The following is a 144,179-nucleotide window of genomic DNA, read 5'->3' on the forward strand; positions in this document are numbered from 1 at the left end:
CACTTTTTGGTACCCACTATAAGTTTTACACGTGTAAATGTTTAGACTACTAACACTTATGTGCATACAGTGGTGGAAATAAGTATTTGATCCCTTGCTGATTTTGTAAGTTTGCCCACTGACAAAGACATGAGCAGCCCATAATTGAAGGGTAGGTTATTGGTAACAGTGAGAGATAGCACATCACAAATTAAATCCGGAAAATCACATTGTGGAAAGTATATGAATTTATTTGCATTCTGCAGAGGGAAATAAGTATTTGATCCCCCACCAACCAGTAAGAGATCTGGCCCCTACAGACCAGGTAGATGCTCCAAATCAACTCGTTACCTGCATGACAGACAGCTGTCGGCAATGGTCACCTGTATGAAAGACACCTGTCCACAGACTCAGTGAATCAGTCAGACTCTAACCTCTACAAAATGGCCAAGAGCAAGGAGCTGTCTAAGGATGTCAGGGACAAGATCATACACCTGCACAAGGCTGGAATGGGCTACAAAACCATCAGTAAGACGCTGGGCGAGAAGGAGACAACTGTTGGTGCCATAGTAAGAAAATGGAAGAAGTACAAAATGACTGTCAATCGACAAAGATCTGGGGCTCCACGCAAAATCTCACCTTGTGGGGTATCCTTGATCATGAGGAAGGTTAGAAATCAGCCTACAACTACAAGGGGGGAACTTGTCAATGATCTCAAGGCAGCTGGGACCACTGTCACCACGAAAACCATTGGTAACACATTACGACATAACGGATTGCAATCCTGCAGTGCCCGCAAGGTCCCCCTGCTCCGGAAGGCACATGTGACGGCCTGTCTGAAGTTTGCCAGTGAACACCTGGATGATGCCGAGAGTGATTGGGAGAAGGTGCTGTGGTCAGATGAGACAAAAATTGAGCTCTTTGGCATGAACTCAACTCGCCGTGTTTGGAGGAAGAGAAATGCTGCCTAAGACCCAAAGAACACCGTCCCCACTGTCAAGCATGGAGGTGGAAATGTTATGTTTTGGGGGTGTTTCTCTGCTAAGGGCACAGGACTACTTCACCGCATCAATGGGAGAATGGATGGGGCCATGTACCGTACAATTCTGAGTGACAACCTCCTTCCCTCCGCCAGGGCCTTAAAAATGGGTCGTGGCTGGGTCTTCCAGCACGACAATGACCCAAAACATACAGCCAAGGCAACAAAGGAGTGGCTCAGGAAGAAGCACATTAGGGTCATGGAGTGGCCTAGCCAGTCATCAGACCTTAATCCCATTGAAAACTTATGGAGGGAGCTGAAGCTGCGAGTTGCCAAGCGACAGCCCAGAACTCTTAATGATTTAGAGATGATCTGCAAAGAGGAGTGGACCAAAATTCCTCCTGACATGTGTGCAAACCTCATCATCAACTACAGAAGATGTCTGACCGCTGTGCTTGCCAACAAGGGTTTTGCCACCAAGTATTAGGTCTTGTTTGCCAGAGGGATTAAATACTTATTTCCCTCTGCAGAATGCAAATAAATTCATATACTTTCCACAATGTGATTTTCCGGATTTAATTTGTGATGTGCTATCTCTCACTGTTACCAATAACCTACCCTTCAATTATGGGCTGCTCATGTCTTTGTCAGTGGGCAAACTTACAAAATCAGCAAGGGATCAAATACTTATTTCCACCACTGTATGTGTGCAGCTACCCATGTAAGTGCTAGAAGTGCATTCAAGCTCTATTCTGCAAATATATGTTTAACTTACAGAGTGGCTATTAGGAAGGGAGGCATACTCATGCATGGAGCACGGCCAAGACATAAGCAGGGCTGCCATTTATGCTCACAACTTACAGAATATGTGTTTTCCTGCCATATGTAGCCACCTGCAATGATATCAGCTTTAGGATCTGTGTAAGTGCAAGCACTTAAATATTAGGCATGCTGATACTGGGTTACACTTGTATTCTATAATGAAACCCAGGTACCTAGGTTCCATTTTAAAATAGGCACTTACCATGCAGTCTTAATGCACCTAAATGGAGATGATCAGTTATAGAATTGCCCCCTAAAAGGCTAAGTTAGTTTACTGTTTTTGAGTAGCAGGCCTAAAAAACATTTATAGGGCTAGTACAGTCAACCCTGAATACATATATTTGGCATCTGTACTTACAAAGATAATGGCAAAGAATATATATATATATTGCACTCCATTTAAGTGCACGTTGGATAAGCGCATGCTCTGTTTAACTGCATGCCGTACTTCGGTCCCGGTTTTGGAGCCATCAATTTCTATGGGGACAAACTTCAGTTTAGCGCACCACTGATAAGTTGCAAGATTCGCTTATATGCATGGTTTAAGACCGCTCCTCTGCAGGAAAGACTACACATAAGCGCAAGCGCGGAATATGGAAGCCGATTGGCAAGTGACAAAGGGGCGGTAAATTTGAAATCTTGTTGGTTAACTGCCACAGGCAGAAGAAGCGAAAGAATGTTGTTAGAGTGTACACTGGAGTCATCGTCGTCGGGCAACTGTAAGACTTTAACACTGGCTGAATGAATAGAAGTTCTTAAAAAATTAGAAAACAAACAAAGTCAAGAATCTATTGCTAAAGAATATGGTGTCAATCCCAGTCAAATTTCACGCATCTTGAAGCAGAAAAACCAGCTTCTGGAAGACTGGCAAAACAATACAAATCCACACCGGAAACAAAAACGGGCGGGAAAAGCTAAGGAGGTAGAAGATGCTCTTCGGTGGTTTTCTCAAGTCAGGAGAAGACAGTTTTCTTTCAGTGGTCCACTGCTTATGGAGAAAGCTAATCAGCTAGCTGAAAGTCTTGGACTAACTGAATTCAAAGCCACTGTTGGATGGTTGGAAAGATGAAAGGAGAGAAACAACATAAAATTCAAGAAATAGCATGGTGAAAAACATGACGCTGATGACTTTGGTGCTGAAAATTGGGTTGTTTCAGTTCTTCCTACCATCTTGAACGAGTTTACACCTCGTGACATTTTCAAAGCTGATGAAAACGGTCTCTGCTGGCGAGCGATTCCTGATGGAACACTTGCATTCAAACAAGCTGAAACTACAGGAAGTAAAACGTCGAAGGACCGACTGACGATCCTCCTTTGCTGCAATATGGATGGGAGTGAGAAGTTGGAACCACTCGTCATTGGAAAGAGCAAACAGCCCCTTTGCTTCAAGAATGTTAAGCGACTTCCTGTGTCATACGAGGCTAATGCAAATTCATGGATGACTGGGGAAATTTGGAAGCAGTGGCTAAAGAAGTTAGACACTAGAATGCGGGCACAAAAGCATCAGATTTTGTTGCTTTGTGATAATTGTGCTGCACACAGTGATGATGTCAGGCTGTCTAACGTCAAGGTGGTCTTCCTGCCACCAAACACTACCTCTCTGATCCAACCTATGGATCAGGGCATAATAGCCAATTTCAAACATTATCGGGCTCTTGTGCTACGTCGTCTGATGAGCGTTATGGATGACCAGACTGGCAAGGATAAACGTGCTCTTAAACTGGCTCGTAATCTATCACTGTTGGATTCCCTACATATGTAGAAAGAAGCCTGGAATCGTGTTACACAGGCAACCATTGTGAACTGCTACAAGTGGGCAAGCTTTGTTAGGGATGTGGAGAGGGATGAAACAGATGCAGCTGTTGCAAAGGCGTCAGATGAACAGGCTATTGACATCCCAGTCGGTGTTACTGAAGAGGAGTTTCATCACTACGTAGCTGTTGATTACAATCTACAAACAGCTGACGGCAGCACTAATGTACAGATATGCGCCTACACGCAGGCAATGGCTGATGATGAAACAGATGATGAAATGAGCAGCGAGGCCCATGCTGACGAAATTCAACAACCTCCTGTCACTTTTGCAAGAGCGCTGGAGAGTCTCAACACCGTGCAGGCCTATCTGGAGGCCACTGGATGTCAGTGCTATGACAGTTTTTACCGTCTGGCAGACTAGTCTATGGAACTCACAGACACAAGAGTGTACAGAGGACTATGACTGATTACTTCAAGTAAGCCTAATGTCAGTTAACGGAGACTGTATAACATCAGTTAATGGCGACTGTATACTATACATATAATAAACAGTACTGCATGTATTTCTTTGGTCCCAGATCCTTGCACTTAAGTGGATTGTACTGTATATATATATTTAGTGCCAGTGCTGGTGCTTAGCTTAATACAGTGACTGTACCAGCATAATTTTAGACTGCCTACTAAAGGAGCTGGTTAAGGTGCCTATTTCAAGCCTATTCAATAAAGAAAAGTAGGCTTCTGCCTTTCTTTGTAGAATACTAGTGCATGTGGCCCAAAATGGGTTTACACTTAAGGTGCAAGAGCTTTTACTGTCTCTATAGCTGGTGTAAATGCTGGCACTTAGTTATGCACTAGAACACTTGTAAATTACAGTATACTATAATCTGCATGTGCACTTTTGAGCTCCACCCATGCTTGCCCAAAATCAGCCCATGTATATACCCACTGGCAAAGAATATACCATAAAATGATGGCATATAGCTGCTAGTCTGCATTCTATGAGAGATTATTTATGCAAGTAAATGGCTAAACTACCTCTATTTACATGTCTTCTTGCTGCCTAAGGCTAGGTTGCATTTCATCTATAAGGAGTCACATAGATTTAGATGGCAAGTAAGCATGTAAATGCCAGTACTCTATAATGGAATCCAGGCACCCAGATGTCATTATAGAATAGGTTCTATATGGCATTTGGGTGCCTAAATGGAAGCACTTATTTATAGAATTACCCCTAGTGCCTACTTTTAAGGATACATAAATAAGCATTCCTGGGTGCAGAGAAAGGGCAGAGCATGTGTGGGATTAGTACTTACACATATGCACTGATTGCTGCCAACATATATATACACAATGATACCCCTGCTTCAGAGCAGATAACTTTATACAGAAGCTTTTGGGTAGGCTACTTCATAAGGTACATAGGCAAATATGCTGCTTTTATAAAATAGGCTCAACATATAAACCTTTGTACATTCCTTGTCTAAAATTATCCTTCCTTTTAAAGAATAACAATTTTACTTACTTTTACAGTTGTAAATAGATGGTTACTATGGGGCTCATTTTCAAAAGAGAAAAACGTCCAAAAAGTGTCATAAAGCAGCATTTGGACGTATTTCTTCTCAAAACGTCCAAATCGGTATTTTCGAAACCTATTTTGCAGACAAAAAAAAAAGACAATGCAGTTCATCTGCAGCGTCCAAATCACAGGGAAGCATGTCAGAGGCATTTTGGGGGCAGAACTAGGGTGGGCTTTGGGTGTTACAAACACTTGGATTTTACATCCATAATGGACCAAATCGAAAAGATCTACGGCTAAAACTTCAACGTTTTGATCTAGACCTATTTTTCAAACGAATAAGGCACAAAAAGATGCCCTAAATGACCAGTTAACCACTGGAGGAAATCAGGAATGACCCCTCCTTACTCCCCCAGTGGTCAATGACCCCCTCTACCCCCCAAAAATAGTACTTACCAGCCTTTATGACAGCTTCAGATGGTATAGCCAGTTCTATTACAGCAGCAAGCAGGTCCCTAGAGTAATGTAGTGGTCGGTGCAGTGGACTGTAGAGAAGGGGACCCAGGTCCATATCTCACTCTACTTGTCACACTTGAAGTGGAAAGTGTGAGCCCTCCAAAACTGACTAAAAACCTACTGTAGCCACATATGGTGACCCCTTCACCTATAAAGGCTATTGTAGTTGTGTACAGTTGGGGGCGGTGGGATTTGGGTGAGTTTTGGAGGGCTCAGCAGACAAGATAAGGGGGTAACAGTGAGATGTGTACCTGGGAGCTGTTATATGAAGTCCACAGCAGAGCCCCCTAGGGATCCCCATTGCTCTCCTGGGATGTCTATGTGGCCAGTCTACTAAGATTGCTGGCTCCTCCTATATCCCAATGGCTTGATTTTGTACATTTTCCACTTGGACTTTTTTTTTAATGGACCAAAAAGATAAATGCACAGAGCACAAAGCTATCTAGCATGTGGCCATTAAAAAAAAAAAGATACACGTTTTGCTTTTTCAAAAATGGCTATATTTCCTATTCAGATTTGGGATGTTTAGCACAAAACTGGACGTCCAAAGTCCAACTTAGACATCATATCAAAAATGTCCCTCTATGTCTATTAAAATTAAGCCTTGTTCAAGTAGCTAAACTGTGAGCTCAGGGAACTAGAGAGTTGCATGGCCTCATAAATTTTACCCATCCTCGCCTGTCCCATACCCACCCATACCTGCTAAGATCCATTCCATCCCCACCCATCCCCACAATTAATCTCTTCCATCCCCACCCATATCAACAGAAGTCAATGCTATTACTTACTTGCTCACAGCCCTCCATTTCCTCCCAACCCCAGCAGCTTTCCATAATTTTTTGGATAGTATTCATTATTCAACCAATGAGTTCCAAGTCTTGTTCTGGCACTCCAATTGCTTCACTCAATGCATTCCAACCATTATTCTGGCTCACCAATTGCCTCACTCAGTGTATTCCAATGCTCATTCTGGCGTCATCAAAGATTTTGACTAAACTCCCATAGGAATTCTATGGCAACTTCTTCCATCCCCGTGAGAATTCCACAGCAACTTCTCTCATCCCCACGGGAATCCCGTGGGTTCCAGGGGGTTCCCGTGATCCACATTACTGTGCAGCTCTCAACTAGGAATACATCCTCGTTTTCATGTTTTGCATCTGTTCAGTGCCTCAATTTATCTTTTTCTGATTATATACCTTATTATTGTTTTAATTCTATGCATTTGTTTTGTTAAATACATGCAAAAAAATTAAACAGTAAAACACAAAAATTGACACATTATAGACTCATAAGCCCTTCTAATGATTATTATCAGAGAGTATAGAACTGTGCCCCTAGTTTATAACTTCCATCAGTTTATTTTCTACTTAAATTCCCCTTTTCAAATGTTCATTGCCTATAAATTTTTTCTAAGTGCAAATGTTGAATACTGAATTGATCCATACATCAATATCAGAAAGTGGATTGAGTGATTGTACATTCTGTACAAGTGCAATGTGCTGTCATATGATTTGAACTTTCTCTTCCATTTTTTTTTATCTAGTGGCTCCTATGTTCTTGTACTGACACATAAGAAGGTGCTTAAAGGTTTTCTTAAAAGTTGCATTGCACAGAGCATAGCAGGCAGGGTTTATAGTGCTATTGATATAGCACAGCCAGTAGCCAATCGTCCATACTGTATTGGGTACACAGGTTGCACAGAAGGTGTTGATAAGAACCATCACATTATATGGAGTCCAGGTGATAATAAAGGCCAGTAAGATAGCCAAGATAGTCCTGGTAACTTTCTTTTCTCTGGATGGAGGAAGCTTCTTTTTTGCTGGTTGCTTTGTCATCTTGACAATTTTTTGGGCCACAATGTTCTGCTCATTCTGCCCATTGGTTCCTGGAGCAATCTCCACAGTAGTATTGGTGGTAACACCACAATGATCCTTTGAGGATTTAGTAAGTATTCTGATGCATGTAATTTTAGAGTTTTCCACTTTGGTGGGGAATTGGCAAATGGAAGTTCTGGTGATGGCTTCTTTGACTGCATCCTCTTCCTTCATATTGGAAGCAACAACACTTACAGAAGTTGAGTCATTAGAGATCTCCTTCTCCTCTCCCACTCCTTGGGTACAGTTTTCAGTCATAGCATCTATAGAAGCTTTGCCATTTTTAATTTTGCTGTGCTCCAGCTCGTCTTTAGTAATAGGGATATTATTATTGTTGGGTTTCACTATTTTGCCTTGAATCAGACTAGGTGAAACAGGATCCTGATTTGGTGGTGACTCCTTTTTGTCTTTCTTTATCCTACTCTTGCTAGCACGTGATATCTGCCAATACAAAATAGTCATAGTAATGACAGGTAGATAAAATGCTGCAATGGCTGTACCAAATGTAACAGCTGCATTTGAAAAAAACTGAATGTAACATTCCCCTTCATCAACTGTTCTTCTTCCAACGATAAACTGCCAAAAGAGAATTGCAGGTGCCCACAAGATAAAGGAAAGGACCCAAGCAGCTGCAATCATCATACCTGCCATTTTGGTGGTTCGTCTTACTGGATAGGTCAGTGGCTTGGTAACACAAAAGTACCTGTCAAAACTGATGATAAGTAGATTCATGACAGATGCATTGCTGACCACATAGTCAAGGGCCAACCAGAGGTCACATACCACAGGACCAAGGGGCCAGTATCCAATCACAGTGTAGAGAGTGTACAGGTTCATGGAAAAGACACCAATGATCAAGTCAGCACATGCCAAACTGAATAGGAAGTAGTTATTTACTGTCTGTAGGTGTCTGTTGACTTTGATGGACAGCATAACCAAGATATTGCCAATCATGGTTACCAGACTGAGGGATCCAGCGACGATGACTATGAAGATCACTTCCACAGTTTTATAAGGACTCCTGATTGTTGTCTCATTTCCTGCAGAAGGGTTTGTATATGTTGAGTTATTCATTTCTGAGAGATTACTAGGGGCAATTCACACCTGTAGAAGAAAAAAAAACATAATTACAACAATATACCATTATAATGCTTTCCCAACTTGTAAATAGATATTACATTAAAAACATTGAATAATTAAAAAAGAAAGGCACCAAAAGATAATGACAGAATTAGACAACTATGATTAATATTTACAAAGCTTCAAAACAGTATTTATTTTAATTGGAAACAACTTATTAGTAGTGAAGAATGCCTTTTTAGAAGTAAGAACTATGGACCTGATTTGTAAGCTATGTCTTTACCAGCAGGTGGAAAACACACAAATAATTATCCGTATATTTTAAAAAGTTAAGTTTATAATAGCGGGCTATTTTACTCATTAAAGGCCAGACATTATCTCTATAATAATGGGCTGGGTATGTTGAAAGGGCAGTGTTGGAACCAGTAGCTACCCATTTAGAGGCAAAATTCAGTCACTAATTCCCAAATTCTATAAATAGCACTTTAAGTTGTGCATGCAAATTTACATGTGTAACTTAATTAATGAGCCAATTAGTGCCGATAGGTATTAACTGAAATTTACATCTGCAAATCTATGTGCCCGGATCTGCGCGTAAATTTTAAGTGTGTCTCCAAAAAGGGAGCATGCCATGAGAGGGTCATGGGCGGATTAGGAGCATTCTCGCAGTTTATACATATTGTTATAGAATAAAGGGGATTCATGCTTAACTTAGGTATGAGGATTTTCAACAGGGTTCAGATGCCATTTATAGAATAGTGCTTGTACCTAAATGTAGTCGCAGATCCTGGCGCTAAGCGGTATTCTATAAACAGCATCTAACTTTGAATGCCATTTATAGAATAGCACTTAGCACAATTTTTTCTGTGCCAAGGTACTATTTATAGAATTTAGTCCTAAATGGATATGATTTCATCTAATACTTCTGCCAGAATTTTGCGTGAATGTGGAGTGCACAATTTGCGCAGAATTCCCCAGTCATGCAGAATTCAACATTTCCCCACAGAATCTGTGGGGCTGTGGTAAAGTACGGACCCCCTGCTGCTCATCTGACCCCCCGCCCGCTCACCCGACTCTCCACCCACTGCTGCCTGGCCTATCTGTGCATTTTCTGGTGGTCTAGTGGCCTCTTTGGGGAGCAGGAAAGAACTCCACTCTTTCCTGCTCCGCTGCTGCTGCTTTCTTGCTAGTGCAGTGCTTTTTCAAAATTGCTACCGGGAATTCAAGCAGTAATCTCGTGAGAGCAGTGGCAGCGGGGCAAGAAAGAGTGGGGTTCTTTCCTGCCCCTGAAGAGGTACTCCTGCTGCAGCTCCTACTCCTCCTACCTCAGGTGAGTGCAGGGGTGTCTGGAGGGAGGTAGGGAATGGCTGTACAAAAAAAAAGGAGGAAGGAGGGAGTGGCTGTAAAAAAAGGGAGGAATGCTACTACTACTACTACTACTACTACTTAGCATTTCTATAGCACTGCCAGGGTTACGCAGCGCTGTACAAGTTTAAACATGGGGAAGGACAGTCCCTGCTCAAGAGAGCTTACAATCTAAAGGTAAAAACTATGTAGTCAGTGTAGGTATCAGGAATGGGAAGGTGGTTAGGCGCCAAAAGCAAGGGAGAAGAGATGGGCCTTGAGTAAGGACTTGAAAATGGGCAGGGAGGGCGCATGGCGTATGGGCTCAGGAAGTCTGTTCCAGGCATAAGGTGATGCGAGGCAGAAGGGGTGGAGTCTGGAGTTAGCGGTGGTGAAGGGTACAGAAAGGAGTGATTTGTCCTGAGAGCGGAGGTTACGGGTGGGAACATACGGGGAGAGGAGGGTAGAGAGGTAATGGGGGGCTGCAGATTGAGTGCACTTGAAGGTCAATAGGAGAAGCTTGAACTGTATACGGTAGCGGATCGGGAGCCAGTGAAGCGACTTGAGGAGAGGGGTGATATGAGAGTATCGGTTCACGCGGTAGATAAGACGTGCGGCGGAATTTTGGACAGATTGAAGAGGGGATAGGTGGCTAAGCGGGAGGCCAGCGAGGAGAAGGTTGCAATAGTCAAGACGAGAGGTAACGAGCGAGTGGACGAGGGTTCGGGTGGTCTGTTCAGAGAGGAATGGGCGAATTTTGCTAATATTATAGAGGAAGAAGCGACAGGTCTTAGCTGTCTGCTGGATATGGGCAGAGAAGGAGAGGGAGGAGTCAAAAATGACTCCGAGATTGCGGGCTGAAGAGACGGGGAGGATGAGGGCATTGTCAACAGAGACAGAAAGTGGGGAAAGAGGAGAAGAGGGTTTGGGTGGAAAGACAAGGAGCTCAGTCTTTGCCATGTTCAGTTTCAGATGCCGGTTGGACATCCAGGCAGCGATATCTGAAAGGCAGGCCGAAACTTTGGCCTGGGTTTCAACTGTGATGTCGGGAGTGGAGAGGTAAAGCTGGGTGTCATCAGCATAGAGATGGTACTGGAAACCATGTGATGAGATCAACGAGCCCAGGGAAGAGAAAAGAATATATCGAGAAAAGAAGCGGTCCAAGGACAGATCCTTGAGGGACCCCAACAGAGAGCGGGAAGGGGGTGGAAGAAGAGTCATTAGAAAATACTCTGAAGGTGCGTTCGGAAAGATACGAGGAGAACCAGGAGAGGACAGAGCCCTGGAACCCAAATGAGGACAGTGTGTCAAGAAGTAGATTATGATTGACGGTGTCAAAGGCGGCTGCTATAGGTGGCTGTTTAAAAAAAGGGATGCTGTGGATGGGAGGGGCTATAAAAAGGGGATGCTGTGGGTGAGAGGAAGGGGGCTGCAAAAAATTTGAAAGTTTTGTGCGCAGAATTTTACAGAATTCGCAAACTTTGTGCGTATAATTTTGATTTTTTTTTTTAGCACAATTTTAATTTTTGAGGCACAGAATTCTGGCAGGAGTAATTTAATTGAGGCCTGTTGAACACCAGCCCAAAATTAAAAAGATGATTGCCAGCACAGTCATTGCCTATATCTGTATTCAGTGATGCTCCTTAAATGGATAGTGCCTCCAGGGCTTATGCTTATCTTTACACTACCAACCTGGCTGAATACCAAGCCCTACAGGGGTATTATATAACTGGGCACCTCCATTTAGGCGTCCTGAGGCTATGTGGTAGGAGCCTATTCTATCTTCAAGAGAATCCGCCAAGGGCAGAGAACTCAAACGTCCCACGGGAGAACTTATTAGCACTAAATTAACATTCATTCTCCTTTTCATATTTAGTCTGTCCTATAATCACACTAAAATTGTTCCCATATTTGTACTTCACACACAATATTTATGAAAAATGTTTTCACAAGTATTTCATAAACATTCTCTCATTACACATTTTGTGTTTAATCCTTAATTTTTAATTTTCATCATTTTTTGTTTTCAACTTATCAGTGACAAATTCTAACTTATTTCTATTATTTTTGATATTTTTAAATATATTTTCTATAGAGGGTGATGGCCCTTGGTGGGACCTTTATGGTCCGATTCCCTTGTAAATGTTTTATTTCTCTAGATTCAAATAATTACCTTTTCTTTGAGCCTAAGAAATTATGAGAATTTGTGGAGTTAAAGGAACAAATGAAGAATCCCCTCCAACAGCTTCCTGTAGATATCACGGTACCGACTGCAACCAACGATTGACCCTCTTCCCTCACAAAGAATGACTTAATTCTTTTTTTTTTATTTCTTTGTAATTATTTCCTTTCTTGGATCACCTGGTCTAAGGTCAATTATTAAAGAATATATGTGAGGGAAATATTATTTTCTTTGTATTGAAATATTTGCTCTTTCTGTATACATTTATGATGTTAATTATTGTGAATGTAATAAATGAAAAGATTAATAAAAAAAATATATATATATTTTCTATATATTATATTTTTTCTAATTTTTTGTTTTCTAATTTTTTTATTTTTATTTTTTTGTAATTTTTAATTTTATCTTTATTTTTTTCTATTTTTTTCACTTTTTCTATTCGTTATATTCATTCTTATGTATATATCCTTTTACCACTTTCACAACATCGAATGTAATGTGCATTATTAACCTCTTTAACATCCATCTTGTCGACATTAAAAAAAAAAAAAAGATGTTTACACATAAACGTTTTGGATGTATTTTTTATTCTCACGGACATCATATTCCTCATGCGATAGCCACATCATCATTGCTTTAAACATCTGTACACATCTCTCATCTGCAATTCATACCGGTTTATTACTCTCAACAATATGGTATATATATTTTTAATACATTTTTAAAATATATTTTATTACTTTGTTTTATTAATTACATTTTTTTATTATCACCATTTTCTAGCATATGCAAGTAGCTGTAATTTTGTCGTATTCATTCATCATTCACAAATCATTTCATCAATTTATTCACACCCACTCCAACACGTCAGACTGTTTTTAACGCTATGTTGTTGCAGGAATGGATGCATGAATTTATGATACTTCAGGAGTCAGACAGCACACCAGAATGAGAGAGAAATCTTCTTTATTTGCCAGCAAACAAAGTAGAACATCAGCATTAAGTCTCTTCTTCTCTTTCTCAGCTCTCTTTGTCTCTCTCTCAGCTCTCTGTGTCTTTCTCTCAGCTGCTTCTCTTCTTATGCTGTCTTCTCCTTCTTCTGTCTGTTCCTTCTGTCCTTCTTTCTCTTCTGAGCTCCTTCTGTCCTTCTCTTTCTTCTGAGCTCCTTCTGACGTAAACTGCTTCTGCTCCCACTTAAATACAGTTCTATCTAGCCTAGCCTAGCCCCCTTACTCTCCAATTGGTTAAGGAATAGATTGATTACCTTGCCTCAACCAATCAGCTCTATACAAATATCAGTTACATAGGTTCCAGACATCCTAAACTGACCTGTGACCTGGGGCCCCTTACACCAGACATTTGGGCTCCAGTCTCTTACATTTCTCATTATGATTGATTTCTCATCTATAGCTTAAACTGGGTTCCCTTAGAGACTAAGAGGCCCAATCTGACATTGGTTATTCTCATATTCCTAGTACTAACTGCTAACTAAACTCTGGCATTCATTAAAGGGGTCAAGGGCCAATCTTACTTAATAGCATACATATCAGGTTATTACTTTCAAGACCATTTCTACATTTTACCTATAATTAATCAAGGAGAAGAGAGCTGACTAGTCCTGACCTCTTTCACCTATCAGCTTCCTTCACAGAACTTGCTAAGACCACAGAAAACTCAAAACACATGTTGGCCTCTTCACTGCAGTCTTTGCTTAGAAAGTCAGACAAAGAGTTGAACAAACATTCCACACAGAATTATTAATTTACACAGAATACAGCATATTCTAAAGTAAGCATCCTTATAAGACATATTCTAGATATCAAGAACTTCTAAATTCTAATCTATTGCCTCTCTCTAAACAGTATTTCTATCTAATCTTAAACTACAATATATCTGGCTCATTCCTTTGTCCATTCATAATAATATCCCCTCAAGATTTAATAGTATACAGATGTGCCAGCTAGCATTGGCAATTCACAAAGGACAGAGTTTCATTTCTCACTGACCTTTCCTAACCTTTTGCTCAACAGAGTTCTAGTAATTAATTCCAGCCTGCATTCCTCCACTGTACTTGCAAAACTGAGAATTTGCAGAAATAGTATTTGAGCACCTTTAACCAAAATTAACCCTTAATATGATTTCTCAGAATTATGCCCATGGCTGCCTCAATGTCACAACCCCATCAGGTGTTCTTGTCTCTGTCTCTTAAAACCACTTTACAGGTCCCTTATCCCAAACATAAAACAAACAATATAAAGAAACATCTTTTAACAAAACATGTTTTATTTTATTTTACAAGTATCCTCACTGCCAGTATCAAAAAAAAAAAAAAAATCATCACCTGACGTCATTTCCGTGTTTTTTGGCACCTTTTTGCTTTCAAAACGAATCATCTGTTCAAACGCCACATTTTGAATAACGTTCTACTCCTGCTTCGCTGGCAAGTGCACTTTCTTTACCAAAGGTCTTTTTAAAGGTAAGCCCTGCTGTTAAGCATATGTTCATTGCAATAGTTAGATCTAACAGAAAGGGCAAACATTACAGCATACTACCTTCAGAGATGGTTCTCTTTTCTTTCATTAAGTTGACCACAGATTCAATTTGTTTGTAATTACTCTGCTGTCAGTAGCTTCCGCTCTGACAAATATTAGCAATAATACCACACATTGTTCTAAGTTGTCTATTATATATATACACGTATTTTTATCATTCCAGTTTCTAAACATATTTTCATTACCTCGTTCACTTTTTTTTACTCTTGCAAGACACCAGATTCACTATTGCCACATTTTTCATTTACCACATATTACATCACTCAGACGCTTATAAATTCCCCCCCCCCCCTTTTTTTAGACCAACATCCACTTTTATATTGGACTTCTATTGCATGCAGACGATTTATCCTGCACCTTGGCATAGGAGCCAACTTTTCAAAATTATTGGGGGTGCTAAGCCCAATGAAAATAACCCCTCCCTGAACACATACAAGGAATTTTCTCAATATTGGGGGTGCTCAAGCACCCACAGAGTCGGCTCCAATGCACCTTGGAACATTTGCTTGCAGACAGGTAATCCTGCACTCCGGAGCATCAGTGTGCAACCAGCCACTGTTTGAACAGGTCAGTGTTTGTTTTCATCCTTTGTTTCGGTAATGAGCCATCATATACTTTGTAAGTGCTAAGATGTGCTACCATCCAGGGCCGTCTAACCCGGTAAGCACTGCAGGGGGGCGCCTGCCTTCAAGGGCACCGCTTTGCAAGCAATCAAGCTCTGCTGAGGCTTTTGTTTTTCAGTATCTAATCTCTGCTGCTCATCTCAGTCTGGCTCCAAAGCTGTCAGCTCTCTGTCCCGTCCCCTCCCCCCTCCTTGTGTTTGTCAGAGGATGTCACTGCTCCAACTGAATCTGGCTCTGAAATAACTTGTGGGAGCTCAGCTAACCTCTGCCCAGAGAGGGCTCAGACAGAGACAGCACAGCAGAGCCTGGACCCTTGTTTTGTCAGAGACTGCTGTTTAGTGCTGCACCTGACCCACCCTTTTCCACTCCCACCCCCAACACAGCAACTCACAGGACAGGAGGGCTAGATGCCTGCTTTCAATTCCTAACCATCACCTATCTCTCATTCCCACTTCAGTAACTCCGGTTAGTCTGTCCAACTCAGATTGTAGAATATGTTAGTTTATGCTGATTAAGTCTGTCCTAGCTAGATCCTAAGCTTTGCTCGATGGGAAGGCTATTGTGCTGCATGCAGAGTCTAACTTCTTAGGATTTCAGGTTAATTTTTGAAGAATTTGAAGATGGGCTATCTCTGTTCTACATGTGTGACTGCAAGGCCAAGTGTCTGAACAGGGATCTGTTTGTTAGATTCTGAAATTTTGATAACACATTGTTTTTCAGAGTTGGCAAGACTGTCTGTTCTCCTAATTCCTGGTCTGTGTGCTAAGTTATTTTTCTTCTATACTGGTGTAATATTTTCAATGATGCCATGGCTGGTAAAAGGGGTGTGTCTACTGTGGGGGCGGAGCCATAGTGATCCCACCTCTGGATGGGTAGGGGCACCAACTAATAGACTGCAGGAGGGCGCTAGAAACCCTAGGGCCGGCCCTGCTACCGTCCTCCGAAAATGGCCTTTAGTGCATGCCAAGGTATTTGTTAAAGGCTCGTTATGTTTAGTGCATCTATCCCACAGTGCTTTCATGGCTCTAATTCATTCGGTTCATCACCATGTGCTTTACCTTACACACAGGCATTGGTCATTTCTTTTTAAACGCATATATTTGCATTTCAATGGCAATGCACTATTCCCCATACCACACTAAAAGAGACGTGTTGTTGTTTTTTTCCCTATATAGATAATACATGTTTATAATTTATAGCCATTAATCGTTTTCACTATACTACATTTATATGTGTTGATATAATCCTCCGGTTTCAATTCCCATATGTTTTTTTCTGTATATTCTGTGACCATATTTTTTATCACACACATATTTTTTTTATATCTATATATGGTGAAAAATTCTTTAAAATCGTGGTTTATCTGATTAAATATATGCATATGCATTATTGTTATTATATCAACACACTGCTAGATAAAAGGAAACTATTCACTAAACTAATCCAATATATACATGTTTTTCCATTTATTTTTCCATCTCTTTAAATACACTTGTTATATTCCCAAAACACTACTTACTAAAACATTGTTAGATGAAGCATTGACAATAAATTGTATATTAAAATTTACAATATATATATATATATATATATATATAATTTTGATTTTTTATTTTTGTACTTTTTAAATATATTTTTTCATAACAATAATTTTTTTTAATTTTCTTTAATTTTTTCAAATTTTATTTTTTTAATATTTTCCATATTTTTAAATAATTTTTTTACTTTTTCATTATTTCTTATTTTTTACTTAGTCACATTTCTTCCTTTTGTCTATTATTTTTATTATTATTATTTATTTTATTTTTTTCCTTTGATCATTTATGTAACATTTTTGGTACATATATTGAAATATCCTTTACTTAATTACATAATTCTTTTCATATATTTGCAAGTGCTGTGAAGTTATTTACTTAATTACATAATTCCTTTCATATATCTGCATGCGCTATGAAGTTATTTAATTTGTCTATCTTTCTTCAGACAACATTTATTATTATACTCATATATTATGACCGAGTATCTTTTTTGTATTTGCATATGGTTTTATCATAACTTCTTTCTAGATCATATTTATCATTGTGCTCATATGTTATAATCAAGTACATCGTTTCTATGTATCTGTGTATGATTTTTATCATTCTTTTATTTGATTATTTTATGTGTTTTTAGTTGAATTCACTTATTGTAGCGTTCATATTTATTATTGCACTCATATGTTATAACCAAGTACATCGTCTCTATGTATTTGTGTATGGTTCTATATTTGATTATTTTATGTGTTTTTAATTGAATTCACTTATTATACTATTTTCATTATGAATGTATATTTTTATTGTAGACTCCTGATGCAGGCCTAGCGGCTGAAACACAACGTTTGTGTCGAGTCTTTCCACTCAATAAACTTTTTATCTTAAATACACGTCTTTCCAGTCTTTGGCATCCGTGGTCCAACTCCCACTTTTTTGTCTTATCTCTAGGAGCCTGTTCTATACCAGAATCTAGGCACCTAGGTTTTGTTATAGAATACTAGCATAATCAAGTGCCTGCCAAACATTTTACTGCCTAACATTGATGTGCCTAACATTTAGGTGCCTGCACTTACACCAGTCATAAGCACCTACATACAGCAGAAACATGTGTAATTTATATATGTAAGTGAGAGCCCCATCTATATCCCACTCATGCTCTTCTCGTGTATATATCTCCCCGGCCAAATATGCACAAAATGCAAGATAAACACTAATCTGTAAAAATGTGACTAATGTGGCATACTGGCATATATATCTGCTTGCAGGATATGGTAGCATTCTAAACATTTATGCAATGTGTGAGTAAATATTAGCACTCAGTTTATAAAATTGCACTTCATGTTACTATCGTAGGCATGAAGAACTAACATTGTGGGTGAGGCTCACAGATACAGGAAAAAAGAGAGTACTATTTATATAATTAAGGACTTTATTTACTGAACATTTCTCAAAGCTACAAAAGAGATAATTTTATGAAATTTTTTCAACATGTACAGCATATTCTAGAAAATTGAACAAAGCGTATGTGCATAAACAGGGCATGCTTGGAAAGTATGCCAAAGGGGATATCAGATTTCCCCTCCTGCTCCCCAACATGTCTGAACCCCCTCCCAGCCCCTCTCCTCAACAACAGAAGCCTCTCCTAGAAGTATCAACCCCACTTTCCTACTTACCCCCCCCCCCCCCCCCAAAATCTCATTAGGCCATACCTTACCTTCATTGATGGTTCAGCGGCTAAGTGAGGCCAAAGCAAATCCTACTCATTCCTGCCCCTGGTGGCTCCTGCTTAAAAATGGTAGCCGTAACTATAGCAGTAGTCTCAACATTCTCAAGCAGGAGCCACTAGGGGAAGGAGTGAATGGGGCTTGCTCCTATCTAGCTTAACTAATGGATCATCAACTAAGTTAAGGTAAACCGGAGGGAGTTATGTGACAAACGCGTCCTTGTTATGGTACTTTATACTTCTCAATGTTCCTTATATTTTCCCCGTACCTGGATGTCCGCAACTACATGCACTGTACTTTAGATTGTAAGCTCTCTTGAGCAGGGACTGTCCTTCCACATGTTTAAACTTGTACAGTGCTGCGTAACCTGGCAGCGCTATAGAAATGCTAAGTAGTAGTAGTAGTAGTAGTACTTGTGGACATGCAGCTATGGGAAATATAAGGAACATACATATTTTATTGTGTATATATGAAGTTTGCACACTTGATAATGATCCATATAAGGAAAACTCCACACGTAGGCCCCGCACGCGTTACAACAGTCCATGAACGTCCATGCGTCATGGTCATCCATGTGTGGAGCCATTATAGATGCCAAGACGTGCATGTACTGACCTCTCTATATATGGGATGGTCGTCCATATATGGAGCTGTACATGTAAAGACGGTCATCACGCATGGGCGTCCATATAAGGCGATGCACAATTTCCAACGGTTATTCACTGAGAAACATGTCACTCCAGAGAGAACCAAATTTTAGTGAGCAGGAGACTCTATGCCTAGTGCACCTGTGCTTAAAGCACAGAAGAATTGTGTTTAGGCACCACTACCACCTGCCCCCCAGGACTCTCTCCATCCAAGCCTGGGGTGAGATAAGGGACAGGTTGGAGAGGTAAGTGTTTGCTCACCCCCCCTCCTGGGCTATTAGGGCCCCCTCCTGTAGCTACACATATAAGAGCTCCATCAGCAATGTAAGCACAAACTGTAGTCTGCATTCAAGGGTAATCAGTGATATGGGCACATGCACATTCATTAATAATGCAAATGTGCTGTACAATATCAGTTTCCATGTGGCTAATAGGCAACTAGTAAGTCATAACACCTCTGTCCCAGATCAAGGCCTGAGGTTGCAGCTACCCTCCTATAAGTGTGGCTGCAACTAACCTCCTCTGAGATGAATGAGATGACGTGCCTCACTTCTGTATCCCCCTTTCTGGGGTGGATACTGTTTCATGGTATTCCTATCTGAGGTCCTACTCAGAGTGGATGTCATTGCCTCATATTAAAGTTATGTGCTTCCCCCCCAAAAATACAAAAAAAATAAAATCAAACCCCCAAAATGGCCAGCCAACCATAGTCACAAATCATAATGCAAACATGCTGCTAAGCAATGAGTGTGGTCTGCCTGTGTACTCTGTGTCAGACCAGCATCCAGGGTTCCCTGTCATGTCATCTCGTGCATCTCACACCCCATGGGTATAGCCCAGGGCTCACCACACCTTTCTCCACCCCCCACCTCAGGCCAGCCAGCTCCTGCACTAGGCAAGCCATGTTGGATGTGCTGATCTCAAAGACAATCCTATTACATACACAGGGCGGCAGCGGTGGCAGGAGAAAGCCCAGGAGGCTGAGGTGGAGGCTGAGGAGGAGGAGGCCGAGGAGGAGGAGGCTGAGGCATGGGAAGATATGCCTCCTCTGGAGGGTGAGGAGCACCCACCAGCCCCAGCAACACCAGCTCCACCCACACCAGCAGCTCCACCCACACCAGCAGCTACAGACAACAGTGCCGCAGTACTGCAACTCCTGCAGCATCTGGTTGCTGTAGTCAACCAGTTGCTGCAGGGGGTGGTAGCACTGCGGCACTCTGTGGGGGAGCGGCAGGAGACTCACAGCAGGCTCGTGCTGCTGGTAATAGAGTCGCTGCGGGGGAATTTGGAGAGAGAGGTATAGGGGAGGGGAGAATGTTTTGGGGGGTGTTTGGGGGGGGGGGGGGGAGAATTGTAAATAGTTTTTTATTGTATATAGTTACAATACAATGTTACACTTTTGGCACTGATCAGGGTCTGTGTGTACTTTGTGCACTACATATTGTGATAAATGATGAGGCTAATGTGCAGATGGTGAAGTTCCCACCTCAGGATCCCAGGTCCCTCTTTCACTCAGGGTGAGCTGGCTCTCAGTATGCAAATTAATCTACCACCCTTTTCTGCTCAGGGTGACCTGCTTCTCAAAAAGCAAACACAGTCAGGTTTCACCAATCAGGCTATTTTCATACCCAACTTTATTCCAGCCTCTGGGGCACACTTCTTTTAGCTTAAAACACTTTCACAAGCTACAAGCTTCAACAGTTCTTCCAGCTTAACCATTTCATTGTTCCTACTCAGTGCAATCTTCCTTTAACATTTCTTCTTGCACAGTTCAACATTCATAGATTTCGTCCCCCTGAGCCCTCTCACACAGGCCTTTGGGCTCAGTATTAACTCAGTCCCCGGACCCGCAGTCTCTTCCTCTGGGACACCCAGTACCTCTTCACTGTTTTAGACACACAGTCTTTTCAGCTGGGACACACAGTACCTCTTCAGAACACACAGTTCTACTACCTGGTTATCTAGGGCCTTCTTACCCCAGCCAGCTTCCTTGCTTTGCACACAGTTCACCACCAGCCTACAGGGCTCAGCCAGTACTTCACATGGGGATCTCCAGCTCCAGCTACCAGCTCCAACTCCCAGCTCTCTTCTTCAGCCGCTAGCTCTCCTTTCTCCTCCTCACCACCCAGGTGGGGTATTAAGTAGTTAATGGCCAAACAGGACCCAGCCCATAACCTGCTGCACCTGTTTCCACCTCCAGGACTCTCCCCGGTCCTAGCGACCTCCAGCTATACCTCCCCTTTCTGGCTCCCTTTAGAGACTCACCCAGCCCTTCTCCCTGGACATTTTACGGGTACAGCGCCCTCTAGGGGCCTAACCAGAGTAGGACAGCCTCTTCCTTCTTACATACCCCCACCCTTAAGATATTTGCTGCTCAACCTCAGCCACTCTGTAAGCCTTTTCCACTGAGGAGCAGCAATTCTTCCAAGAGGGCATACACTTTTCCAGGCTCATCCCTGTTCTATCCCCTGGGCCTCACCAACCCCGCCCCATCTAGGCTCCTCCAGCCCTCCCTCCTTTAGCACATCCCATGGCCCCGGGCCCTTCCCATTTACCAGGCCCGAGGGGTTCCCACTGCAGCGGGCCCTACCTGACCCTCTTCTCCTGCAGCCCCCTCCCGCCTCTTGGGCGCCCGCCACTACCATGAGCCCTCCGAGAGAGGGGTCACCTAGCCCGCCCAAGGTCCCTTATCTTTCTCTTAGCACCCCACATGGCCCGGGCCCTACCCTTTACCTCCTGGGCACCCGACACTACCATGCTCCCTCCGAGAAAGGGGTCACCTGGCGACGGTATTGGGACTTAACAGCTGGTTCTATCAGACCCTTATCCCCTGCAAGTCCCCAAAACCTGGTTCTTAATGTCCAGCTTTAATAGATCCTCTCCAGCGGTAATTGACTCCGGTGAGTGCTCGGGCCTTCTCTCCTCCGGCTTGAACTTTTCTCTGGCCTCCATCCTTCCTGGCCGTCCGATGGGGTGCAGCCTGCAATCACAAAAAACATAATCCAAGTGTGGCCTGTTTTCTCTCCTGGCCCCCTCACTTGTGCTGCACCTCCCTGTGTGTCCGCCCCCCCTCCTGGGAAGGGGTTTGTGGCCTCCTCCATCCCCTACAGCCACTCCCAAGCCTCCAGTTCTCACTTTCGTATCCATTCTCACCTCCCCCGTAGGTACCCTTTACCTGGGGTAGGTGAGCAAAGCGCTTTTGCTAGTGTTGGCCCCCTCGACGGGCTTCTGGAACCACAGCCTCTGGAACCTCCAGGTACACCTCCATCTCACGCCGACCCCTCATCTGGTCTGATCTGGACTCCACTGCTCCCACATGGATGTTCAGTGAATATCCCACTCCTGACACCATTTGTGATAAATGATGAGGCTAATGTGCAGATGGTGAAGTTCCCACCTCAGGATCCCAGGTCCCTCTTTCACTCAGGGTGAGCTGGTTCTCAGTATGCAGATTTATGCAAATTAATCTACCACCCTTTTCTGCTCAGGGTGACCTGCTTCTCAAAAAGCAAACACAGTCAGGTTTCACCAATCAGGCTATTTTCATACCCAACTTTATTCCAGCCTCTGGGGCACACTTCTTTTAGCTTAAAACACTTTCACAAGCTACAAGCTTCAACAGTTCTTCCAGCTTAACCATTTCATTGTTCCTACTCAGTGCAATCTTCCTTTAACATTTCTTCTTGCACAGTTCAACATTCATAGATTTCGTCCCCCTGAGCCCTCTCACACAGGCCTTTGGGCTCAGTATTAACTCAGTCCCCGGACATACAGTCCCCGGACCCGCAGTCTCTTCCTCTGGGACACCCAGTACCTCTTCACTGTTTTAGACACACAGTCTTTTCAGCTGGGACACACAGTACCTCTTCAGAACACACAGTTCTACTACCTGGTTATCTAGGGCCTTCTTACCCCAGCCAGCTTCCTTGCTTTGCACACAGTTCACCACCAGCCTACAGGGCTCAGCCAGTACTTCACATGGGGATCTCCAGCTACCAGCTCTCTTCTTCAGCCGCTAGCTCTCCTTTCGCCTCCTCACCACCCAGGTGGGGTATTAAGTAGTTAATGGCCAAACAGGACCCAGCCCATAACCTGCTGCACCTGTTTCCACCTCCAGGACTCTCCCCGGTCCTAGCGACCTCCAGCTATACCTCCCCTTTCTGGCTCCCTTTAGAGACTCACCCAGCCCTTCTCCCTGGACATTTTACGGGTACAGCGCCCTCTAGGGGCCTAACCAGAGTAGGACAGCCTCTTCCTTCTTACAATATGTGTTATTATCAAATGCTGGGGTTGATGTGAGAGGAAGCAGTAATCTGGGTTGCATGATAGGTGACCTGAGACAAAGAAACTTTGGTATACACGTGTGATAAGTGTGGCCATACAGAAGGCCACCTGTTCCTGCGGGAGAATTTGGAGTGGGAGGTATAGGGGAGGGGAGAATGTTTTGGGGGGTGTTTGGGGGGGGGGGGGGAGAATTGTAAATAGTTTTTTTATTGTATATAGTTACAATACAATGTTACACTTTTGGCACTGACCAGGGTCTGTGTGTACTTTGTGCACTACATATGTGTTATTATCAAATGCTGGGGTTGATGTGAGAGGAAGCAGTAATCTGGGTTGCATGATAGGTGACCTGAGACAAAGAAACTTTGGTATACACGTGTGATAAGTGTGGCCATACAGAAGGCCACCTGTTCCTTCCAAACTACATGGCTGTATGGTATGGGGTGGGGGGGGGGAGGCTGGGTGGGCATTTCTGTTGAGGAACACAAATGCCCATCCAGCCTCTCCCCCCTTACCATAGAGCGCCACAGCACAGAGTTGTGTAAATAATAGGTATGTTGTCTAGCACTAGTGATCTGCCAAGTAGAAACTTGGAGATAACCACAGGTAGCGCATAGATGATGTTTGCTCTTTGATCACCAGACATCCTTACCCACAACCAAACCACATTGGTGAGGGCCAGGAAGGAGCTACAAACAGCTGGGTCATCTTTTCAAAATGAAGGTATAAGCAATGGTATATAGTGCTGAGGAGAAAAGGGAAAACAAGGGTAAAAGCATTAGATGGATGTTTACTTCATCACAATTGCAATATAATACATCAGGTACAGAAGGGCACAGGCTAGGGGAATTATATAAGGCACCAGGCTGTAGCCACCTGCAGGTAATTTTGAATAGGAACTGTAACCAGAACCCCTCTCCCTCAAGGCTGTGGTAGGCACGCACCTGTGGCCACCTTGAAAATAGTTTGCAGGATAGAATTTAGAAATGTTGTTCCAGAACTATGGAGGATTGTAGGACTGTGTTGAATAATGTGGAAAAGACATTCAGTGCATATATGCTTCCCCCCCTCCCCACTCCCAACAACCTTGAGAATGGGTGGGCACTTCATAACAGGGGACTGGGGTTCACCATATAAAGAAGGATGGAACCTAGCAGGGAGACACATGAGGTGCAAAGCTGGAGAAAAACTACAAGCTGTGGATACCCGTGAACCTGGTGAAAATAGAGGTAAGATTTGAATTCAAAGAACAGAGAATGGGGAATCCTTGACCATGAGGGATGCACACATCCATTCTCAGGGCCTCTTCCCCTCCCCCACCCCATAGGCAGCCACAACTGAGTGTGTCCAATAGAGAACAAAGCGGAAGATACATAACTGTAGCAGGTATTCTCCGAGGACAGCAGGCTGATTGTTCTCACTGATGGGTGACGTCCACGGCAGCCCCTCAGAACCGAAAAGTTTCCCTAGCAAACTTCACAAGTCTCGCGGGAGGTCCAGCGCGCAGGGCACACCCACCACGCATGCGCGGCTATCTTCTCGCCGATGCGCGACCGCTCCCACTCAGTTAAATGAATAGCAAAAATGAAACAAAAACAACTCCAAAGGGGAGGAGGGAGGGTTTGTGAGAACAATCAGCCTGCTGTCCTCGGAGAATACCTGCTACAGGTATGTATCTTCCACTTTCTCCGAGGACAAGCAGGCTGCTTGTTCTCACTGATGGGGTATCCCTAGCACACAGGCTCACTCAAAATAACAAAAAGGGTCAATTGGGCCTCGCAACGGTGAGGACATAACAAGAATTGACCTACGGAGAACAACTAACTGAGAGTGCAGCCTGAACAGAATAAAACAGGGCCTAGAAGGGTGGAGTTGGATTCTAAACCCCGAACAGATTCTGCAGCACCGACTGTCCAAACCGACTGTCGTGTCGGGTATCCTGCTGAAGGCAGTAATGCGATCTGAATGTATGGACCGATGACCATGTCGCAGCCTTGCAAATCTCTTCGATAGTGGCTGACTTCAAGTGGGCCAGTGACACTGCCATGGCTCGAACACTATGAGCCATGACACGACCCTCAAGAGTCAGCCCAGCTTGGGCATAAGTAAAGGAAATGCAATCTGCTAGCCAACTGGAGATGGTGCGTTTCCCGACAGCAACCCCCTTCCTATTGGGGTCAAAAGAAACAAACATTTGGGCGGACTGTCTGTGGGGGCTTGTCTGCTCCAGATAGAAGGCCAATGCTCTCTTGCAGTCCAATGTGTGCAACTGACGTTCAGCAGGACGGGTATGAGGACGGGGAAAAAAGGTTGGCAAGACAATTGACTGGTTCAGATGGAACTCCGACACCACCTTTGGCAGGAACTTAGGGTGAGTGCGGAGGACTACTCTGTTATGATGGAATTTGGTGTAAGAAGCATGAACTACTAAGGCTTGAAGCTCACTGACTCTACGAGCTGAAGTAACAGCCACCAAGAAAATGACCTTCCAGGTCAAGTACTTCAGATGGCAGGAATCCAGTGGCTCAAAAGGAGGTTTCATCAGCTGGGTGAGAACGACGATGAGATCCCATTCCACTGTTGGAGGTTTGACAGGGGGCTTTGACAAAAGCAAACCTCTCATGAATCGAACAACTAAAGGCTGTCCAGAGATGGGCTTACCCTCTACACGGAAATGATAAGCACTAATTGCACTAAGGTGGCATCTTACTGAGTTGGTTTTAAGACTAGACTCCAATAAGTGTAGAAGGTATTCAAGCAGGGTCTGTGTAGGACAAGATCGAGGATCTAGGGCCTTACTATCACACCAGACGGCAAACCTCCTCCACCGGAAAGAGTAACTCTTTTTAGTGGAATCTTTCCTGGAAGCAAGCAAGACTCAGGAGACACCCTCAGAAAGACCCAAGGAAGCAAAATTTACACCCTCAACATCCAGGCCATCAGCTCTCGGTACCGTGTGAAGGAGGAGACCGATGACGATGCTTCTGATTTTTCCATTGATGCACATCATCGGTGCTCCTCGGTACCGACGAGGAGGACATAGAGTCCACACGCCTCCTCGGGGTCGGGTCCGAGAAAGGTCGTTCCCGATGGGCCTGCACAGCAGGGGCCTTCGAGGCAGGTGGAGGCCCACTCAACTGCTCACTGCTCCCAGCGAGGGGTGGTCTTCGAGCCGGTGTTACCTGCTCTCCCGAGGTCGATGCCATCTCCTGTGCCGAAGCCGAAGCCGACGTCGCCAATGCTGATGCTGTTGACGTCGACACCGAAGGACTGGGCCCAGCTCTAAACAGACGATCCCGCTGAGCTTGCCTCAACACCTGTGTCCGCTTTTTAAGGCTGACCCAATTTACACGCTTTAGGGTTATGCTTAGGCCCAAGGCACTGAATATACCAAGCGTGGGTGTCGGAAAGCGAGATGGCCCGGCTGCAGCGACCACACTTTTTGAAGCCGCTGGGAATCCTCGATGTCATCGATGGAAAAATCACGGTGGCAAGATCAAAATCGTCGATGGTGGCAGAAAAAAGCCACAAAACAGGGAGAAACGCGAGCGCGCGGCCAAAAGGGCCACGACGGCGGCGAAAGGAAACTTAAAGAGGACAAAACTAGAAAATAAGGAAAACTCAGGAAATAAAACTTTTTTTTTTTTTTACTGAAAAAGAAGCGCGAACGGTGCCTGAAAACAAGAAAAACGCGAGAAAATCGCTTAACTGGTTTCCGAGGGCTGAGAGTAGAGGGACGCAGCGCAGTCTCTCTCCACCGCGGAAAATGAAAAACTGAGCGGGAGTGGTCGTGTACGGGCGGGAAGACGGCCGCACATGCGTGGTGGGCGTGCCCCGCGCACTGGACCTCCCGTGAGACTTTTGGAGTTTGCTAGGGAAACTCTCCGGTTCTGAGGGGCTGCCGTGGACGTCACACATCAGTGAGAACAAGCAGCCTGCTTGTCCTCAGAGAAGACATCTGTAGAATGAATTGGGTAGAAACAATCATGGCTCTCAGAGTCCAGTGTATTACAGTCCACTGCTGTCTCTTGCAATCCTCTTGACCAGCTGTCCTGCAAGATGCAAGAAGTGTTTGTTTAGCACCTACATAGCAGAATGGGAAGAGGTGGCTGAGAGGTATGAGCTTACCTTGAACTTGTGGTACAATAGCGCCAAAGCAACCACCCACCGGCAAGAGTAATTTCAACGACCCTGAAATTGAACTGCTGGTTCAGGAAATGTAGAGGAGGCACATGCATCTCTTTGCTCCCACGGGCCAGAGGCTAGCTGCTACAACAAAACAGAGAGAAAAGGAGGAAGTAAGGGACCGGCTCAATCGGTCCTCCACTGTGGCAGGAATGTGGAACATTGCAAACAGAGGTGGCGGTGATGTCAGGAGGAAGGCTGGCGCCAACCCCCCAGCAGATGACGCCACAACAAAAGCCCCAAAAATCGAACAGGTGTACAAAAGCATACAGTGGCAAAAACAAGGTTTACTATAACTGACGCTAAAACGCTTGGAAATACCACCCCATTAAAAAAAAAACCTCTAACATGCAAGCACAGGGAAAGCCGCTTTAAAGAGACGCCAATAAAGGGACTGTAAACTTCCAAATGGGAAGAACAGCTGGGGACATTTATCATTATCACCCATAATCGAAATGAGGGCGCCCAAAACACAGAGCAGCTGGGGCCGCCCATAGTTCCCTACTTATAATCGAAATGAGGGTGCCCAAAACACAGAGCAGCTGGGGATGCCCATAGTTCCTTACCTATAATCGAAATGAGGGCGGCCAAATCGGTGAAGCAGCTGGGGGCATTTAGGGATTTTGTCAATAATCGAAATTAGGCCGACAATCTCAGAAACGTCCATCTCATTCTCACATGGGCATCCCTGAGAGCGTATTTAAGCGCCGTTCTCTGTATTTTCGATTCTTTGCATCGCATTGGTACAACGGCACCAAAGCAAGCACCCACCCGCAAGGGTAATTTCACAGATTCTGAAATTGAACTGCTGGTTCAAGAAATACAGAGGAGGCACATGCATCTCTTTGCTCCCATGGGCCAGAGGCTAGCTGCTACAACAAAGCAGCGAGAATGGGAAGCAGTAAGAGACCGGCTCAACGTGGTCTTCCACTATGGCAGGGATGTGGAAGACTGCAAACGGAAGTGGCGCCGGCTGAGGCAAGATGTCAGGAGGAATGCTCATGCCAACCCCCCAGCAGATGACACCGCTAACTTCACCCCCATTGAGTGCATCATTCATGGGCTCTTGCCCCAGGAGGGGATCCATGGCATTGGGTCCCTTGACACATCAGCACAGCCTGAGGGCTCAGGTAGGTTCACCATTAGGAAGCTGGGGTATCTGTTGTGCTGGACTACACTCAGTTTTACACAAGTGGGGGACAGTGTGGTGCTTCTAAGTAGGGAACGGGGGAGGAGAACACCACATGCAATGCAAATCACTATTCATTACAGACCATGACACGGAATAGCAGGGGGGGGGGAGGGGGAAGGGGAAGAGTGGAGGGGGGAGGGTTTCCAGCAATGTATATAATATATGTAAATAATATATTTAAAATATAAAATATAAAATATAAATAAAATAATTAAACTGTGTGTAGGTTAGCACTGTTTCACAGCTTTGGGGGCCTTCCCCATCACCAAACTCTGCATATCTCCTTCCCACACCTCTGTGCTGTAGCCACGGTGTCCTCTGCACTCCTTCCATAGTTCTATGTCTACCCACCTGCCTGTGTGGCTCTCTTGCACATCAGTCTCTGTAGTACACTGCGCTCCTTGTCTCCAGCTCTGTACCATGTACAATGACATCTGTGGCTTGCCTGACAATCCCATTCCTCACCATCTCTTTGCTGGGTGTTTGCCTGTGGGGCTATGTATATGAATGCTGAAAAACAAAAGCGGGTTATTTTGACCAACACACTTCCTCCACTTTTGCTATGCAGGTGATGATAGCCGGTCAGAGGAAGAAGCTGGCCCTAGTGGCCACCAGCCCCAGCACACAGAGCAGCAAACCAGTGGGCCTGCACAAGACACCACATAGGACCATGGGGTGGAACCACAGGACCCAGCAGCAGCAGAGGCTCTCCCTCCACCACCCGCAGCAGAGGCTATCCCTCCACCACCCGCAGCCTTTGCTGATGGTGGCAATGAAGAAGAAGCTGAAGATGCAGAAGGGGAGGCACCTCCTCAGCAGAGGCCATCCAGACAGAAAAGGCAGCTACTGCACCTCGCCACACAATTGCTGGACCAGAATGTGCAGATGGAAGACTACCAGCTCCAGAAATTGGAGCTGCACCGGGAGCGCTCCAGGCCCAACAGGAAGTGGTCCAGATGCACCGGGAAGCGATCCAGGTGCAACGGGAAGTGCTCCAGGCCCAACGTGATGTGATACAGCAGCTCCAACGGCTGTAGCACAGCATCGAGGGCCTACACCCTGACCTGAGAGCACCTAATACAGCTCTGATGCAGCAACGACAACTGGCGTCGACTTCCACCACTGCACATGAACCATCTGCTAAGAAGTGGAGCTTGAGATCCTCAGCCTCCCCAGCCACTGGTCCAGCAGCCACCATATCAGCTCCCCTTCTGGGTCCTGTGCCCAGGTTGTAGGGCAAGCCACAGAGCACAAAGTGGCCGGACTTCCACAGGGCAGCCTAGGAAGCAGGCTGCCTTGTGGACACAGAGGAGGAGAGTGGGAGCGCATCAGAGGACTCTCAACAGAGTTCCCCTGCAGCACCAGCTGCAAAGGAACATGGTGGGAGGGGTAGGAGGGGACGGGGCCAGGGGAGGGGGGCGGGGAAAGTGATGGGACATATTGGGGGTGTGAGGGTTGGAGGGAGGGAAATATGCACAGAGCGGGTGATGGTGGTGGAAGGGGGGGGGTGGTGGTGGTGGCAGTGGCGTACCAAGGGGGGGGGGCGGTGGGGGCGGTCTGCCCCGGGTGCCAGTGGGTGGGGGGTGCTCCGCTCCCGCCGCCTCCCATGGCCGTTCCCACAGCACCGCACATTTAAAAAACCGTCGAAGCAGCGTCGCAGGCAGCGCCTCGTGCCCTGCTTGTAAAAAAAAAAATCAAATCTCCTTCCCCGCCTTCTCCTCCTCACCTTGACGTCGACTCGGGCCTTCCAATCTTGGAAGGCCCGAGTCGACGTCAAGACGAGGAGAAGGAAGGAGATTTGATTTTTTTTTACAAGCAGGGCACGAGGCGCTGCCTGCGACGCTGCTTCGCCGGTTTTAACGGGACTGAGGTGGGGAAGGAGAGGGGCGAAAGGGACTCAGGTGGGGGTGTTCAGAGGAGAGAAGGGGACTGGGGTGGGGGTCTCACAGGGGAGGGAAGAAGGGGACTGGGGTGGGGATCTCAGAGGGGAGAGGGGAAGGGGAGGGGAGAAGGGGACTGGGGTGGGGGTGTTCAGAGGGGAGAAGGGGACTGGGGGGGTCTCAGAGGGGAAAAGGGGAGGGGAGAAGGGGGCTGGGGAGGGGATCTCAGAGGGGAGAAGGGGACTGGGGTGGGGATCTCAGAGGGGAGAAGGGGAGGGGAGAAGGGGACTGGGATGGGGGTGTTCAGAAGAGAGAAGGGGACTGGGGTGGGGGTCTCAGACAGGGGAGGAGAGAAGGGGACTGTGCTGGGGGTCTCAGACAGGAGAAGGGGAGGGGAGAAGGGGACTGGGGTGGGGGTGTTCAGAGGGGAGAAGGGGGCTGGAACTGGGGGCTGAAAAAAGGGGCAGAGAGAGAGAGGGGACAGATCCTAGATGGAAGGGGGAGCGAGAGGGAGGGCAGACCCTGGATGGATGGGAGAGGGAGGGCAAATGGTGGATTGAAGGGGCAGAGAGAAAGGGCAGGCAGTGGATGGAAGGGACGGCAGAGAGGGCAGAGAGAGAGAGAGTGAAGACAGATGCTGGATGGAAGGAAGACGGTGAAAAGAAGATGAGGAAAGCAGAAACCAGAGACAACAAACTGTAAATAAAATATATTTTTTTATTTTTTTTGCTTTAGGATAAAGTATTGTAGATGTGTTAAATGTTTATAATAGAACATGTAAATAAGGTAATCTTTTTATTGGACTAATTTTAATACATTTTGACTAACTTTCGGAGAACAAAACCCCCTTCCTCAGGTCAGGATAGGATACTGTAACAGCACAATACTGTACTGACCCGAGGTCGGAGGTTTTGGCCTCTGAAAGCTAAATGTATTAGTCCAATAAAATGGTATTATTTTACTTTCTATATTTGTTTTATTTCTATTTGTTAATTTGTAAAGTGGTGATTGGTACTTGTTAGGTTTTTTTTTCAAATTTACATCTGCTGTCTTTATATTTTGCACAGTACTAAGGGACAGTTTCTGTTTCTGTGGTGTTGCATTGTATGCAGAGTCTGGCATTGGGGGTTCAGTTTAATTTTTGTCTAAATAGAAAGTTTATGATTACTTATTCTATAGTGGATTAGGGTGTATCTGTGTTTGTGAAAAAGACATGGCTTTCAGTTGGCATTGACTGTGCAGGATCTACGATCTGTACTATTCTATCTGGTTTCGTTTTACAATAGGTGAATTGATGTTCTAGTGCTCACTGTAGTGTTTAAGATGCTTTCCCTTTCCTAGTGTGACTCGTAGAAATGACTGCTTATGGTATGGTAGAATTGCTCTATAGGTCCTGTTTTGTATTCTCGGCATGCCTAGTACTGGATTTGGGGGTGGGGGGGGGGGTGGGTTAAAAAATGACCGGCCCCGGGTGTAAACTACCCTAGGTACGCCACTGGGTGGTGGTGTGTAAATACTGTGTGATATAAATGTCAACTTACTCTCACAGAAACCTTGTCTTGATCAGTCTTTGCCTGGCTCTGCCCCCCAGCTGGTGTGCACTCTGCTCTGCTCTGTGGGCGGGAGGTGGAGGGGGCTCCTCATCCTGTTCATCTGGGGCCTGCTGCTCTGGTGGCTGTGGCTCTTCTGGGAGGGCCTGTCCTTTGCGCATTGCCAAATCATGTAGCATGCAGCAGGCCAGGAATATCTTTGCCACCTTTTGAGGGCTGTAAAGGAGCTCCCCTCCAGAACGGTCCAGACATCGGAACTTGTTCTTAAGTTGTCCGAAGGTGCGCTCGATGATGCCACGGGTGGTCCAATGTCTACTGTTGTAGTTCTCCTCTGACCTTCTTTGTGGGTGTACTATGGGGGTCATGAGCTACCTCTGCTGTGGGTAGCCTCTGTCACCTTTGGAGAGAAGCAGGATGAGAAAGTTGAGTGTGTATTGTTTGGAGCGGGTACCTTGTGGAGGTGGGGGGGGGGGGGGGTTGAATAGTGGGTTGTGGAGTGAGCTGGAGGGAGACAGTGCTGAGGGCTGCTTGTTGGAGGAGGTATAGTTTGGGCAGATCCATGCTGCACTTACCTAGGAGCCATCTGCGGGTGATTTCCCCTCAGTCAAACCTGCGGAAGATTCCTGAGTGCTGCAGTATATAGGCGTCATGGTTGGAACCTGGGTATCGGGCACACATGTCTAAAATCTCCCCCTGGGCGTCACACACAACTTGCATATTCATGGAGTGGAATGCTTTCCTGTTCCTATAAGTGGCCTCTCATGACCCGGGGGGGGGGGGGGGGGGGGCGGAGTCTGAGTGTGACATGTGTGCAGTCAATGGCGCCTATGACCAAGGGGACGCGAGCTATGGTGTAGAAGTCAGCCATGTTGTGCTGCAGGGCCTGGGGGGTGGTGGGGAAGGTGATGTACTCAGAAGTGTGGGTAAGGAAGATATCAAGGAACTGGGTGAGGCAGTTGGAAATGGAAGGCTGGGTGAGACCCATGTTCATAGCTAGGACAGACTGGAAACTCCCAGTGGCCAGAAAAGAGAGAGAAGCAGTGATCTTTAGGTGCACAGGGATGGGGTTGTTCCTACGGGTCCTGGGCTGCAGGATGGGTTGAAGCTGGTCACAAAGGTGCTGAATGACAGCCCTATCAAAGCGGTACCTAGTGAGAATCTGCAGGCCAGTGAGGTCTAGGAAACTGCTACAGGACCTGAAAACTCTGGGGCGTGCGTACCTCCTGCGGTGCCTCCCTTCTTCCTCCAACATGTAAGCCAACTGTGCATTTAATGCCTCCATTTCCCCACACTAGAAGTGCAATGCAGTGCCACCAGTGCTCACCTCTCCCTATCAACTTGGTGAAACACAGCAGCAACAAACAGAAGCTGACACTCTGCCACCACCGACAAACAATGCAGTCACACACAGCAGAGCCACACTGCAAGCACTCCTGCCACACCCTCTAGCCAATCACTCTCCGAGCAGTCTTCACAAACACGGTGCAGCAGTACACAGGACAAAGAGACAAACAGAGACTACAAACAGGTAAGGGAATGAAATATGAACTTGGGGACAGTGAATGGAGAGGGATGGGGGAGATAGAGGAAGGAGTAGTGGTGTCTGGGTTTGGGGGCTAGAAGGGGTAGGTAGGGAAAGGTGAAAAGGTAAAACACAAATGAGGCAGGTGAGGCTGAAAACGTTCCAACCACAGCACACAGACAAAGGTAACAGGTACTCAACAAACTCTCAGCTTTCTCTGCAAACAACAATTCAGCTTTCTCTCCCAAAAACTATCTCGCCACGCTCCAACTCCACAAAATCGCTAATGGGTCTAAAGACGACTTCCCCCTTACTCTGGTCGCTTTTATTTCAGGTCTAATTAAAAATGCCCATGTTCCGACCCATGCGGAACCATTTTGCAAGCAGTTACACGCTGGGGGTGCTCATCACATAACACCGCCCATAATACGCCCCTAACACGTCCCCTGTGGGGCCGACCATAGATGGGCGTCCCTGTGTTGAGGACACCCTTATGGCCCGGTTTTGATTATTGGATTTGGCCAACCTTCTTTCACGGGGACGCCCATGTGCCTTTTGTGTCGCTTTTTGGCCGCCCTTCTCTTTCGAAAATGAGCAGGATAGGCAGCAATAGGTTGAGACCTGGAAGCTATGGGGGTGCTGTCACCCGCATAGCTAAACAGACACACTTAGGACTACCTCTTGTGTGGTCCTATCTGCTCACTTAGCTATGCAGAGATAGACACTGAATATTGCTGACACCTGCATAACTCTCTGCTCCAGTGCGTACCGAGGGCGGGGCGGTAGGCGCGGACCCCCCGGGTGCAAACCAATGGGGGTGTGTTCTAACCTCTGCTCCGTCGTCAGTTCGGCCTGCCTTTGCATCGGCATGCGACTAACATCTCTGCCGCCTGCCGCTCGCTGCATGCGTCTCCTCCTCTCTCCCACCGTCACACCCATCTCGACCGACGACTGCTGAGCCTTCCTTCCCCTGCGGCACCCTGTGCGCCAGTGTGCCTTGTGGCCTGACGTCTCTTCTGGTGGCTGACTGGCTCCTCTCTGCCTCCTGGCTACCCGCCGTCTTCAGTACAGCCGCAAGCCTGCGCCTTCTGCTTCCTGCTGCGCTTGCACTCCACCCCCGCCGGGCCACCGGTAGTATTGGCACTCAGCAGAAGAAAGAGGCCACTTCCGTCCCAGGTCCAGAGCAGAGCCAGATCCTAATATTTATTTATTTAAATTGTGCTGCCTTGACTTTTTTTTTAAACATTTTATTGCATTTTCTGCTGCTGCTAGTTTGGCAAGAGCATTAAGCTGCAGCAGGGGTGGGGGTTGTCATAAATATGAAAAGGAAGGACTGGGGGGGGGGGGGGGGGCCCAAGAACACTAGTCTGGATGGAAGAGAAAGGGCACGCTGGCTGGATGGATGGAGGGGACAGACAGAGGAGCGGACGGTGCTGGAAATGAGAGAAGAAAGGGCAGACCAGACGCTGGGTGGAAAGGGGCAGAGAGTGGAGGCAGATGCTGGTTGGAAAGGGGCAAGAGAGATAGAGGGCATAGGCTGGATGGAAGGCAAAGAGGGAGAGAAAGGGCAGCAGACGCACGTGTGGCTAGATGGAAAGAGACAGAGAGAGGGGTCAGACTCTAGATGGAAAGGGGCAGATGCTGGATGAAAAGGGACAGGGGCAGGGAGAGGGTCAGACACTGGATGGAAAGGGGCAGAGAGAGGAGGCATATGCTAGATGGAAGGGAGAGAAAGGGCAGATGCACATACGGCTGTATGGAAAGGGGCAGAGAGAGGGGCAGACAAGGATGAAAAGGGACAGGGGCAGACGCTGGATGGAACAGGGCAGAGAGAGGGTGCAGATGCTGAATGGAAAGGGGCAGAGAGAGGGGACAGGGCAGATAAGGAAAGCAGAAACCTGAGATGACAAAGGTAGATAAAAATTTATTTTTCTTTTTTAATTTTATGATAAAGTAGTAGTGTAGTTGTGTTAATAAACATTTAAAAATAGAAAATGGAAATAAGGTAATCTTTTTAATAGACTAATTTTAATACATTATGACTAAGCTTTGGAGACCAAACCCCCTTCCTCATATCAGGACAGGATACTGTAACAGCACTATATGTACTGACCTGATGAAAGAGGTTTTAGTCTCTGAAAGCTATATTTATTAGTCCAATGAAATTGCATTATTTTATTTTACATATTTCTATTTTATTTCTATATTCTATTAATTTGTAAAGTGGTGATTGTTGGTATTTTACTTTTTTCAAATTTACATCTGCTACCTTTATATTTTGCACAGTACTAGGGGACATCATCACTATCACTGTTTCTGCTTTTGTGGTGTTGCACTGCATGCAGAGTCTGGTTTCTAGGGGCTTCAGTTTAAATTTTCTCTACATATTTCTGTTTTTAGTTTGTACTTATTCACAATGGAGAAGGGTAGTTAGTAGGGTTCCTCAGGGGTCTGTGCTAGGACCGCTGCTTTTTAATATATTTATAAATGATTTAGAGATGGGAGTAACTAGTGAGGTAATTAAATTTGCTGATGACACAAAGTTATTCAAAGTCGTTAACTCGCAACAGGATTGTGAAAAATTACAGAAGGACCTTACGAGACTGGGAGACTGGGCGGCTAAATGGCAGATGGCGTTTAATGTGAGGAAGTGCAAGGTGATGCATGTGGGAAAAAAGAACCCGAATTATAGCTATGTCATGCAAGGTTCCACGTTAGGAGTTACGGAACAAGAAAGGGATCTGGGTGTTGTGGTCGATAATACACTGAAACCTTCCGCTCAGTGTGCTGCTGCGGCTAGGAAAGCGAATAGAATGTTGGGTATTATTAGGAAAGGTATGGAAAACAGGTGTGAGGATGTTTTAATGCCGTTGTATCGCTCCATGGTGCAGCCGCACCTTGAGTATTGTGTTCAGTTCTGGTCGCCACATCTCAAGAAAGATATAGTAGAATTGGAAAAGGTGCAGCGAAGAGCAACTAAAATGATAGCGGGGATGGGACGACTTCCCTATGAAGAAAGACTAAGGAGGCTAGGGCTTTTCAGCTTGGAGAAGAGACGGCTGAGGGGAGACATGATAGAGGTATATAAAATGATGAGTGGAGTGGAACAGGTGGATGTGAAGCATCTGTTCACACTTTCCAAAAATACTAGGACTAGGGGGCATGCGATGAAACTACAGTGTAGTAAATTTAAAACAAATCGGAGAAAACGTTTCTTCACCCAAAGCATAATTAAACTCTGGAATTTGTTGCCGGAGAATGTGGTGAAGGCGGTTAGCTTGGCAGAGTTTAAAAAGGGGTTAGACAGTTTCCTAAAGGACAAGTCCGTAAACCACTAATAAATGGACTTGGGAAAAATCCACAATTCCAGGAATAACATGTATAGAATGTTTGTACGTTTGGGAAGCTTGCCAGGTGCCCTTGGTCTGGATTGGCTGCTGTCGTGGATAGGATGCTGGGCTCGATGGACCCTTGGTCTTTTCCCAGTGTGGCATTACTTATGTACTTATACTAAGTTAGAGTGTGTCTATGAAAAAGAAATGGTTTTCTGTTGGCATTGACTATGCAGGATTAACAATCTGTACTATTCTGGCTGGTTTAGCTTTGCATTGCTCACTGCAGTGTAAGATGCTGCTTTTCCTAGGTACACCCTTGTGTGAGTCGTAGAAATTATTAGTGTTTATGGTATGGTAGAATTGCTCTGTAGGTCATGAGTGACATTTGTTGTGTTTTGTATTAATTGACAGTAGGCCTAATACTGGATTTTACATTTTGGATTTGGATTTTGCTACAGTATGTATTTTCCTGTCTCCCGGAGCGCTTATAATTTAACATAACACACATAACAGCTCCTCTTATATACCACTGCCACCTCACAGTTCTAAGCAGTTAACAATTAAAAGAAGCTAGAATATATATCCCAATTCACCGTCACAACAACAGCCAAATCAATACTTCCCCAACTGGAAATCACTTCAGTCAGAGTCAATCACCCAACCCTACAAGACCACCTACACCTTATCCTGTTTTATAGACCACCAGGCAACTGGCAAGACTGCCAAACACATTTTATGGATTTCATATCAAACACATGTGTCTGCCCAAAACCTTCTTATAGCAGGAGATATCAACCTCCACCTTGAGGATGCTAACCTAACAAATGTAGCCAAATGCAAGGACTTCCTCCAACTTTGGGAGCTCCACTGGCCAAACACACAACCCACCCATACCAAAGGACACACACTAGACATCATTACATACAAATTTTCACCAGAACTAAATTTCACACTAAAAAACATAAAATGGACAGCCACACCATGGTCTGACACTACAAACTCTCAAACTCTGCCATACACAGGCAGGCAACTGTGGGGGCCACTGTGGTCCCCATGGCCACTCCCTTAACTTGCAAAAAATGTTTTTCTGAAACTCAAAATAATTTTTAGTGATGACTAATTTTGCTACTTGATTCAAAAATTGAATGTGTTCTCCTGACAAGGACAATGTTTGCAAACACTGATCTGAAAGGAGTAAGGCTGCCAACTGTGGCACATTCAAGTATGGGGCACTCACACCGAGAATCATCAAAAAACATATTGTTGTTCTGGACACTGCCCAATTACTCCAGAATCTGTAACATGTGTGCAGAATCACACACAAATGAGAGGATCTGAACTAAATAAGGTTGCAAAAAGAAATCCAAATATTGCGAGAGAGGCTTGAATACCAACCCTCTCCCGGACACTATCGGGCTCATGCCTTGTAGCGCTATATAAATGATAAGTAGTAGTAGTAGTAGAAGGATGCCCATCTTTCGATGCAAATTGGAAGATGGATGTCCTTCTCACAGAAACATCCAAATCGGTATAATTAAAAGCTGATTTTGGACGTCCCCAACTGCACTCCGTCGCAGGGACAGCCAAAGTTCAAAGGGGCGTGTTGGAGGTATAGCAAAGGCGGGACCTGGGCATGCCTAACACTTGGACGTCCTTGACCTATAATCGAAAAAAACAAGGACGTCCCTGACGAGCACTTGGACGTTTTCACCCAGACCTATTTTTCTTATGACTAAGGCACAAAAAGTTGCCCGAAATGACAAGATGACCACCGTAGAGAATCGGGGATGACCTCCCATTACTCCCCCAGTGGTCACTAACCCCCCCCACCCCCAAAAAACATCTTTAAAAATATTGATTGCCAGCCTCTATGCCAGCCTCAGATGTCATGCTCAGTTCCGTGACAGCAATATGCAGAGGTCCCTGGAGCAGTTTTAGTGGGTGCAGTGCACTTTAGACAGGTGGACCCAGCCCCACCCCCCTACCTGTTACATTTGTGGAGGAAACAGCGAGCTCTCCAAAACCCATCACAAACCTACTGTACCCACATCTAGGTGCCCCCCTTCATCCCTAAGAGCTATGGGTGTACAGTTGGGGGTAATGAGTTTTGGGGGGTTTTGGGCGGCCCAGCACACAAGGTAAGGGAGCTATGTTCCTGGGAGCAATTTATGAAGTCCACTGCAGTGCCCCCTCATGTGCCCGGTTGGTGTCCCGTCATGTCAGGGGGACCAATGCACTACAAATGCTGGCTCCTCCCACGACCAAATGGCTTGAATTTGGTAGTTTCTGAGATGGATGTCCTCGGTTTCAAAAATCGTCAAAAATCAGAAACGTCCATGTCTAGGACATCCAAATCTAGGGACGATCAAATTTAAGGATTTGGATGTCCCTGATGGTATTTTCAAAATGAAAGATGGCCGTCCATCTTGTTTCGAAAATACAGATTTCTCCGCCCCTGGATCGGCATGTTTTGGGAGGACTTCCAAATCAAATCTAGGAAGTCCCTTTCGAAAGTGCCCCTCCATGAGTCTTCCCGGAGGGTCCCTGAGACTCTTATGAATCTTAGTGACAAAATAAATCACTGGTAATCTGGGATGTATTCTTACTAAATACTTGTATTCTTTTGCTGTAACTATATCCTGCACCTGAGCCTGAGTGACAATGTTCTGTACTATTAATACATTATTCCCCGTGGGATCCCCTGATAACTCCACATAATATTGTTGGTCAACTAACTGTTGATAGGCTTCATTCAAATACTGATTCCTATCTTGAACCACCACAGCTCCCCCCTTGTCGGATCTCATAATGATCAAACTGAAATTGTTGAAGAACCTCTTGTTGCACTCTCGCTAAATTATTCCTACTCCCATGTTCTTCCAAACCCAAATTGTGCACATCACGCAATACTAATCTTTGAAAAGTTTCTATCACTGGGTCCGTAAGACCTGGCAGTATCCAAGTTGAAGCTACATGATATTTTTGTAAGAAAATGGTAACAGCTCTTCTTCCTCATTATTAACTCCAAAATAAGCTCGCAATTTCAACTTTCTAAAAAATCTGTAAAAAGCGAAGATGCATACCTTTAGCATGTGTTCTCCGAGGATAGCAGGCTGATTGTTCTCACGACTGGGTCGGCATCCACGGTGGCCCCCACCTTTGGAATTTTTCAAAGCAAAAATCTTCAAAGCTTTGAAGATCCTTCTGGCGTATGCACCGCGCATGTGCGGCCATCTTCCCGCCCGTCGCACGAGAGTCCCACTCAGTTATATACAAAAGCAAGAAATTAAAGAAGAACAACTCCAAAGGGGAGGTGGGCGGGTTTGTGAGAACAATCAGCCTGCTGCCTTCGGAGAACACCTGCTACAGGTATGTATCTTCGCTTTCTCCAAGGACAAGCAGGCTGCTTGTTCTCACAACTGGGGTATCCCTAGCACCCAGGCTCACTCAAAACAACAAAGAAAGGTCAATTGGTCCTTGGAACGGCGAGGACATAACAAGGATTGACCTACGAGCTAGAACATCTAACTGAGAGTGCACCCTTAAACAGAATAAAAATGGGCCTAAGGGGGTGGAGTTGGATTCTAAACCCTGAACAGATTCTGCAGCACCGACTGCCCAAACTGACTGTCGCATCGGGTATCCTGCTGAAGGCAGTAGTGAGATCTGAATGTGTGGATTGATGACCACATCACAGCCTTGCAAATCTCTTCTATAGTGGCTGACTTCAAGTGGGCCACCGACGCTGCCATGGCGCTAACACTATGAGCCGTGACATGACCCTCAAGAGTTAGCCCAGCTTGGGCATAAGAGAAGGAAATGCAATCTGCTAGCCAATTGGAAATGGTGCGTTTCCCGACTGCGACTCCCCTTCTGTTGGGATCAAAAGCAACAAACATTTGGGCGGACTGTCTGAAGGAGCTTGTCCGCTCCACATAAAAGACCAATGCTCTCTTACAGTCCAAGGTGTGCAACCGACGTTCAGCAGGGCGGGTATGAGGACGGGGAAAAAATGTTGGCAAGACAATTGACTAGTTCAGATGGAACTCCGACACCACCTTCGGCAAGAACTTAGGGTGCATGTGGAGGACTACTCTGTTGTGATGAAACTTGAGATAAGGAGAATGCACTACCAAGGCTTGAAGCTCACTGACTCTACGAGCTGAAGTAACAGCCACCAAGAAAATGACCTTCCAGGTCAAGTACTTCAGATGGCAGGAATTCAGTGGCTCAAAAGGAGCTTTCATCAGCTGGGTGAGAATGACGTTGAGATCCCATGACACCGGTGGAGGTTTGACAGGGGACTTTGACAAAAGCAAACCTCTCATGAAACGAACAACTAAAGGCTGTCCAGAGATAGGCTTACCCTCTACATGTTGATGATAAGCACTAATTGCACTAAGATGAACTCTTACGGAGTTGGTCTTGAGACCAGACTCTGACAAATGTAGTAGGTATTCAAGCAGGGTCTGTATAGAACAAGAGCGAGGATCTAGGACCTTTCTATCACACCAGACGGCAAACCTCCTCCATTTGAAAAAGTAACACCTCTTACTGGAATCTTTCCTGGAAGCAAGCAGAACCCGAGAGACACCCACAGAGAGATCCAAGGAAGTGAATTCTAAGCTCTCAACATCCAGGCTGTGAGAGCCAAAGACCGGAGGTTGGTATGCAGAAGCGTCCCCTCGTTCTGAGTTATGAGGGTTGGAAAACAGTCCAATCTTCACGGTTCTTCGGAGGATAACTCCAGAAGAAGAGGGAACCAAATGTGACGCGGCCAGAAGGGAGCAATAAGAATCATGGTTCCGTGGTCCTGCTTGAGTTTCAGCAAAGTCTTCCCCATCAGAGGTATGAGAGGAGAAGCGTACAGAAAGCCTGTCCCCCAATGAAGAAGAAAAGCATCCAATGCTAGTCTGTTGTGGGCCTGAAGTCTGGAACAGAACTGAGGGACCTTGTGATTGATCTGAGTGGCAAAAAGATCCATCGAGGGGGTGCCCCACTCTCGGAAGATCTTGCATGCAACGCCCATGTTGAGCGACCACTCGTGAGGTTGCATTATCCTGTTCAACCTGTCAGCCAGACTGTTGTTTACGCCTGCCAGATAAGCGGCTTGGAGAAACATGCCGTAACTGCGAGCCCAAAGCCACATCCTGACGGCTTCCCGACACAGGGGGTGAGATCCGGTGCCCCCCTGCTTGTTGACGTAGTACATGGCAACCTGATTGTCTGTCTGAATTTGGATAATTTGGTTGGACAGCCGATCTCTGAAAGCCTTTAGAGCGTTCCAGATCGCTCGCAACTCCAGGAGGTTGATCTGAAGACTCTTTTCCTGGAGGGACCAAACTCCTTGAGTGTGAAGCCCATCGACATGAGCTCCCCACCCCAGGAGGGATGCATCTGTTGTCAGCACTTTTGTGGCTGAGGAATTTGAAATGGACGTCCCAAGGTAAATGGGATCAAATTGTCCACCACTGAAGGGAATTGCGAAAATCGGTGGACAGCTGGATTGCATCCTCCAGATCCCCTGCAGCTTGATACCACTGAGAAGCTAGGGTCCATTGAGCTGATCTAATGTGAAGACGGGCCATGGGTGTCACATGGACTGTGGAGGCCATATGGCCTAGAATTCTCAACATCTGCTGAGCTATGATCTGCTGAAAGGCCCTGGCCCTGGAAACTAGAGACAGAAGATTGTCTGCTCTCACTTCTGGAAGAAGCCGTCTGTGAATCCAGCAGAGCTCCTATAAATTCCAGTTTCTGAACGGGAAAAAGATGGGACTTGCGGTAATTTATTACAAACCTGAGTAGCTCCAGCAGTTGAATAGTCATCTGCATGGACTGTAGAGCTCCTGCCTCTGAGGTGTTCTTCACCAGCCAATCATCAAGATAAGGGAACACATGCACTCCCAGTCTGCGTAGCGACGCTGCAACTACTGCCAGGCATTTTGTAAAGACCCTGGGCGCAGACGCCAGACCAAAGGGCAGCACACAATACTGGAAGTGCTGCGCTCCCAGACGGAATCGAAGATACCTCCTGTGAGCTGGAAGTATCGGGATGTGTATATAAGCATCCTTTAAGTCCAGAGAGCATAGCCAATCGTTTTCCTAAATCATGGGAAGAAGGGTGCCCAGGGAAACCATCCTGAACTTTTCTCGGACTAAGAATTTGTTCAGGGCCCTTAGGTCTAGGATGGGACGCATCCCCCTTGTTTTCTTTTGCACAAGAAAGTACCTGGAATAGAATCCCAGCCCTTCTTGCCCTGGTGGAACGGGATTGACTGCATTGGCGCTGAGAAGGGCAGAGAGTTCCTCTGCAAGTACCTGCCTGTGCTGGAACCTGAAGGACTGAGCTCCCAGTGGGCAATTTGGAGGTTTGGACATCAAATTGAGAGAGTATTCTAACCAGACTATTTGAAGAACCCACCGATCAGAGGTTATGAGAGGCCACCTTTGATGAAAAAATTTTAACCTCCCTCCAACTGGCAAGCCGTCCGGCACGGACACTTTTACAGCGGCTATGCTCAACTGGAGCCAGTCAAAAGCCCGTCCCTTGGTTTTGCTGGAGAGCTGCAGGGGCCTGCCTTGGCGCACGCTGTTGACGAGAACGAGCGCGCTGGGAATAAGCCTGAGAAGGCTGTTGAGAAGGAGGATTGTACCTACGCTTGTTATAGGCATAGGGGACATTCCTCCTTCCCCGGAAAAATCGTCTACCAGTTGAGGTAGAAGCAGAAGGCACCCGGCGGGAGAGATTGTCCATAGCGGTTTCGCGCTGCGTGATCTGATCGACCACCTGCTCGACTTTCTTGCCAAAAATGTTATCCCCCCGGCAAGGGACATCCGTAATCCACTGCTGGACTCGACTGTCCAGGTCAGAGGCACACAGCCATGAGAGTCTGCGCATCACTATACCTTGGGCAGCGGCTCTGGATGCAACATCAAAAGAATCGTAAGCACCCCTGGATAGGAATTTACGACACGCCTTCTGCTGCCTGACCACCTCCTGAAAAGGCTTGGCCTGCTCCGGAGAGAGCTTATCAACCAAGTCTGCCAGTTGCTTCACCGTGTTCCTCAAGTGAATGCTCGTGTAGAGCTGGTACGATTGAATTCTGGCCACGAGCATAGAGGACTGATAGGCCTTTCTCCCAAAAGAGTCCAGGGTTCTAGATTCTCATCCCGGGGGCGCCAAGGCAAAGTCTCTAGAACTCCTGGCTCTCTTGAGAGTGGAATCCACAACCATAGAGTCATGAGGTAACTGCGACTTCATCAGCTCAGGTTCTCCGTGAATCAGATATTGGGACTCAGCTTTCTTGGGAATGGTGGTTTCATCCAGTTCCACATAAGTGTCTCCTTGAGCACATTATGCAAAGGAACTGTGGATGACTTCTTAGGTGGTGAAGGATAGTCAAGGAGCATCTCAGTCCTGGGCTCATTCTCAGATACCACAGGGAAGGGAATAGCCACAGACATTTCCCACACAAATGAAGAGAAAGAAAGACTCTCCAGGGGAGAAAGCTTCCTTTCTGGCGAAGGAGTAGGATCAGAGGGAAGACCACAAGACTCCTCAGAAAAGAAATACCTGGGATCTTCCACTTCATCCCACGAGGCATCCTCATCGGTATCGGATAAGAGTTCCTTAACTGTAGTCCGAAACCGGGCCCATCTCGACGCCGAGGAACCATGTCTTTGCTGGCAATGTCGAGAGGTCGACTCCCATGCCGACGGTGATGAAACTCCTTCCAGCGATGTCGACGGGGAGTCGACCTGGGTGGCAGCCGACACCGATGCCGCAGGTGGCACCGGCGTCGAAGACATCTCCACAGGCATAGAGCCAGCTACCACTTCTACCAACGGTGCAGAGAGCGCAAGCACCCCCGGCACCGGAGAAGACTGTGCAGCAACCCTTCCAGAAGACCTGGAAGCAGGACTCGGATGTGCTCGTCTAGAGCTGCCGTCAAGCAAGGCTGCGGGGTCAGTACAGGAGTCGATGTCAGAATCTGTGGAGGTTGAGGAGGCGGTACCAGGCTGCTCAAAGACCGACACTTCTTGAATGGAGGGCGAATGCTCCTCCTGGCATCGACGCTTCACGAGTGCCAAATCCTTCGACGCCCCGGAGCTCCTGGTACCGTGTCTGGAAGGAGACCGATGATGATGCTTCTTCGCCTTCGCTCGATGCACGTCATCGATACCCCTCGGTACCGACGAGGAGGACGTGGAATCCACACATCTCCTTGGGGTCGGGTCCGAGAGTGGTCAGTCCCGGTGGGCCTGCACAGCAGCAGTCTTCGAGGCAGGTGGAGACCCACTTGACAGCTCACTGCTCCCAGCGTGTGGTGGCCTTCGAACAGCCATTACCTGTGCTCCTGATGTCGATGCCATCTCCGGTGCCGATATCGATGCCGCCGACCTCGGTACTGATGTCGACATCAACGCCGAAGAACCGGGCGACGCTCCAAAAAGACGGTCCCGAAGAGCTTTTCTCGACACCTGTGTCTGCTTTTTAAGGCTAAGACACAACTTACATGCGTCTGGGCGATGGTCGGGCTCAAGGCACTGAAGACACCACACGTGGGGGTCGGTACCTGAGATCGCCCGGTTGCACTGAGTACACTTCTTGAAGCTGCTGGGAGTCCTCAATGACATGGACGGAAAAATAGCGGCGGTGAAGTCAAAATTCTCGATGGTGCCAAAAGTAAAGGGCACAAAAATGAGAAACCGTGTACGCGACGGAAGCGAAAGGAAACTTGAAAGGATGAAATCTAGGAAATAAGGGTTTTTTTTTTAATTTGAAGGAAACAGGGCAAACAAAGAAAAAAGAAACAAAGGAGGAAAAATCCTCGAAAAAACGAAGGCTCTTTTCGGGGCTGAACAGAGAGAGACCGATAAGCAGTCACTCCCTAACTGCGGAAACTAAACAACTGAGCGGGACTCTCGCGCGACAGGCGGGAAGATGGCTGCGCATGCGTGATGCGCGTGTCACACGCGCCAGGTTCTTCAAAGCTTTGAAGATTTTTGCTTTGAAAAATTCCGAAGGTGGGGGCCGCCGTGGACGCCGACCCAGTCGTGAGAACAAGCAGCCTGCTTGTCCTCGAAGAAATACCTTTGCACTGTAAATATATCGTATCGCTGGGATGGCACAAACGAGAACCCCAACTACAAAACATGAACCTGGTACTCAGTCAACCTCTTGGATAACACATTGAATACCACATTCAATGTTTCTTCACATTACGATAGTACAACCACCCCCGCTATTGAGGTGAAAGTTTCTTTCTGGGATGGTGTGGGTGTGATCGATGGCAAAAAAAAGTCACTGGCATACTAGGAGCAATAGTGTTATTATCTGGAACAGCATTAGGCACCATTATATCAATCGCACCTTCATCACCGCTCGAAGAACCGCTTGATGAGTTAATAAAAATTACTTTTTAAAACTTGAGATTCCTCCGTGACTGTCTATTTTTATCCATACATGGAAAAATAAACCCCTTAGTGTAATCTTGTTCATCTTGTTTGTATTTAACCACTTTTTGTGATCTAATTTTCTATCTATATTTGTCTATGTTGGCCTGATGTTCATCCCATTGCTGTTCAAAAATCGCCTGAGTTCGGGTTTCTTTCAACAAACTAATTTTACCATCAAGCTCTATTTGTAATTCCTGTATCATATTATTTAATTTGTCAGTGGTAATTAGCATTAAATCCAGAGAACACCTGGAAATAATGTCATTCCAATAGCTCTCATAATCAGTATCATCTAAAAACTTAGGTTCTTTACATATACCCGTTGTGCATGACAATATTCTACTAGTGTGGCTGGATGATATTCTGTTCGTACTATATACTTATGCAATCACATAACATCTGTCCATTCCACTAAAGTTCCATCTGATATACCATTAATTAATCTATTTCTTAGATTAATTTCTTGCTAATAGTTCAATATTTTTTTCTGGAGGTAGTCCACACTTAGAGTTCCACTCTGAGGCAATCTGCCCTTTTGTTATGAGTAAAATCTTATCAAATAATCAGGTTCACAATCCAAATAAAAGCGGTAACAATATACAGTACTATAATCACCACTTTAAGGTCAATATCAAAATAAATAACATTATTAACATCAAAACAATATAAAACCTGTCAATTACTGAACAATAAGATAGAAAATGTTGCTTTAGAACTCTTCAACAAAATATATCTTGAATCTTTGGTAGCCCACCAATAAATCATTAATTATCTTTTATAATGATTGGAGATCTATGTTGCACTAGACAAAGCCCGTGAGATTTTCACCCCAAACTGTTATAGTCCTATCATCTCCAGTCATTAAATTTACCACAGGTTCAGTCAAATCAAACTTCAAAAGGTTATCCATTCAAGTCAAGAATAGGTTCAGCATTGGAACTAATACAATAATTTACCTACTAATTTGTGTTTTGTCATATTATTGCAAATTAATACAAATGGGAGAACAGTGGAATGGACTGAACTCTATTGGGCTGAGGGTGATAGATATAAGTGGTGTCATTTCCGGGGAGGGTCCAGATGCCCGGTAAGCGTTCCACATTACCGGGTTGGGAGTGTCACTACGAGATGGTATGAGAGTCTTTGGAAATAGTAACAGGTATTGAATGCTTGTAAATTGATGGAATATAAGTTTAAATTGTATTGTATAATTTAGGAACGCTATAGTTTGTGTTGAATGTATATTGTCGGATTTTAATTTTAGTCTCAGCTCCTGAAGATTCCGGTCCTCGGAGAAACATGTTTCTGTGTAAAGATCAGATATGCAAGATGTTTTAATTGCTTTTGTGCAAGCAAGTGAACAGCTTGTGACCTGGGACTCCAGAAGTTGGTGGAGAATCATTGCCAAAATTTTTTTAAAGTTGACCACTTTTTACAAATTACAAAAATGTTTGCTGACATTGTATGACATTGTATGAACTCAACAAAACATTCAACAAAAAATGTACAATTTCTATGGCTTTTTTAAACAATAAATTTAAAGATTTAGTGTTTCATTTGCATCCCACAAAAGTGTTGTGAGTACCTGTGAGGCATGGGCATTAAAGGATAAAGTGAAGGTTTTGTAGTTATCATGTTGTGTGGGTGGATATTGAGGATTAAATATTTAAAAACTCAATAAAAAGTGAAATGAGAAAGGTATTGAACTATGTTGGAATTTGGAGTGTCTTTGTTTATGGGGATATATGGGAAAGGGCAGATTTCCAGACCCTTCCCATAATAGTTGATTATAGGTTGGTTGTTGGTGTGATAGGTTGTCAGTTGTGTGCCCCTAGAGCTTGTTTACTAATGAGTTAAGGGGCCCTTTTACTAAGCCATGTAAGCTTGCGTGCCCAATGTGCACCAAAGTGCAGTTACTGCCTGTTTTTATTTTCAGACGCGTGCATCGGACACGCGCCAAGTGGCATTTGATGCGCGTAGGTTATTACTGCCTGGTTACCGTGTGAGACTTTACCACTAGGTCAATGGCTTGCGATAAGATCTCAAACCCAAAATGGGCACGCGGCAATTTTCATTTTGCCACATGTCCGTTTTCGGCAAAAAAGGCATTTTTTGTAGGTGTGCTAAAAAATAATTCTGCGCGTGCCGAAAACACGTTGTCTGCATTACCACAGGCCATTTTTCAGTGCACCTTAGTAAAAGGACCCCTCATTCAGTTGTACTTTTTCAATTTTCAAACCTTAATATCTAAGCAACCGCTGGGCTCTGGGAATTATAACATATGTTTTGAGAAAGCTGTCATACAGGGCTATATTTCTTGCTGCATATTTTAAAAATAAAAAAAAAGTTTAGTATACTTGGTGCTCTGTTTACTAAGGTGAGCTAGCGTTTTTAACACGTGCTAAAAATTAGTGCATGCTAATGCTAGATACACCTATAGGAATATATGAGTGTCTCTAGCATTAGCGTGCACTAATTTTTAGCAGGCGCTAAAAATGCTAGCATGCCTACAGCATGGCTTAGTAAACAGGACCCTTGGTGATGAACCTAAGACCTTCCATGTTAAAGACAAGGACCGAGCCACTAACCTAGGTCAATCTGCAGTAAGCGTAAACTTTAAACTTGAGTATATTTACAGTTTTCTATAAAGAATAAAATGCCATCTTTCAAACTTCATACCTATGGATAGAGGCCAAAAATAAAAAAACTTAAAAAGTTTCCTCTGAAGGAGGAAGTGACGTCACTGAAGCAGATGGCTGCCTAGCGTTCTAGCTCCCGTTCCTCGATACATATAAAAGCTATAAAAAGCCATCACCAACCTTTTTGGACCTTTTTGCAGTGTTCCCCGCTGTTCATCATCGATAACAGAATGAGCAAAGCGTCTTCGGCGCGAGCTAAAGAGCAGGAGAAGTCAGCTGGCGGCGGACCGGCTAAAACCGCGAAGCGCCACGAGGTAATGGCGCCGGTCTCTCCTTCTGACTCTGATTCGGCGCTCTCACTAGCAGAATCGCGGAAACCGCATATCAAAAAAGGGATCTCAGGCGAACTTCGCCAGATTTTGAGCGGTATACAATCGGATATAAATAAATCGAAGGAGGAGATTTTGGATAGAATGGAGTCGCTGAGCTCAGACCTCCGTGAACTGGGGAGCAGAGTTGAGGAGGCAGAACTTAAGCTGGAAGAGCACTCGGAGTCTATACAAACATTTGAGACCAATCTCCAAACCCTAGATCAAAAATATGTAGATCTAACCTATAAACTGGATGATCTTGAAAATAGGGGACGGAGAAATAACCTTAGATTCCGCGGAGTCCCGGAGGGCGGAGAGACAGAGAATGTTATTCACATTGTACAGACACTGTGCGCCAGTTTGCTGGGGGCAGATGGAGCAGGGGTAAAGATTGAGATCGACAGAGCACACAGATCCCTGGGCCAGCGGCAGGAAAATAGAACACGGGACATTATCACCCGGTTTCATAGGTATGAAACAAAGGAACAACTGCTCAATTGCGCCAGGAAAAAGCCCAACTTGGACTATGGCGGGACCCGTATATCTGTTTATCAAGACCTATCACAGTTTACCTTGCAACAAAGACGTTTGATGAAGCCAGCTCTGGACATTTTGGCCAAAGAACAGATTGCCTATAGATGGGGCTTCCCCTTTTCCCTGATTTACTCACTTCAGGGTGTTAAGATGAGAGCTACATCGCTGACATCGAGGCATGGAAATCCCTGCACGGGGCAGGCCTGGTACAGACAACCAAACCACCAGGCGCTCTGGCCCCAGCCACGAAGACAAAGCTTCAAAAGTGGCAGAGGATTCCTGCCACTCCTAAAAGGAATATTCCAAAAAGAAAAGTGGCTGTGGAAGAAACTTGAACTTGGCCAGAAGAAAACTAGCCGAAACTGTTTTCCGGGTTGGTAATGTTGTAGAGAGTTAGGTAAAATACTCTCTGTTTCAAGTTTGACAATACAATGTACTTAGTTTATTATTGCTATTATATGCATACTTGAACCTTAACTTTAAAGCCCATAGAGTATGTAATAATCATGGCTGTGAGGTATAATGTGTATAAAGCTGCATAGTTATGTGAAACTAAGAAGAGGGGGAATGTAAGGTGATGGCAAATGGGCAGGATCCAATCAAACATGCGGGCGTTTACGAGTGCTCGAGTTGTGCCCGTGCCATTGGTGATGACATAGGATATCGGGGGGGGAGGGGGGGCTGGGGTGCCTGGATGCAGGTGTGTTATTTCCTCATTTCCCACTATTGGGACTTGATCCCTCTAGTCGGTGTTAAACAGGAGGGGATGGGGTGGGTATGGGTATGGGTAGGGTCATTAAAAGGGGGGGGGAGGGTTAGGATAGGAAGGGAGCACAATTGGTACTGGATAACACAAAAACATGAAGTGGAGGGTTCCCACTTGGTGAGGGGTAGAACAGATGGTGTAACACCACAGGTATGAATACAGACTTAAAAATCTTATCATATAATGTCAAGGGGCTGAATATGCCTCAGAAAAGGCAGAAGTTCTTCAAAGAGATGCAGTTGCTTAGGCCGCATATTATACTATTGCAGGAGACTCATCTCCGCAGGGCACATGAGAGACTGTTAGCTCATCCAGAATACCCAAGCGTCTTCTTTGCCTCCTCTGCCGATGATTCCAGAAAACGTGGGGTGGCAGTTCTGTTTCATAAAACAATCTCGGCCCAAAAAAAGAAAATCAGACGGGATCCGGGAGGGCGTTTTTTGCTTCTGCAAATTGTCCTGGGTCAGGTAGATCTCACACTTGCCTCTATTTATGCCCCTAATGAGCACCAGGGAACTTTTTACACTAAGGTGAAAAACATACTCGCTACGTTCACTAGGGGTTCCCTGATTATGGGGGGTGACTTTAATGAAGTTATGGATCCTGGGGTGGATAGATCTGGGAGACCACCACAACCGACATCTAGGGATTCACTGGCTTTGGGTTCCTTGGTCCACTCATTAGGTACCCTAGATGTTTGGAGACTGAGTCATATGACAACCAAGGACTATACCTTTTTCTCCCCTGTACATAAGTCATACTCTCGAATCGACTACATTTTCCTGGACGTTACACTAGCAGAGAGGGGCCCGAGAGCAGAAATTGGCAGTATAACAATCTCAGATCATGCCCCAGTATGGGTGGTTTTACCGACTATCAAAGCAGAGGTTAAAGACCAAAGATGGACACTTAACACAGACCTATTATTGGAGGAGGAAGTGGTGGAGGGGTGTAGGAAGGTCCTGAAAGAGTATCTGGAGTTAAATATGGAATCTGGCCCCCCCCTCAGTGTGGTGTGGGATGCAATGAAGGCAGTCTCAAGAGGTCACTTTATACAGATAGCTAGTAGACGTGCTAGGGTGCGTAGGACCCAGCTGGCGCAGTGCTTGGAAAAGATAAGGAAACTGGAGGCACAACACAAGTTGGGAGGCTCCCAGGCTGTTTTGGAAGAGTTGCGCGGGCAGAGGCTCCAGCTGGATTCTATTTATTCAGAACAGCTAAGTTGGTTACAAACCAGAAACAAAGTTAGATCTTATGAATTCACTAACAAGGCAGGTCGACTCCTGGCCATAAAGCTGCGTAGGCAAAGAGTAGACCGAACGGTCCCTCACATAAGGGGCTCGAAGGGGGAGTTGCTTAACACGTCTGAGGCCATAAGGAGGCGCTTTAGTGAATTCTATCAGAAACTCTATGCGCAGGAGAACAATCCACCTGAAAATGCTATTTCGGAATATTTGGCAGAGAGTCAATTGACTTCTTTAACTAGTCAGCAAAGAGCAGCTTTAGATGCACCGGTCACCCCAGTTGAGGTACAAAAAGCCATCCAACACTTACCATCCTGCAAGTCACCAGGTTTGGATGGATTCCCCAATGAATTTTACAAGAAATATACCATTGAATTGTCCCCACTGCTAGCCGATTTATTTAACTTGATAGGGAAGGGAGAGTCTCTGCCCGCTACCATGTTGGAAGCGTGGATTGCGGTGTTGCCCAAACCGAATAAAGATCATAATGATTGTGGATCCTTTCGCCCTATATCTGTTTTAAATGCTGATGTCAAGATCCTAGCTAAAGTCTTGGCCAATCGGCTGGCTCCCTTGCTCCCAGCGGTTATCCATCCTGACCAGGTGGGATTTGTCCCTTATAGAAAAGCTACTGATAATACTAGGAGAGTGGTTGATTTAATATATCTGGCTAAGAAAATGAAGAGACCTCTATGCCTCCTTAGCTTGGATGCCGAAAAGGCTTTCGATCGGGTGCATTGGCCATTCATGTATAGGGTGATGGAGACCTTTGGAATAGGACCACAGTTTTGTAAATGGATACAAGCATTCTATAGCTCCCCTAAAGCTTGTATTCGGGTGAACGGGGGTAATTCGGGGATGATACCCTTGCATAGAGGCACTAGACAGGGTTGCCCTTTGTCCCCCCTATTATTTGCTATGGTTATGGAACCATTTGCAACCCGGCTGAGAAATAATCCAAGCATATCAGGACTAACTATGGGTGGGAGAACTCATAAACTAGCCCTTTTCGCGGACGATGTCCTGTTATTTGTTACGAACCCCCTGTCCACTTTCCCCGGGCTTCTGCGGGAGATAGAGGAATACTCGACCATGTCGGGATTTAAAGTTAATATGTCCAAGTCTGAGGTTTTGAACATAACCCTCCCGACGGAGCTCAGGGACTCACTGAGGACCTCCTATGCATTTAGATGGGCAGATAAGAGCATTCGTTACCTGGGGGTTAACTTGACAGCAGACCTCTCTGATCTCTTCTCGGCCAACTATAAAGGTTTGGCAGAGGCTCTCATAGAAGACTTGGGTAAATGGGGTGACATTACCCTTTCGTGGTTTGGTCGAATAGCAGCAGTAAAGATGAACGTTTTGCCACGCCTATTATATTTATTTCAGGCTCTCCCAATCAATATGCCACGAAGATTCTTATCATCCTTACAGGACCGTATAATGCGTTTTATTTGGGCAGGGAAGCGTCCACGTATGGCACGCACGGTTCTGTATCAAGGCAGGGAGAGGGGAGGGCTGGGTGTACCCAATTTGGCCTGGTACTACAGAGCAGTTCAGGCACGAGCAGCAGTGGAATGGTTCCAAGACTACCCAGACAGGCAGTGGGTACAGCTTGAACAATACACCCTGGGCGATAGGTCACTGGGGGCCCTCATGTGGATTCCGGGTTCATTTAGGTCACTGGAGACAGGACTATGCCCATCAATATACGTCACCCTTTCCAATTGGGATAGCATGTTCCTACATCGCCGCACAACGCTATCCCGTTTATCCCCCATAGCCTACAACCCATTGTTTTACCCTGGAATGACAAAAGGAGTATTCACAAAATGGTTCACTGGGGGCCTACGAACGTGGGGTCAGCTATTCGATGGAGAGAAACTGTTGTCCTACCCTGCAGCTCTTGAAAGATTCCCAATAGTGGGGTCTGATAGATACTCATACCTTCAACTGGCCTCCTTTCTTAAGACAAGCGCAGTTCGGGAGGTCATGGCTAGGGAACAAACTGCGCTGGAGCTTATTTGTGACGGCCCACCCACTACGGCTGGGGTGATCTCTCGCCTCTACCGCATTATTAATAGATATTCCCCGAGCTACACGCTCCACAGGAAGAGTTGGCAGAGGGAGCTGGGTATGGTAATTGAGGAGGCAACATGGGAGAGGATGGAGCGGGCAGTTACGAGGGTGTCGTCTCATGTGCCCTTTAAGGAAAATGCTGTGAAGCTATTGTACCGTTGGTACTTGACGCCTGAACGTCTACAGCATATCTATCCCACATTGTCAGGGCTGTGCTGGAGGGGTTGCGGAGTAAGGGGCACAGCTGGTCATATCTGGTGGACCTGTAAGAAGGTCAGGGCCTATTGGAGATCGATTCATAGCAGGCTACAACGGTGGACGGGCAGCCCATTGCCATGGAGCCCAACTTTCTTTCTATTCCATGGGGGGGCGGTGAGTCTTCCCAGTGCTCAGCATAAATTTGTGGGACAAGCCATAATCGCCGCAAGAGTAATAATTGCCGCGTACTGGAAGCGGCCGGTGACCCCGCCTATCACTAGATGGGTCCAGAAATTGAGATACACCTGTGAAATGGAAAGGCTTCTAGCGGAGAGGCGTAACCAACTAGACAGATGGCATCAGATCTGGGACCCTTTTCTTCTTCATGTATAACTTGACCAAAGTTCTTTGTTAAGGTTGTGCTGGAAGGGTGGGAGGGATGGGGAGGGAGGGTGGGAAGGGCATACCTGTGTTAAGAGAGGTTAAGAGGAAGAGACTAGTAACATAAATGAAAACACTGGAAAAGTGAAGTTTTGAAATCACAAGTCTGATTACTTTATTTGCTATTTCAACATAACAAGAATATTGTATTCTTTTCTTTTTCTCCTTTTGATATACAAAGGAATTGTTGTTGTGTTCTATGTTGCATAACCGTGAATAGTTGAGATCATTCTGGCTTACTTAAAAGGCTTGTAACACGATTTGCATAATGTATTATGTACCAGACGTTTTGTAACATTTATCAATAAAGACTTCTAAAAATTAAAAAAAAAAAAAAGTTTCCTCTGAAGAGTAGTGTTTAGTTTCTTCCTCTAAAATTTCAAGCTTTAATATCTTTCCAGTGATTATTTATTTGAGGTCCACTTTTTCGATTTTCAACCCTTAATTTCTAGGGAACTGCTGGGTTCTGCAAATTATAACTTACCTTTTCAGAAAGCTCTCATCCAGGGCTATGTTTGTTAAAGAATTTGATGCTATAGCCTTAATTTGATTTTTTCATGTACAGTATTATTGCAGTTTACACGACGCTGATTGACTTTAAAGAAAATTCCTTGGAGATGCATGTTCTTTACATCCCAAGATGATTATGTCCAGGAATGGCCAATCTATTAATGCTTGTAATTGGTTCACAACGCAGTCTGGAACATTAATTTCCTGACCTCAGTATTGGCTGTGAATTTTGTTTTGTTCTATTGTTTAAAAAAGAACAAAACAAAACATGTTTATGCATCCAACAGTTTTGGCTCAGGTGTGTGTGTTTATGTGTGTGTGTGGGTGTGGGGGGAGCCAAGCAATTCAGGGGGGTCCAAATATATTATAGTTGTGCTACTGTGCAGATTATGGTCTTGCACCACTGTGCAGACTACGATATGTGTGAGTGTTTGTAAAGGTATAGGTATAATGTCTGTACCTGCAGTGTCTCAGCACAATTGCTGCAGGTTTTGTGCTAGTATTTTATAACACATAGGTGTTCATGTGTCTATATAAAATAGTCTTAAAATAAGCACCTTGCAGCCCTATTATAAAATTAACCTCATTGAGGGTAATTTAATAAAGTCTTCTTCTGTGCAATTGTAAGCACATATGCATGTAACAAAATCTTTTATAAAGTACCAAATAACATATATGTATATGACTTATCATGAAGGCATGAACTTTGCTGGTAGGAGTTAGTGAAGACTGGATGAAGATCACAAGTATGCACATTGATAAGAACAAAAGTTTAATCAATATGGGGTAAATTCTTTGTGGCGCCTACAACTCTGCACCCAAAAATCCACACACATAGCACAATTCCGCAAAGGGATTGCACTATATATAGAATCATATACCATGAACATTGGCACGATCACTGGTCTGAGTGACTAAGTAATTACACCAATGTTCATGCATGGCGCGATTCTAAATATGGCACCTGTTCCTTTATAGAATTGTTCTATGCATGATTTTATATATGGTGAACTCCATTTAGTGTGAAATTCTTGATCCACACTGAACCTGAGCATCAACATCAGTGTGCAAAACGTTATGATGTCATCTATGTGGGGACAGTGTGAAAAATGGCCTCTGTGAGGTGGCAGCCAAACTTCTCTGAGGCAGGCACACTGCTGCTGGCCAGGCTCTTCCTTACCAAGCCTTTCATTATACCTGGCCACAGAAAAGGTAGCTACAACTTGTACAGGAGGGCCTGGCTCAGGTTATTTGTGCGGTACAATGAAGCCTCCTATCCCAGGGATGTAAGTTCAATCAAGCAGATTGTTTCATGAAAACATCAGTCAGCTGTGACCCCCTGTACAAGAATGCGCTCTATTTCATGCCACCTCTCTAAGGGCCCCTTTTACCAAGTGGCGGTAAAAGGGGCCCTGCAGTGGTGTCGGTGTGTGGGTTTGCCGTGCGACAAGGCCCCCTTTTACCACCACCCAGAAAAGGAAGTTCTGAGTGGGGGGAGGAAATTGCCATGCATTAAGTGAAACATTTGCCATGCAGCCTATTTAGGAGGCGGTACAAGCTCCCACGCTACCCTGGCAGTTCATACCACTGCTCAATTATTGCTGGGTAAAACTCCCAATGCAAAAAATAATAATTTAAAAAATCCAGTGCATCTGATGGGGGCAGGTAGTGCTGGATTGCTCGCGGCAAAATGCAGTATAGGTACCACCGCTTTGTAAACGGGGCCTTTAGCTAGGCAATAGAGAATAACTTCATCTGATAGACCCCAATGGTGGGACTTGAACCCATCATACCTGAAAGACAGCTGTTTTAATCACTAGGTTACAGGATATTCTACATAACTCTATGTCTTGGTCATCTGTACTGAATGTACGAGTGTGAAATATCTATTGCCATATATGTCCTTAGCTAGGAGTGAGATCACTGAAACCACCCCAACAGTCTTTCCCCCCATGATGTTACTCCCTTATGTAAAGCCCTACTGCAAATAGCAATGTAGTATTCTGAAACATATATCTGCCACTCAATCTCCTTCTCCCTCTCACCCCTTGTCACTATACAGACAGAGGACCTAAGAAAAAGGGAATGCTATCTGCGGCAGAGAAAGATGGACTACCCTGGGGGGGGGGAGGGGGGGAGGCGCCAAATGCAGGCTGAGCTAGGTGAGTAATACTGCAGTGTTGCATGCACACACTATTGGCTCCCTCTCCACTTTGTGGTTAATAGTGATCCAGAGTGCAACTGAGGAACCCAGGCTTTATGCCATCTACCACCAGAACCTGGATGTGGAGGATCTAAAAAAGAAATGGTGGCATATGGGTAGCTAGGTCTGTGACAAACACTACCAGAGAGAGGCAGAGGGACCCAAAAGAACAACAACCCTGAGTGCCCTGGAGAGGGAGGTACTAGCCATATTTGGCCCTGGAACAGTGGCTGGAGTTGGAAGCTGAGACATATCTCGCAGGTTGTGAGATAAGACTAGGCACCATGCATTCAATATAACCATTGACTCTCTTCCAGATGGACATGTGGTGGGACTTATGCAGAGATAATCCTTGGGTTACAGGGTAGCCAGGCTTTATTCACAGCCAATAATGAGGTCAAGAAATTAATGTTACAGGCTGTGTTGTGAATTAATTACAATCATTAATATGTTGGCCATTCCTGGATGTAATCATCTTGGGGTGTAAATAACATGCATGGAAGGCAGCCAAAAGAAGGACAGGAGTCCAGGGCAGCTGATAAAAGCCTCTGCAAATTACTGCAAATCATAGCCCACACTGTCAGGTAACTGTTCCACTTGCTGTTGGTCCCTCTTCCCTATGGCTAATCAGGTATTCCCCAATTTTTTGAGGGATCACCCCAAAAAACATCTTACCTGCTGCCTGGAGGGGTGGAGGGTGAGGGCCTGAATGAATGCCACTTCAGCACCCTCCCCATTCCTCATGTAAGGCCCACTATGCTATTGAGTGCGGCTTGACTCATGGTAGCTTGCCCAAAAGTGACTAATAGTGATGTTCACATTTAAGGTTCTATGATCTGTGGCACTAACATGTACAGCAATAGGTCCAAAAGAAACAGTTTCTCTGTCAGGAAGCAGCTATGTCAACTGTATCAGATCCCTTATCTGGCAGTGAGTTGTGTGGTCATATCTATCCAGCATGTCAAATGTGTCCCTTTCAGCCCTCTTTGGACCTGGTTCCTGCTATGTGGCCACATACAATGTCTGCTAATGTTCATGTCACATATTATCTCTTCATGCAGATGGTCAAACTGCCTAAGACCAAACTCCCAAAGAGGAACAAGTCCCAGCACCAGCAGCTGTAGCAGCAGCAGCAGCAGCAGCACCACTACCACCACCTGTGTTGGAAGAGGAGGAAGTGGAGGGTACTGAAGACGTCGAGGCAGAGGAGGAGCTGGATGGGCTGGATCTCACATGCCCTATGGAAGAGGAGAAGGGATTGGGTAAGGTTGAGAGCCCCACAATACATCCAGGCCACCCTAAGCATGCCGACACATTCCTAGTAAGCACCACTCATAACATCCACTAGGAGCAAGGCTTGCTCATGGAAGAGGTTGCAGGGCTTAATCGGCATCTGGATGCCCTCATCGGCATCTGGATGCCTCCACCAGCAAGACCTCATTGGGGAGGTGAGAGCAAGGAGGACATTCGAGGAGGAATGTTTCTCCTGCCTCATCTCCCTGTGAAACAGTCAAGCAGGTATGTATCTTGCCCTGGAGGGCAACCAGATGACCCTTGCCACTTTTCTCCCCTAGCTCCTCAGCCCAATCACACCACCAGGCCCCTTCTCCATCCCTTCCAGCGCTCCACCCCCAGCCATACTCCCCCCACCAGGCCCTCCACTACCAGGGCTTCCAACAGCTGGGCCTCCACCTGCCAGGCCTCCAGCCCTGGGCCCTCCCACAGCCAGCCATGCACCAGGGGTGGGAAGGGATGAGGGTGTGGCAATAGATGGAGCCTAAATTGAGGGCCATCTGTGGCACATGCCTCCCTCCAAAATGGCCTAAGGGACTCTGTATCTCTCATGGACCTTGGTATGCATATCACTTCCACTGTCTTTCCTTTGAATCCTCCACCTCAAGGATGGCCTATGGTAGATGCTACCACCAGATAGCAACTTGGGTATTGGCTCTGTTCTGTCTAATTGAGTCTCCATATATGACATTGTTTTTGGTGGTGGTGGCGGAGAGGGAGTGAGGGAATGTGTAAATTCTTTGGGGGGTGGGGGTTAAAGACAGTTATCTCCACTTTCATTTGGTTATTGGGGGCGGGGTGGGGAGGAATGGGTAATATATTGTTTGATTCTCATTATTATTATTATTACATTTGTACCCCGCGCTTTCCCACTAAAAGCAGGTTCAATGCGGCTTACATAGTAATAGGGATTACAGAATATTGATAAAGACAATAAAGTTGAGTATCGCGGAATAATAAAAGAGAATAGGTAGGAGAAGGACAGTGTGAAGGGAGTAGGAGAGGAGAGAGCAAGGGTAGGCGAACATTGGACGGGGGTGGAGGAGGCGGGAGGAGGATGGGTTACAGGATGAACAAGGGAGTTATGGTGGGAGAAGTAGTCTAGGTCATTGTCGTTGTCTCCTGGATATGTGTTGGGTAGTATGGTTCATAGGATTAGTTTGAGTCATTAGGATAGGCTTGTTTGAATAGATGTGTTTCTAGTGATTTCCGGAAGGGTAGATAGTCATTGATTGATCTAATAGGTCTAGGGAGGGCATTCCAGAGTTGGCTGCCTAAGAAGGAGAAATTGGATCCATAATAAGTTTTATATCTGAGACCTTTGCAATTAGGGTAATGTAGGTTGAGGTAAGTATGTGAAGTTTCAGACCTGTTTCTGGTGGGAAGGTCAATCAGATTAAGCATATAGCTCGGAGATTCACCGTGAATAATCTTGTGGATTAATGTATGGACCTTGAAGTTGATACGTTCTCTGATAGGGAGCCAGTGAAGTTTTTCACGAAGAGGAGTTGCGTATTCAAATCGAGATTTGCCAAAAATAAGTCTTGCTGCTGTATTTTGGGCAGTTTGAAGTTTTTTCAGGATGTGGGTCTTGCAGCCTAAGAAAATACTATTACAGTAGTCAGCATGGGTAAGTACCGTGGATTGTACCAAGCTCCGGAAAGTATTCAGGGGGAGATAAGATTTTACACGTTTCAATATCCACATCATGCTGAACATTTTCTTTGTAGTGGATTTTGAGTGACTTTTTTGTTTTCTTTCTTTTTTTTTTTGGTTTAATAAAAATGTTCAAACGTTTTACTGTGTTACTGTGTCTGCATCAGTTCTCTCACATGCTGCCCTCTCTGTTGGGTCTGTTTCTGAGGTGCTTCATTTCCCTCATCTGCACTGTCACTTCCGTCCCTGCCTCAGGCTTGTGGTGGCTCAGTGCTAGGTTAATGTAGCATGCTGTTCAATGTTTACATACTTGCGTACGCCAGTACAGAACCCCCTCACCACCACCACCAGATCCAGGGAATGGAACATCATTGTACCTCTCTTCAGCCTCTCCCTGGGTGCATAATAGGCTTCACCAGCCATGCTCCCAGGAGCTAGCCATGATCACTAGGGTTGCCAACCGAATGCAGACTCACCTGACAAGGTTGATCCAGCCCAGGGCCTACCCCACTGTATGTAAGGACTTGTACTTCGGATTTCCCCATTGCATTCCATAAGAACAGCATGACTACAAGTCCCTGTGTGCAATGGGGTCAAGCCAGGACTGAATCAACCTTGTCAGGGGACTCTGAATCCAGTCGGCAACTCTAAAGGTCACCTGCCTAGGACAGTTTAGAAACATATGTGTCTGACTATTGTTAGCACCCTCCCTACCTTGGGGGCCTACCAACTCATATAAGGCAGTCATGGTCTGCTGTTGTGCTGTGTAGGCCCGTTTAGACAACAGTGCAGGAATGTGCAACGTGAGGTGGCTGGCTATCTAAGGCCTGCATCATCTCCCAGGGGACATGGCCAGGTTCCTGTGTCCAGGGAAGCCAGGAGCAGGACATTTCCCCTCCAAATACTGACCTCCATATCTGCCTGCAGATGCCCGCAGAGGTATTTGCAGGTCTCCCTATCATAGGGGTCCTCTGTATATAGACTGGCTATTGGTGAGGTGCAAGTTATTGGTTCCCTTTTACAAAAAGGAAATTAAACCCCGATAGAGAAGATTCTATATTTGGCACCTAAAAAATCAGCGCTGAAACCAGTGCCGACTAAGCGTATTCTATAATTTACATGAAGTGTTCGTTGGTTTAAATGGATGTGTGTAGATTTAGGCACTGAAATATGAACTAAACCTATTCTATATCTGCTGCACCATGCATTTCCCTCTCCCTCTCCTCTTTGTGTGTGCCTCAGCAGATTGTGAAGTGCAGCAGCAATAATATGGACAGCACTCCTGCCTTTTCCAGCAGCCAAATGGCACAGACAGAATGCAAGCAAACAGTAGATGCAGAGACAGCCAGAGAACCCACCGATACACAGAGACACACACATACTTTTACACAGAAAGATCAGGAAGGGGAGCAATGGATGGGGGTAATGGACAGGATGTGAATGGTAACAGAGAAATGGACACAGGTAGGGCAGAGAGAAGCCAGAAGAGTTTACGGCAGAGAAGCAAGGACAGAATGCAAGTGAATTGGCTGTATGGTACACTGAAGGCATCCATCCTTCTGAATTCCCAATTACATCTACAACATGGCAACACAGTGTCTGAATCCCGAAAAAACCAAACACCATCACCTTGGCCGCCGTCAATTGAGAGTGCAAATTTTGACGCAGGATTCAGACATCATCAAAATGCAGGGTGGTTTCCATTTGCATACAGAAAATGTATTTTTCTCAGTGCATGTTTCACATGGATAATGAACTTGGTTTCCTCAAGATTTGAGCTCTCCATGCCTGAACAACACATCTATTTTTTTCTCCACTAGGCCACTTCAGTTATTCTGAAGGTGTAGCTCATGGGCATCTGTACTGATGCCTTAGGAGGAGAACATGTACATCTCTGAATGAAGAAATGCACTGGGGAACAGGTGACTACAGTCTGCAGACTCCAACAATGAGGTTTCCAGGAAGTCTGAGAGAGAGAGCAACCAACCAACCTGTTCTACCAACAATCAATAAGACATCTTTCTAAGTGGCAAAGGAGAGGTTCAATGATGCCACTTTAGCAAAATACCTAAGGCACCCTTCTGAAGACCAAACAGCCATGTAGCCCATTCCCAAGATTCAACCTTAAACACCCCTTCCTCAATTACTTAAAAGATACAGTGGAATTAGAAAAGGTACAGAGAAGGGTACATAAGTACATAAGTAATGCCACACTGGGAAAAGACCAAGAGTCCATCGAGCCCAGCATCCTGTCCACAACAGCGGCCAATCCAGGCCAAGGGCACCTGGCAAGCTTCCCAAACGTACAAACATTCTATACATGTTATTCCCGGAATTGTGGATTTTTCCCAAGTCCATTTAGTAGCGGTTTATGGACTTGTCCTTTAGGAAACCGTCTAACCCCCTTTTAAACTCTGCCAAGCTAACCGCCTTCACCACGTTCTCCGGCAATGAATTCCAGAGTTTAATTACGCGTTGGGTGAAGAAACATTTTCTCCAATTTGTTTTAAATTTACTACACTATAGTTTCATCGCATGCCCCCTAGTCCTAGTATTTTTGAAAAGCATGAACAGACGCTTCACATCCACCTGTTCCACTCCACTCATTATTTTATATACTTCTATCATGTCTCCCCTCAGCCGTCTCTTCTCCAAGCTGAAAAGCCCTAGCCTCCTTAGTCTTTCTTCATAGGGAAGTCATCCCATCCCCGCTATCATTTTAGTCGCCCTTCGCTGCACATTTTCCAATTCTACTATATCTTTCTTGAGATGTGACGACCAGAATTGAACACAATACTCAAGATGCAGTCGCACCATGGAGTAATACAATAGCATTATAACATCCTCACACCTGTTTTCAATTCCTTTCCTAATAATACCCAACATTCTATTTGCTTTCCGAGCCGCAGCAGCACACTGAGCAGAAAGTTTCAGTGTATTATCGATGACGACACCCAGATCCCTTTCTTGGTCTGTAACTCCTAACGTGGAACCTTGCATGACGTAGCTATAATTCGGGTTCTTTTTCCCTTGCACTTGCTCACATTAAACGTCATCTGCCATTTAGACGCCCAGTCTCCCAGTCTCGTAAGGTTCTTCTGTAATTTTTCACAATCCTGTTGCGAGTTAACGACTTTGAATAACTTTGTGTCATCAGCAAATTTAATTACCTCACTAGTTACTCCCATCTCTAAATCATTTAAAAATATATTAAAATCAGCAGTCCTAGCACAGACCCCTGAGGAACCCCACTAACTACCCTTCTCCATTGTGAATACTGCCCATTTAACCCCACTCTCTGTTTCCTATCCTTCAACCAGTTTTTAATCAATAGGACTTTTCCTCCTATCCCATGACCCTCCAATTTCCTCTGTAGTCTTTCATGAGATACTTTCTCAAACGCCTTTTGAAAATCCAGATACACAATATCAACCGGCTCCCCTTTGTCCACATGTTTGTTTACTCCTTCAAAGAATTGAAGTAAATTGGTCAGGCAAGATTTCCCCACACAAAAGCCGTGTTGACTCGGTCTCAGTAATCCATGTCCTCGGATGTGCTCTGTAATTTTGTTTTTAATAATAGCCTCTACCATTTTCCATGGCACCGACGTCAGACTCACCGGTCTATAATTTCCCGGATCTCCCCTGGAACCTTTTTTAAAAATGGGCGTTACGAGAGATTCAAGATGGCTGCCGCGCAAGTTGATTGTTGAAACGCTCTCGTGCCTATGAGCGAACAATCTTTGTTTTCTAAATAGAAAATGCCTCATTCTAAAAGAAAAGGAATTGTGAGATTGGTACCTCCACCCACCGCAACTTCTTCACCAGCTCAGACGTCCCTTGAGTGTTTCTTTCCCGGCGCTACCAGACTACAACGAGGAGCGGATCCCATAGTGGGGAAAACCGGAGGAGCGGAATCCCCGCCGGGAGAGGAAATCTCCTTATCACCACCGTCCACCTCGCTTATTCCTCCTAGCCCGGCGTCGAGAGCGTCCCTGGCGGGAAACCCCATCGGCTCCGATGATGCGTCGATAGGGGCGACAGTGGAGGACCCAGGCATGCAAACGGCGTTCCAGGGCTCTGTGGGTAGTTTGACTACCACGGAGCAGACCTCGGAGGTAACTCTACAGACCTTGAAGGTGATGTTGGACCAGCTTTCCACCACGCTACAGAAAACGTCAGGTGATGTGGTCAATCTAAATACTAAATTTGAAGAATTACAAAGTACTGTAGATTCTGTTAAGAATGATTTATCGACGCAAGTTCAAGCCATAAAGAAAGAAGTTGAAACTTTAACCTCCTTTAAAAATGTGATAATAAAAGACTCTTCGGACATTAGAAATAAAATTGAACAACTTGAAAACTTTAACAGGCGCCTAAACCTACGATTACTTAACTTTCCAATAATAGCGGGGGAAACTCTAATTAACATTTTTCGGAAATATTTGATGGAAGTTCTGAATATTCCTTTAGAGGCTATACCTCCGCTAAACAAGATTTACTATATTCCTGTTAGAAATGAGGGTCAAGGTCCTGCTAAAGACAATCTTGATTTGCAAAATATCTCTGATATCTTAGAACAATCCTCGGAAATAATAGTGAACAGGGCTACAGTCATTGTATCCTTTGTTTTTGAGCAAGACTATAACACTATCTTAAGACTTTATTTTAAAAACCTTAAGTCCAAATTCTATGGTGCTAAGGTTTGGGTATACCCTGACGATACTAAGTCAACTCAGCAAAAAAGGAAGCAATTTCTTTCTTTAAAACAAAATACAATTGACATTGGTGCTTCCTTTTTTCTTGCATATCCGTGCAAATGCGTGGTCAAGCTGGCTCAAACAAAATATACATTCTTTTCACCGGAACAGCTGAAAGTGTTTATAGAGATGAAGAAAGTGAAGTGAAAAGTAATGAAGCACTGGTTAATATCAGCCTATACCTATGAGATTATTCTTTTTTCTTTTTGATCTTCTCTAACTCTTTTCTCTCTCACATCACTATTGAGGTCTAAGAAAGGCTGTAAAATATTATTTTGTATAAATGTACCAATAGATATTTTTCTTTAAAACATTAATACCTTGTTACTATGAATGGAACATTATTCTTCTATATTAATTTTTGCCTGTATTTCTCTTACAAGGTTTATCCTTGTTAAAAATGTATTAAAATTATAAATAAATAAATAAATAAAGGGCGTTACATTGGCCACCCTCCAATCTTCCGGTATCATGCTCGATTTTAAGGATAAATTGCATATCACTAGCAGTAGCTCCGCAAGCTCATTTTTCAGTTCTATCAGTACTCTAGGATGAATACCATCCGGCCCAGGAGATTTGCTGCTCTTCAGTTTGCTGAACTGCCCCATTACGTCCTCCAGGTTTACCGTGAAGTCAGTAAGTTTCTCCGACTCATCCGCTTGAAATACCAACACCGGTATCCCACCCAAATCTTCCTCGGTGAAGACCGAAGCAAAGAACTCATTCAATCTCTCCACTACATCTTTGTCTTCCTTGATTGCCCCTTTTACCCCTCGGTCATCCAGCGGCCCAACCGATTCTCTTGCCGGCTTCCTGCTTTTAATATACCGAAAAAATTTTTTACTATGCTTTTTTGCCTCTAATGCAAATAAGTACAAAAATAAGGGTGACCTTTATTTTATCACCCCATCTTAGTAATTCCCTTATCTCTTGTTTGTCCTCTTTGTGTGTCCTAATCAGATTGTAAGCTCTGTCGAGCAGAGACTGTCTCTTCATGTTCAAGTGTACAGCGCTGCGTACGTCTAGTGGCGCTATAGAAATGATAAGTGGTAGTAGTAGTGGTATGGGACGACTTCCCTATGAGGAAAGGCTGAAGCGTCTGGGGCTCTTTAGCTTGGAGAAAAGATGTCTGAGAGATATGATAGAGGTCCATAAAATAATGAGTGGAGTGGAACGGGTAGACGTGAATTGTTTGTTTACTCTTTCCGCAAATACTGGGGCTGGGGAACATGCGATGAAGCTGCAAAGTAGTAAATTTAAAATGAATCGGAGAAAAGTTTTCTTCATTCAACGTGTAATTAAACTCTGGAATTTGTTGCAAAAGAATGTGGTAAAGGCAGTTAGCTTAGCAGGGTTTAAAAAAGGTCTGGCTGGCTTCCTAAAGGAAAAGTCCATAGACCATTATTAAATTGACTTGGGGAAAATTCACTGCTATTTCTGGGATAAGCAGCATAAAATGTATTGAACCTTTTCGGGATCTTGCCAGGTATTCGTGACCTGGATTGGCCGCTGTTGGAAACAGGATGCTGGGCTTGATGGACCTTTGTCTGTCCCAGTGTGGCAATACTTATGTACTTATGTACATGTGTCCGCAAGGTCTGGTTGTTAGTCCCCCAAAAAGTAGCACAGGGATGGGGGAGTAGGGCAGCTGTAGATCTGGTGGGAATCAAACCCTGGTCATCTGACTTGCAGGGCTAAGCTGTTACTACTAGGCCACTGGTCTACATATACTCTTTAGTTTTCCGATGAGGGACCATAGCACTGCAGGGTTAGATATGACATATCTAGGCCAAGCACAAAGCACCCTAGTAAGGGAAGTGAGGTACAATACAGGTTACAACAGCTGTTTATAGCATAGCTCAATCACCAAAATTCCAAGCAGCACCCTAAACCCTCCAGCACATCTAAGGTCCTCAGTACATTTGAGTCTCATGTAACCAGCATTGAAAGTTTGGGGAAGACCACGCTGAAAAGCCTGTTGTACAGAATTATGATTAAGCACTGAACAATGTATACACCAGCAGTTAGGCCTACTCAGAGCAGGCCTACATATCTGCAGCCAGTTTCTGCGCAGTTAAGCATAATTCTATAACAGCGTGCATACATTTTGGACATCTCCCCTTATTATGCAACCTTTTTAGTAGGGCACCTTGGAAAATTAGCACATACTATCTAGAATACTACTTATATTCCGCCAGTGTCGTTAGGCTCATATTAGCCCTCTCCTCAAGTCATTTCATTGGCTCCCTATCCATTTTCACATACATTTCAAACTCCTCTTATTGACTTACAGGTGCATTTACTCTGCAGCTCCTCAGTACCTCTCCACTCTTATCTCTTCCTACACTCCTCCCTGGGAACTCCGTTCATCAGATAAATCTCTCTTATCTGTTCCCTTCTCCTCCACTGTCAACTCCAGTCTCTGTTCCTTTTATCTTTCTACACCATACGCCTGGAATAGACTTCTTGAGTCAGTAGGTCAAGCTCCATCTCTGGCCGTCTTCAAATCTAGGCTAAAAGCCTATGTTTTTGAGGATGCTTTTAACTCCTAACCCCTATTCACTTGTTCAGTTCCATGGCTATTTTATCATTACCACCTTAATTCCTTTATCCCTTATTTGTCCTGTTTGTCTGTCCTGATTAGATTGTAAGCTCTGTCGAGCAGGGACTGTCTCTTATGCAGCTTATTTTCGAAAGAGAAAAACGCCTATAGTGCGACCTAAATCGGGAGATAGGTCGCAAAGGTGCCCAAATCGGTATAATCAAAAGCCGATTTTGGGCGTTTCCAACTGCACTCCATCACGGAAACGAATAAGGTTGACGGGGGCGTGTCGGAGGCATGGTGGAGGCGGAACTGGGGCGTGGTTATCAGCCAAGGAGAGATGGGCGTCTTTAGCTGATAATCGAAAAAAAAGGCGTTTTTACCGCAATTTTGGGTCACTTTTTTTGGACCCTTTTTTTCACGAACAAGTCCCAAAAAAGTGCTCCAACTGCCCAGATGACCACTAGAGGGAATTAAGGATGACCTCCCCGGACTCCCCCAGTGGTCACTAACCCCCTCCCACCAAAAAAACCCCACTTTAAAAACTTTTTTTCCAGCCTGTATGCCAGCCTCAAATGCCGTACCCACCTCCATGACAGCAGAATGTGTTCGATCCTGTCACAGCCTTTCCCTGGGTCATATGTGGCTCTCGGGTGCAGTACAGGGTCACATCAGCATTGCATTGTGGTGGGTGTAGGGTATTGGGCTCTGTGATTTCATTAGCTTGTGTTACAGTCTCACGATGTTGGTAGTTGGTAGGCTCTTCTCCCATGGTGCTTTTCCCCCTGCCTACTGGGTCAGAGTGTGCTCTGTTGTGTTTCCTGTTGTAGTCCATGTGGTAGTGGCCATTTTTGTAAGCCAGTTTTAGTTCCCTTTCCTGTGTTAGCCACGTTAGACAACTTAGTTCTTTCCTTGAATGTGGCTGAAAGAGGGCATTGTAGAGCATTCTACCAGCTCTGACCTACTGCTCATCTCAGTACCAGGGAGACTCGTTGCCAGTGGGGCACAACCTCTGATCTGCAGTTAACTGTGAGTAAACGCGGTTATTCCAATAAAGGACGTTTTCGGAGAGATTAGTCTTCAGGTGTCAACTGGTGTGCCAATGTTATATAGCAGCAACCAGTCCTAGAGGCCTGCGTGTATGCAGGTCCCTGGAGCACTTTTAGTGGGTACCGCCCGCAGTGCACTTCAGCCAGGTGGCCCCAGGCCCATCCCTCCCCCCACCTGTAACACTTGTGCTGGTAAATGGGAGGCCTCCAAAACCCACTGTACCCACAAGTAGATGCCCCCTTCACCCCTAAGAGCTATGGTAGTGTTGTACATTTGTGGGTAGTGGTTTTTGGGGGAGGGGTTGGGAGCTCAGCACCCGTGGTAAGGGAGCTATGCATGTGGGAGCTTTTTCTGAAGTCCACCGTACTGACCTAGGGTGCCCAGTTGGTGTCCTGGCATATCAGGGGGGCCAGTGTACTACCAATCCTGGCCCCTCCCACAACCAAATGGCTCGGATTAGGACGTTTTTGAGCTGGGCGTTTTTAGTTTCCATTATCGTTAAAAAAAACAAACGCCCAGCTCAAAAACGTCCATTTTTTCGAAAATACGGTTCGGCCCGCCCCTTCACAGACCCGTTCTCGGAGATACACGCCCATGGAGATAGGCGTTTCCGTTCGATTATGCCCCTCCACGTGTTCTAGTATACAGTTCTGCGTACGTCTAGTAGCGCTATAAAAATGATAAGTAGTAGTAGAATATGCATAGGGGGATATGCGCATAAAGTCCAATAAGTGCTGATAATTGCTTGCTAGGGGTCAATTATCAGCACTGATTGGCTTGTTAACTAATTAACATGTACACACCAAGTGGCAGTGTGAACAGATTTCTGCGCACATTTTTGGACATTATTTAGAGAATTTGGGGTTATACTGTATGTACTTGCAAACTTTACACACAAATATTTACATCTGCTTTCAAGCAGATATAAATGTCTGTGTGCATAGGAATCAAACTGCACTAGTTTTCCTATGAAATTGTTACTGTAAAGATGGAGTTAAGCAGTACAGAACATAGATGACATAAAAATATAGATACTTATTTGTTTCAGAGATTTATAATAAGTTAAAAGATGATATTAGAAAAAAAGTAGTTTGCAAAAAATTGATGAAATCATTTAATCAGCACAATGAATTATTTAATACAATATTTATTGCAGGGCATACCAACTAGCAATGTTAATATGCAAATACAAACACAAGCAGATGGCAAATGCCTTTGGCACTAAGGTTGCAAAGGTGTATAAAGATTTAAGCAAACAGATGATCCAGTACAGGATCATTTTGATATGACAGGCATGATTGGTTGGGATACATTTAACCTGTTTACTGTTGAGCAAGTATCTGAGACTATAATGAGTATACAAGCTCAGTGAATGAAATATGCCCCACCTGGGTGGTGAAATTTTTAAAAGATCAATTGGTTGATATTTTATGTACTATAATAAATGCATTGCTAATGAAGGGTTAAATCAGCCATTAGGGTGGTGATTTTATAAAAGACAGGCACCATATCCACGCCTCCTTTGTGCACATAAGCATGGAAATGTCCAGGAACATGCTAAGCTTGATTTTATGAAGGGTTAAAGTATGCACATATATGGTTAATGGGGCAAAGTAAACACCAGCAAAATGGGCATGTTTGGGCCGGAGAATGGATTTGTACTGAGTGGACCTGAAAAATACATATATATGACATACCTGTAAACATTGTATGCCAAACTTTGATGCCAACATTTATACCTGGTATATTTACAAACTAATTTTGGCCTGGAGTGTTAATTGGTGCTTGGTGCTGCAGTTTTGGATATCATTGTATTATCAGTTCTAATTCCAATTTAAACTATCATTTCTTTTGCCCCCATTTACTTTCCTTAAACCCTCTGCAGCCTCATTCCCACTCTCCCTGCTATTATCTGGCTCTCTTTATCTGCATCTCCCCTTCACAAGACAGAGCATATGTGTGTCCCTGTGCCAGTGTTTCTGTGTGTGTTTGTGGGTGAATCTCTATGTTAGTATGTGTGTGCCTGTTGCACGTGAGTCTCTGTGCAACTGTTTGTATGCCAGTGTTTGTGGATGTGTCCCTGTGCTAGTGTGTCTCTTTGTGGGTGTGTTCCTATGCCTTGGCTGGTGGTGGTGCTCTTGGCTACTATGAGCCAGTGGTTACTCCTTTGTATGTCCTTGTTTGTGGATTTGTCCCTGTGTTAGTGTGTCTGTACGATTCTTTGTGGGTGTGTCCCTGTGCCTTGGCTGGCGGTGGCGTTCTTGGCTACTGTGAACCAGTGGTGACTCCTGTATGATCTGTCTTGCTGCAGGGAGAACAAAAAAATATATCAATTGCCATAGCGGGTTAGGCCAAAGGTCTACCTACCAATGGACATAGTTTGATTATTTCATTTGGAAGGGGGAGGGGCAAAGGGTGGGATGTGGCATATAAGCAGTATTTTTTTTGTAGAAAAAAAGGTGCCGGTACTCATTATGGGCGGGGTCACCAGATATGGCTCCACCCCCATTATAGCCACACCCATGTTAGCCACACCCCTTATACTAGCCATGGCGCATATAAACAGACATCATTGAAAATATTATACTAGTATAGAAGAAAAAAATAACAGCTTCCTCCAGCTGTTTGCAGGGTGGTGTGTAACACTATGTACACACAAATAAACAACAAAGTTACTCCCTATTACATTACACACTCCAAATTGCTTAGGCACTGTTAAGTTTACTAATGATGGCTTTCATTGCATGTGCACTTAATTTCCAGATAAAGCAAGTGTCTCATTTTTCAAAATATGATATACCTGCTTCTCTAATCTCTCTATACACTGAACCAGCCAACAGCAGAGAGAGAAAGGCAGGTTTGCATTAACAGCTTGGCTCACACTGCCCTCCAGTATTGTACCCACATCAATATGCCTTCCATATGCTGAAGCCTACCTCCCAGCACACTAGCCCAATCTGGAAAGTTATGGGGCAGAAACTGGCAGCTTTTTTCATGTAATACAAATTTCACTGTAGGTGGCACTCTTGTTTACTCTCTCACTCCCCCTACCTTTGCAGATGTAAACCCCCTAGTCGTGGAGCAGGTAAATTTGAATAATTGAAGAAATAAATATATGAGTGTCACAGTTTTAAATAGGGTTCCCAAATAAACTCCACACAACCAAGGGATTTAGCAAGAAAAAAAATATTAAAGGTTTTATTAAAGGGTAAAATGAATAGAGGGTAAAATAAATAGAAACACTTGTTGGTTATGTTTCTTAAATGTTGGTACCAATTTTTACAGGTTGATGGTATTAAATAAAATTAGTGCAAGATATTAAATGCTTTGAGATAAGTTACAAAGGAAATAAAGGCAATAACAATTTTAAAACTACAATCACAGTCACCAAGAATCACAGTTATCAAGGATCACAGCTATCAAGACCCCAACTCCACATCTGCAGTAACCCAAAACATCCCACACATGTACACAGCACTAATTAGTGTGCTCAGATCTGATATATATATAGTTTTCAATTTGTGTGCGCACAATTTCGTTACCAGTATATTAAAGTCTTCGCTAGCATCGCTGCTTTCTTGCGTTGGGTACCTTAGTCTTCTCCACTTCCACGTCTCCTCGGTTGGTGAGGTCAGCTCCTGGTTCAGGGACTCCACGATACCTACTACTCTGACTCAAAAAAACTCAAAAAAGGAAAACCTTAACTTTCTGCGGAACTGGTGGACTAACTAAATTCAAAATAAAAAGATAAGCAAGGAAAATTCCTATCTCAACCGCCTAAAACATGACCCCTTTTGTTTTGTTCTGCTATACAACCACCCCTAATCTCACTAATGGACGGCTACACTAAATCCCCTAGAGGCAGGCACTCGCAGGACTCAAGGCTTAGGCATGGGCAGCTGTTCCCCAAGGCAGGCTTTTGTCTGGATCCTCGGAGGCAGGCATAAACAAACAAAACACAGTGTTCACTTTTAGTCTGTCCACTCAGTGCAGGGGGATGCCCCTTTCTCTCTCTTTGTGGATGCTCAAACCAGCAAGCTCCTGGGCTAGATCCCTCCTGAGGCAGGCACTCAAAAAGCACAGTTCCTTCTCTTATCTGGGCACTCAGTGCAAGGGGAGGGGGGTGTCTCTTTCTCTCTGGAGCTTCCTCCCTCTCTGGATCAGCCTCTTGTTTACAGGACAGTCACATGGCTTGCTTTCTCCTCTGCTCTCTGGACAGACAGACACACACACACGCGGATTGCCCTGGGTGGGTTCCTCTGGGGTTCTATCCAGCTATGCACTGCTCCCAGCACGTCCCTGTGACCACTGTAACAGCAAATCTTCTGCTCAGCTCACCTCAGGCCCCCTTTCTTCTGTTCCTGTCTGCTTCAATGCCCGGCCGCACTCACCATCTCTCTTTCTTCATCTGTGGGTTCCAGCCTGCAGCTGCCTCTTCTTATTTGAGCATGCCCTGCTTCTGCCCCAGCTTGCAGCACATTCTTCCCTCAGAACATGCTTGTAGCTTCCATTGTCTCTAGCCTCGATTGCCTTCTTCCCAGGCAGCCTCTGCACTGTAAAAACTTCTTTGTCCCACCTCTCTGTCCCCTGGATTGGCTTGAAATTCACGCCAATCTAAGGATCAGACTGCCTCCTGCCACCTCATTGGTCCAAATTCGTGCCTTTTTGCAGATCCTGTCTCCTATTGGCTATCTCACACACTGTCCCCTCCTCTACTTCCAGTTCTCAAACAGCAAATCAGGAGCCTTGTACTGTGCTCTCAGACAGCCAATCGGAAGATTTGTAACAAGTCTGCCCTTCTCTCACAGTTACAAACTGCTGAAACTTTATTGAACCTCCAGCATTTATGGACACCTGAGTTCTTTGTTTTTATAGCAGTGCTGGAGCATTCTAAACACTTTAAACATTCTAACAAAATGTGCTAGTATTGTTGCTGGCTCTCAGCTTGTCCTCTGTGTCTCCCTGCTCTCTGCAAGATGCCCCCTTCCCATGAAAGAGGGGGGGGGGGGGGGGACAAGGTAAAAGCTTCTTTTCTTCTCTATATTTACACATACTTCATCACAATGCAAGAACTTGGGGTGGAGTGAGAGGCAGCGACAGCATGCAGCTTCCACACAGGCTACTAAATCTGATCTCTGCCTATCCAACATTCCTCTCCACCACTACACCTGTTCTGGAGGCATAAATCTCATACACAAAAGGGAATAAACATTTTACTCCATAACACTGCAACTTTTAACAAATGTGCAGAGGAAAACAGGCAGTAAAAGCTGGTAAGCTAGCTTGAGACACTGCTCCAGAGGTGGCAGCTCCACCACCAACAAAGACTAAAAGAAAGCTGAGGAATTTATAGTACAGGGAGCAGTAGTATTCTTTTGTGGAGCTACTGTAGTGTTTAAAGCAGGCTGTAGTGTTACTTGTGCTACTCAGAAGATATACTAGAAAAAGGCTGGCACCTGGCAACATGCTGCACTGCTGGAGATACACGGGACGGGATCTACTCCCACCAGTCTTATGTCCTGCATAAACACTGCACCAAAAGGTCCACAAGCAACTCTGACCAGACACTATGGTACAGGTGAAGAATGCTCCCCTCAAATTTGTTTTTAGTCTCTCTATTCTCCTGTTACAAAACTCCTCCCTGTAATTGGAACTTAGTAGTGCTGCGCTGTATGGTCCCCCTGTAGAGTCATCAAAAGACATGTCAAAGAAAAATAAACATACAGCTCACACTGACATCTTACTGCAGATACTAGAAAGAGGGAGATGGGCAAGCACAGTCCCTCCTTCTCTAACACCACATGGAGAGGAGGGTGTGAAAGGCAAGGGAAACAGCTAAGAAGATGGGAGGGCAGAATTTTCTCTCACCGTGGATTTGCTGCATCATCACTCCTGTGATTACCACCTCTTAAGGAATGACACTACCATAGTGAAAGAGGCAATCCTTTTTTTTTTTAAGACTCCGAGGCGCGAACGATGCAGGCAGCGATTGAAAGAGGCTGTCTGCGTCGGAGCGTCCCTTCCCTCTGCGAGTCTCGCCTATGCGGAAACAGGAAGTTGTAACAACGAAGGCGGGACTCGCAGAGGGAAGCTCCAACGCAGACAGCCTCTTTCAATCGCTGCCTGCATTGTTCGCACCTCTGAGTCTTAAAAAAAAAGTAAGTGCAGGACTTGCCGGGAGTGTCGCCGAGGGAGGGAGGGGCAAAAAAAAGGTGCCGGTATGCCGTACCGTTACGTACCGGCACAAAAAAAGCACTGCATATAAGCATATTAATTTGCATACATACATCTCATACATATTTACTATGGCTATTTAAAAAAAAGATAAAAACAAACTGAATAGGAAGCTGCTATATCAAAACAGTGAAGATATATATTTTTTAACTAAAAATTAGCCAACAATTGGAAATTTCTCTCATTATGCCCTCTCTCACATTTACATGAATTAGCAAGGGGAGAGCACATGTTCCCTGTCCCCCTTCTCTAGTCCTGACACCACCACCTTCACCATTTCTCTTTTTCCAAAGCCCAGCTCTTTCTCCCTCCTCCCCTCAATGTGGACCATGGAAACACTCAGGCTCTAGATATAGAAATGTGGACCTGAAGAGCCTCTTTTCGGTGTGCTGCATTTTTCAAAATGAACACATTCCAATCATTAAAAATAATTAAATAAAATAATATTTTTTCTACCTTTGTTGTCTGGGCACTTTTCCTTTTGGGTTAGTTCTAATCTGTTCCATATTTGTGTCGGTCTTCTCCTAAATTCTTGTCCAGGTCAGCCTTTCCATTTCTTCTGTTAATCTGATCATGAGCCCTTGTGCCTAGGCTGAGGCTTAGGAAGGACCTTGGCCAAGGCCTAGGGTAGACCAAACAGGCGCTAAGCAATACCTGTTCACTCAATCAAGGTAGATCTGTTCTCTTACTATCCCTGGACCTGTCAGCAGCATTTCATCTTGTGAACCATTCCATAATACTTTCACATCTTCGCTCTATTGGTCTGACAGACTGTGCTTTAGAATGGTTTACTTCATACCTCTCTAACAGACATTACACAGTATCCTTCAGTAATTCAACTCTGCTCCTTTTCATATGGTTTCAGGTGTCCCCCAGGGTTCCATTCTTTATCCAATCCTTTTCGATATTTTTCTTGCGCCACTTTTCACACTAGCCCAGACATTAGAACTTATCGTGTTTGTATATTCTGATGATTTTCAAATCCTTTGTAGATAGGACAGCTGCATCACTTCTGAGATAGTTTACTATCCCTCAGACGTTCTAAGATAACTACTTGGCTACACAAACACCATCTTGCCCTGAACCCCAGTAAATCTAAATGCATTATTTTTTCTGATAAAAGGAAATAAACTTCTACTGGCTCCACTTCTTCTTGCCAATATCCCAGTACCACAAATAGATATTGTTCACATCTAAGGAGTTCTACTAGACTCATCTCTTTCCTTTAAACTACAAATCTCGAAAGTAATCCGTAGCTGTTTTTTCAAACTTGGGATGATTCGTTCAGTTTGCTCTTTGATCTTTTCTTCTGCACTTAACATCATGGTTCATTCCCTTGTTATTTCACAGACTATTGCAATTTGCTTTATCGAGGTCTTAGAAGCAAAGAACTTTGATGTCTGCAACTTATCCAAAATACCACTATTAGTTTAATCTATAATGTTAGGAAATATGATCATATCGCACCTCATCTGAAAGAAGCTCACCAGCGATCCACCGTATAACATATAAACTCCTATTACTTGTATTTAAAACACTTACTTCCAATGAACCACCTTTGTCTTCTGATTCCTTTTAGTCCAGCTTGTGTGCTCAGATCCTCTTCTCAAAACTTGCTTATAACTCCTACCTATCGTCTGATCACTCACGAACACATAAGAAATTCCATTTTCTCTGGAATGCTCTGCCTAATTTTCTGTGCTCCAAAACCTCTCTTGATACCTTTAAAACTGATCTTAAAACATATTTTTTTATAGATGCCTATGATAATTGATGCAGTGGTCCTGCGGGTCCTGATATTCTACGGAGCCTCATTTCCCACCTCCTCATGTCTTTCCCTACCTGCTATCCTATTATATTACATAAGTACATAAGTAGTGCCATACTGGGAAAGACCAAAGGTCCATCTAGCCCAGCATCCTGTCACCGACAGTGGCCAATCCAGGTCAAGGGCACCTGGCACGCTCCCCAAACGTAAAAACATTCCAGACAAGTTATACCTAAAAATGCGGAATTTTTCCAAGTCCATTTAATAGCGGTCTATGGACTTGTCCTTTAGGAATCTATCTAACCCCTTTTTAAACTCCGTCAAGCTAACCGCTCGTACCACGTTCTCCGGCAACGAATTCCAGAGTCTAATTACACGTTGGGTGAAGAAAAATTTTCTCCGATTCGTTTTAAATTTACCATATTGTAGCTTCAACTCATGCCCTCTAGTCCTAGTATTTTTGGATAGCGTGAACAGTCGCTTCACATCCACCCGATCCATTCCACTCATTATTTTATACACTTCTATCATATCTCCCCTCAGCCGTCTCTTCTCCAAGCTGAAAAGCCCTAGCCTTCTCAGCCTCTCTTCATAGGAAAGTCGTCCCATCCCCACTATCATTTTCGTCGCCCTTCGCTGTACCTTTTCCAATTCTACTATATCTTTTTTGAGATACGGAGACCAGTACTGAACACAATACTCCAGGTGCGGTCGCACCATGGAGCGATACAACGGCATTATAACATCCGCACACCTGGACTCCATACCCTTCCTAATAACACCCAACATTCTATTCGCTTTCCTAGCCGCAGCAGCACACTGAGCAGAAGGTTTCAGCGTATCATCGACGACGACACCCAGATCCCTTTCTTGATCCGTAACTCCTAACGCGGAACCTTGCAAGACGTAGCTATAATTCGGGTTCCTCTTACCCACATGCATCACTTTGCACTTGTCAACATTGAACTTCATCTGCCACTTGCACGCCCATTCTCCCAGTCTCGCAAGGTCCTCCTGTAATCGTTCACATTCCTCCTGCGACTTGACGACCCTGAATAATTTTGTGTCATCGGCGAATTTAATTACCTCATTAGTTATTCCCATCTCTAGGTCATTTATAAATACATTAAAAAGCAACGGACCCAGCACAGACCCCTGCGGGACCCCACTAACTACCCTCCTCCACTGAGAATACTGGCCACGCAATCCTACTCTCTGCTTCCTATCTTTCAACCAGTTCTTAATCCATAATAATACCCTACCTCCGATTCCATGACTCTGCAATTTCTTCAGGAGTCTTTCGTGCGGCACTTTGTCAAACGCCTTCTGAAAATCCAGATATACAATATCAACCGGCTCCCCATTGTCCACATGTTTGCTTACCCCCTCAAAAAAATGCATTAGATTGGTGAGGCAAGACTTCCCTTCACTAAATCCGTGCTGACTTTGTCTCATCAGTCCATGTTTTTGTATATGCTCTGCAATTTTATTCTTAATAATAGCCTCCACCATCTTGCCCGGCACCGACGTCAGACTCACCGGTCTATAATTTCCCGGATCTCCTCTGGAACCCTTCTTAAAAATCGGAGTAACATTGGCTACCCTCCAGTCTTCCGGTACTACACTCGATTTTAGGGACAGATTGCATATTTCTAACAGTAGCTCCGCAAGTTCATTTTTTAGTTCTATTAATACTCTGGGATGAATACCATCAGGTCCCGGTGATTTACTACTCTTCAGCTTGCTGAACTGACCCATTACATCCTCCAAGGTTACAGAGAATTTGTTTAGTTTCTCCGACTCCCCCGCTTCAAATATTCTTTCCGGCACCGGTGTCCCCCCCAAATCCTCCTCGGTGAAGACCGAAGCAAAGAATTCATTTAATTTCTCCGCTACGGCTTTGTCCTCCTTGATCGCCCCTTTAACACCATTTTCGTCCAGCGGCCCAACCGACTCTTTGGCCGGTTTCCTGCTTTTAATGTATCTAAAAAAATTTTTACTATGTATTTTTGCTTCCAACGCTAATTTCTTCTCAAAGTCCTTTTTTGCCCTCCTTATCTCCTCTTTGCATTTGGCTTGGCATTCCTTATGATCTATCCTGTTACTTTCAGTTGGTTCTCTTCTCCACTTTCTGAAGGATTGTTTTTTGGCTCTAATGATTTCCTTTATCTTACTGTTTAGCCACGCCGGCTGACGTTTAGTCTTTTTTCCCTTTTTTCTAATACGTGGAATATATTTGTCCTGAACCTCCAGGATGGTGTTTTTAATCAGCATCCACGCCTGATGCAAGTTTTTTACTCTGCGAGCTGCTCCTTTCAGTCTTTTTTTCACCATTTTTCTCATTTTGTCGTAATCACCTTTTCTATAGTTAAACGCTAGCGTACTTGATTTCCTAGTTTCACTTCCTTCAATGCCAATATCAAAACCGATCATATTATGATCACTGTTATCAAGCGGCCCTCGTATCGTTACCCCCTGCACTAGATCATGAGCACCACTAAGGACTAAGTCTAGTATTTTTCCTTCTCTTGTCGGCTCCTGAACTAGCTGTTCCATGAAGCTGTCCTTGATTTCATCAAGAAATCCTATGTCCCTTGCGTGTATTATTGTAGTTCCATCCCCCTTTTCTGTTGACTCTCCTTGTTTACCCTCTTCCTTTCTATCACTTTCCTGTCTTCTTTTCATTTTTAGTTCTCTTTCTTCTTATTAGATTGTTAGCCACCCTGATGGTATCTCAAGGCTGGGATAAGAAATTCTGATGGAGGTGCAGTGGAGGAGGTCTCTGGCTTGGAAAGCCCTGATGGTTGGTGCTGCGAGGATGACCGTTTGGTCCGCCATCTTGACTCCTGCGCCACTAACTCCGTCGTAGAGGAAGCCTGCCTCCAGCGTCGTCCTGCCTCTGCATGCTGCTGCTGTTTCTTCAGATCTTCATTCGCCTTGCTGGACCTGTTCTTGTTAGGCTGGATTTCCATCATCCCTCTTGGTCCACCTGGACTTCTGCTGCCCATCTTTGTCTCCCTTACCTTTCCCTTCTCATTCTGCTCTCCCACCCTAACTATTGAAATGTAACTGTAACTGTATTTAATTTATTTTATTGGTTCATTGTAAGCCACTTTGGGGCTGCAAACCTGTGGCAAAAGGCGGGGAATAAATGCCCTAAAATAAATAAATAAAAAATACCACAGCCACAAAGCCCTGTACACTCAGGACAATCAATAAGCACCACCAGAACATAGTAACATAGTAGATAACGGCAGAAAAAGACCTGCACGGTCCATCCAGTCTGCCCAACAAGATAAACTCATGTGTGCTACTTTTTGTGTATACCCTACTTTGATTTGTACCTGTCCTTTTCAGAGCACAGACCGTATAAGTCTGCCCAGCACTATCCCCGCCTCCCAACCACCAGGCTTCACATAGATTCAGTCTGAGCTGTGTCACTCTTCTGCCTTAAAAACATGCCTTTGGAAGAGAAGTGCTCTTCAAGTTCCCCCTGCTAATTGATTTCCTGGACCCTGAAAGATATCGCTCTGATGAATGGAAAAAGGAAAACAGACCTGAGATGGGGAGGGGACAGCAGCCAATTAGGAATTATTTATGTATGTATGTTTATATATACCATTTTTATGACATTCAAAATAGTTTAACAATTAAAACAATTATAGTTAAAAAAGAATTATGGTGCAAAGAAAATAGATTTAAAAGAAAATACCATTTCAAACTTAAAATTTCATATAACATAATGTAAAAAAATCTAATATATTGTATCCACATAAAGGCTCAGAATGGTTTAAAATAGTAAAAAAAAAAAACACAAGAGTACAAACAGATTAAAAACAAAAAAAAATGAAAACAATTAAATAATTAGTTTAAGTCCGGATCTTAAAAGGTAACATATTCCAGACTGGTACTACAGTATGTACAAAAAGTCTCTTGGAAGTCACGGCCAACCTAGCTCTACAGAAAATTTTAAAAGTAACAAACTAGCACATAAATAGATTCCAAAACTGCTAACTTAAATCAGGAAACAAAAAATGTTTTAAAAACTCTCCTAAAAGACTGCCTAAACTGTAACAGAAATTTATTCCAATTTAACGGTCCCTTCTTTCTCACCTTACTGGCCTGAAAATAAGAATTTCCAAAAGATTACACTGTTTCTCTTGAGAGTAAAATTTTGAATCCTTTGCAAGTGCTAGGGTTTCTACTCAAGAATCACTTTAAAAGTTATTGGTTCCCTTTTACAAAAAGGAAATTAAGCCCCAATAGAGAAGATTCTATATCTGGCACCTAAAAAATCAGCGCTGAAACTAGTGCCGACTAAATATATTCTATAATTTACACCAAGTGTTCGTTGGTTTAAATGGATGTGTGTAGATTTAGGCACTGAAATATGAACTAAGCCTATTCTATAATCAGCGCTTAAATCTAGGCACCGACTATAGAATACAGAAAAGGGAGATAGACTACTTAGGCATCCGGAACCCACTCGTACAGAGTCCAAGCGTATGGGCCTCACGGCCGAACTGGAACCAAGTCATACACTAGGGAAGGGAAAAGAACAACGAGAGGTCCCCAAAGGGACTGGAGCTCATGCAACGCACACAGCGCTAGCTAGTGACACAAGGGAAGGGCAACAGACAAAAGCTGGGAGATATAGACTACGACCAGAGGGAGAGAAAGCAAACAAAGTCTACACAGAAACACAGGTAGCGGAGGGCAAAGCCCACAGGGAAAAAGGGAAAGCTGGGGACAGAATGGGACACTGTAGGCATGGACTCTACAAGAGCGAAGCTCCACAGGAATGGCCAAACACGGAAAAACAGGCTGAAGGAAAAGGCTGCTTTCAAATAAAGACAGGAAAGAAGCAGGCACACGAGTACCGAAAGGGATAAGGCAGACACCAGGGAAAGGCTGCCTAACAGAGGCAGGGCTTACAGAAGGCAAATACCAAGCTCTGCACATAAAGGGTTAACACTGAGTAAAAGGAAATTTAAACAAGCAAACAGGAATGATTGCAACAGACAAAAAGGCTGCCTAACAGAAGCAGGACTTACAGAAGGCAAATACCAAGCTCTGCACATAAAGGGTTAATATTGAGGACAGGGGAACTAAACAAACAAGCAGGAACGAGCTTACCATGGACAAAACAACACCAGAGCCAGGCAGAGGACAGACCCAGGTGCAGTGCAGTGAAGCAATCAAGCAAAACACAGCAGCAAGACTTATATACAGGAAAAACACGCTTTGACAGCGCCAAACCACTCCGAGAAAAACTGCACTGGCTTCCAATTAAGGAACGTATCACTTTCAAAATCTGCACAACAGTTCACAAAATTATCTAAGGCGAGGCACCGGGATATATGACAGACCTCATCGACTTGCCAATCAGAAATACTATAAATTTAGAACGATCATACCTAAATCTCCACTACCCAAACAACAGGGGACTCAAATACAAATCCACCCGACCCAACATAAAAAACCTGGCACCTGCGATACAACGTAACCAAAGACTGTAATGGACATATCCTAACTCTCCCTCTCCCTCATTAAGCCCCCAATTGTATTTACCATACATGTAATTCATTCTACCATAATATTATCTGTAACTGTTCATACCTTGTATCTGTTCATATTGGCATTGCCTAACGCCGTTTACGATACTATGTAAGCCACATTGATCCTGCAAAAAGGTGGGAAAATGTGGGATACAAATGCAACAAATAAAATAATAAATAAAATAAATAAGCACACGCTGGTAACAACCAGCACACACAGAAACCACAAGCAACGAGAAGAGCAAGCATACTCCAAAGAATACACACTGTGCCACAAGCACAGACTGAGTGAGGGAATCAGGCTTACCTGACAGGAATCAACGCTAGAGCGTAGGCTGTAGGGGAGAGGTAAATTTAAATTTATCTAACTTCTGACGTCTGCTGCTTCAGACATCACCTCAATTCCTGACAGGCCAATCAGACGTGAGTCCCAGTCATTCCCCTGCCTGTCTTAGCAGAATCATAACATCTTCCCTCTCCTCTTGTCCTTCTTCCCTTCCTTCTCTATATCCGTCTGGCACTAATCTTTCTTTTTTTATGCCTCTATATCCATCTATATATAATGTTTACCCCTCATTCGCCCTATCACCCTCTAGTTTAGATTCTATTTCACCTCTCACCTACCTACCAGCTTTTCCCATCTCCCTCTCATCCCCTCTCCAGCAATCTCATTGCACTCTCTGTCTTTCTTTTTCCAAGTTTCCTATTCCCCTCCTCAGTCCCCCATTTCTATCTTTTGTGCTCATCTGTTCTCTACTGCCTCTCATCCCCTCATCAGTCCCAGCTCCAGCTCCATTCCTGACTCTCCTTCTTTCCCTTGCCTCCAGACCATTCTTCTATACCCCATATCCTACTGCCTCTCTTTCACCATCTTTTTAACCCTATTTCCACCCTCACTCAATCCCTTGGGAGACCCATCCCCTTCCTCTCATATTCTTCTCCAGTACCCCCATCCTTTTTCAATGCCTCTCATCCTCTATTCTTCCAGGTCATTCACACTACACATCTCAACCTTTCCCCATATTTTATCCTCGTTCTCTTACTCATTTCACACTCTCACTCATTCTCCCAACCCATTAACATACCCCCACTCATACCCACCAATTGCCAAGTACTCACTATCCACTTGAAATTCCCACTCCATCTCTCCCACGCATAATCCCCTGCTCTATTCCCCAGCATTCTCCCATTCATCTTCTGCTCTGTTCCCCTTCTCCCATCCCTAGCCCCATTAAATGTTCTGCTCTGTTCCTCTTCTTTCCCCCTAGTACCATCCATCTTCTGCTTTGTTCCTCTTCTCTTCTCATCCCATCCATCTTCTACTTTGTTCCTCTTCTACCCCCATCCCATCCAGCTCTGTTCTTCTTTCCCTTCCCATCCATCTTCTGCTCTGTTCCTCTTCTCCCCCTAGTACCATCCACCCCCTCACCCCCCCCCCCCCCCAAAGTATACCCATGTACGTACCCCGGCATCTTGTTTCCAACAATGCCTATTCCAGGTCACAAATACCTGGCAGAATACCCCCCGAACCCCAAGAAAATTTTAAAAAAGCAAGATGCCATGCTACTTACCTCCATGGAGAACCAGTGGCTTTTCTTAGGTCTACCTTAATGAATTTTATGACCTTTTCTTCAAAATATTTGTCTAAAGCCTTTTAAAACCCAGTTATGTTAACTGCTTTTACCTCATTCTCTGACAATGATTTCCAGAGCTTAGCTGTTCATTGAGTGAAAATTTTTTTTCTCTGATTTGTTTTAAATATACTACTTAGTAACTTTGTACTTATCTCTCAATAGCCTCTTCTACAATCTAAAGAGGCCCAACCTCACTGGCCATTTTTCAAACGAGAATTCCATCTTCTTAATCACTGTTGTTACTATTCTCCATACCTTTTCTAATTCCGCTACACCTTTTTTGAGATACAGCACCCAGAATTGCAAATAATATTTAAGGTAACACCATGGATCCATATATAGGCATTATGATATAAGAACATAAGAATAGCCATACAGGGTCAGACCAATGGTCCATCCAGCCCAGTACCCTATTTCCAACAGTGGCCAATCCTGGTCACAAGTACCTGGAAGAAACCCAAATAGTAGCAACATTATATGCTACCAATCCCAGGGCAAGCAGCGGCTTACACATGTTTATCTCAATAGCAGACTATGGACTTTTTCTTCAGGAACTTGTCCATCCCTTTTTTAAACCCAGATTTGCTAACCACTGTTACCACATACAAACTTGCTTGCATACAGTCCCAGCAAACATCTACCTGCAAGATACACGTGCTCTGGTAATGAGTTCCAGAGCTTAACTATTCGTTGAGTGAAACAATATTTCCTCCTATTTCTTTTAAAAGTATTTTCATGTAACTTCATTGAGTGTCCCCTAGTCTTTGTACTTTTTGACAGAGTAAAAAATCATTTCAGATTTACCTGTCACATTTCCTATCCTACATCACTCAGGACATTTTGCAGATCTCAATTATATCTCCCCTCATCGCAGTGGCGTAGCCAGGCCTGACATTTTGGGTGGGTCTAGAGCTAATATGAGGGGGCACTATGGGGCTGATATTCATCTGATGGCGGGCAGCATGGTTAAAGCCTGCTGCTGGCACTGAACCCAGAAATTCAATGCCATGCTGTAGCGATCAGCAATGAATTTCCTGTTTCATTTTTGGCTGACGGAAATTAACCAGTTAAGCCAATATTCAGCACTAACCGGTTCCTAGCAGTTAAAGATAGGGCTGCTATTTTTGCAGTACTATTTAACTGCTAAACCCAATGCTGAATATCGGTGCTGGACTCATTAATACAAAGGTTACAGATAGTGCTCTTGGGGGGAAAATCCACTGATTATGCTACTAAATTCTTAATTAAGTTACATTGGCTTCCGATAAAAGCTAGAATACATTTTAAGTTATTAATGTTTGTTTTCAAAATTTTATATGGTTTAGTCCTGACTTATCTTTGTGATACAATTTCACTATATTCTACTTCAAGACCACTACACTCAACACAAACAATTAGATCAACAATTCCCTCAAACTCGGTTTGCCAAAACTCTACAACTAGGAAGAGATCTATTGTAGGTAGTGGCCCTGATCTGTGGAAGGATTAACAGTTATTATACATTTAGGAGGTCAGTTAAAGCTTAGAACATAAGAACAGTAGCGTTACCATACTGGGACAGACTGAAGGTCATCAAGCCCAGTATCCTGTTTCCAACAATGGCCAATCCAGGTCACAGGTACCCGGCAAGATCCCAGAACAGTAAAATAGATTTTGTGCTGCTTATCCTAGAAATAAGCAGTGGGTTTTCCCAAGTCCATCTTAATAATGGCTTATGGACTTTTCTTTTAGGAAATTATCCCAAACTTCTTTAAACCCACTATGCTAACTGCCTTTACCACATTCTCTGGCAACGATTCACGTCTACTCGTTCCACTCCAGTCAGTATTTTATAGACCTCTATCATTTCTCCCCTCAGCTATCTCTTCTCTAACCTGAAGAGCCTTAGCTGTTTTAGCTTTTCCTCACAGGGAAGTCATCCCATCCCTTTTATCATTTTGTCACTCTTCTCTGTACCTTTTCTAATTCTGCTATATGTTTTTTTGAGATACGGTGACCAGAATTGCACACAGTATTCGAAGTGCTGTTGCACCATGGAGCAATACAAAGGCATTATAACATTCTCATGTTTGTTTTCCATTCCTTTCCTAATAATTCCTAACATTCTATTTTCTCTATATGCCACTCTCTATATGCCACTGCACACTAAGTAGAGGGTTTCAATGTATCATCAATGATGACACCTAGATTGTCTTCCTGGGTGGTGACTCCTAATGTGGAACCTTGTATCACACAGCAATAGTTTGGGTTCCTCTTTCCCAGATGCATCACTTTGCACTTGCTTACATTAAACATCATCTGCCATTTGGATGCCCTATTTGAACTCTATTTTTTAAATCAGACAAATTAATGTTTATATTTAAAAATGTTTGTAGTACACAATTAGGATAGTATAATCTTGGGAGACTGACCCAACTTTTCTTTATTCTTTTTTTGTAATCCGCCTTGAGCCTACCTGGGATAAGTGGAATAGAAGTGCTCATGATAGATTAGATTAGAATTGTGTACAGATATTTCCTATAATTTTGAGTGCCACGGGCTTGGTTAAAATAAATTTTCAAGCACATCTGGATATGTTGACATAAACTCCAGAAGAAAGCTCTCTTTTGCATGATGCAAGTGAGTATTAGCAATACATTTGAGAGACTGAGATCATGCTCCATATATTCTAGGATAGAAGTGAGGTTCATTACTCTCATGGTATGTACAAAACTGATCCATTTCGATATATTCCCCCCCCCCCCCACCCCCGAAAACCTCAAATAAATCAGCTGAGGATATTTTTCTGCACAGCATACATGTATAACTAAGAAGTGTTCAAAGTTGGTAAACAGATCCACAGAGGGCATGTTGCTGAGATACAGTGAATGAAGTATAGGATGTAGGATCCTGTTCCAGAAGACAGACAAGGTAACTGTAACCAGGATAACATGTTCTGAAGAGACCTTCTTTTTGGATCTCATGACTCTAATTAGAGCTCTTAGCAAACAATACTCACAAATATCATAAGTGCTAAGAGTGAAGGTGAAATTGCAGAAAAAAACAGGTATCAATGCCGATATGAATCAGGATGAGACAATAGCATCCAGTTGAGGAAAAATAGAAGAAATGTTGCTAATAAATTAGCATCCATCTTTTTTTTTTTAAGAATAAGCTTAATCATGGCATGAATAGTCTTCAATCAATAAGACATTCTCTAGCTCCACAACTGAGGTAGAAACATATAATAACATGTCATCCGCAAACATACTGATATGGTATTATTTGTTTCCCACTTTTATTCCCTCTAAGTGGGTATTATTTCTAATTTTCACCACCAAAGGCTCTAAGGATAGCAGGAACAAAAGGGGTGACGGGGGGAGGGGGGGCATTCCTGCCTAGTTCCCCATATTAACTTGAAACTTGTTCGAAAAGGCATACTCAAACAACCCAACCTAAATGCCTTAACCACGCAAACAAAACAATATAAATGTTCGTATTGGACTTAACCTACTTTCCCCTTGACCCCCAATATGTCTGTCAATTCTGATCATTATCTGTCACTACTTCACTTTGTATTTGTTCATGCCGGTATTGGCGATTGCCACTACTGCACTATGTAAGCCACATTGAGCCTGCAAATAGGTGGGAAAATGTGGGACACAAATGCAACAAACAAACAAACAAACAAATAAATAAATAAATAAAATGTTCTAGTTAACAGTAGCTCTAAATGTTTTTCTTTAATGACTTTAAGGTCTGACCAGCCCACACTTAGGGGCTAATTCTCTACAGGTTGTCCAAAGTTAAGTAACAGGATGCATTATTTTAAGCACAAATTCTATATTGGCAATTACATGCATTATTGCCATTATAGAATACTAGCATAAGTCGACAGTTATATGACTAACTTTAGATGTGAGCTCTTACGTTAGTTCAATGGTTGGTATAAATGCACGGGTCTAACTGCTGTCAGGCACATAACTGTTAATATTCTATCACATATACATTAAATGCTGGGCATGCCCCTACCTGCCCATGCCCCTCCTATGTCCACGCCCGCTCGCAGTTGCATGCAATAGATCCTGCGTACTTAATTTTTAGAATCCTGACTAAGGGCAGTTATGTGTGTAACTGCTAATTAATGCCAATTACTATCAATTACCAACAATTATAGCCAATAATTGGTTCTTAGGGTGAATAAGCAGCTAATTATTAAATTAAGTTATGGGCATAAGTAGCCCACTTCTATAACATGTGCACAACTTTGTACGCTAAGCATAAAATTGTGCATGCAAGTTTATAGAATTAGAGGGCAACTGTCTATATGCATTGATACTTATAAGTACAGAACTACCAACTGGAAAACCCTTACCCTGGATATTTGTTATTTTGTCAAAATAAAACTAAGATAAAACATTACAATCTAGATAAGAGCAAGAAATAGAAAATATGGAAGAGAAAATCCTTTACCTCCTTTAAACAGCTCATAAGAGCAATTTATGACCTCAGTATTTAATAGAAAATGATTCTCATCATAACAACAGTTTTCTCCATGGATGAGAACGAAAGAGAGTCCCATACATAGGTTAAATGGTCTGCATCACCATGATATAGAATGTGCCTTGCCTTAACTAAAAAAGCCTAGAATATTTTTCTAATCATGCATGGCTCACATTGCAAGGGCGAACACACTGAGAGACCCGTTAGTCTGGCTTTACCTGCAGAATTAATTGAGCAGGTTCCATGATGCTCTCTCTGATTGCTGATTGGCTCTTTGCAGCTCTTCACTTACCTCTACTTTGGTCATAGGAATTCCTCAACAGTCAGGTTTTTCTTCTCTAAACTGTATATCAACTCCTTCCTTTTTCTCTACGACAGTATGGTTGAAATCTACAATAAAGCCCAATTAAAATCGATTTTACTCTTTTGCACAGTTAGCTCAAATTTAACCAATATCAGAACTACTCAGAGCAGTTCAGCCTCAGAAAGTAAGATATCTCTTAAAATTCTTGGGAAGTTGCATCAAAAAATAGCTGGTGGTGATTTGTGTTTTGCTGACCACTGCTGACATAAACTACACAAATTCAATGCCAGGCCATGTCTGGTCACTGACATTGAATTTCAGGGTTTCCATAGCTGGCTAACACATAGCCAGTTAAGGGTGATATTCAGCAATGAATCGGCTATGGATTACTGCATAAAGATAGGACTGACTTTTATGTGGTCCTCTTTATGCAGTTAACCTGGTCGGTTAAGTGCTGAATATCGGCCCTTAAAAGCCAAGTGCTGACTCGGCCCCTGGAACACCCACATAATAACCAGTTTTCATTTTGGCGCTAATTGGTTATTTTCAGCAGTCTTAACCAGTTAAGTTCCACTGAAAATTAGCGGTTAGCCCCAATCAGGTGATTTAACCAGCCAAAAGCCATTTATGGCTAGTTAAAATCACTTTAAAGATCAACCCCCATAACTTTTTATTTAATAATTCATATACTCTCCACCTCTTAGGTCTGATTCTGGTTCAGTACTTTCATGGGGGGTTGGAGTATGACTTTTAACAATTAGAGTCAGACAGAGATAACTCATAAGGCTACTATCTTTTTTTTTTGTTACATTTGTACCCCGTGCTTTCCCACTCATGGTAGGCTTAATGCGGTTTACATGTGGCAATGGAGGGTTAAGTGACTTGCCCAGAGTCACACAGAGCTGCCTGTGCCTGAATTGGGAATCAAACTCAGTTCCCCAGGACCAAAGTCCACCACCCTAACCACTAGGCCACTCCTCCACTCCACTCTGCTGCTTCTTCCCCTTTTAGAGGAGTACTTCCCCTTCAGATGAACTCTGTTTTTCATAGAATGTCCCAAGTGATTTATTTTATATTACAGAAGGTGACAGAGACAAAGTTTTCAATGTTAGCAATTTTGAGGTATCCAAATGAGCTTTGGGATACTTTGACTATCTCATTTTATCATATCCTTAATCTTCTAAAGAGAATATGGATAATATCATTCACTATTTGAAAAAAGTTGAATGTTAAGTAACAAATAAAATCAACTTTTAAAACCCTCTGACCAAATTATTCAGAATCAGTAGTGGTAGAATCAGATTTAAAAAGTCAAGGATATCAAGCTCCCATGCTTCGTTCGGTTACACCATAAGCATAAGTATCCATAAGATGTTTTGGGTAGAAAACTGTTTTAAAAATGTAAGAATTTAAAACCTGCCATATTGAGTCAGATTAAAGGTCCAACAAACCTGGTGTCCTGTTTCCAATGGTGGCCAGTCCAGATCAGAGGTACCTAGTAGGATCCCAAAAAGTAGAAACAGTCCATGCTGCCTGTCCCCAGAAATAGCTTCTCTAAAGCTTACTTTGCTAGTAACAGTTTTAGATTTTTCCTTCAGGAATTTGTCCAATTCTTTTTAAATCTAAGTGTGCTAACTATTTTACCACATCCTTCAGCAATGAATTCCAGAGCCTAATTATGTGTTATGTAAAAAACAAAAATAAAACAAAACAAAAATCTCAAATTTGATCAAGAATTGCTACATAGTAATTTTATAGCACGTCTTCTAGACTTTTTTTTAGTTCAACAAAATTATTAAGTTTTGCACTATAAACACAAAAGAAGAGCTGAAAACAACTGTACAGTGCTAGAAGCAAATATACAACTAACAACCTTGGAGAAAATTTCAACAAAATGAGTAAAATTTGTCCCTGACCATGATCAACAGCGTTCCCGTGGCTCTAGGCCTAACCATGGTGGTGGTGGCTAGTTTCCTTGAAGAGGAGTTAACCCAGGGGTAGACAGAACTAAAGAGAGACTGAGATAATGGACCTACAGCGCCACCGCCTTCCTCCTTCCCTTCACCATAAGTACATAAGTATTGCCACACTGGGACAGATCAAAGGTCCATCAAGCCCAGCATTCTGTTTCCAACAGTGACCAATCCAGGTCACAAATACTTGGCAAGATCCAAAAAAAGATCAATACATTTTATGCTGCTTAACCGAGAAATAAGCAGTGGATTTTCTCCAAGCCATTTTAATAATGGTCTATGGACTTTTCCTTTAGGAAGCCATCAAAATCTTTTTAAAACCCCGCTAAGCTAACTGCCTTTACCACATTCACTAGCAACGAATTCCAGAGTTTAATTACATGTTCCCTTCTTCCTTTCCTTTGTCTCTGATGGATATGCTGGATCCTGGCCTGGACACCAACACCAGGTAAGCAATGGAAGAAGTAGTGGCAGCGCTGACCGGATGGCAGGGAAGTAGTCTTCAGGTTCCAGACTGTAGGAGCCATTAGTCATTCAGAACTGGGACTCAGGCCGGAAGGCCACACAACCTGGAGGATGGGAAGAGAACAATTGGGGACTGGCAGTGGCAGGGAAAGAGGGAGGAATCTTGAATATTTAATGGTGTAACAATGATCTGTGCAGCATAGGCTCAGTGGGTACCTGAAGTATTGAGCTGATTCTTTTCACCTTGTCTGGGGAGGGGTTAGTTCTGTAAAGTTTACCCCCCCCCCCCCCCCCCATTGCATTGAAAAGGTGCTTGAAATGGAGATGTGAATGTAAAGGTACAACTATCCTCTAGAAAGGCTAACCAGCACAGCAATGCCCCAGATTCCCAGAGGAGGCCACTAGACTCCCTTAGAGAAGGTGAATTGGACAACAACTCCCAGGTTCCCAGGAGAGAGGAACAGGAAGCCTTTGAGCAAGCTCATGATAAAGATTGGAAGCAGCTGGGGAGGCAAGGAGGACAAATAGAACCTATGGAGTGGTTGCCGGGGGAGGTGATTCCAGAGACCAAAGAGGTTGGTGGAGGGACGGGGGTAGAGCCCATGGACATTTCTGCTTTAGCCCAGGTGAAAAAAAAAGGGGGCAATCTAAGGGCCTGCTAGCAACCTCTTCAACAAGGCATACCACAATCTCTCTATATAAAACGCACCGTCAATGTTCTACTGAAGCCTCCACAAGTCCCAATGTTCTAACTGCATGGTGGTGAAACCACAATTTGCCCATGAGCGGTTGCCCCGCCCTCGCATCAAACGTGCTGACATCGAGGGCAGAGCAATGACACTCAGCGAATCACATCGCTCACCCCCACGTTGGAGGTGCATTTTACACAGAGAAATGATGTCCCATTGGAACGTTGAAGACGCAGTAATAAACACAACCCTGGCTTGGACAATGCAGCCCCCCCACCACCGGGATCCCTTTTCACTCCTGCTGTGACAAGTGACACTTGCATTCAGAGGCAAGGTGGTGGGTAGGTATAGAGGGGCTGTCATGGGGGTGGGGGCAAGTAGGTGGGACAATGGCGCAAGGAACAGAAGATATAAAATGAAAACGGATGAATTCGCCAGGTAAAATCGCCTGGGTTTTCACCTTTTTTTCTTCTCCTGATTACACTAACCTCCCCCCACCCCCCCGAATCTGGAAGAAGAAGCATCCTGCAGAGAAGATTTGTATTAGAAAAAGGGGGAGGGGGTCGTGTTCAGAGCAGGGCTGGCAGAGCAGTGAAAGGCTAAAAAGAGACAATAAACACAACCCTGACTTTGACAATGCAGCCCCCCCACCACCGGGATCCCTTTTCACTCCTGCTGTGACACTTGCATTCACCCAATGGAACGTTGAAGACGCAGTAAAAAACACAAACCTGGCTTTGACAATGCAGCCCCCCACCACCACCGGGATCCCTTTTCACTCCTGCTGTGACACTTGCATTCAGAGACAAGGTGGCGGGGAGGTATAGAGGGGCTGTCATGGGGGTGGGGGTGAGTAGGTGGGACAATGGCGCAAGGAACAGAAGAAAGAAAATGAAAACGGATGAATTACAAAGCTAAAATCGCCGGGGTTTTCACCTTTTTTTCTTCTCCTGATTACACTAACCTCCCCCCACCCCCGAATCTGGAAGAAGAAGCATCCTGCAGAGAAGATTTGTATTAGAAAAAGGGGGAGGGGGTCCTGTTCACAGCAGCCCAAGTGTTTGGAATTTACCAAGGTATTTTTAAAACTTTTTTTTCTCTGTAGTGGGGAGATCTTGCCCTCCCTCCCTCTCTCTCTCTCCCCCCCCCCCCCCTTTGCTTCTAGCCACTTTCCTCTCTCTCTCTCTCTTTTTTTCCATTTTTCATGCCGCAGTCTCTCCAAGCACCTCTCACCATAGAGGCAGAGAGGGAGGGAGGGAGACCCTGAAACTGGGAGGGAGAGAGACCCTGAAATTGGGAGGGAGGGGCCCCTGGCACTGGGAGGGAGGAGTGGAGGGGCCCCTGGCACAAGGAGGAAGGGGGCCCCTGGCACAAGGAGGAAGGGGGCCCCTGGCACACTCTCTCTCTCTCTCTCACACACTCGCACCCAATCTCACTCTTTCTCTCACAGACACACACTCGCACATTCACTCTCTCACAGAGTCACTCTCCCACACACACTCTCAAACATACACACACCGAGGAAAACCTTGCTAGCGCCCGTTTCATTTGTTTCCGAAACAGGCCTTTTTTTTACTAGTGTTCAATAATTGTAAATGTAACACATCTCCACTTTACCTATATTCGGAACTATGTGCTTCTTTTATCTGTTTGCTTAATTTTATCATATCATACTTGTTCTCTAAGCAACACTAATTGCCATCTTCTAATCTGGAATGGCGAATGCCATAACGGTATATTGTAAGCCACATTGAGCCTGCAAATAGGTGGGAAAATGTGGGATACAAATACAACAAATAAAATAAACCTTGATGAACAATTTAATTGAATACATTGAGAGGAAAGCCCATGGAAGTATCTGAGCAGGTTCCCTGGAAAGGTAGCTACCACCTGGCCCTGGGCTCAAGCGTGACCCTTGGGGAGGAGTTATTGGCTGGTATGAAAGGGAGGTGGTCCCCTTTTCTCAGGTTGTTTTCTGAGGGGAGGGTATGGATGACTTGAGTTGGGAGGGAAGCAGAACTTTTTGCTGAATGAACTTTGGGAACCTTTTTGCTGAATGAACTTTGGGGAACATTTTGCTGAATGAACTTTGGAAACCTTTTTGCTGGGTAAAGTGTTGGAACTTTTGCCCAAGGGTAATGGACTTGACGGATTTGGGGAGGGAAGAACTTGGACTGTGGGGCTGAGGGCTGCAGTAATACCCGTTGGAAAAGAGTTTGTGTTTGTTTTTCTTTTCTTTTGCTAACTTGAAACTATAAGCATGCTGGGGCTATGTACTAAGCCCAGGGAGGCATATAGCCCAGGAAAGAGACTATTCTAAAATAAAATACAGGACATTTTCTGACTTGTTTGCTATTATTTGAGCTGCCAAGTATCCCGAGTTACCTAGAGAACCTGGTGTGGAGTTGTGCCCAGGATGGGGTAAGGCAGAGCACAGCCAAGCCAAGCCAAAAATATATATATATATTTTTTTAGGAAGTTATCCAAACCTTTTTTTTTATTTTTTATTTTATTTATAACAATTTAATTTTACAAGCACTAAAATAACTTGCCAGAAATACAAACAAAATAATACAAGAATTATTTCAATCAGGTAATTCTATACTCTTCATTAGACCACAAAATAGGGAGAGTGAAACAAGACAAGGAGATCAATTAAACAACAGTAAACAAAGAAAACGTGGTATTAACCTGATTATCCCCAGTTATTATTTATCTGAATCATTATTCCACATTGACCATCTGGTTGGCTTCTTCAAACCCACAACGGTGTATAGTCAATTTATTTTGTTGGAAACATACTTATTGTTCAATATTAGTGGAAATAATACAACTGATTTCATTTTTTCTCTTTTAAAACCAGAAATTATTTAACAATACAAACACTTGAGTCTCTAATCCAATTCCCACTGATTAAGGTAATCCTCGTTTCACAGGCTTCACTCCTTTTGAATAAATATACTAAGAGGAATCATTTCAGAGGAAAAAACTTTACGAGTCATATCCGGAACTCTGGGAAAACAACAATCTCGATATTAATCATCTGTAATAATATTCATTTTGTTCAAATTTTTCTGGTCTATTATCATCTTCAAAATCGTAACCATTTCCTACTCCTGTAGAACTTCATTTGCCGTATCAATGTTTCATTCTCAAAGGATTCGATTAGATTATCCATGTGGCTCATTAATACGATTATATATGAAGCAAACTTATTTACTACCACCGTTAGGTCCTGGAGTGCCTTCCAGATGATTTTCAATGTAACCTCCACGAGAGCCAAAAACTCCAAGCTGATAGCTTTTGCGGGTTTAGGAGTGGCACTGCCGACACAGGTTCAGCTGTAAATGACTTCTGTTTCAGCATACATTCCTAACTCACTCCTCCACTCCTTTGGACATGGTGGTTAAATAATTCGGGAGCGATGAAGTTATCCAAACCTTTTTAAAACCTCACTAAGCTAAATGCTTTTATTATATTCTCTGGCAACGAATTCCAGTGTTTAATTACATGTTGAGTGAAGAAATATTTTCTCTGATTTGTTTTAAATTTACTACTTTGTAGTTTCATTGCATGCCCCCTAGCCCTAGTATTTTTGGAAAGAGTAAATAAGCGATTCACGTCTACCTATTCCACTCCACTCTTTATTTTATAGACCTCTATCATATCTCCCCTCAGCCATCTTTTCTCCAAGTTGAAGAGATCTAGCCACATTAGCCTTTCCTCATAGGGAAATCGACCCTTCCCCTTTATCATTTTCGTTACCCTTCTCTGCACTTTTTCTAATTCCACTATATCTTTATTGAGATGCGGTGACTAAAATTGCACACAGTATTTGAGGTGCGGTTGCACCATGGAACGATACAAAGGCATTATAACATCCTTATGTTTGTTTTCCATTCCTTTCCTAATAATGCCTAGCATTCTATTTGATTTTTGGTCCATGTTTGAAAAAAAAACAAAAAAAAACGACTAGGTGAAAAACAGAGATTCATGCCATTGGGATGTAGCAGGAGCCAGCATTTTTAGTAGACTGGTCCCCCAGCCATCCCAGGAGAGCAATGGGCACTTCTGTGCACTTCATAAAAATGCTCCAAGGTACACATCTCACCTTTTCTCCCTTATCTTGTCCCCTGAGCCCTCCAAACCTACCCAAAGCCCACTGCCCCCCACTACAATAGCCCTTATGGGTGAAGGGGACACCTATATGTGGGTACAGTATGGTTTTGGTCACAGTTTCCACCACAAATGTGACAGGTAGAGGGAGATAGGGGCCTAGGTCCCCCTCTGTGTACTGCACCAATCACTACACTACTCAAGGGACCTGCATGCTCCTCTAATAGACCTAACTTTACCATCTGCAGCTGTGACAGAGGCTGGTAAGTCATATTTTATTCACATTTTTGGGGGTGGGAGGGGGTCAGTGACCACTGGTGGGGTATTAAGGGTTCACTCCTGATTCCCTCCAGGGGTCATCTGGTTATTTAGGGCACCTTTTTGAGCCTTATTCATTCTGAAAACAGGTCTAGACCAAAATGTCTTAGTTTTAGTTCTGGACATTTTTGTTTTGTTCCATTATGGCTGTAAAACATCCAAGAGTTAGGCATGCCCTAATCCCGCTTTCAAGACTTCCCTGACATACCCCCTTGTGATTTGAACGCACTTCTGATGGACTTCATAGAAAAACGTCTAAAAATAGGTTTCAAAATTCTGATTTACTACTACTACTACTACTTAACATTTCTAGAGCGCTACTAGGGTTACGCAGCGCTGTACAAATTAACAACTAAGGACGGTCCCTGCTCAGAACAGCTTACAATCTAAAGGACAGGAGTGTGGTAGCTGTGTTAGTCCACTCTTAAGGTTATCAATAGAAATCAAACAAAATAAAACATGGAAAAGAAAATAAGATGATACCTTTTTTATTGGACGTAACTTAATACATTTCTTGATTAGCTTTCGAAGGTCTCCCTTCTTCCTCAGATCGGAAATAAGGAAATTTCCGATCTGAGGAAGAAGGGAGACCTTCGAAAGCTAATCAAGAAATGTATTAAGTTATGTCCAATAAAAAAGGTATCATCTTATTTTCTTTTCCATGTTTTATTTTGTTTGATTTCTATTGATAATCTAAAGGACGAAATTCTGATTTAAACAGTTTTGTTAGAAAAACATCCAAATGCTGCTTTATGACACTTTTTAGATGTTTATTTCTTTCGAAAATGGGCCCCAGTGTGTGTAGCAAGCTAGTCCAGGTGCAGAATGAGTGTATAGTCAGTCACCATATGTATTAAAAGCTTGGGAGTAGAGCCAGGCTTTCACCTGCTTCCTGAATTAGAGGTAAGAAGCAATCAAGAGAATTTTAGCAGACTAATGTTAGCTGACAGTGTATGCAGAAGAGTTTGCGTTCACCATTCAATGTAGTTGCAGCAGCTGGGCTTGGCAACACACCCTCAACTCTTTGTGCCTTTTACTGAGAAATGCTGAACTTTATTGCTGCACAATAATTCACAGTTCAATGCTATGTTATCAGCAGTCATATCCATTTAAGAGGGTATTCTATCTTCAACCCTGCTATTTTGCTCCCCATACCAGATGGAGGAGAGTCCCATGATTGCTTGCTGTTCCTTTTAGCACTGCTGACTTTAAAAGTTTATAGATGGGTCATGTCTTTGCCAGAAGAGGAATTTTTGATATAAAATTAATAATAACCAGACAGAAGATAACATATTAATAATGGCATGTATTAAACGTGATATAAAACTGAGCAACAAGCATGCATTGAAATGTGTATACGCAAATGCAAGGAGCCTGAGACATAAGATGGGAGAGCTGGAATACACTGCACACAATGAAAAATTGGATATTATAGGCATCTCTGAGACCTGGTGGAAGGAAGATAACCAGTGGGACACAGTCATACTGGGCTACAAATTATATCGTAGTGATTAGGTAGATAGGATTGGAGGAGGAGTAGCACTGTATATCAATGAGAACCTTAATTCAGATAGGCTGCAAATATTGCAGGATACAAAACCCCTATTGGAATCTTTGTGGATTGAAATTCCACGTGAAAAGGAGAAACAAAATGGTGATAGGAGTGTACTACCGTCCGCCTGGTCAGGACGAGCAGACGGACGCAGCATTGTCAAAGGAAATTAGGGAAGCAAATAAAATGGGCAATGTAATAATAATGGGTGATTTCAATTATCCAGGTATAGACTGGGTTAATGTAACATCGGTACACGCTAGGGAGATAAAATTTCTTGATGAAATCAAAGACAGCTTCATGGAACAGCTAGTTCAGGAGCCAAAAAGAGAAGGAAAAATACTAGACTTAGTCCTTAGTGGAGCTCATGATCTGGTGCTGGGGGTAACAGTGCGAGGGCCACTTGATAACAGTCATCATAATATGATCAGTTTTGATATTGGCATTGAAGTAAGTGAACTTAGGAAATCAAATACACTAGAGTTTAACTTTAGAAAAGGAGATTACGATAAAATGAGTAAAACGGTGAAAGAAAAAAAGACTAAAAGGAGCAGCTCACAGGGTAAAAAACTTGCATCAGGTGTGGATGCTGTTCAAAAACACCATCCTAAAGGTACCAGACAAATATATTCCGCGTATTAGAAAAAGAGGAAAAAAGACCAAACGTCAGCCGGCGTGGCTAAACAGTAAGGTAAAGGAAGCCATTAGAGCAAAAAAACAATCCTTCAGAAAATGGAGAAAAGAACCAACTGAAAATAATAAGATAAAGCATAAGGAATGCCAAGCAGATATAAGGAGAGCAAAAAAGAACTTTGAAAAAAAGTTAGCATTAGAAATGAAAATACATAGTAAAAATTTTTTTAGATACATTAAAAGTAGGAAGCTGGCTAAAGAATTGGTTGGGCCGCTGGACGAAAGTAGTGTTAAAGGGGCGATCAGGGAAGACAAAGCCATAGCAGAGAAATTAAATGAATTCTTTGCTTCGGTCTTCACCAAGGAGGATATGGGAGGGACACTGGTGCCAGAAAGGGTATTTGAAGCAGGCGAGTCAGAGTCAGAGGAGTGGCCTAGTGGTTAGGGTGGTGGACTTTGGTCCTGGGGAACTGAGGAACTGAGTTCAATTCCCACTTCAGGCACAGGCAGCTCCTTGTGACTCTGGGCAAGTCACTTAACCCTCCATTGCCCCATGTAAGCCGCATTGTGTTATGATTGGGGTTAGAACCCCTCTCAAACTTACCTCTTTCCTGGGGGTCAGCTTCTTAGCTGGCTTCTGTTTCTTTTGTCTGTTCTTTCTGAGCTGGCTCTGTCTCTCTGTGCTGGCAGCTTCCAGCAGCATGGGGTTAATTGTTTTACTTTACTACAGCTGTGTGGGTGGACTGAGTTAGCTCTACCTCTCTTTGGGTGTACTGGCTTCAAGTGCTTCACAGTGTTGCATTGGTGTGGGTTGGGCCTCTCTGGGTCAGTGTGCTTTTGCCTAGGTCTAGGGAGTGTGACATCATCAGGGAGGGCCTTGATAAGGAAGTGGTGTTGTTTCCTTCAGAGCCTTTGCAACAGTGGTGTTTGCTTTAGGTAGGGTGGTGCAGTGTGCACTTCTGACTTTGTGTCTAGTTTCCCTGCTTGCTTTTGCTAAGGGCCAGGTTAGTGTTGGTGCAGTGTGCACTGGTGACTGTGTGTTTAGCTTTCCTGCTTTTCCCTTTTGGTTCCCCTGCTTTTCCCTCTTGGTTTTGGAAGCATTGCTGTGTGTAGGGCTTTGGAAGCTCTGTTGCTGATAGAAGTACTTCAGGGTTTGGTGTTGTTAGGAACACTGCAGAGTTTGCTGTTAGAGGTACTTCTGGGTTTGTGCTATTGGGAGCATTGCAGTCTTTGCTGTTGGTGTTTGGTGATTTAGAATCACTTTTGGCTTATGTGTTAGCTTCCCTGCTTTTTCCTTGTGGCTCCCCTGTCTTCCCTTTTAGTGCTAGGAACTCTTCTGGTTGCTTGCCAGAGTAGTGCTTAGGAAGCACCTTGTTAGTGTTGTATCTAGCTTGCTAGAGCAGTGCTTAGGTAGCTTGGTAGTTTTGTGTTTAGCTTATTAGTGTAGAGCTCTGCTTGTAGCTTGGTGCTTAGTAGCACCTGTGTTAGCTTTGTGCTTAGTTCCCTGCTCTGTTAGTTTAGGGCTTAGAATGTCCCTTTCTTGAGCAGGGCTTAGGAGCTCCTGTTTAGTATAGGGCTTAGGAAGTCCTTTTGTCAGTTTACTGTTAGGAACACTCCTGCTGGTTTAGGGCTTGGGAGCACGGAGATCAGTTTAGGTTTAGGAACACTTCTGTTTCCAGTCCTGGTCCCTGTGTCATCCGGTATCCAGTAAGTCCTGCCGGCTACTCGAACCCAGGAGCTCAACTCCTAGGGGGCTTAGTAGCTAAGCGCAGGTGAAGCTGTGCGGACCAGTCCAGTGGATTCCAGTCCATGTGTTCTGGTTCGCTGGGCAGTGCCTGCAGTCCCTGCCGGTGTGCTTACCCAGTGTTGGTTGGTGGGATTTGCCTGCTGCTGTCGCTCCTCGGCAGCAGCCCAAGGGCTCACGTTTGCTCCAGAGCCCGGCCCTGCGGGCTCTGAACCTGAGAACCTGACACATTGAGCCTGCCATGAGTGGGAAAGCGCGGGGTACAAATGTAAAAAAAAATAATTCTCTGTAAACTTGGAGGATGTAATGGGTCAGTTCTGCAAAGTTCTGAAGAGTAGCAAATCACCAGGACCAGATGGTATTCATCCCAGAGTATTAATAGAACTGAAAAATGAACTTGTAGAGCTGCTGTTAGTAATATGCAATTTATCCCTAAAATCAGGTGTTGTACCGGAAGACTGGAGGGTAGCCAATGTTACGCTGATTTTTAAAAAGGGTTCCAGAGGAGATCCGGGAAATTATAGACCGGTGAGTCTGACGTCGGTACTGGGCAAAATAGTAGAGGCTATTATTATGAATAAAATTACAGAGCACATACAAAACATGGGCTGATGAGACAAAGTCAGCACGGATTTAGTGAAGGGAAGTCTTGCATCACCAATCTACTGCATTTTTTGAGGGGGTGAACAAACATGTGGACAATGGGGAGCTGGTGGATATTGTGTATCTGGATTTTCAGAAGGCATTTGACAAAGTGCCTCATGAAAGACTCCTGAGGAAACTGGAGAGTAATGGGATCGGAGGTAGGGTATTAGTATGGATTAAGAGCTGGCTGAAGGATAGGAAGCAGAGAGTAGGATTGAATGGTCAGTATTCTCAATGGAGAAGGGTAGTTAGTGGGGTCCCTCAGGGGTCTGTGCTGGGACCGCTGCTTTTTAACATATTTATAAATGACCTAGAAATGGGAGTAACTAGTGAGGTAATTAAATTCGCAGATGACACAAAGTTATTCAGGGTCGTCAAGTCGCAGGAGGAGTGTGAAAGATTACAGGAGGACCTTGAGAGACTGGGGGATTGGGCGTCTAAGTGGCAGATGAAGTTCAATGTTGACAAGTGCAAAGTGATGCATGTGGGTAAGAGGGACCCGAATTACAGCTATGTCATGCAAGGTTCCGCGTTAGGAGTCACAGACCTAGAAAGGGATCTGGGAATCGTTGATAAGACGTTGAAAACTTCAGCTCAGTGTGCTGCAGCGTCTAAGAAAGCGCACAGAATGTTGAGTATTATTAGGAAAGGGATGGAAAACAAACACAAGGATGTTATAATGCTGTTGTATCGCTCCATGGTGCCACCACACCTTGAATATTGTGTCCAATTCTGGTCGCCGCATCTCAAAAAAGATATAAAAGAATTGGAGAAGGTGCAGAGAAGGCCACAAAAATGATAAAAGGAATGGAACGACTTCCCTTTGAGGAAAGGCTAAGACAGTTAGGGCTCTTCAGCTTGGAGAAAAGGCGGCTGAGGGGTGATATGATAGAAGTCTACAAGATAATGAGCGGAGTAGAGTGGACAGATGTGAAGCGTTTGTTTACACTTTCAAAAAATAATAGAACCAGGGGACACAAGATGAAGCTAGAATATGGTAGATTTAAAACAAATAGGAGAAAGGTTTTCTTTACTCAGCATGTAGTTGGACTCTGGAACTCGTTACTGGAGAATGTAGTGACAGCAGTTTAAGGGGGGTTTGGACAGATTCCTGAAGGAAAAGTCCATTGAACATTATTAATTTTTTTTTCTCTTTGGGCTTTGCCGGGTTCTTGAAGCCTGGATTGACCACTGTCTGAGACAGGATGCTGGGCTCGATGGACCCTTGGAGGGGCATAATCGAATGTCGCCGGCCAAATAGATCGCTGATGATTTATGTTGGCAGCGGCGCTACAGCTGGTCGGAACCGTATTATCGAAAAAGATGGCCGGCCATCTCTTTTTTTCGATAATACGGTTTAGCCCGTCTAAATGCCATGCAGTTCGCCAGGTTTGAGATGGCCGGGTTTCTTTTTCAGCGATAATGGAAAGTTATGTCGGCCATCTCAAACCCCGGCCAAATTCAAGGCATTTGGCAGTGGGAGGAGCCAGCATTTTTAGTGCACTGGCCCCCTGACATGCCAGGACACCAACCAGCCATCCTAGGGGTCACTGCGCTGGACTTCAGAAAAGCTCCCACGTGCACAGCTCCCTTACTTTGGGAGCTGAGCCCCCCAACCCCCCCCCCAAACCCACTACCCACAAATGTACTGCACCCACTAAAATTGTTCCAGGGACCTGCATACAGCCTCTAGGACTTGTTGCTGCTGTATAACCTTGGCACACCAGTTGACACCTGAAGACTAATCTCTCTGAAAAAGTCCTTTCTTGAAATAACCACGTTTACTCACAGTTAACTGCAGATCAGAAGTTGTGCCCCACTGGCAAAGAGTCCCCTGGTACTAAGATTAGCAGTAGGTCAGAGCTGGCACAATGGTGTACAATGCCCTCTTTCAGCACCATGCAAGGTAAGAACTACGTTCTCTAACGTGGGTAACACAGGAAAGGGAACTAAAACTGGCTTACAAAAATGGCCACTACCGCATGGACTACAACAGGAAACAAAACAGGGCACACTCTGACCCAGTTAGCAGGGGGGGGAAAGCACCAGGGAAGTAGAGCCCAGTACCCTACACCCACCACAATGCATTGCTAATGTGATTCTGCAGGGCACCTAACAGAAAAGGTGTCACACTCACCCGAGAGCCACATCGCAACCAGGGAAAGGCTGTCGGAGGATACAACACATTGTGCTTGTTGGAATAATGTATTGTATTTAACATGCATTGCCTGTCAGCAATGTTTTTCTCTGTGATTACTCTGTGACCTCTGATGTGAATTGCCTAGAGAGGTCACACCCATGCAACTTCCTGTGGGGGTTAGGCACAGCACATGGAGCTCATGATCTCTCCTAGCCTGAGGATCTATGGTGTGAGCATCCATTACCATCTAAGCACATGGAAAGAGCTGATAATCCAAATGTATAGTATTATGTTTATATAAGCCTGTCTGAATATCAATCTGACTAAAACTGTGAGTAAACAGATGTTTTGTTACTTCAACTTTAAAGTGACTCAGCAGTGAATTATTCTGGGGTGTATGTGAGAGAGATGAAGAAAAGAAATTAACATTTCTAAAGCTGAAGCTGTGTGTATAAAATCTGCTAATTATTTACTACAAATAATCCAACAAAAGGGTTATGGGCCCAGCCCAGGAATTGAAAAAGGGAGAAATATTACCAGGCAGTGAAAAAGCCAAATTTTTTTCTCTAAAGTTTTAAAAGAAAGATTCAGTCTGTCTCTCTCTCCCCCCACACACCAAACAGAAGGCAAGGCTAAGAAATGGCTGAGGGAGGAAATTCACCATTTTTCTACTCTCTCAAGGTGCCTAAATTAACTGAATTTAATTATCAGCAATGGGAGCTAAGATTCAGATGTCTCCTTCAAGCAAAGAAATTAAGTATATGTTTAGACCAAAACAGAACAGCTGAAAATATGGCTGAATGGGACAATGCAAACTATTATGTGAAGTGCATGTTTTTGGAAGCTCTCTCAGAGAAACAAGCCATATTAGTGGAGGCAAAAGATACAGCAAACGACATTTTAGATAAACTAAGAACTATGTATGCAACTACATATGCAAAACAGCAACCAATTTGGTTGGCAGAGTTGAATGAAACCAAATTAAGGGATAAAAGTAAATGTAATGATCACATTATGCATCTTATGTCTTCATTTCAAAAGTTAGAACTTTCTGGAATTCCCATGTGTGATGCATTGAAAAGAGCATTTCTTTTTACCTCACTATCAAAGAAGTTTGATGTTTTTAGGTCTGTAAATGAAGCCATTGAAGGGCAATCTTTTGAACAGGCAGCATCAAAACTGAGGCAGGAATGCATAATTAATGATTCTGAGGAGATGTGTTCTCAAAGCAAGTCAGAGAGAAATGAAACAAATTTCTTGGCAAAGAACAGAGGAAGGCGGAGCTATGGGAAAACTCCACCCAAGGGCAAGCTGATTTGCTATTCATGTGGAAAGGAGGGACATGTATCTAAATGGTGTAAGGAAACACAAAACACTCCCTCTAGCTCACCTAAGCCAATGGAACAAAAGAATTTTCCAAGCAGAAAATGTATGAAAGACAATGATAAACATAAGGGCTTTCTAATGGCAGAAAAATCTTTGACTATGGTAAATAATAATTCAAATGAAAGTACTTGGATTTTGGATTCGTGGAGCACATGCCATTTAACCAATTGTAAGGATTTCTTTCAGGAAATGAGTCCAGAAGAAGGTATTCTTCAAACTGCAAACGCAGGGACTACTCAGATCCAAGCAAAAGGCATTGGATTCTTAAAATGCAAAGTGTCTAATGAAGTTAAAGAAATTCCTGTAAGTGATGTCTTGTATATTCCCCAAGCAGTTTGCAATATGCTTAGTGTATCTACATTAGATAAGAAGGGATTTGCGATTCATTTTGAAAACAGTAAGTGCACAATCTCTAAAAATGATGAAGTGTATGCTGAAGCTTTTATGCATAATGATGTTTATAAACTGAGCATTTCAGGTGAAGCCTCACATCTGGCGCAAGTAAGGAAGAATGATGGTAAATGTAGTCTGGAAATCTGGCACCGCCGCCTGGGACATCGTGATTTTAAGGTGATCCAGGATCTTCACAGTGGGCAACTAGCCACAGGCATTCAAATAAGTGCCGATACTGGTAAAATGGAGAAATGCATAGACTGTGTTACTCAAAAAGGTGTGAGACCCTCATTTCCTGCATACACAGGAAATAGGAGTAATAAAGTACTGGACTTAATACACAGTGACTTATGTGGACCGTTTAATATCCCATCATTGGGAAATAACAGATTTGTGCTAATATTCTTGGATGATTTCTCTAGATATTGTGTGGCCTATTTGCTGAAAGAAAAAAAGTCAAGTCACAGACATGCTGAAGAAATACGTAGCCATGGTGAGCAATAAATTTGAAAGAAAACCAAAGGTTCTTCAGACCGACAATGGTGGTGAGTTCACTTCACAAAGCATGCGCACATTTCTAGAACAAGAAGGCATTCAGCATATCACAACAGTAGCTTATACACCAGAGCAAAATTCTGTTGCAGAGAGAAAATTTAGGTCACTTGTGGAAATGACCAGATGTATGCTGTCAGATAGCAATCTCCCTAAAAGACTATGGGGGGAAGCCATTCTCACAGCAGTGTACCTACAGAACAGAATGCCAACTAAAGGCGCTGAGCGCACACCACATGAGACATGGCATGGTAGGAAGCCAAACCTGTCACACATAAGAACATTTGGAAGTACAGCATATGCTCATGTACCAAAGCAAAGAAGGCATAAGCTGGATTCCACAACAGAAAGGGGCATTTTAGTTGGCTATGCTCCAGGACACAAAGGATATAGAATTTTGAATCTGAAAACTGGCATTGTTGGCATAAGACATGTTACATATTTTGATGAAAACAAAAGGGTTGATAAAGGCTGGATTATCCCAGATGAGCCTTATCATCCAGAATATGAAACTAGAACCATAATAGACATGCCAGTGTATATAAATGCCATACCAAGGCAGATGTCTGAAAGCAACTCATCTGTATCTAACGAGGAACAGGCAGAGGAAGCAGACACAGAAAGGATCATTGCAGGAGACAGTACAGTTGGAGAAGGGGAATCAATTGGAGAAGGACTGTCAGATTTAGAGGATGCGGAAAGGTCAGACCAACCTGTTGTCAGACGCTCATCCAGGGAAAACAAAGGTGTTCCACCCCCAAGACTGTCTTACCTAACAAAGTCAGCAGAAGCTCAAGAGCCCTTAATATGGGATGAGATTGAGAAAATGCCAGCAGAAGAAGCTGCTGAATGGCGTAAAGCTGCACAAGAAGAAATTGATGCATTGGATAAAAATAAAACTTGGATTCTTACAAAATTACCTCCTGGCAAGAAAGCTATAGGATGCAAATGGGTATTCAAGTTAAAAAGGAATGCACAAGGAAAAGTGGAAAGGTATAAAGCCAGATTAGTCGCAAAGGGATATCTTCAAAAATATGGAGAAGATTTTGATGAAGTGTTTGCACCTGTAGTGAAACACACGACAATTAGAACACTTCTGAGCATTGCAGTCTCAAAAGGCATGCAAGTCAACCACACTGATGTGAAAACAGCATTTCTTCATGGAGATATAACTGAAGACTTGTACATGGAACAGCCAACAGGTTTCATAAATACAAAACAAAGACAGCTAGTGTGTAAATTAAACAAAGGTCTTTATGGATTAAAGCAAAGTGCAAAATGTTGGAATGACAAATTGCATGAAATATTGACAAATTTAGGATTTAAGCAAGGTGAAGCAGATAAATGCTTGTACACTAGGTGCAGAAATGGACAATATGCATACATTTTAGCTTTTGTTGATGATCTGCTCATTGCAAGCGAAAGTGAGCAAGAGTACAAGGACATTGTAAAATATTTAAACCTGAATGTTGAGATAAAAGAACTTGGTAATGTGTCATACTATCTTGGTATAGAAATTGAGAAACAAAATGATGGTTCTTATCTTCTAAGCCAGAAGCAGAAAATAAATGAGCTTATTGAAAGTTTAGGTATGCAAGATGCCCAAATTGTAAGCACTCCCATGATCACTGATTTTCTGAAGGATGAAACAGTAAGAGAACCTTTACCAGATAACATCCAATATAGATCAGCCATAGGTAAGCTTTTATATCTGACTACCACATACAGGGCTGATATAGCAAATGCAGTAGGAATTTTGAGCAGAAGGGTCAGCTCACCTACCAAATCAGATTGGACTGCAGTTAAAAGGATGGTAAGGTATTTAAAGGGTACCATTGATTGTAAATTAAAGATTTCAGCCAATAGTAATCCAAAACTAATATGTTACTGTGATTCAGATTGGGCAGGGGATCATTCTGATTATAAATCCACAAGTGGATATGTGTTTATGTATGGAAATGTACAAATTTCATGGGCCAGTCATAAACAAAGTATTGTGAGTCTGTCTTCTACAGAAGCTGAATATGTGGCTGTATCAGAAGCATGCAGAGAACTGATGTGGATTGAAAAACTTTTGCTGGATTTTGGAATAGCTGAACAGAGACCAATCCAGATAATGGAAGATAATCAGAGCTGCATCAGACTGTCACAGAATGACAAGGTTAAGTCACGCACCAAGCACATCGCAACGAAATATCACAACGTGCGAGAGTTGGCGAAAGAAGGGGTCATCAGTCTAGACTATTGTCACACCAGTGAGATGACAGCTGACATCATGACCAAACCGTTACCCAGAGAACGTTTTGAGAATCTGCGAATAAAGCTTGGACTTTGTATGAATTAATAATTGCATGACAGTTATGCATGAGAAGGGGTTTGTTGGAATAATGTATTGTATTTAACATGCATTGCCTGTCATCAATGTTTTTCTCTGTGATTACTCTGTGACCTCTGATATGAATTGCCTAGAGAGGTCACACCCATGCAACTTCCTGTGGGGGTTAGGCACAGCACATGGAGCTCATGATCTCTCCTAGCCTGAGGATCTATGGTGTGAGCATCCATTACCATCTAAGCACATGGAAAGAGCTGATAATCCAAATGTATAGTATTATGTTTATATAAGCCTGTCTGAATATCAATCTGACTAAAACTGTGAGTAAACAGATGTTTTGTTACTTCAACTTTAAAGTGACTCAGCAGTGAATTATTCTGGGGTGTATGTGAGAGAGATGAAGAAAAGAAATTAACATTTCTAAAGCTGAAGCTGTGTGTATAAAATCTGCTAATTATTTACTACAAATAATCCAACAGTGCTATCATGGAGGTGGGTACGGCATTTGAGGCTGGCATATAGGCTGGCAAAAAAGGTTTTTAGTTTTATTGTTTTAGTTTGGAAGGGGATTGGTGACCACTGGGGGAGTATGGGGAGGTCATCCCCCATTCCCTCCAGTGGTCATCTGGTCAGTTGGGGCACCTTTTTGAGGCTTGGTCGTGAAAATAAAAGGACCAAATAAAGCCGGCGAAATACTGCTTAACGCCGCTTTTTTTTTTCCATTATCGGCAAAAGCCGGCCATCTGGTAGCCATGCCCATGTCCACCCATGTCCCGCCTTCGCTTATCTACCGATACGCCCCCTTGAACTTTCGCTGGCGAAGCGACGGGAAAGCGGCGATGCAGTCAAAAATGCCACTTTCGATTATACCGATTTCGCCGCTTTTAAAAAATCGCTGGCCATCTCCCGATTTGTGTCAGAAGATGGCCGGCGATCACTTTCTATTATAAGCTGGTTGGTCTTTTCCCAGTATGGCAGTGCTTATGTGGTTATAGTGTGTATAAGGTGTATAAGGCCATGGGATAGGAACTAGTGTCCTATTGCGGATTAAAAACTGGTTAAAAGATAGAAAACAGAGTAGGGTTAAATGGTCAGTATTCTTAATGGAGAAGGGTAGTTAGTGGGGTTCCCCAGGGGTTTGTGCTGGGACTGCTGCTTTTTAACGTATTTATAAATGACCTAGAGATGGGAATAACTAGTGAGGTAATTAAATTTGCTGATGACGCAAAGTTATTAAAAGTTGTTAAATCGCAACACGATTGTGAAAAATTACAAGAGGAACTTACGAGATTGGGTGTCTAAATGGCAGATGACGTTTAATGTAAGTGAAAAGTGATGCATGTGGGAAACAGGAACCCGAATTATAGCTACATAATGCAAGATTCCATGTTAGGAGTCACTGACCAAGAAAGAGATCTAGATGTTGTCATTGGTAATACGTTGAAACCTTCTGCTCAGTGTGCTGTGGCGGCTAAGAAAGCAAATAGAATGTTAGGTATTATTAGGAAAGGAATGGAAAACAAAAATGAGGACTTTATAATGCCTTTGTATTACTCCATGGTGCGACCGCGCCTCGAATATTGTGTTCAATTCTGATCACCGCATCTCAAAAAGGATATAGTGGAATTAGAAACGGTGCAGAGATGGGAGACGAAAATGATAAAGGGGATGGGACGACTTCCCTATGAGGAAAGGCTTACGCGGCTAGGGCACGTCAGCTTGGAGAAAAGACGGCTGTGGGGAGATATGATAGAGGTCTATAAAATAATGAGTGGAATGGAAAGGGTAGACATGAAATGTCTGTTTACTCTTTCCACAAATACTAGGACTAGGGGGCATTCAATGAATCTACAAAGTAGTAAATTTAAAACGAATTGCAGAAACTTTTTCTTCACTCAATGTGTAATTAAACTCTGGAATTTGTTGCTAGAGAATGTGGTAAAGGCGGTTAGCTTAGTGGGGTTTAAAAAAGGTTTGGACGGCTTCCTAAAGGAAAAGTCCATAGACCATTATTAAAATGGACTTCTGGAAAATCCATTGCTTATTTCTGGGATAAGCAGCGTAAAATGTTTTGTACTTTTTGGGGATCTTGCCAGGTATTTGTCACCTGGATTGGCCACTGTTGGAAACAGGATGCTGGGCTTGATGGACCTTTGGTCTGTTCCAGTATGGCAATACTTATGTACTTAAGATAACTGAGAAAAAAAAAAAAAGAAAACTTCAGAGCTGATAATTGAATAGCACCATATTGGATTCATGGAGAAAATTTATTTCTGATAATAATACCCTTGTAAAAGTTCAGGGGAGAATTCAGTAAATAGCACCCAAAGTTAGGTGTTGGGAAAATCCTCTCTAAACTATTAATCTGGAAAGGATGCTTTGGACATAGGTAATATTTATTTATTTACTGGGATTTATTAATCACCTTTATGAAGATATTCACTCATATCTATCTATCTATCTATCTATCTATCTATCTATCTATCTATCTATCTATCTATCTATCTATCTATCTATCTATCTATACCATATTCTCTCTAATTAACGCTCATCTCCAATAATCGCCCACCCCCCTGCCTAAGAACCCAAAAACCTTGAAAATTTTGGTCTTCAGACAAAATCAGGATCCCCTCAGTAATTGCCCACCTCCCTTTTGGCATTGGTCCCCTTATCCTCCCCCACCCCCCCAGCAATGACCAGATCTCTCTTATTGCTTATTTAAGCACTTGCAATACTGCCCTTCCAAAATAGGTCAGAGCGGTGTACAGACTAAAATAAGTTAGAAAAACAAATGCCATTTGTATATAGGACAGAGTCATGCACAACAGTCACACCAAGAAAAAAAGAAGTACAAAAACAGAAGAGAAAAAAAATACTGTCACCTACGCAGGGGCTCTCTGCACATCAATGCAAATTTGCCCTCTTGGCATTAGTACATAAGTACATAAGTACATAAGTAGTGCCATACTGGGAAAGACCAAAGGTCCATCTAGCCCAGCATCCTGTCACCGACAGTGGCCAATCCAGGTCAAGGGCACCTGGCACGCTCCCCAAACGTAAAAACATTCCAGACAAGTTATACCTAAAAATGCGGAATTTTTCCAAGTCCATTTAATAGCGGTCTATGGACTTGTCCTTTAGGAATCTATCTAACCCCTTTTTAAACTCCGTCAAGCTAACCGCCCGTACCACGTTCTCCGGCAACGAATTCCAGAGTCTAATTACATGTTGGGTGAAGAAAAATTTTCTCCGATTCGTTTTAAATTTACCACACTGTAGCTTCAACTCATGCCCTCTAGTCCTAGTATTTTTGGATAGCGTGAACAGTCGCTTCACATCCACCCGATCCATTCCACTCATTATTTTATACACTTCTATCATATCTCCCCTCAGCCGTCTCTTCTCCAAGCTGAAAAGCCCTAGCCTTCTCAGCCTCTCTTCGTAGGAAAGTCGTCCCATCCCCACTATCATTTTCGTCGCCCTTCGCTGTACCTTTTCCAATTCTACTATATCTTTTTTGAGATACGGAGACCAGTACTGAACACAATACTCCAGGTGCGGTCGCACCATGGAGCGATACAACGGCATTATAACATCCGCACACCTGGACTCCATACCCTTCCTAATAACACCCAACATTCTATTCGCTTTCCTAGCCGCAGCAGCACACTGAGCAGAAGGTTTCAGCGTATCATCGACGACGACACCCAGATCCCTTTCTTGATCCGTAACTCCTAACGCGGAACCTTGCAAGATGTAGCTATAATTCGGGTTCCTCTTACCCACATGCATCACTTTGCACTTGTCAACATTGAACTTCATCTGCCACTTGCACGCCCATTCTCCCAGTCTCGCAAGGTCCTCCTGTAATCGTTCACATTCCTCCTGCGACTTGACGACCCTGAATAATTTTGTGTCATCGGCGAATTTAATTACCTCACTAGTTATTCCCATCTCTAGGTCATTTATAAATACATTAAAAAGCAACGGACCCAGCACAGACCCCTGCGGGACCCCACTAACTACCCTCCTCCACTGAGAATACTGGCCACGCAATCCTACTCTCTGCTTCCTATCTTTCAACCAGTTCTTAATCCATAATAATACCCTACCTCCGATTCCATGACTCTGCAATTTCTTCAGGAGTCTTTCGTGCGGCACTTTGTCAAACGCCTTCTGAAAATCCAGATATACAATATCAACCGGCTCCCCATTGTCCACATGTTTGCTTACCCCCTCAAAAAAATGCATTAGATTGGTGAGGCAAGACTTCCCTTCACTAAATCCGTGCTGACTTTGTCTCATCAGTCCATGTTTTTGTATATGCTCTGCAATTTTATTCTTAATAATAGCCTCCACCATCTTGCCCGGCACCGACGTCAGACTCACCGGTCTATAATTTCCCGGATCTCCTCTGGAACCCTTCTTAAAAATCGGAGTAACATTGGCTACCCTCCAGTCTTCCGGTACTACACTCGATTTTAGGGACAGATTGCATATTTCTAACAGTAGCTCCGCAAGTTCATTTTTTAGTTCTATTAATACTCTGGGATGAATACCATCAGGTCCCGGTGATTTACTACTCTTCAGCTTGCTGAACTGACCCATTACATCCTCCAAGGTTACAGAGAATTTGTTTAGTTTCTCCGACTCCCCCGCTTCAAATATTCTTTCCGGCACCGGTGTCCCCCCCAAATCCTCCTCGGTGAAGACCGAAGCAAAGAATTCATTTAATTTCTCCGCTACGGCTTTGTCCTCCTTGATCGCCCCTTTAACACCATTTTCGTCCAGCGGCCCAACCGACTCTTTGGCCGGTTTCCTGCTTTTAATGTATCTAAAAAAATTTTTACTATGTATTTTTGCTTCCAACGCTAATTTCTTCTCAAAGTCCTTTTTTGCCCTCCTTATCTCCGCTTTGCATTTGGCTTGGCATTCCTTATGATCTATCCTGTTACTTTCAGTTGGTTCTCTTCTCCACTTTCTGAAGGATTGTTTTTTGGCTCTAATGATTTCCTTTATCTTACTGTTTAGCCACGCCGGCTGACGTTTAGTCTTTTTTCCCTTTTTTCTAATACGTGGAATATATTTGTCCTGAACCTCCAGGATGGTGTTTTTAAACAGCATCCACGCCTGATGCAAGTTTTTTACTCTGCGAGCTGCTCCTTTCAGTCTTTTTTTCACCATTTTTCTCATTTTGTCGTAATCACCTTTTCTATAGTTAAACGCTAGCGTACTTGATTTCCTAGTTTCACTTCCTTCAATGCCAATATCAAAACCGATCATATTATGATCACTGTTATCAAGCGGCCCTCGTATCGTTACCCCCTGCACTAGATCATGAGCACCACTAAGGACTAAGTCTAGTATTTTTCCTTCTCTTGTCGGCTCCTGAACTAGCTGTTCCATGAAGCTGTCCTTGATTTCATCAAGAAATCTTATGTCCCTTGCGTGTACAGATGTTACATTAACCCAGTCTATATGCGGGTAATTGAAATCCCCCATTATTATTGTGTTGTATAATGTTAGCAAAAAGGGTTATATTGCAATGTTGGATACATAAAGCCCCGCCCCCCCCTTAGCTAAATGGCAGGCAGGCATGGCACAGATGGCGGAATGGGAGAGCAGGGACATGAAGCTACCTTGCAAGGACAACTTATATATAGGAATGTAGAGACAATGGCAGACGACACACACATAAGAAGTTCACATAGGTGGCTCACATGGTACAATAATTCTCCCAATGTTTCCGAAGGTACCTTATGAACACAACATAGGACATAAAGGAATGTGCACCAGTTCAGAAGGGGGGGTAATAGAAGGGGGGGGGGGGGTTGGTTATCAAGAGGACTCTATTGGATAAGGGGGGAGGAAGGCAGAGAAACACCATGGTTAAGCATAATGCTGATTGGTGGGCCATTACAAGGGGTCCAGGGGACATGTTTTGTGAATTCCGGTAGAGTAAAGGCCACCGAAGGGGTATCTTGCTACTAAGTGATGTGTATCTATATCTTAGATTGTAATTCTATTGAACAAGCAATGTAGGTATTTTGTGTTCTTGATTTTTGTAATGTGTGTTTCTCTACTTAATAAAAACATTTAAAAAAAAAAAGAATGAGCCGCCAGAGAACAGCCTGAAATTTGGCCTTGGAAACAGGCTAGAGCCGCAACTTGTACCCGAAGCGAATTATAAGCTAGGCCATTGTGTAAACCTTCTTGCATGAAGGCCAGAATCTAGGGAACAGATGCCTTAAAGGGGGACCAAGCTCGCTCCGTGAACCACAATTCAAAGGTGCGCCACACCCTGGCATAAGCAGTCATCGTGGAACGTTTCCGAGCCTGAAGCAATGTGGCAATGACTGAATCAGCATAGCCCTTCTTCCTCAGTCTCACCCTCTCAAGAGCCAAGCTGTAAGACCAAAGCGGAAGATGTCCTCCATGTGCACTGGATCCTGATGAAGAAGCCCAGCCAATAGAGGAAGCCGCAGAGGAGGCTCCAGAAGCAGATGAACCAAATCTGCATACCATGGTTGATGTGGCCAATCTGAAGCTATCAACACCACGGGACCGGGATGAAACCGGATCCGACGAAGAAGACGTCCGATTAGAGGCCAAGGTGGGAAGACATATAGGAGACCAGACTTTGGCCAAGGCTGTAACAGCACGTCGAGCCCTGCAGACTGGAGCTCTTTTCTTCTGCTGAAAAACTTGAGAACTTTGGCATTTTCTGGGTCGCCATCAGATCCATGACTGGAGTGCCCCACTTTTGACAGACTAGATGAAATGCTTCTGTCCCCAGTTCCCATTCTGCCGGATCTCAGAGAAGAGAGCTGAGAAAATCTGCCTGAATACTGTCCTAGCCCTCAATATGAGCTGCTGAGAGGCATAGAAGATTATTCTCCGCTCATTGCAATAGGTCGGTCGCTTCCGTGGCCAACACCACACTCTGAGTACGCTCCTGGCGTTTGATGTAAGCCTCTGCCGTCATGTTGTCTGAGAGGATTTGAACCGCCTGACCCTCCAGGAGATCCTGAAAGGATCTGAGGGCCAGTATAACTGCTCTCAATTCCAGACAGTTGATGGGCCACCTCAAATCTGTCTGAGACCAACTCCCCTGTGCTACACGGTGAAGGCAATTAGCCCCCCACCCGAGAGGCTGGCATCTGTGACTACTGAATAAAATTTAGTCTTTCTATCAATAACACAATTTAGTATGTACCAACCACCCATAATCAAGAGTGATAGAAGACAAGGCTACGTATATAAGAAATACAGCTTATTTCTTTTTCAAATACAGATACAGATACAGATACAGAAATATTCACCGCTTCTCATGGGAGAAGGGCTCTGCTATATAAAGGTATTATCTGAACCCGTTTCTCCAAAGTAATGATCTGGATCAGCTGTTTATATAATTTTATGTTAGACAATGCTTCACATTGCTTTAGCACTTATCTTCTTCAGAGATCATTCTGTTCTCTGTTCTCACCATCTATTTTCCCTTAAGTTGCTAATCCACATTCTCCTGTTTATTTACACTGGCCTCCCTCTCATGGCTGCTTGCATGCAAGAATGTCTTATTAGATCCTGAGTCTCCGGCTCACATGCTTATCAGATTTTGCCTTTTTACTCTGTCCAGTTTCAAAGTGCCCTTTCGCTTTGTTTCAAGATGCACACCCATGCTCATTATTTACACTACTATCACCCATTGGGGAGATGCCAGAGGGAGTCCCTTCCGAAGGCTGGAGGGAGACAGCCACCAGTCCATGCTGTTCCTCGCCAGAGGCAACCAAAGTAGACAACGTAGATAGTCTTGGGATACCAGAGCCCATCGAAGCAACAGAGAGTGCTGGAGGCGCTTCATGTGAATCCTGGCCCATAGGACCACCTCCAGGAAGGCGTCATTGATCCCAGGACCTGAACGTAATTCCAGGCCTGTGGACAGGGTGATCTTAACAGGGAGTAAACTTGAGAACAAAGCTTGAGTCTCCTGGTTTCTGGCAAGAAGACATGGTCCTGAGCCATGTTGAACAACACCCCCAGATATTCCAAAGACTGGTAGGGCACCAAACGGTTCTTGGACAGATTGACTACCCATCCAAGGGACTGCAGAAACTCCAACACCTGAGAGGTGGCTAATCAATTTTCCTGCTCCGAGTCTGCGCGAATCAACCAATCGTTGAGATAAGGATGAACTTTGATCCCCTCTTTCCAGAGGAAAGCTGCGGCAACTACCATAACTTTGGAAAAAGTGCGAAGAGCCCTAGTCAGCCCAAAGGGTAGTGTGCGAAATGGAAATTGACAACCTAGGACGGCAAACCGTAGAAACCTCTGATGAGGGGGCCATATAGGGATATGTAAGTATGCCTCTTTCAAATCTAATGCGGTGACGAACTCTCCTGGCTGGACAGATGTGATCACCAACCACACTGTTTCCATGCGTAAATGATGAACTTTTAGGCACTCGTTCACTTTCCTGAGGTCGAGAATAGGTCTGAAAGAACCTCCCTTTTGAGGGACCACAAAATAAATTGAGTAACGCCCGGTGCACATCTCGGCCTGTGGCACAAGGACCACACCCTATAGCTTGAGCAACATCTGTAAAGTAGCTTCTATGGCTGCCTTTCTGGCTACTGTGGCACATCGGGATTCCAAAAAGGAATCTGTGACGGGCAATGCAAATTCTAGCTTGTAACTGTCTCTGATGAGATCCAAGACCCACTGGTCTGATGTAATCTTGGCCCACTCTTCGTAAAAATGGGTCAACTGACCTCCAATGGAAACAGCCAACGAGTGGACCTGTGCCCCATCATTCGAAAGAGTCCCTGAGCCCGAGGCCTGGCTGATGCTCCTGTCACTCGCTTGTCACTCCAAAAGGAAGATCTCTGTTGGAATCTAGAGTGTTGAAGGGATGAACCACAACCAGGGCGATAGCAACGTGAATCACAGAAACAAGGTCTTGAAGCACTAGGCCTCGTAGAAGGCCTAGGGTTGTCCTCCGGAAGCCGCTGGGACTTTGAATCTCTCAAATCTTTGACAATCTTTTCAAGGTCTTCTCCGAAAAGCTATTTCCCCCAAAAGGGAAATCTAGTAAGCCATAGCTTGGAAGCCATGTCAGACGACCAATGGCAAAACCACAACAGACAGCGAGCCAAAACTGCCAGAGCCATTGCTTAGCAGACTCCCTGACTAAATCATAGAGGGCATCTGCCAAATAGGCAAGAGCGAACTCCATGGGAACACTTGCAAACGAAAAGGAAGCTGAATCTGGGTCCTGTTCCAAACTTTGCTGAAACCAGGAAAGACAGGCCCTGGCAGCATAAGAACTACATATGGAGGCCTTTAGGGCCAAGGCTGTCACCTCAAAAGATCGTTTAAGAGAAGTCTCCAGATGTCTATCCTGCATGTCCTTTAGTGCCACTCCCCCTTCCACTGGGGAAGTTTTAGTGACTGCAGTAACCAAAGCGTCCACCTTAGGCAAGGAAAAAGTGTCTAGCATAGCATTAATACTGGATAGATGCGGGCCATAGCCCTAGCCACTTTTAACCCACTCTCAGGGTCAGCCCACTTCTTGAATTGATTTGTGTTTTGGAAAAGCCTTAGAAGGCTTCTGTGTGCTTGCCATCTTGAGATTGATGGAGGCTGACGCTTGTTTTTCTGGATCTGAAATATTCACCGCTTCCAAAGCCTGAGAAATCAGGGAAGGTAGCTCATCGCGGTGAAAAATGCAGACCACTGTGGGATCATCCTGCTCAGGTGGCAGAAACGAAGTGTCCTCCAGTTCTTCAATTCTAGAAGGACGGCCTGAGTATCTAGATCCCACTAAAATGGAAGGCGGAGGAGAATGGGGACCCATGGACCCTCCCTCCGGTAATGACACTAGCCTCCTACGTTTAACTGCGGGATCCTCAACTTGAAGTTGCAAGCCGAAGTCACCCTGACTGGGAAAACTGTCTCTGCTTTCCAAAAGGGTTGAATGAGAAGAAAGATGCCCAGGAGAAGCTCCTCTCTTCATCAAATAAGCTCGATGAAGGAGAAGTATAAACTCTGGCGAAAAGTCCATCTCAGAAAGGGAAGAGCCAGAAGGATCAGAAGTAGTACCCAAAGCCTCCCCTGCACTGACGGCCCCTACGCCACACGAAGCTGAAAGGCGGGAAGAATTAGATGTAGAAAATGGCACTGGCTTCATGACCGTTTCAGCCGTGGTTAACACAACATGCGTGGCACTGTCAGCCGCGAGGGAAGACTTCCTGGCAGATTCTAAGAGGCCCTCCACTCCGGATATCACATCGTTGCACTTAGCAACGCAAGTTCCAGCTGTGGAATGGCGAGAGCTGCAGTGGGAACACCTCTTAACAACCTCTGCCTTCACAATACAGACTGCCCCGCCGGAGCTCAAGGCAAAAACGCACAAGAAGTAGTACTCACCGGAGCTTGAAGAAGCTCTGAATGGAGGCGGCAGCTCTCTAAGGTCCTAAGGCACTCCCACTCCCCACAGCTCAGCAGTCAGTAACTCCCAGAAAGCAGACCTCTAGGGAAGACTTGCTTTTTTTTTTTTTGCCGACTGTAACTGCAATGTTGTGAGGAGAGCTGTGTCACTCCTGTTTTTTTTTTTTTTTTTTGCAGTCTATCCAACAGAAAACGGGAGCTAAGAGCAGAGAGCAGGGTAGGACAGGGACCTGACTAAACAAGTATGTCCTTAAGGTGGGCACCCTCAGCCATACGCCCCCAAGCTCAGCTGGCATGTAAGCCCAGGAGTCCCCAAGCAGAATTCAGGAGCTGGTAGGAATCCATCCACCACCTGCTGGAGATAGAGATATACTGAAGTAGTAAAAGGAGCTGGACTTCCAGAGTCACTGCTTTCTCTTCAGTGTTCTCTATCTCCACCTGATGGTAGTCGGATACAACCCACCAGTTCCTGGATTCATCTGCTGCTGAGGCTAAAGAAAGGAAGATGGATTTATCTGCATGGGGCGTTCCAGGGTAATCAACTAAGGGGTATGTTTACTAAGGCACGTTAATGTTTTTAACACGCCTTTAAAGTTAAGGCACGTTAAACGCTAATGCATCAATACATTCTTATAGGCGTATTAGTGTTTGACACGCATTAGCATTTAACGTGCGTTAAAAACACTAACGCGCCTATAGTGCACCTTTGTAAACACAGGCGTAATCTGATTAGCATCTATGCTCCAAACTCTGATGACCCTAAGTTCTTTAATGACATTTGTTCATCCTGTTATATAAACCTTAATACGCACACCTTGGGGGTCTTTTACTAAAGATTAGCTCGAGTTATGTGCAGCAAGGCCCATTTTAAATCCAGATATTCAATGCTGGGACCTTTCAAGAAAAAGGCATTGCATATCTGGGGTGTTTTTAACTGCTAAAAAGTTAACCACTTAAGCCAATATTCAGCGCTAACCAGTTAACCTTTTAGCGGTTAAAGAGAGGTCTGCTATTTATGCAGCCTATTTTAACTGCTGAACATAGCCAGTTAAGTGCTGAATATCTCTTGCCCAACTGGCTATGCTGCGCATTATAGCTAGTTAGCAGCTAGCCACTAATGCAGATTTTTAGTGGGAGATAACCGGTTATCCGCCACTGAATATCTGTGGTTTGGCACTGCTATGCTATTTAACCAGTCAGTGGCCGTGTCTGGCCAGTTAAATAGCTTTGAAAATGAGGATTGCATATAACTTTTCAAATTTCACACATTTATGCTAAGACTAGAACCATTTAAAAATGTATTTAAAAAGTATTTCTACTCTAATGGGTCTATTACAATACAATGAGTGTAAGCTCTAATGCATGGTGATATTTGGCTTGTCTAATTTTAAATTATTGCATGTAATGGAGTGGAGGAGTGGCCTAGTGTTAGGGTGGTGAACGAACTGAGTTCAATTCCCACTTCAGGCACAGGCAGCTCCTTGTGACTCTGGGCAAGTCACTTAACCCTCCATTGCCACATGTAAGCCGCATTGAGCCTGCCATGAGTGGGAAAGCGTGGGGTACAAATGTAACAAAAATAAAATAAATGCAATACATGGTTTAACGAAGAACTGAAAAAATTAAAAACACAAGTCAGACGACTCGAACGAGCATGGAAAAAAATGAAAGATGAATACACACTTAACGCTTGGAAACAAATGCAAAGAAAATACAAATATACGATAAGACAAACCAAGACAAACCAAGAGGTCATTCTACAAAACCAAAATAGGGTCAGACTACAAAGACACCCACAAACTCTTCCAACTTGTGAACAAACTGCTAGACACCACACCGGTCACCACAACCAATACAGACACCCCATCAGCAGATAACCTTGCTAACTACTTCAATGAAAAAATCAGACTTTGGAACCCTATGGTCTAAACACAGTTATACAATGGGCGACCTTTTTTTGAACCCAAAATAACATCCTTTTAATTCTTGTGAGCAGAATATTCCTTTAAATTTTCAACCAATAGCTACTGTCTGGAATTAATGAGCGTTCACTTAAATCAGCACCATTTTTTAATGAGTTCTGGCAACAACAGAGAGCAGACACGCTGCATCTAAACAAGTAAGATCTCACAACGTATCATATTAGACAGTGAATGTAGGACATTTTTTGACGATCAGAGTTTGATGTGGTTTTAAGAGTAAACGAGAGGTTCTGTGTAAAGAAACCTGCCGCACAGCTATAAAACACGCACAGTGAGTAAATGTTAGCCAGACTGATGTGGTCTCATTTATTTTATAGATAAACTAGTAAAAAAGGCCCGTTTCTGTTTGAAAGGAAACGGGCGCTAGCAATGGTTTTTTTTTGTTTGATTGTTTTTGGTAACTACAGAGTTGTTAGAAAAGTATTATAATGTCTCCATATTCTTCTCCTTCCAGCAAGCCCTTGCAGGAGTACGGGGGTGGGCAGTGGATCAAAGTGTATATGTGTGTGAGAGTGTGGGTGTGACAGAGAGACTGATTGTGTGTGTGTGTTTGAGTGTGTGTCACAGTGACACACAGAGAGTGGAAAAGTGTGAGTTTGTGTGTGAGAGAGAGAGAGAGAGAGAGAGAGAGAGTCTATGTGTGACACTGAGGTACAGTGTGCCATAGTATGTGTGTATGTGTGTGCATGACCCCCTAATACTGTCAGAAGTGCAGGTACCCCCACCCTTTGTGTTTTAAGTTCTGGGACCATAGCAGCGAGCAGTGAGTCTGAGTGTATGTGTGAGTGTGTGTGAGAGAGTGTGTATGACAGTGAGACACAGAGAGTGAAAGACTGGTTGCAAGTGATAGAGAGCGGTTATGTGTGTGTGAGACTGTGTGTGTGTGTGTGTGTGCGTGCATGACCCCTTTCTTCTGTCCGAGGTGCAGGGTCGTTCCCCCCCCCCCCCCCCCCCCCCGTGTTTGGTTTTTCAGTTCCTTTTCCTTTTTTTAATCCAGCAATTGTGTGTGTGTTTGAAAGAGTGTGTGTCACAGTCAGACACAGAGAGTGAAAGAGTGTATGTGAGACAGAGATTGTGTCTGTGTGTGACACTGTGCTACAGTGTGCCAGAGTATGTGTCTGTGTGTGTTCATGACTCCCTCATTCCTTCGAAAGTGCAGGTACCCGCACCCTTTGTGTCTGAAGTTCTGTGACCAGAGGGGCGGGAGTGAGACAGAGTGTATGTGTATGTGTGAGACATGGTGTGTGTGACAGTGAGAAACAGAGATTTGTAGACTGGTTGTGTGTGAGAGAGAGCGTGAGTGTGTGTCTCCATATCCTTCCTTTAAGCTGTTGCAGGACCACAGGGGTGGGCATTGAAACAGTGTATGCCTGTGTGAGAATGTGGGTGTGACAGTGAGACAGAGTGTGTGTGTGTTCGAGAGAGTGTGTGTCACAGTGACACAGAGAGTGAAAGACTGTGTGTATGTGTGCATGGCCCCCTCCTTCTGTGTGAAGTGCAGTCCCCCCCTTTCTGTTAGTTTTCCCCCCTTCCCTCCTGTGAGTGGCAATGTAAGGGTGCCCCCCCCCCCTGTGTTTCTGTTTTGAATTCTTTCTTTTATCCAGGGATTGTGCTCTCTTTACCATGCCCTCCATCTGCATAATTTTTCCTCTCCCCTTCCCTCCCATTCTGTTCTCTCACCCCCGCTCCATGTGTTTGTCTGTCTCCCCTTCAAGTTCCATGCCCCCTCCCTTAAAGTTTCTGCCCCCTTAATTGTACCTATTGGTTTACACGTTGCACTGCTGTCTGCAGGATCGGTGTCTGTGAACCTCATCCAGCTTGCCCTGTTGTTAGTGCTGCAGTATCAGGGCGGTTCAGGGCGGCTGTGAACCTCGTCCAGAGAAGACTGCAGTTGGTTTTATCTTCTTGCTTTGCTTTTTCTGAAGTCCCCTGTTGAGGCGGCTGGAGGCTGTTTCTTCACCTTTTTTTTTTTGTTTTGTTAGTGTGGGTCCGGAGGGCTGCTGGAGGCTGTTTCTTCATGGTTTTTTTTTTTTTTTTTGGTTAGTGTGTGTCCCGAAGGCTGCTGGAGGCTGTTTCTTCACTTGTGTTTTTTTTTGCTTAGTGTGTGTCCCGAAGGCTGCTGGAGGCTGTTTCTTCACTTGTGTTTTTTTTTTTTGCTTAGTGTGTATCCCGAAGGCTGCTGGAGGCTGTCTCTTCACTTTTTTTGTTTGTTGGTGCGGGTTCGGATGGCAGTTCGGAGCGGCAGGTTCTGCAGGATAGCACTGTCAGGGCAGCGGTATTCTCCTCAGCTGGGCGGCAGTCTCGTGCTGTGCGAGCGGTCTGATGGCAGTTGTGGATTTCGTTAGAGCAGGGCAGGTTCGGGAATGCTTCTCGAGCCTTTTTTGTTTCACTTCTTTTTTTTTTTTTTTTTTTTTTGCGCGTGCCAGCAGCCAGTTCCTGCGATCAGCTGGGTCTGGTGATGTCATTGAGTTCGATGCTGCCTAACAGACAACCTCCGTGCTGAGGGAGCCACGGTCCCAAGCACTTTAGAACTTTGGAGGTGAGTTTTATTATATAGGAAGACAAAGAGCACAAGTAAGCATAAGCATGAGGTTCTCCTTGATAAAGCCGACATGGTGAAACGGGACCTCGTTAGAAAATGAAGATAAGTGCTATATGCTAACTTTAAAGCAATGTTAGAAATTGATATGGAAATGAAAAATTGATTTAAAGTAAAAAATATATACATAAAAATTCAACAACAAAAGGAGGATTTGAGCCAATGAAGAACTCAGTCCTTGAGAGTCACAAGATATTGCAATAGTGACCGGGGACTGTTATGATTCTACTGGATAGGCAGGGGAATATTTGGGACTCACTCCTGATTGGCTTGTCAGGGGGCGAACCAGCAGAGGTCAGAAGCCTGATCCATTTAAGCCTGCCTTTCCCTGCAATCATTGCTTTAGCGTTTGATTGCTTTGTTTTCTCAGCTGAAGCCAGACGTGCTTGGGCGCTTGTGTTCACGTTGGAGTTTAGCCTTTCTCCTCGGTACTTGTTGATTCTGTGTTTGTGTATGCTGGGTATTCCCAGCATGAGCTTGATTGCCTCACTCCCCTACAGCTGGTCTGCTTTCTGCTGCTCTAAAGTTGTGCTGTCTGTGGTAAGCTGGTGCCTTGTATTGTTCCAGTTTGTTTATTTAGTTTTCTCTCTCTCTGTGTTCCCTTTGTTGTGCTGAGCTGTTGCTCTGCTTTCTGTGGTTCTGCCTCGATTTGGCAGTTCCCCTTGTCCCTGTATTTTGCTCCTGTTTGTTTGTTTTAGTGCCCTTTGTTTGCTGACTGTCTCCTGTTTCCTGGGAGCAGTGTTCCTTTTCTGGTCTGTGTGTGTCAAGGTAGCTTCCTCTGTTTGCTTACACACCCTTTACCTTGTCTGCTGAGTGGCTCTGCCCTGTTTATTCCTTTTTCCCTTGGCTGTTGTGGGGCCAGCTTTGTGTATTCTTATAGGTAGTTCTCCCTTTCCCTTTGTGTGCTGTTTAGTCAGCCTAGTGTGTTCCCTTGTGGAGCTTCCTGTATCTTTGTATGCTATAGGTGCAGCCTAGTTCCCTTGTCTGCTGTGTGGCACAGCCAGTAGTGTATTCCTGTGAGTGGTTTCCCTTTTTCCTTGGCCAGAATCCTATACTAGACCTCGGCTCAAGAACTCACTCCCCAAATAACAGGGACAAACAGAGGCTTTCCTCCTTTAATTACAATAATTAGTGAGCACCACGGTGCAACATCTACTGAGTAGGTTTTAAAACAAATTGGGAACATCATAAACATTTCTATAGCCTAAACACATGGAGCATAATTTAATGTTAAAATTTATAATGTACTGTCTTTTATTTATTGTCATGAGTATGTAACCTCAATGTGTCTTGATAATGGAAAATATATTTGTAAGACAATGATTTCATAAACTAATCATATATTGATATCATGGTCTATCACAAAAACATTTAAATAAAACATCATAATGAAAAACAAAATCTGCATATTTTATAGCAATAACATTGTAACATTATCTCCCATGAAAAAGTGTTATAAGGATCAGCAGATTAGCAATCTCATCTCACCTGGATTAATATAAACCAATAGCCTGCAACAGAAATCATCTTATAGAAATAGTGTGTAATCAATCTCACTATTCAACTCATGAAGTATCTGAGCATTTAATTCAAATATGAAACGCTGCTCTTCCTGCAATGATTTTTCGTTTACTTGGATTTCAGCAAAGCCTTTGACAGCACAGGCGACTGATAAATTGAGTGCCCTTGGTATGGGACCTAGAGTAACTGATTGGGTTGAAAATTGGTTGAATGGTAGGAGACAGAGGGTAGTGGTAAATGGAGCTTGCTCTGAAGAAAAGGATGTCGTCAGTGGAGTACCGCAGGGATCGGTCCTAGGGCCAGCTCTTTTTAACGTCTTTGTGAGCGATATTGCGGAAGGGCTGTCTGGTAAGGTCTGTCTCTTTGCAGACGATATTAATCTCTGCAACAGGGTGGACACCCTGGAGGGTGTGAATGACATGAGGAAGGACCTAGCGAAGCTGGAGGAATGGACCGATATTTGGCAACTAAGGTTTAATCCCCAAAAAATGCAGGGTCATGCACTTGGGTCACAAGAATCCGAGGGAACGGTACAGTATAGGGGGTGATGCTTCAGTGTACAAAGGAAGAGCGGGACTTGGGGGTGATTGTGTCTGTTGGCCTTAAAGCTTCCAAACAGGTAGAAAAAGAGACTGTCAAAGCCAGAAGGAGACATGACTAGCAGGAAAAAGGAGGTGATAGTGCCGTTGTATAAGTCTCTAGTGAGGCCCCATTTGGAGTACTGCATGCAGTTCTTTTTTTTTTTTCCAAATATTTTATTAATTTTCAAAGAATACAAATAACAGGAAAACAATGATGGAAAAACCTAGGAAGCAAGAAACACAACAGGTGGGAAAGGAAAGAAGAGAAAAAATGAGGGGAAAGCATCCAGGTGTTTAACAAATAAGTCCTTTGTACTGGTTTAAGGTGTGGCCTGAATAGTTTGGAGGTAGTTGTCCAAAATAGACCAAATTTTTTTCTTAGATACTATCATCCGACTTTTCGCAGCCATGGCGAGCTCAAACTTCTGATGCTGCAGGACTGTATTCCACCAGAAATGAATATTCAGCAACTGTGCGTTTTTCCAGTTTTGCAAAATATGCCGTTGAGCAATAGTGAGGAGAATGTCCAATAGTTTTGATTGCGGGGAGGTCAAATCAAAAGTTGCATGAACGGACTTAAAAATTACAATTGAATAAGTCAGGTCATCAGTTATGGGCAAAAGTTTTTGTATAATATTCCAAACAGCCTTCCAGAATTGAAAGATCGGAGGACACTCATATAGCATATGAGAGAAAGTACCCACTTGCAGCAAACAATGCCAACATTTGTCTGATGAGCTCAGGCCAGCAGTAGCAAGTTTTCGAGGAGTCCAATTGGTTTTATGATATAAAAAAAACATAGACTGCAAAACCGCTGCAGAGGAAAGAGGTTTCATAACTTTAGACCAGAAACAGAACCACATATTTTCATCTACCACAGACTCTGTATCAAGCTGCCAATTATGTTGAAGGGCAGTATTGAAGTTGTGTGTTGCGTTAATAAAAATTTTATAAATAGATGAAGCTGTGTGCCCAGCTAATACTAGTGTCTGGGCGTTGGCAAATAAAGAAGGCAGCTGAGATGACAATGATGCCAGCTCAACAGATGCCTTCACACTATGAGTAAGTTGCATCCATTGAAAGAACATAGTAGGAAGTACTATTTCACAGAAAGGGTGGTGGAGGCGTGGAATGGCCTACCGGTGGAAGTTGTGGAGTCGAGGACTGTTCCAGAATTTAAAAAGGCATGGGATAAGCATGTGGGATCACTTAGGAACAGGAAGAATTAGGGGTTACAGAGGATGGGCAGACTGGATGGGTCATATGGCCTTTTTCTGCCGTCATGTTTCTATGTTTCAACATAATTGGCAGCTTGATACAGAGTCTGTGGTAGATGAAAATATGTGGTTCTGTTTCTGGTCTAAAGTTATGAAACCTCTTTCCTCTGCAGCGGTTTTGCAGTCTATGTTTTTTTTATATCATAAAACCAATTGGACTCCTCGAAAACTTGCTACTGCTGGCCTGAGCTCATCAGACAAATGTTGGCATTGTTTGCTGCAAGTGGGTACTTTCTCTCATATGCTATATGCATGCAGTTCTGGAGACCACACCTATGGAAAGACATAAACAGGATGGAGTCAGTCCAGAGGGCGGCTACAAAATTAGTAAGCAGTCTTCAACACAAAAAATATAGGGACAGGCTTATGAACCTCAACATGTATACGCTGGAAGAGAGGAGACATAATAGAGACATTTAAATATCTCAAGGGCATTTATGTACAGGAAGAGAGCCTTTTTCAAATGAAGGAGAGCTCTGGAATGAGGGGACATATGACAAAGTTAAGAGGGAATAGGCTTAGGCATAATCTAAGGAAGTACTATTTCACAGAAAGGGTGGTGGAGGCGTGGAATGGCCTACCGGTGGAAGTTGTGGAGTCGAGGACTGTTCCAGAATTTAAAAAGGCATGGGATAAGCATGTGGGATCACTTAGGAACAGGAAGAATTAGGGGTTACAGAGGATGGGCAGACTGGATGGGTCATATGGCCTTTTTCTGCCGTCATGTTTCTATGTTTCTAATTTGTTATCTAAATCACCTCCTCTCCATACTTTCTGAACTATTTTAATAACCAAGGGCTCTGTTTACTAAGGCATGCTAACATTTTTAGCATGGCTAACGATAGAGACAACCATATATTCCAAAGGGTATCTTTAGTGTTAGCATGTGCTAATTTTTAGTATGTGCTAAAAACATTAGCACTCCTACAGCACAGCTTAGTAAACAGGGTCCCCAACATTTTAAGGGCCCTTTTACCAAATGGCAGTAAAAGGTGGCCTGTGGTGGCATCAGCACGTTGAATTGCTGCATGCCAAAGCCGCAGCCACCGCTGGTAAAAAGGCCAGTAAATGGTTGTGTAGTATTAAAAACTTGTCACACGGCCATTTACTGATGGAGCCCTTACCGTCTCCTATTTAGGAGGAGGTAAGTGCTGCGGAGGTAACCCGATTGTAATTACAGAGAACACCCCCAGCACTAGAAAATACAAAGGTATTTTCTAGCACCAGAAATGGCATGCGGGAAAACCAGAACTACCGCCAGGCTCCTGGGCTAGTCTGGTGGTAGGGCTGATTTGACACAAGCCAAGCTGGCGGTAGTCCTACTGCCTTTCGGTAAAAAGGCCACTTAGTTCATTGAAATCACGATTGAAGGACAGACAATGACTCACCAATGGTTCTGTAAGGTTTGGTCTTTTCAAGTTGCTCTTATGATCCAACATTCTTGTATGAATGGTTTTCCCCACATAAAGTCATTTGCATAGGCACATAATGACATATACAACATTTTGAGAGTTATAACCTGACAATCAAAAAAAATACCATTTGCCTGTTACTGGATGTATTATAATAGACCCCTTAGAGTAGAAATACTTTTTAAACATATTTTTAAATGTGTGTAGTCTTAGCATAAATATGTGAAATTAGACACTTTTTTGAAAGGTTATTTGCAATATGTACTAGAGCTCAGACAGCAGTCACACTTTAAATCTGATTGTTTTTTCGCTTTTGTTTTTTTTTTTCAGTATACTTGACAATTTGATATCCCTACTGTGGAACTGGAACAGGAAGCTTTATCATCCTTGTAACAATGCTCTGGTATTTATGCTTGTTTTAGTACATATGTGAAATTATATTGTATCTATTTGTGTATATACTGCATTGGGAATGCAATTGTAACAATTTTTATGTATTTTCCCCCAGATTCTATCTAGTGTGTCAGAAATTGTGTGTGTAAATCCAGCTGTGTTCTGGATTTGCATGCACAATTTAATTACTTAACAAGCCAATTAGTACTAATAATTGCCACTTAAACAATTATTGATACTAATTGACATTAGTTAGAATTTACGCACACAACATTCTATTTATTTATTTGTTACATTTGTATCCCGCACAGTTCCCACTCATCGCAAGCTCTATGCGGCTTACATAGTATCAAATCACAAAATCGTGAAGTTAACAAAATCATGAAGTTAACAATGATTTAAAGTATTATATAACAATAAAACATAATTAGACTAAGGTAGGTTCTAGGTATATTCTGCAAAGTGGTGCATGCAAATTCTAACGTGCTCTGCCAAAAAGAGGGAATGGCCATGGGTGTGGGATGGGCGGACTGTGGGTGTTCCGAAAATCTATGTCCACAGTTATAGAATACACCTGCTCTGCACTTAACTTAGGTTCCGGTATTTACACCAAGTTTTACTTGGCATAAATGGAGACACAAAGTTAGGCATAGGCATGCCTGTTAGGCATATTCTATAAACTGTGCCTTTAAATCTAGGTGTGGTTTACAGAATATGCCTAGGTGGAAATATTTTCTGTGCTGATTTTTCAGGCACCATATATAGACTCTAGTCCTTTATATGTGCAGACCCTTGCCACAGGCACTATTGGGTTGCATAACATCCAATAACGTTTGCTTCCTCTCAGTCATGGCTCCACCTCGTTGTTCCATCTATGGCCTACTACACTTTTTATTCTTCTTCTAAAGATTTAATACCATTCCTCCAGAATACAAATATTCATAATATAGTGATATCTGATCACGCTGTGATCTCTTGTTATTTTTCTGTTGGAATAGTAGTACAGAGAAACTAGACTTGGGGAATGATTCCAGTCTTTTTGCAAAATGTTAATTTTTGCACCAAACTGCAAGATTTGACAAAGGAGTTTTTCTTAAGAAATGACTCAGGTGACATCTCCTATCACAATATGGAAGGCCTACAAGGCTTTTATTGGAAAAGAGGTGATAAGTCACATAGAGGCTAAGTGGTTTGAACATGAGCCCCATAGCGTACTTAAGAAGACAGTGGGCACAACAAGACAAAGCTCTGGAGAAGGAGATAAACCTCTTGACACTCTCCTCTTTATAAGATGGATGATACAACTTTGTTTAAAGTTCCAATAAAATGCAGTTCTTAGTGAATCTGTTGCTAATGCTTCATTCTGATCCAAGGCAATCTATGACAAATCTAATAAAGCTGGTTGTCTCCTGGCATCTTATCTTAAGGGTGGACATCATGCCAATCGAATACATGCTATTCAGGTCTCTAACTGTCTGATGCATAGAGATACTGACTTGATTCTAAAGCAGTTTAGGCAGTTTTACTCCATTTTATATTCATCAGAATCTTAAGATTCAAAGCTAGCCTTGTCAGACTTTTTCTGTAATCCTGAACTACCTAAGCTTATTGTATAACAAACTTTAAAAGCGCCCTATAATATATCAGAAATACAATGTGCTAGTGCTGCTTTCTCTTCTGAAAGGCCCCAGGACCTGATAGTCTTCTTCCTGAATTTTTTAAAAGCACTTTCTCCAGTAATTATCTCTAGATTGCTAACTATATACCGCTTCCTGATTGATAATCCAGAGAGCTCAGGACACTTTTTAGAGGCATGTATTACAATCATTCCTAAGCCTCAGAGAGATAATAATCTTATACAAAATTATCATCTAATTTCTCTTTTAAATTTGGATTATAAAATGTATGCCATATTGTTGGCTATTTGTTTAGAAAAAGTAATGATACACCTTGTTCATTCTGATCAAGTAGGCTTCCTTGGAGAAAACCAAGGAGCAGAAAATAGTTGTTTATTTTTTATGTTCTGCCCCCTGGGAAGGAATTTCTCTATCATTAAATACCGACAAAACCTTTGATAGGGTGGCATGGGAGTACTTGTTTTTTTGTTTTGGTCACATTTGGTTTCCTGAAAGAGTTTCTTTCTTCTCTTCAATGACTTTATTCTTCTATGTCAGCACATATTATTGCTAATAATAAGTTTTCTGAGACTTTTAGGTTATATCGTGGCACAAGGCAAGGGTGTCAGTTATCTCCTTTAATTTTTCTTTAATACAATAATTAGCTCTGTGCCATCAGAGCTAATTCTTGTATATAAAGCTTCCAGTTTCAAGGTCAAGATTTTAAACTTTCCGCTTATGCAAATGGCGTTTTACTCTATCTAACTAAACCGAAAACTTCACTTTCTGTTATTCACAAATTTTCAGTTTTATTCTGGATATTGAATTAATTGGAGTAAGACTGGGAATCTCCTTCTTAATGACCTTACTTAACCATTTCATATCAATTCATGCAATAATAAATGGGTGAGTTCCAATAGGAAATATGTAGGTATTTTGTTTGGAAGGGATATACAGCCAATTTCTTAGATTTAATGCTGAATTTTTATATGCAGTGGGGCCCTTTTACTAAGCCATGATAAGCCACAAGGTAAAAAGCACTACTGCAGGGCACACTCAGATGTCTTACAGTAGTTTCTGGATCAGCATGAGCTTCCCAATCCCTAAAAAAATAGAATTTATTTTTAGCATTGGGGCATGTCTGGGGGCGGAGAGTAGGCATGTACTACACTCAGTGCAATTTTTCTAGCAAAAAAGGTGCCGGTACTCAAATGCCAGGCCACCTTTCAGGGGTGGGGTGATCACTGAGAGACTCACCCCTCAATAGCCAGGCCCCCTGCAACCAGTCACAGAATCTATGACAAGGCAGAATTGGTGTGTTGAGCCTGAGCACTTTCATTAAAACTTGTGGTCCATGGGTCAATTTTAGCAGACACTGGAAAAGGTGCCGGTACTCAGTACCCCCGAGTACCCCCACAAAAAAGCCCTGACTACACTAATCGGTTAGCGCATGCATGTGCATGATTAGCGTATGACCCATTACCACCTAGAAAGTAGGTGTTGTTAAGTGCTCACACACTATTGGCTACACGCTAAAGGAAAAATTAGTATGTGGCCATTAACATGGAAAATGGAAAATGGGGCCATTTTATCACTACGCTAAAAGTGGCCTCAGTGCACAGGAATGCCTCATTCTGGGGATAGTGCTGGCCACTTTTTAGCACAACTTAGTAAAAGAGCTCCAGTATCTTTTATCTAGCTGGTCACCACCACATTTAACCTGGTGGGGACACTTGGATACAATCAAAATGATGATCTCTCTAAAAATTCTATATATTTTGAGCATGCTTCCTTTTCCATTCCCATTGTCTTTTTTTATTTTTATTTTATTTTATTTATCATTTTACTTAATTACATTCACATTTATCACATAAATGTAAGGAAATACAGAAATTAATATAAAAAGGAAAACATTTTCTCTCAACAATATATATTTACATAATTGTCCACAATTGGAAGATCCAAGATCAGGAAAACAATCTTAAAGAAAATAAGAAAAACTCAAAATGGTTAATCTTACACTTCACATTTTCTGAGGGAGGAAGGTTAATCGGTTATTGCAGCCGGTACAGTGATAACTGAAGGAAGTTGCTGCAGAGGATTCTTCATCTGTTTCCACAAACTCTTATAATTTCTTAGGTTCAAACAAATAAGTAATAAGGAAATAAAACACTTACAAGGGAATCGCGCTAGGAAGGTCCCACCTAGGGCAATGATTCCTGGCTTAAAAGCCAAGACCTCACACCTCCCAGTCTGCGATTCCCTTGACGTGTCAGGAAATATATGCATCTTTGAACCCAAAAAACTATCAACCATGTATCGGAAATACAATTTCAAAACATTGTTCCTATCTAAATCAAAGACGAAAGTCACTAATAATAACTCTATCTATAACTTCTGAATTTTCCAAAATGTCAGTTAAAGTTACATCTCTTTTCTCTGATAAAGAAGATTTTAAAGAAAATATAATTTTAGTCACCAAAAGGTGGCTATCAGAAGGTATTAGCAAAGTATCAGAGAAATATTTCTTCAAGAATTCAGTAGCTGATATATAGGATATTATAGGTAAATTTATCATTCTCAAGTTATTTTCCCTTAATTGGTTCTCCAGAAATTCCAATTTTTACAAGAAAGATAACTATTCTTCATTACCAAATTATCTGATTTTCATAGAGAAGCCATTTCCGTAATCAAAGTCTCTATTTTTATATCTTGGACTTCCACTTTGTTAGATAAGTATTAATATAAATTCTTTAACTCACATAGTGAAAAATTTTAAACATCTGAAGAAGAGAGTTATTCACATTCTGCTGCAGTTCCTATAGTACGTCCATTATGACATTATTGGCTTCACCAAGTCCAATTTTTCCACAGAAACCGCTCCAGGTATCTTCGGGGGGAAGAGCTCACTCTCCAATCCCCAAGTTGGTTTATTATCCGAGTCGATGCTGCGCCAGGACCTCCTCGGGTCACATGAAAATCCTAACTCACTTCGGGCGTTTCCATTATTGACCTCCATAGCGAAGCATTACTATTTCCGGGTCTTGGAGGGGTCGTGCCAACAAGGGGACTCAAAGTCACTCCCTCCACTGAGATTCGGCAATAAAGCCTTGCTGTTCCCCGAAGCAAGAACCGATATCCCCGACGTTATGACCCCGAATCTCTCCAAAATAGACTGAGAAGTGGTGGGAACCCCAGCCATGTTCGAGGAGGACAGCACCACGGCTTTGCCTTTTCTCTTCCCCATTCTCTGGGGAGCGCGTCCTCGTCTTCAGGCATTCTGGTGTAAAACGGGAACTCAACTAGCGTACGTACCCCCTCAACGCCATCTTGGATCCTCCAGGTTGGGACACTCTTTGTCTGGTTTCTCCTCAGAGGCCTGTCTGATATGGGTAACCCTACAGCATAGCCCTCTGAATCATTGAAACACGGAAGCCCCTCCACCACTTACAAGGTGGTGTCCCTTCTGAGGGGCATTCCCATTGTCTTTCTATCAGAAATTGAGCACCTCCTGATGCAATTTATATGGGCCAATAAGCCTGCTCGAATTGCTTTCTCTAAGTTAATAGATTCCAAATCCAATATGGTACCAATTTTCCTGATTTCAGAATTTATCGCCAGGTTTTTAATTTAAGACAAGGGGCTTGTTGGCTTTCTGAAAATATTCTTTTAGAGGAATCATGATGGCTTTAATTAGAAGGAGCTATGCTGGGTTCGCTTTCTTTGAACAAGTTGGTTACTTTGATACCAACAGTACAGATAAAAGTCTAATCTGATTTTTTTCCATCACTCAAAGCTTTGATGAAGCTAGACAAAAGTTTATCTATACCATTTAATAACACCACCTAACTTTCTTTGTGGAATAATCCAATTATTTTGATTAATCACACTTCTGTTTGGTGGTCTAAATGGCAGCAATGTGGTATTTGGACCTTGTCAGATGTTTTAATAGACTCTAGATTTGCCACACCTTTTCAGAATTATTCCAGAAATATCAACAATCAAATGACCAATTCTATAGTTGGTTACAGATATCTCATGCTATTAAGGACTTAATTTTTATTTTTTTCTTGCATATAAAGCCTTTTTTTTACTCCAGCTCGAGTGCAGCATATCCATTATTACTTTTCTAATGTCTGTTGGTCTTGTAACTCAGAGGTTGGTAAGTTTAGTCATATGATTTTCTATTCTCCCTGTTTGAGATCTAACTGGAATCAGATTTGTGCTACTATACAAAAGCTTTTCAATAGCAATATTCCAATTAGTTATAATATTGTGATTTTGAAATCTAGTGAAGTTGGTTTAGAACCTGATGATGGAGGTATTCTTATGAATATATTACTTACAAGGTTATTCTTGTCTCATGGAAGAATATTCATAAAGTTAATTGTCTTACCTGGTGGAATAATGTTTAATTTTTTCATTATGAATTTTATCTTGCAAAGAAGAATCACAGACTTGCTAAATGTTTACTTATATGGCAGTCCATGAAAGAGTTCTTAAAACAATATATAATTCTCCTGTTTTAATAAATTCTGAAAGATAAATATTGACAGTATAATACATCTGTTATTGTATTTTAAATAACTTTGCTATCTTTCTCATTTCTGTTGGAAATTTCTTTTTGGGCGGGCCAGTTTACTAAGCTACAGCAGTGGCTTAGCCAGACCTGCCTTTTTTTGGGGGTGGCAGAGTTAACATGGGAGGGGGCACTACGCATATACTTAGAGTGTACTTGACAATGGATTTCTAAGTAAACAGTCTGTCCTGCATCAACATAAACCACATACACACTTATGGAAACTTGGAAGTTCACTAACATTTTTTTGCATTATCCCACAACTTAAACTTAGCCATTAGAGTAGACTTGCGTCTGGTCAACATCTCAACACACATCACAGTATCCTGCAAAATAATTACCACAATGGCACATATTCTTCAACTTTTCTTTATAACAACTATATAAATGTTTATTCCCCAGGAACTCACCATACAAAAAAAGTTCTGATTTTGGTGTAATCTCCATAAACATATAACCCCCCTCTAGTCTCATGTATATTGTGAAATACCTATAATACAAAACCTACAACAATCACTCAAGACCTATAGAACTCATCTAGTTCACTATAACACCACTTACAGAAGTAACACAACAAGGACACTACCTAGGAAAAAGCAACACAGTAAATATCGCACTGAGACCTAGAACATCAATATGCCTATTGGGAAACTGAACAAGCTGAATTATTACAGATGCTTAAATAGAAATTCCATACAGAATTCCTGGTCTTGGTCACTAATACTGAATACAAACAGACCAGCAGTGTACATTAACTGTAAACTGACATTTTTCATTCACTGAATTACAAGACGTATGAGGAGAGACTTTCTGAACTAAACATGTATACTCTGGAGGAAAGGAGAAGCAGGGGTGATATGATACAGACGTTCAAATATTTGAAAGGTATTAATCCGCAAACGAACCTTTTCCGGAGATGGGAAGGTGGTAGAACGAGAGGACATGAAATGAGATTGAAGGGGGGAAGACTCAAGAAAAATGTTAGGAAGTATTTTTTCACGGAGAGAGTAGTGGATGCTTGGAATGCTCTCCCGCGGGAGGTGGTGGAAATGAAAACGGTAACGGAATTCAAACATGCATGGGATAAGCATAAAGGAATCCTGTGCAGAAGGAATGGATCCTCAGGAGCTTAGTCAAGTTCGGGAGGCGGGGCTGGTGGTTGGGAGGCAGGGATAGTGCTGGGCAGATTTATACAGTCTGTGCCAGAGCCGGTGGTGGGAGGCAGGGATAGTGCTGGGCAGACTTATACGGTCTATGCCAGAGCCGGTGGTGGGAGGTGGGGCTGGTGGTTGGGAGGTGGGGATAGTGCTGGGCAGACTTATACGGTCTGTGCCCTGACAATGGCAGATACAAATCAAGGTAAGGTATGCACAAAATGAAGCACATATTAGTTTATCTTGTTGGGTAGACTGGATGGACCGTGCAGGGGCTGGTGGTTGAGAGGCGGGGATAGTGCTGGGCGGGCTTGTACTGTCTGTGCCCTGGAGAACGCGGGTGCGGGTCGGGGTGGGATGTGCACGGAGATTGGCACGTATGGGTTGTCTTGTTGGGCGGACTGGATGGACCATGCAGGTCTTTTTCTGCCGTCATCTACTATGTTACTATCCTGCTTATAATCGAACGAGAAAAACGCCCAAGTTCCGACCTAAATCGGGAGATGGACGTTTATCTCACAAAAACGAATAACGCGGTATAATCGAAAGCCGAACTTGGACGTTTCCAACTGCACTCCATCGCGGAAGCGTACAAAGTTGACGGGGGCGTGTCGGAGGTGTGGTGAAGGCGGGACTGGGGCATGGTTATCACCCGAACAGAGATGGGCGCCTTTCGCCGATAATGGACAAAAAGTATGCGTTTGTAGCTAGAATTTAGGGCACTTTTTTCATGAATAAGGCCCCAAAAAGTGCCCTAAATGACCAGATTACCACCGGAGGGAATCGGGGATGACCTCCCCTGACTCCCCCAGTGGTCACTAACCCCCTCCCACCACAAAAAATGATGTTTCACAAATTTTTATTTTCACCCTCAAATGTCATACCCACCTCCCTGGCAGCAGTATGCAGGTCCCTGGAGCAGTTGTTAGGGGGTGCAGTGGACTTCAGGCAGGTGGACCCAGGCCCATCCCCCCCTACCTGTTACAATTGTGCTGCTTAATGCTTAGTCGTCCAACCCCCCCAAACCCACTGTATCCCTATGTAGGTGCCCCCCTTCACCCCTTAGGGCTATAGTAATGGTGTAGACTTGTGGGCAGTGGGTTTTGAGGGGGATTTGGGGGGCTCAACACACAAGGAAAGGGTGCTATGCACCTGGGAGCTCTTTAACTTTTTTTTTTTTTTGTAAAAGTGCCCCCTAGGGTGCCCGGTTGGTGTCCTGGCATGTGAGGGGGACCAGTGCACTACGAATCCTGGCCCCTCCCATGAACAAATGCCTTGGATTTATTTGTTTTTGAGCTAGGCGCTTTCATTTTCCATTATCGCTGAAAAACAAAAACGCCCAGCTCACAAATTGTCGAATAAAACATGGACGTCTATTTTTTGCGAAAATACGGTTCGGTTCGCCCCTTCACGGACCCGTTCTCGGAGATAAACGCCCATGGAGATAAACGTTTTCGTTCGATTATGCCCCTCCACGTATGTTACTGAATTAAAAATGCAATTCTTTTTTCTACTTTTGCTGTCTGGTCATTTTGTTTTTTCTGATCATGTTTGTCGCAGTCTCCAGTTTCTGCTTTCTTCTGTCTTTTCTTAACTTTCTTTCCAAAGTCTCTAGTCCATCTACCACTTCTTCTTTCCCTTCTTGTCTTCTTCCTGCCCTCTCATATCCATCTCTGACTTTCATCTTTTAATTTCAGCTTTCCTTCATTTATTTTTCTACTTCTATCTGCTCAGACTTCATTTGTTCTTACAATTCAATCTTCCTTTTTTAAAAAATGCATCTACCTACAGCGTTTCATCTCCCTCATCCCAGTCCACCCATTCTTCATCCTATTATTCCCCATTTTTTCTACCTCCCCCCTCTCTTCCATCATCTTCTTTCTCTCTTTCCTCCCCTCTGTACATTACGCTATATTTGTGTCTTCTTTGTTTGTCTCTTTGGATGTACCGCCGGTATCACGGAAAATCCCTCACAGGCGTCCTTTTGAGACGTCCCGTTGCTTAGCAAGGGAACATGATTGTGTGTCCCAGCTACCCATTGTGGCTGGTAAGATACTTTCAAAATTATGGTTCTAGTAGATTTTATTGTTAGTGTGGATATGGCCTGTTAGGTTGTTTCAAACTGATGTTGTTTTTTAATTGTACAGACTCCTGATGACACTCGGATGAGTGAAACATGTACTGTGTAGGGTCATGGTAGACATGAGAGTTCAATCTGATGTTTGAAGGATTCCTGCACCTGAAAACATTTTTATTTATTTATTTATGAATTTTCTTTTTACATTCATGCATAAAACATAAATTTGGAAAAACAGAAAAAAATACATTAGAACTACAACAGTAGGAAAAAATATATTACAATGTATAAGACCACAATAATATGTCCAAGATCAAAGAAAATAATAGAACTTAGAAATCATATTACAAAACAGAGGCAGTAGGCATCTTCTTTAAGCGCAGCCGATGCATAGCATAACATTCAGGATCTAATACACTATCCTGCTTATAATCGAAAGAGAAAAACGCCTATAGTGCGACCCAAATCGGGAGATAGACGTTTATCTCCCAAAAACGAATAAATCAGTATAATGGAAACAAAACTTTCAGTGCGTCCATTTCGCTCGTACGCTCAGATACAAACGCCCAAATAAGGGGCGTGTCGGGGGCGGTGTTACGAGGTGGTCGTCTACAACATATAACGGATAGCGAAATGATTTTGGGTGTGCGGGAACATGGGCTTCATTGCTTAGACCCAAAATAAAAGCGACCAGAGCAAGGGGGAAATCGTCTTTAGACCCATTAGCGATTGTGTGGATTTGGAGAGTGGCGAGATCGATGTTGGGAGAGCTGAGTTGTTGGTTGCAGAGAAAGCTGAGTGTGTTGAGTACCTGTTACGTTCGTCTGTCTGCCCTAGTCGGAACGTTGTCACCCTCACCTGCCTCTTTTGTGTCTTACCTTTTGACCTTTCCCTACTCCTCCTCCTTGCTCTATCGGTCCCTTCCCCTTCCCCTCCCCCTATCCCTCTCCATTCACTGTTCCCACGTGTATATTGTATTTCCTGACCTCCGTTTGTCTCTGTGTTGCCTGTACTGTTTGGTGAGTGAGTGGCCAGAGGGTGTGGTGGCTGGCAGTGAGAGATCTGTGTGCTGTTGTTGTTTTACTACTAGTACTAATACTTGCACTGGTGGGGATATGGATGCAGTTAATGCACTGGTGGCTGGCATGGTAGAGGAAGAGGAAGAGGCCACACACCGCAGGAGGTATTCACGGCCCTGACTGTTCAGGCCCCGCACCACCTTCCTACACCTCACTGACCAGCAGTGTCTAACAAGGTTCAGGTTTGATAGGGTGACCATTGTGCAGCTTTGTGAGCAGCTGAAACCCCTCCTTCAGCCCCAGACCTGTAGGAATAACCCCATCCCTGTCCACCTCAAAATCACTGCTTCTCTCTCTGTCCTGGCCACTGGGAGTTTTCAATCTGTATTAGCTGCTAACACAGGGCTCACCCAGGCTTCTATTTCACACTGTCTCACCCAGTTCCTGGATGCTTTTCTAACTCACGCCTCTCACTACATCACTTTCCCCACCACCCCCCAGGCCCTGCACAACAACATGGCTGCCTTCTATGCTGTTGCTAGATTCATCTCGGTCATAGGTGTGATTGATTGCATACACGTAGCCCTCAGACCCCCCCCCCCCCCCCCCCCCCCGGGCACATGAAGCCACCTACAGAAACAGGAAGGGCATTTCATTCTATGAACATGCAAGTTGTGTGTGATGCCCAGGGGGAGATATTAGACGTGTGTGCCAGGTACCCCGGTTCCACCCACGATGCCTACATCCTACAGCACTCGGGCATCTTCCGCAGGTTTGAGCGAGGGGAGTTCACGGGTGGATGGCTACTAGGTAAGTGCAACATGGATGTACCCATACTATACCTCCTCCACTGGGCAACCCTCAGCCCTGCCTTCCTCCACCTCACTCCATAACCCACTATCCTAATCCCCCCTCCCCCCCCACCGTACCTGCTCCAAGTAATACACACTCATCTATCTCATTCTGCTTTCTCCAAAGGTGACCGAGGCTACCCACAGAGTACGTGGCTCATGACCCCCGTGGTGCACCCACAACCAGGGGCAGAAGAAACCTACAACAGGAGGCATCGGAGCACCCGGGGGACCACTGAGCGGACCTTTGGCTTGTTGAAAAACTGGTTCCGCTGTCTGGACCGGTCTGGAGGAGAGCTGCTCTACAGTCCAGAAAAGGTGGCCAAGATCTTTGTGGCGTGCTGCATGCTGCACAATTTGGCCCAGCGCAGAGGACAGGCCCTCCCAGAGGAGCCACAGCCACCAGAGGAGGCCCCAGATGAGCAGGAAGAGGAGCCCCCTCTACCCCCAGTCCACAGAGCAGAGCTCACTGCTTACCAGCTTGGCGTCAGAGCCAGACAAAGACTCATAGAAACAAGTTTTCTGTGAAAGTAAGTGCACATTTATTTGTATTATTCACATAAGTGTTACCATCACACCCCCCACCACTACCCACCAACCCTCACCCTCCAGCATGTGCCGTCACTTTCCCCGTCCCCTCCCCCGTCCCCTCTTACCCCTCCCATGGACTTCCTTTGCAGCTGGTGCTGCAGGGGAAGTCTGTTCAGACTCCTCTGATGGACTACTCCCACTGTCCTCCTCCGTATCCACACAGCAGCCTGCGGCTTCGGCTGCACTGTGGAAATCTGGCCACCTTGTTGGCTGTAGCCTGGCCACAGGACCCAGAAGGGGAGCTGGTTTGGTGGGTGCTGCACTAGTGGCTGCGGAGGCGGACAATCTCAACGCCCACCTCTTAGCTGGTGGTTGCTGCCCACTGGAGGAGGTGGATGGCAGGTCTTGCTGCAGCAGCACCGCTGAAGTAAGTGCTGTGACCTGAGGGCGCAGGCCTTCAATGCTGTGCTGCAGCTGTTGGAGTTGCTGGCTTGGTGCTGCGCCTGGAGCACCTCCTGGTGGGCTTGGTGCTGCGCCTGGAGCACCTCCTAGTGGGCTTAGTGCTTCGCCTGGAGCAGTTCCTGGTGGGTTTGGCGCTGCGCCTGCAGTGTCTCCCGCTGAAGCTCTAATTTTTGCTGCTGGTACTCCTCCAAGCGCACATTGTGCCACAACAAATCAGTGGCCAGCCGCAGTAGTTGCCTCCTTTGGCTGGATGGGCTCTGGCGAGGAGCTGGCCCCCTATATGCATCCTCCTCATCAGCAAAGTCAACTGGTGGTAGAGGTCCAGCCTTTGCTGGTGGTGCTGGTGGAGGTTGAGCCTCTACTGCTGGTTCTGCTGCTGGAGGTGGTGGAGGTACAGCCTCTACTGCTGCTGCTGCTGCAGCAGGTGGTGGAGGCAGAGGCTGTACTGCTGGTGCTGCAGGCGGTGGAGGTAGAGGCTGTACTGCTGCTGCAGGCGGTGGAGGTTGAGGCTGTACTGCTGCTGCAGGCAGTGGAGGTTGAGGCTGTACTGCTGCTGTTGGTGGTGAAGGTTGAGGTTGTCCTGCTGGTGTAGGCCTTTGTTGGGATTGGAGGCCACTAGGGCCAGCCTCATCAGAGTCATCACCTGTATAGCACAAGGGTGATGAAGTGTGTTGGTGAAAATAACCCACTTTTGTCTTTCAGCATTCATATACATTGCCCCACGCTTCATGACCCAGCAAAGAGAGATGGTGAGGAGGAATGGAATTGACACCCATGTGAAAGAGAGCACCACAGGCAGCTGGGTACAGGTGGTGGACGAACAGCCAAGAGAGGGACACCGCTCACAACTTTGTGGACAAGCTGTTTGTTGTATATTTGTTAAAGTGAAGGACATTTGAGCATGTGTTACTACTGACTTGGTAGACTGCCTAGAACTGCTTTATGACCTCGATTACAGGCTCCTTAAGTTGCATGCATGTGGCTCACACTGACTAGAGCACAGAGGTGACAGAAGGAAATAGGCACAGTTTGGTGATGGGAAAATAGGAGGGAGTAGGAAGGAAGGGCCCCAAAGTTGTGCCACAGTAGTAACCTACACACACCCATAGGAGCCAAGTGTAAAGTATTATTGGGGGTGCTAAGCCCAGTGCAAAGAACTCCTCCCTGGACACCTACATGATACTTCCTCAATATTGGGGGTGCTCAAACACCCACAGCACCCACAGAGTCTGCTCCTATGACACACATTAATACTACCACTACTCAAATAGAGCTTACAATTTAATTAAGATGCACACACAGGACAAGTAAGAGGGAAGCCAATGATACGGTAGGGATAGGGAGTAAGGGTACAGAGCAAGTGAGTAGAGGTTAGGAGGTCAGGACACCATCATAAAGGTGGGCGTTTATTCCACATATGAAGACAGCCTGAGACACACCCTGGTGAAACTCCTCCCCCCACCTCCCTCCTCCTGCCCCCCCCCACTCCTCACCTCCCTCCCCCTGGCCCCAACTTGTATAACACAGTGTAGTGCAGCACAACAGATACCCCAACCTCATAATGGACAACCTACCTGAGCCCTCAGGCTGGGCCGAGGTGTCAAGGGACCCGATCCCGTGGATGCCCTCCTGGGGTAGGACAGCGTGAACCATCAGCTCCATGGGGGTGAGGTTGGCTGTGTCATGTGATGCGGGATTGGCCCCAGCCTTCCTCCTCACATCCCTCCTCAGCTTGCGCCACTTCTGCTTACAGTCCTCGATGTCTCTCCCACAATGGAAGACTGCATTCAGCCTGTCAAGTACCGCCTCCCATTCCCGCTGCTTTGTGGTCGCAGCCAGCCTCTGCCCTATGGGAGCAAACAGATTGGCGTGCCTTTGCTCTATCTCCTGCACCAGGAGCTCCACCTCTGCATTTGAGAAATTACCCTTCCAGGTTGGGGGCTGGCGTGGCGGCATTGTACCAATGGGGTTTTGAAAATACGGAGTGGGCATTTAAATTGTCACCAGGAACACCCATGTTGGACGGGGGATAGGCGTGTCTGATATGGGCGCTTTAATTTCGATTATACACACAATTCCTAAACGTGCCCAGCTGAGGTAGCGATTTGAAGCACGTGATTTCGATTATGGGTAGATAACTATGGGCGTCCCCACTTGCCTTCCCCTTCTTGATTGCCATTTAACCCGCGATTTTATGCGCTGGGACTTTGGCAGTTCTGATTCACATTAGTTCACACGTTTTACCCTCACTTATATTAAGGTTTGTGTTCGGCAAGGTATGCTTTGGTATACCTGTGTATTTTGGGGGGTTATTATTTGTGGTTGCCCTCAGCCAACAACGCTTCCGTTTCCATCCTTTGAGCCTCTTCCTGTCTCCCATTCTCTCTGCCTGGTTGTAGCAGGCAGTCTGTGGGAGATAAGAAATTGCTACAATCGCACCAAATCAAGCAAGGACCCTCGGCAAGGGTCCTTTCACTGAGGCAGACTTCCAGCTAATGTTCCAGAAGATAGAAGGCGCACTATACATTCTTGAAACAGACGTTCATGGTAAGCTCTTATTTCTCTGCCACCTCTTCTCTTTCTGCTCATCATCAAGGAGTGTGCATTCACTGTATGTAGTCTGCAGTCATGTCTTAGCTCTCTTTTCACCAGGTTCCTGTGCACTGGTTGGAGGCCATCAGCCCCGTACTGTGTGGTTTTACCAGGTCCTCAATGCTGTGGGCCTGCTGTTGCAGCTGCTGTATTGGTTCCCAGTAGGTTCAATCCTTGTTTATGTGCTGAACCCCAGTCCCCATTTATGAAATGGCCACCCATTCTCACTTTTGATAGGAGGGGGAGGGGGAACAATATAGGCAAATCATGTTTTTAGCACAGTATTGAACACAGTCCTACAATCCTCCATAGTTCTGGAACAACAACATTTCTAACATGTAGGCTGCAAACTAGTTTCAAGGTGGCCACAGGTACTGCCTACTGAGCCCTTAAGACATGGTGAGGGAGAGGGTTTGTGCTTACAGGTCCTAACCCAAATTACCTGCAGGTAGCTACAACCTGGTGGCTGCTGTGGCCTAGTGGTTAGATCACCAGCCTTATAATCACAAGGTTGCCAGTTCTATTCCCACTGCTGCGCCTTGTGAGCTAGAGCAAGCCACTTAACCCTCCATTGCCTCAGGTACAAACTTACAGTCCTCCTGGGACAGGGAAAGACCCAGAATACAGGAAGGTAGGTCACCTTGACCTACTACAGAAAAAGGTGTGAGCAAACACCAAATAATGAACACCATATTTATTTGTGCCCTTCTGTAACTCTTGTATTATATTGCAACTGTGATGCAGTAACCCTTCATCTAATGGTTTTCCCATTGTTTTCCCTTTTGTCCTCAGCACTATATACCATTGCAGATGCATTGAATGTGAAAAGATGAGGCAGCTGTTTGTAGCTCCTTGGTGCCCCCCCCCCCCCCCCCACCAATTTGGTATGGTTGTGGGTAAGGGTGTCTGGTGATCACACTGAGAAAACATCATGTATGTGCTACCTAGGGTTATGTGCAAGTTTGTACTTGGCAGATCACAAGTGCTAGACAACAAATCTATTATTTATGCCACTCTGTGCTGTGGGGCTGTATTGTAAGGGGGAGGGAGAGAGGCTGGATGGCCATTTGTGTTCCTCAACAGTAACAGCCATCCAGCCACCGCGGCCCACCCCCCCTGCACATACGGCCATGCAGGTTGGAATGAACAGGTGGCCTTCTGTATGGGCAACATTATCACAGACATGCATCAACTTTCCCATTCATACTTCAAATTTCATGCAATGCATATTGCTGCCTCCTCTCACATCAACACCACCATTTGGTTATATGTAATGCACAAGGTAGAGAGACACACACACCCTGTTAGATTAAATATAAAAAATATATTTATGTAAAAACCCCAAC

The 144,179-nt window shown here is 44.0% G+C and overlaps 1 protein-coding gene across 1 annotated transcript; it reads right to left on the bottom strand.

The window, feature by feature from the left end:
* Positions 1-7,062: 7,062 nt before the first annotated feature.
* Positions 7,063-88,864, bottom strand: CHRM2 (cholinergic receptor muscarinic 2). The gene is made up of 2 exons (XM_030216964.1): positions 88,789-88,864; positions 7,063-8,545 (listed from the first exon to the last, which is right to left on the bottom strand). The coding sequence occupies exon 2, from the start codon at positions 8,513-8,515 to the stop codon at positions 7,103-7,105; it is 1,413 nt and encodes a 470-aa protein (XP_030072824.1). The 5' UTR covers positions 8,516-8,545; positions 88,789-88,864; the 3' UTR covers positions 7,063-7,102.
* Positions 88,865-144,179: the final 55,315 nt, after the last annotated feature.

The sequence above is a fragment of the Microcaecilia unicolor genome, chromosome 10, assembly GCF_901765095.1.
Source record: "Microcaecilia unicolor chromosome 10, aMicUni1.1, whole genome shotgun sequence".
In the NCBI taxonomy this organism is placed as follows: Eukaryota; Metazoa; Chordata; class Amphibia; order Gymnophiona; family Siphonopidae; genus Microcaecilia; species Microcaecilia unicolor.

What these genes read in the sequence shown, in the direction of transcription:
- CHRM2 (XM_030216964.1), bottom strand. Translation starts at nt 8,515, where the DNA reads ATGAATAACTCAACATATACAAACCCTTCTGCAGGAAATGAGACAACA.